This window comes from Microchirus variegatus (genome assembly GCF_963457635.1).
Source record: "Microchirus variegatus genome assembly, chromosome: 5".
Classification (NCBI taxonomy): domain Eukaryota; kingdom Metazoa; phylum Chordata; class Actinopteri; order Pleuronectiformes; family Soleidae; genus Microchirus; species Microchirus variegatus.
The window spans coordinates 16,938,203-17,040,104 of record NC_139806.1 but is presented as its reverse complement, the minus strand read 5'-3'; the positions used below and the strand labels follow the sequence as shown (position 1 = coordinate 17,040,104).

Below are 101,902 nucleotides of genomic sequence, written 5' to 3'. Positions count from 1 at the left end.
GTGCTCAGACTCTGTGACCACAGAGGAACACAAGACAACGTTGGATCCACCACTGGCTCCTGCTGGTCCAAAGAGAAAGCACAAAAATGACACCTGCTTAAAAACAAATAATGTGGGTGGACATCAAACCAAACAGAAAAAAGGACGACACACTATGTGTAAAACAAATAAAAAGTGGTTCTTGAAAAATAATATTGGGAAGAAAAACACTAAACACAGGACAGCCATCTTCGTCTTGTGTAACATGCGGGGAAAAATGTGTCACTGGGAAACTATGCACTGCTATCTTCTTCTTGTCCTGAGGAAGGAAGTCTTGGGGACGCACAACGTACGGTAACACCATCATATCATCAACAATGGGCCACAGGTTTATGAGAAACCAGCACATTTCATTTCATTATCAGTTTTCACCAGGGGAAACTGATAATGACTCTAAATCTAACACAAACCGTTTCGAGAGAAGCCAATCGACATGTTTTCAGTCACTGTGTGCAATCTAAAAGAAATGTTTCTGTTTCTGCTGTGACGTTGTCGAGTGTGAGTGTCTGAGACTGATCAAGCTTCTATTTGGCAGGACCAAATATTTGTTACATCCGTGAAAATGCTGTTTAAACAGCGGTGTCTTTATTGGCGTGTAAATTAGAAATTACTGTTATTTTAACGTTGACACGTTAAAATCACGCTTAAGTGCACAGTATCAGCTACTCACACTCAGCTGAAGTTGTGTGAGAATAAACAGGTAGTTGTTGATGTTGTTCTCCAGTCTCTGCAGTAGCGAAGCGCCACATTCTGGCTGACTCAGCGTCTCCATAACCTTCACACCTTCAAGAAGAAGCCTCAAGGATGCAACTATATCTCCTCTCCTCTCCTGGTACTACAGTAACACATGCACAGGGAAAGACAAGAAAAAGACAACAAAATCTGATTTAAGGGGAATTTATTCAGCACAAGAGTTTAAAATAATGAGTAATAACTCGACTGTAGCAGAAGATGTTGGATTCATACATGCGCTAACGTACTGATTTGTTTTCCCAAGATGCGACGTGAAGTTCTGTGCAGGGCAGCTGAACCTGTGTGGTCATGATGTCAGCGCAGTCACTCTGCCAAGGAGGAGACATGGACAAGAGGTGACAGGAGTTGGACAAACAGGTGGACAACAGAGAGACAGAGTGATGGGAGACTACAGGTGAGAACAGATAAACAGAAAGAATATATACATCAGCCCATGTGGAGGAAACGCAGGCGAGAGACAGACGGAGAGGTGGTGGGAAGCTTTTTCACTTACCAGTGCTCTTTCCATTTCTGCCACAATATTCAAAACCCTCCTGGCTGTTTTGTTACACACAAAGTCTATTGGTTTGGTCTCAGCATCCCACACCTTAGAGGCTACCATACAGAGCAGCAGGAGACCTGAGCAAACACATAAACACATCATGAAGATTCTTCGGGTCATCTGCATTCCACTAATATCTTTGTGAGTAAAACTTAGATTAACTGAGGCTCACTACTTACTGCTTAAAGCCATGCCCTGCTTGGCCTCTCCCGGTGAGTCCACATTTGGTCCATGAAGAGATTTGTTGGGTGGTAAAAGCTCCGTGTCCACTGTGGTATCTTATAAAAGAGGAGCTGTGTGTCCTTTTTGTCTTCTCACTACTTGATTTCCCACCTTCTCATTCAGAAGTGGGACGTGCGAGTGTTATCTGGCCCGAGAGCAGGATGCGCTCCAACTTCCCTGCTGCGCAGCATAAACAAAATGGTGTTGCCTGAAAATGGTATTTCATTGATATTAGCAGGATTATTTAGCTGCTTGTTTGACCAGCGGTGGCTTTCGGAGCATGGCAAGGACAGAAAGCGTGGTTGGCTGACTGAAAGGTTAATGATTTATTATTGTGAAAGACTCGATTTGCACAGCTGACATGAAGTCACGACTGCTGGAGGGTGTTTACCTTTTTGTCAAAGTTTGCCCTTACCAATGTTTTTTGTTCATATAATTCACTAAATGAGAGGTAGCTACACAGTTCACCGCAGAGTGTGGGTGTGTGTACGGTCTGTAGCATGTGTGGTGACTAATCTGAATGACTTGTACTGTACGTGTGACACATGGGGGCCTTATATATCGAACTGAATCTGACTGTTTTTTGCCTCTTTTCTGCTTCTAGATTTTCCTGACTTTTTTGACACATGGTTCAAACTTTGCCACAGAAGAAAAAGAATCCTGAGACATTATTCATTCATCTTCTACCACTTTATAAAGCAGGTTGCACCTGACACAGGGCCATCACAGGGCCCCTAAGAAATGATAAAGCAAGATAAAGGGGTCTAGTTTCCTGCCATTGGTTCATTGCCGTCTTCAGTACACTCTTAGAAATGAAAGTGCTAAGTAGAACCATATAAGGTTCTTCAGCTTGTCCTCTTAGGAGAACCCTTTTTTTATACATTTATTATAAAGGTTAAAGGGGTAAACCCTTTATTCGGGAAAGGGGTTTTAAAGGGTTCTCTTGATCAAAATGGTTCTTACTGGAACCATTAGTGTTACCAAGAACCCTTGAAAACTCCATTCTTCGGGGAAACGGTTTTTCAGAAGCAAATGGTTTTAGGTAGAACCTCAGCCCTTGTAGAAGGACCCCTTTGGAACCCTTATTTCTAATAGTGTACATAGTTGATTACAGAACTGGAATCTGATAAAACCACCATTGTTGTGAACAATTTCAATGCCCACTATGGGCTACATGACCTACAGACCCCAATGCAGACAACTGCTTGCAACCCAAAATGTATGACCAGACCACGCAGGTCATATATTACACTCATTGGCCACTTTATTAGCAATAAATGTGCAACTTAGACATGATCAACAAGACCTGCAAGCACCAGAAAGGGGAAGAGAGATGATTTAAGTGACCTTCCGTGTGACATGGTTGTTGGTGCCAAATGGGCTGGGCTGAGTAATTCAGAAACTAAACTGATCTACTGGGATATTCCCACACAATCATCCTTAGGGTTTACAGAGAATGGTCACACAAAAAAAAAGGTCAGAGAAGAACGACCAGACTGGTTCAAAATAGAAGAGGGAACAGTAACTCCAGTCAATAATTTTAAGTTTTATAACAAAGTTCCCAAATACTGTTAAATGTATCATTCATTGGGAGTGTGGTGTGCAGGCAGGGGTTAGAGGATGGTCAGAAAAGAGATAAAATGTCCAGTGAGCTGCAGTTCTCTGGACTAAAGGTGATAAAAAAGGCAACTGTAACACATGCATGGGACCTTGAACAAATGAGCCAACAGCAGTCGTGTGTACGTAATAAAGTGGATGCCCTAAAAGCTCGGGGCCCCTGGTAATTGCCTGTTTTGCCTATACCCTGTTACAAGCTGTACGTGCTGCTCTATGTGACCAGGACAGGACAACTGCCAACGTGATGCACCATCATAAGTTCGTTTAATAGCCTAATTGTTGTATTTATCACCCAGAAGGAGAATCGAGTGATGTCCACCCGTGTTCACGAAATCACCCATGCACACAGGGGTGTCGTGTCACAGGGGCGCAGCTGGAGGACGCGGTGACGTTCCAATTCAGTTGTTGTGTGTGAGGAGGGCTTGATCTAAGCTGTAATGGCTGTCAAAAACATGGATAAAAGGAATGCACCATCCATCCTCATTTCGGACACACTTGTGCTCATCCACATCACTCCAGCCCCGACACTGACTGAGCCTCTGTCCTCTCCTGTTTGTTTGTGTGTGCCAGCATTAAGACACATGGTGCCTAATATTAGACCGCTAAGTATGTGTTGTCACAATTTAGAAGGAGAGAGAGGGAGAGAGCTGCAGACAGAGCATGAATACTAAACACACGTTGTGTTTTTCACCCTCCACTCCTCCACCTTCCCCTCTGCACACAGTCCCGACCACCGCTTATTAAGACGAATGTGCGCCGCGGCTCCACAGATAATGACAGGAGCGCAACGATTCTGCACTCAAGGAAAAAACTGCGGCCCATGGAACTGACGGTATACCCGCATTGCATCACGGACACGACACCCGGTTCCCCGCTGTTTCCCTCCCACTTCAACTGGCGCCGACGAGGAGGCAGAGGCATCTTATCTTTAGAGTTTCTTTGACGCACAGACCCATATGCAGCTGCGCTCGGGCTGCTGTCGCTCCCGGGCTCCAAAACCAGCCGGCAGCTGCCTGCTTCGCTGTGCTGCGCCGATCTGGGGGCAAAACCAGTAATTACGCGCCGCGCGGACAACTTTGGCGAGGTGCTACATGGATTGCGCAGCAGCAACAGGCCAGTCACTGGCACATACAGAGATCTCACTCCGGTAGAGTGAAGTGTGACTCCCGGGAGTCATCCTCCTCAGCCTGGTCACATCATCATCAAGTTTACGAGGGAACCTGTAGCTGTGTGCCCTTTCACTGCAGGCATTATTTCTTCGCCAAGGCGCAATGACGGGACACACAGGACACAGCTGACGGTTTTGAATCTGTAGCCCCGGGAGCAGAGAAGAGAAAGAGTGCAGGGAAGCAGCCACAGTGCAAACCGTGAGTAAATGTCCTGACAAGATGCAAAACTGTTTATTTCCTCTCGCCAAAGTGTGAACCCCACGCGCATCTCTGCGACACGGTCCATAGCATGCTCAAGGGCAAATTGGACATTGAAGGTTGATTGGGTTGTGGTGTATTTGCTGGTTTTGTGGTGTCTTTTTTCTTTTCTTTTTTTTTTCTCAAGCTGCAGCCAGGTTTGGCAATTTAGAAGCTGGAAGCTGGCATTGCAAATGTAAAGGGGCACAGGTGGTTATGTCTTGATACTGTATAGAAATGACTCAATATACTGTAGTACTAATGTCATAAAATATAGGCCTTTTGTTGGTGTTGTTGCACGTTTACTTTGACTAATAAAAAAATAACTTTCCCCACAATTTGATGCAATAAACTGAGATGAATCTACAACAAATACAAATTCTTATCACAACACAATGCTGGCCTCCATGCAGAGGTGACCGGTGTGTGTGAATCCTGCAGAGATGGAGAGATGTGGGTCAGTGTGCTGGTGCTTGGGGCTGCAGAGCACCCAGTTCCTTTGCTGGCGGGGCCAAGGCACCTCCGTCTGTTAGAGGCAGATATAACGAAGGTGGTGACACTACAAGTGTGCATATACAATAGTGTTTAACATCAGGATGCAATAGGGATGACGTGAGGACAAGTTTTAGGCCCAAGGTTCACATGAACCTGAGGTCAATGACTTATGACGTGTGAGGGTCTTGCTCTGGGATTTTGTCAATCACAACACTCTGCTCTGATATCTCTTCTCTCTGGTCCTCACTTGACTTCTTTGATGGATCTGCAAAACACTGATTGGGTTTTTCAGAACACAAAGCACACATAAATGAAGAGGCCCAACATTGAGTTTCACATGACACAAGAATTAATCAACTACTAATTAACTGAATTAATAACAAGTCTGTGCAGTGGTGATGTTTCACAATCAGGCTCGCTTGAGGCTCCAGTAACTGATCCAGAGAACAAAGCTGCCTGAAAAAAGCACTACCTTTGTAATTTAAAGTGTGAGTTTATGAGAGTGGCTTTTTGGGGGTGAAATACCACTGTGGTCCCAGAGGCCCCCGCTCGTGCTCGTGACTGTGGTCCAGCACTTTGATTTAGAACAGTCAGGTAGTATTTCAGAGATCTGTTTTATCTGTCACTTTGACTCCCAGAGGAGTTCTTTTAACCTGTGAAAGCGTTGCTTTGATATTTAAATGCAAATCACTCAATGTGATACCTCCAGTTTAAAGCTTGAATTAATCAGCTGAGCGGCTGTTTTGGTACAATGCATTTGAAAATATAAATCTTGGCTCTGGGATAGGCTGGTGACCTGTCCAGGTTGTCCTCTACCCCTGACCCCAGTGTCTGCTGGGATTTGGCTGCAGCTTCCACCGCCACCCTCAAAGGATAAGCAGAAAATAAGCGAAAATGAATGAACGGAGGCAAATTGGCAAACTTGATGGACGTTTTGGCTCCTGGCAAAGCAGCAGTGCATGCTTGGAACAGTTGTTATGTATCAGGCATGAGTCCAGCTGGCTCCACATCTTTCGTGCAGGAGATTTGACCAACGGAGTTTAGCATCTGGAAAGAGCCTTCAGTGAATTCCACAGAGATGAGCATCTGCGGAAGGGAAGTGATGTGAGAGTGTAAACAAACCTTCATGTGTGAGCATTTTGCATCGTATACAACACACAATGCAAACAAGACAGTCAACTCGGGCTGCTCAGTTATTTTCTCGATTAATTGATCTGTTGTTTGGTCCAAATGATGATGTTCTCAAATGTCTTGTTTTGTCCACAAACCAAAATGAAACAGTTTTAATGATTAATTTGTTATATGGAGCAAATAAACTATATTCTGTACACAATTCTATATACAAAGAAAAATATTCACATTTAAGAAACTGAAAAATTATTAAATTATCAAAATCATTGACAATTAATTTAGTACTTCAATTATAATCAGTTGATCACACAATGAAGGTAAAAACAATAAACATTGTCTTGATAAGATTTTGGAGCTCTATGAACCACCAGGAAAACTCAAGTGCTACATTGCATTGATTATATACTATTTTCATAGATTGTCTGATGTATACACGTCTGATACTACAGACTGAATGTAGTGTTTTTCTCACAGATCTGCACAAATATCACACAGTAATAATTTTCAAATATGTTTTTCAAATAAAAAAGTGATTAATGACACACAAATGACAATTTCCTCTGATATCGCGAATCATATCGCATTCATAACTCCTGTCAAAATAATCGCAATTAGATATTTATTTTAAATCGTCCGGCTCTAATCAACATTCAGCCTAACAATCAATATTCAATTATCATTCATACTTTATACTCAAGGCCCGGGATGTGTATTAAGCCTCCATGCTTCAAATAGTTACTGGTATTCAATATTTTACATCTGGAGGTTTCATGAAGTCGGTGTCAGTGGCTGTAGTGAGGTTATCTTTAAGTGTTACTGAGTCAAAGGGTCACATTTACATTGCCGCCTCATCTTCTGCTGCTTCTGCTTCCCTATTCTTCACATGCTCAGTTTGCTGATAGTCTATCCATCCATTTTATCTGTCCTTTGAGCGCAGTAAGGGGAGCTGTCACCAATCCCAGCTGCCACTGGCTCAGAGGCAACGTAAACCCTGGACAGTTTCCAGTTCATCACAGTGTTTCTCAATTTCAGCCAAGGATCACCAACAGGTCGACACGATAAAAAATATTCCAGGGACCCCCCTCATGTAATTCCCTTGTACAGAGCTTAGAGAGGACACAGGTTTGAAATGAGGTTTCACAATTCCTTTCAATATTTGCCCTTTTTTGGCCACATTCTTACATATGGCCTTTAACTCTTACTCTAATATTAATTGTCATATTCATATAATTGTTGCTTATCTGGACAGTGGAAGGCGGTTGGAGCACCCAGGAGTGTCCCATAAGAACACCTGACTAAAAAGGGGAAAATGAATGTCAAGTAAAAGAGTCAATGTCAACATACATCATGCTCTGTGTGAAGGACGAACTAATAGCAGCAAAAGAACACTGCTGTAAAATTGTGTTCTGTTGCTGTTTTTGTGAGGATTTTCTTCATGACACTGATGGAGCCATAAATCAACACCCAACAAAAGCCTGGTGCTTGAGGATTACTCATCGCTCCTAATCAATCCAACAATGACTCATATCTGAAAGCCAAGGACAGTGGCGTCGTCCTGCAAGAATAATTGAAAAAAAGAAAAATCTGGCTGTGTCAAAATGAACAATCATTGCATTTTGGTAACTCCTTGCGGCGGTTGACCTTTCTTCTTCTATAATAATAATTTCCTGCAGGCTGTACAATACAATATGCAATGCTGCCCTCCACAGTTCAAAGTTTGTTATCACAATTCAAAGTTCTCCATCTGACCACGAATGTTATCACACCATCTGAAGAATAATAAGAAGCCACTATGCGCCTCCACACCGACACAGGCTGAATTTGATCACCATTTGTTCCAACAGTCCTTCATTACACCTGCACAGAAACATTACCACGTGAGTCCAGAGAGAGACAGTGGCACAGTGAGGTAAAGAGGGAGAGGGAGGGAGGGAGGGAGGGAGATGTTCTGCAGTGAAACCAAACCAGCGCTGCTGCAACGAGTCAGCCAGCGATACACACTTTCATCTGGTACACACACACACACTCACTCACAGGGGACTCTACATCAAGCAAGAGGGGCCTTATGGCAGGAAATGTGTCACTGCCACACACTGCCCATGTGATGGCAGGCAGGCAGCAGCAGCAGTCATCATCCTTGGAATAATTAGGGTTGACGTGCATAGTCCTGGATTGGGTGTCCTGATGAGAATATTGCGGCGATGGCAAAGGATAAGGGCGAAAACAGGACGCTTGAGTATCAGCAAACTTTGGTGAGTTTCATGTTAGGTCAATATAAACATGTTCATTCATGTTGGGCTGTCATATGGTCGCACGTGTGGCCAGAGGTGCTGCTGCTGCAGCTGTGTCCTGTTTGAGGAGGACAGCTGGAGATTGTGTGCAGGTTTAATTTTAGTGACAATAATGTGCACATTTTTCTAATGTGTTTGGTGTTACCTGTGGGCTGCTCTCCCTCTACTTTCTGTCACGTGTCCCTCACTCCATTCACCTTGATCCACAGGTGTTATAAAAAAATGTTTACATTTATTTTAGACTGCTGGATTAATTCATTTAGCTTTAAAATGCACACTGGACTCTTTCTGATCAAATGGCCATTACTAAGAGGCAATAATATTCTCCCTCCACTCTATGTATTTCGCTCACGTCCTGTCTTCCTTATCTTGTTCCTCTTTTGTATCCCTGTGTCTTTTCCTCCTCTGCTCAGCCTGTTTACGACAGTGGCCAGACTAAAAGTGGAGAGTTTCTGAACATTAATTGCCTCATGCACTAGTTTCTCCCTCTCGTGTCATCGTAGGACTGACAGTGATACTCTGGGGCACTTCACACATGGATATCTATATTCAGATAAAGGGACAGAGAGGGAGATAGGCAGTCATGCATTCAGTCAGTGGGTTAAAGTGTCCTTGCAGCCTGATTTCTGTGTCTGTAACTGTGCTCCTCTTCTCTTTCCATTTTGTGCTTGTGCGTGCGTGCAGGTATCATGTCTTTTGCCCATGTTTTCTGCTGGTGTGTGTGAAGATCAATGCCGTGCTGTGTGTCTCAGTGCAACGATCAATAGCAATGTAAAATGGCAGTGTGAGCCTCTGACGATTGGAATTTGCTATCTACCTCCCTCTTTCTCCTCTGACCTCAGCACTCAGGATCAATGGCTCCTACATTCACTCTCTGCATACCAGTCCATTAACCAAGAATAGATAGTGAATGGGCACCTGTGTTTTGTTTAAATCATGCACAAGCAGTTAATAGTGACAGCACAGTTAATAGCTCCCCACAGGTGAAATGCTGTGTTATCTTGTCCTTGTGGAAAAGTGAATGACGTGTGGAGATCCAGCAGATATCAGCCAGGACTTCTTTCTCTTTGTTTAATGATGTAAATGAAGGCGCACAGGTGTTACAGCTCTAAAATTAGACTCCGCTGTTGACTAAAGGATCCTGTGTGTGTTTCAATGTCTTTGCCATCAGCAAGATTTAGAGGATTGTCAGTCATTGATTTGCTGGGATTTTGGCAGTGGGGGACACACACTGCAGGACTGAGCAGATGACACAGAGTTGATATAGAGGGGAAGCAGAGATCTGTCTGATAACGTCCCCAGGAATAGGCAACGCAGAAATGTCATCTCTTTGTTCACAGAGAGAGAGAGAAAAAAGCAATTTTCTCTGAAGTATTCAAACATATCTGGGAAAAAATCCTTTTACAGAATCAACCTCTCATAGACTGTAAAGTGTCTGATGGGAGGAAAAGGAATAAAAAAAGAATTCATTAATTTATGGCTGCTGTTGGTGCTTGAGTTTTATCATCAGTGAGCGTGTCATAAACCTATTAAATATATTGTCATAAATGAGCTAACAACCAAATAATTGATATAATTACATTGCAAATGGCCATAATTATATTATGGCCATTTGCAATGGCCAATTATTATTATTATATATTATCCTTCTGTCTGGAAAATCCACCCTAGAGAATAGAGTTATTCAATGATATTGTATATCATTGTAATAATGATAGGCTGTATTTTCTTTTTTTTCTGTATCAAACAGACGTCTTGACATTTTTGAAGAAAGGGTTTCGCAAAAACATCTTTGAACTCATTATCCAAATGGAACTGTCAAACATTGAATAGTGGCATTTTTTCTAAAACAAGTCTCCACATCATACTTTATCTCAAGTAAAATTTTTAATGGTGGCGATTTCTCATTGGCCCTCATTTGTTTGTACAAGTATGGAAACCAGCAGATTTCCTCATTTAACCTCAAGCAGCTTTCTGTGGTTTCCATCTTTGTGCTGTCTCTTTTTCACCAAAATAAAAGCACGCCACCCACTGGACTGGAGAGTGCTGTGCTACGTGTAGCATGCACAGTTGAGGCAGATATGGAGTATAACCCCAGCCTTAGACCAAACTGAAACTGTCACCTGTAGGTTGTTTGAGAGAGGGCCTTTCTGTGTGGGTGTTTGCATGTACTTGGGGTTCCTCTTGCAGTCCGAAGACTTGAAGATGTCTAAGGTCTCACGTGTAAAAGAGATTCTACTTAGGGATCCATGATATTATTGGCACGAAATTGCCTTTGAAATGTATTATTGGATATCGGCAAAATGCCCCTGCTACCTCCTTGACTTCTATCTATGCTGGTGCCCTCTCCAATATATGCAACAGGACGTCGTTCAAGTGTGTCAAGTGTGGATGTTTTTTAAAGTGTCTGAAGCAGATAAATATTATGGGAATTTCACTAAAAAGACAAAATTACCATACCCACCTTACCCATGCACTCTTACTGTCAATTGTGTCCATAGAATTAACCTCTGTATGTTTTTGGACCGTGAGAGGAGAAAACCCACGCGCGCATGGGGTGAAAATGCAAACTCCACACAGAAAGACCTGGCCAAGAAAAGTGGCCTGGCTTCCTAATTAAGTCAAATAAACTATGTTTATATAAGCATTAAGATTCCTAACAAGCAAAGCAGTGTGTATGGATTTGGTGCAGAGGCTGCTGTTGCATGGGGAGCGATGCTGAGAGCAGTGATTGTCAGCTGGAAAGGAACCGTGGTCTACTTGGGTCACTGGCTTCAGCTCTGCTTTCAGTTGCAGTGCATGCTGGGATGGCAGGCAGAGGCGATTAGCCTTCATGGCATTTTGTGGGCCGGATGGATGGAGCAGTTATATCGGAGAGAAGGTGGGTCAGAGACTGAAAAGAAAGGAGACGGAGACAGACGGTGTTGTGGTGACTTGGTGTCAGTGCTTGCCGCCCTCAATCTGTAGCCTTTTGAAAAGCTTTTTCTCTGAGGTGTGGGAGGTCTGGATGTGTCATAGGGTTTTGCGTATGAGTTTTCTTTTTTTTTTCAGGAGTGTGGGTTTGCTCCATGGGTCTTCTCTCATTGCGTTTACATTGCTATTGTGTGTGGACTTTCACCTCTTTCTATCAAGCCACTGGGGAAAGCAGTGTGAGAATTTTACAATCTTTCACACTCACCCACTCTTTATGTGTATTCTTGTGTAGGAGAAAATGAACTGTACCTACACATACACACAAGAAAATGTGTGTCTCCATCTGAGCAGATGTTAGCGATATATATATATATGTGTGTTCCATAAGCAGCGGGAGGTTTGAGTTTTCAGCTGCTGCTGCAGGGAATTAAGTCACCTGAGGAGGAAAAGCCACCGCCCAACATCTTCCCCTCACCCCACCTTCACTGCTGGCCACTGCAGCACTGCAGAAATGATGCACAGCACACATGCTGCTGCTCTTTCTGTATGTACACACATATTTATTTATATATATATCACTATATAGAGAGAGCGATATATATATACATGCATCAGTGTGTTTGTGTCAGAGCGACGTGCTGCACTGACCACTGACAAGATCCAATTCTCATCCTTTCTCATCTGGTGTCATATGAGCGCATTTGAAACTGCACTACTGCAATATATGTACGTAAAATCAATACACGAATCAATAGGAATACTTGTGCAACATTTGCAACATTTATAAATCGAACACTTAAGTGTGCTATGCAGAATTGAGACAGATCGTGTCCTGAGCAACAGTGACGCAATAAAGAAAATCTTCTTTATTTATGTATTGTTTGGTGTCGAGCATCGCAGACCCGTTGGGCTAGGAAAGACAAACACATTGTTTGCGGTTTTGCTTCCACCAGGTTTAAGAATGTCGAAGCAGAATTACCGCACTGCTCATTGGGATTCAGTGCAGGTTTCATGACAACTTTCCTCGTGCTCTGGGACACAAACATAGATGTTTGAAGAGAATTTCAATAGCTTATATTGTATCTCAGCAGTTTTTGCTCACCCCGTCACTGTTGCACTCTCTCTCTCTCACGCACGCACGCACGCACGCACACACACACACACACTTTACAGGGGGTGATCCAGTTCCTCACACTCAGCATTCTGTCCGTTCTCGCACACTGAGACTGGCTTGAGTCAATTCCAGGTCCTGTCACATTCACAGTAACCTGCACCCTATTAAACAGACCACTGCAGAAACAACAACCGGGGAAAATAAAAATAATCTATCTCAATTCATTTGTCCCTCAAAATAGACTGTGCTCACTGTACTGTGGAGGGTGTTTTCACAAACTGAAGTCATCCATCTAAACAGCACAATAGCCATTTGAAGAAAAAAAAAAAAAAAAAAAAAAAAGTGATATGCTTGCACAGTCTGTCAGAACCCTCAGAGGATGTAGTGCCTCACAATTTACAGTGATAAGCAATTGTTGACAACCTAAACTGCTCCCATTGTGTTATTCACAAACACAAAGGGAGCGTAAGTGTATTTCTTCTGTTATCTCAGTCCAAATCAGCACTCTAATTGAATGCTTTATAGACTTAACATCCTGAACGGCACAACACTGTGAAATAATCATTAATGGGCGAGGACTATAACACATCTGGGCTCCCTGTCCCATGAACATATGGCATATAACTGTAGAAATCACAGTGCTATAATTGATACTAATCTTTCTCTCATAACCAAAATGTCAATTGTCCAGTCTTGTTTCTTCCATCTCAGGGAACTCTCTAAAATTAAACACAGACCATTTACTACTGTTGAAAAACACACAAAAAATGCCAAACAGCCCGAATTATACTGTTTTATTTACTGATACCAACTTTAGAAGATCAGATATTTACACACATACTGTAGTTGCTGCGTATTAAAATGTGTCATTATTTATTAATTTCCCCATTAATATACAAGTTAGCAAATTTACTTGACTCTGTATTATCATTTGATATCATAAATAAATTTCCTCCAGGCAGTGCTGACAGTGCATTGTGATGTATAATTGATGAAATTATACGACTGATTGAAATGTAATAGTTGTGCGCGATGTTAATTTTGCGCTGAAACTATTTTGTAGAAGTGTTGATTCGTATTTGCATCGCAGTTTGAAGGATGTGCTTTATTGAATTGAGAGGTGCTCACGTCTATATTTATTCCACTACATTTGTGGGGGCCGGGCCAAAGACAAGAAAAGCAATATGATTTAACAGCACCAGTGAACTGGAGTATAAATGCAATATAACATGGACACACTGAGTTGAATACAAGAATATGATTTTGAGTTCTTTAAACCAACACATTTAGCATGCAGCTGCTTTTCACTGCAGCATAACATCTTGATATTTCTTCACATTTCGTGGGTTTTCTACAAAACAGTGAGACGTTTTATTGTCTTGCCCTGACTCCAAGTAAATCTCATTATATACCTGCAGCACAAACCTCACCCTCGTGGTTCAGAGTCGTGACGCATCCTCATTTGAAGAGATGTCACTTTCTCGATCCTTCAGTGTCCCTGACACAAGTGTGTGTCGTATTTTCATTTGTCTCTTTCTCTCATTTGCTGCGTGTTTTTTGCGTGTGTGTGTGTGTGAGTGACTGAGTGTGTGAGTGTGTTTCTGACTCATAGACATACAAAAGCAGCAGTGGGATGAGTCAAACCTGTCACTTCTCTCCTCTCATTCAATGCTCACACTCGGGTTAGCCCTAACGTTAGTCTCCTCGATGCACATTCCACATGTTATCACACCACTATAACAGTTAACTGCATGAATCCATCATTCTCACTGCAGTCATTGATCCCATTCATTCACGTGACAAAAGTGAGGATTAAAATCATGTTAATAATAAAACAGCACAGATGAAGGTTTTAGCTGTTTTTCCACTACAGTGTCAAATATGGGTCTTTTCTGTCTCTTCACAATTCATTATTTATCCTGACGTACAGAGCCTTGGGAATAACTGAATAATATATATGTTTTAATCTCATCTGTTGTACTCCATTTGCACATGGTCTGACTTTAAAGTGGCAAAGTGAGTGATGCACAGATAGTAAGACTTAAGAGGAAATTCTGACAGACTTACAACTACTTACTGTTTCTAAAGTACATAATTTGGCATTTATTTCTAAGATTTCTTGTAATATACAGTAAATAGGGTAATTCTTATCACAGTATTGATATAAAATATAACATTTAATAAAACTAATTTGACAGTTTTATTGGAAATAACTAGAAGAAGGCTGATCTGCTTAGTAAAGTTGATTACTTTGTGGTTTATGGTACAGATTACTGTCTTTATGGCTAAAGAACTATTATGGGCTGAACTGGAATTTGGAGCAATGTTCTCTGTGAGCATAATTTAAAAAAACAGCCAGTGGGAGACAGCGGGCTTGAACTGGTTTTAAGGATTGTGATGTGGGAGGCAAACTGACAAATGTAGATACAGGAGTTGGTCATGTGGGCAGTAAACTGGTTACAGATAAAAGCTCATTTAACCCACAGTGTCCCACCTGCTGCTCTCACGGGGGACCATGCTCCAGATGGCGCGTGATTGCCTTCACACAGGCCCAATAAAGAAACACTAACAGGCCCATTTTATAATTCTAGTGGGAGTTTGTCTCGTGCTTATTGTAGAAGACCGTACGTATGCATATCATTGGTTTGCCAACACAAAAAGATACAGGAAACTTGTGTATGATTTTACTCGCCCAGTGTTGCAGTGATGAAATGTAAACCTGTCAGAAAACAGGAAAGCCATCAGTATTTTTATGACAGATATGGATCATTCAATTCAGAAAACAACTGCCATAATATAATGATATAATGACATAATGATCTTTTAATGTAGATGACTTGTGTCATTTTGGATTACTCTTTTCTTAAAGGGGACATATTATGCAAAATCAACTTTTTAAATCCTTATATTTGGGACGCTGTAGGCCCTACCAGTCGCCAAAGTGTGAAAAAAGATGACTCACTCGTGTTTTTGTGGTCCTCCTCAGTCTAAGTACAGGAGATAAAACATGCGGCGTTGACTTCCACGCTCACTGGGACGTCACAATGCGATAAATTCCTGGAATTGTTGTCTCGCGGAGCTCCCCTTTGTCCATAAAACACACGAGTGCTGGCGAGGGCAACGGTATCTGAAAACCGGAAATCCGCAAAGTCTGTGAAAAGTTCTATTCTTGGCTCCACAGTGCAGCACAGAGTTCTACACAAACGTCCATCCTCAGAGGATTTATCTGTCCAGTGGATACATGTTATATATGACGGCAATGTGCCTGCTAGAGCCTGAAAATGATCACTTTTCCAAATGCTTAGTTTTACTTTTCTTTTTTTTAAGGTGGACCTAAAGAGATACTACTAGAGCGTTCTGAACAGGGTGATTGAACTGCTATGGTGCTTCATTCTTATGGTATTTTGACCAAAGCATGTCACAGGCTTGTCATTAGGACACCAGGGAACTTGTTCAACTTGGAGAAAGAATATATCCCCTTTAAATTTGTTTAAAATTATATTTACAGTTTCGTTTTGGAAACTAACAAGACTTCCTGTTGTGTCACATTTACTAAATACCAATAATAATTGGTGACATTTAGTGGTGAGACTTCTCTGTAGAAACAAGCCTAAAGCTCTGTAAAAGGCTTATTCTGAAAACCTAGAATTTTATTTCAATGTGATAATACACCGTCTACAAACGTATGTAGGCATTACATTTATATTCTGCCAATAAACCATCCTAAATGTTGCACTGGACCTTTAAACCAAACCTTTAAACTGAATGATGGGAGAAACAGAATATATTATATAGTACACATACAAGTTATTATTTTTTTTTTTTAAAAAAGCAGGCAGAATATATTGACATGTCAGAATTATTGATGTTAATAAGTACATGAATCACAGGTGTGTGATTCAAAGGCGATGACACTGAAAGCTTAGAGAATAAGTGAACAAATTATATAAACAAAACAACTGTGTATGACTCAGTAATTTACTGCATGTTGTTTTTCTGTCCATGTCTATTTAGTTATTCCATGAGAGTATACTTGCACATTTAAATGCCTTAGCAAGTTTGAGAAATGAGACTGTCCACATGGTGTGAAGGTTGTGTTGTCTTTGTGTCACAAAGTCAAACACAACACTAAGTTTGCAGAGTTAATGGACTGATTATTTCAATGGTCGTTATCCAAGAAAGGCGTTTTTGATAAATTATCAGGATTTGGCTTAATCCAATTATATACACGGGTCAAATCTCTCTATTGAAGAAAACATGGCAAAATAATTGCTATAGCTATTGGAGGGCTTAACCCAAATATTGGTTTCCATTCTAATTATTTACTTCCTGGATATTTTAGCATCCCACAGTGTCTGCTCTACATAATCAGTTTGTTGTGATAGGTGTTTAACCAGTGGCAAATCCTGTGTGCATTTCACTCCTGACATGTTTATGTACATCGACACAGCCACTCCTGATAATGTCACCTTATATCTACTAGATAATCCCTCTGAGATTTTGCTGTGTGGCTCAAATGTGGCAGTGCTGCCACCTGAATGATTAGAGCGGTGTCTGCTTCCCACCAGGCTAAAGTGGAGAGAGATGAGAAACCAGACAGCAGTGATGTACTTGATTTTTTTTACTCTCAAGTCAGAACCAAACCCATTCAGCTGCTCAGCTTTCCCTCTGCACCGCCTGTTCATGTGAGCAGAAAGAGAGAGTCTGGAGGAGTCGTGATGCCCATCTCAATGAAGACAAGGGGGTGGGAGGGTGCACAATAAAAGGAAAGTGATGCATAAAGCAAGGGAGGAGAGATTTCAAGTTGTAGCACACACAGTGAAATCTAGAGGGAGTGTTATCAAAAAAAAGGGAAACAGGAAGGAGACAAGCAGCAGGTCTCAAGGAATCATGTTTTCAATGTGCGTAAAAGAAAGCTGTTTCAGTGCCAGAGGTTGGAATCATGTTTAATGCATTTAGGGATGGGATTATTCTAGATGTGTCCATGGATATCAATAAAAAGTATTGTTATGAAGTCAATGGGGACATTTGTCTCTCATGTGATTAAATTCAAGCAGGATAATCATGAACAGTCACTGTATTTTCAGTCATTGCAGGACCTAATGTATACCTTAAAGATAAAAATCAACTTCTTAATCATTTAAATCCTTATATTTGGGACTCTGGAGGTCCTATCAGTTGGCAAAGTGTAAAAAAAGATGACTCACTCATGTTTTTATGGTCCTCCTCAGTCTAATAATATGTCCCCTTTAACAGTTACCTGCGAGATAGTGGACTAAAGGCTCCAAGCATAGACTTGATAAGAATATAGACCTCAAGTTGCTAAACGTCCACTGGTACCATGTCAGTTTTTTTTAAGCTAGACGGGCACCCAGTGCTTCTTCCAAATGATAATCATGCTGTTTAAATACCTGAAACTAGGTGCCACATCAACTAAGAATATTTGGAGAACTTTTGGCAGTCAAGTGCCACTTCCCATGCTTCATAAACATTTTCTGAGATATTGGGTTTGATATAGCAGCCTTTGGAGGTTTGCTCAACTGCTTCAGTCAAGTGTTCACATTTTAAAATGTATGTACCCGTCTATGACAACAGTTCTACCACAATGCATTTGAGACACCTGGCATCTAATTAAATCAGGATCATTTGACTAAATTTTTTTACAAAGTCCCATACCTGCACATCTGTTGTGAACCAATTTCTCTTGGAAAGCATTTTCCTGAGAACTGCGTCACAGCTGACAATCTAGTTACATGTAGTGTTCATCGTGCCAAGACAAGTCTCATTCAGCTGCAACCATGAACACATTTAGTGACATCACCCCCCCCTGAATAAAGTCCATAGCAAAAACGTATTGACCATTAGAATTTGTCAGGAGCTTTTAACAAGCTTTATTTAAAAGCCATCATGCAAATGGATGATCACATTTGGTGTTGGGTGCAGATTTAGTGTTCGTTCACTCCGTCATGATCACCATGCCACTCGAGACTACAGCCTTGTGGTTTGGGTTCGGGCTCCTCACTTCAGCCACTGCCCTTTTTCCTGCAAGAAGAGAGTCGCACATTTTAAAATTAGAATTTGTTTCAGCGAGAATCCTCAGCAAAAAGGTTGTTCCAGCTCTGCCAAGATGATTCGCCTATTCATCAGTATCAACCATCTCTCCTAATGGAATACACCATTGTCTTCCACCCACAAAAACTAAGCATTACCAAAGTAGCTCTAGCTGATAATAGTTGATTCGACTACATTCAGTTGATGCAAGACTCTACTCACGTTGCTGCTGGCATCGTTGTTCACAGGAGTCTGTGCTACTGGGATAACACACTGCTGTAGAACAATGGATGAACACCTGAACAAAAAATTAAAAAAAAAAGACTAAGTTACAAGAACTTATTACTCGGTTATCGAGTGTAACTTAAGTCAAACCGCACAGTGTCCCTCCGAGGAGTAAAGGCGTTTTGATCCACAAACGTGAACATCTTGAAGTTGAAACGTTTGTAGTGCGACGGGTAAAGAAGCCCAGAAGAGCCATCCACAGGGAGTACTGTGGTTATGTAACGGTCACCATTGTAGGGACACCTGCGGACGAGAAGTGAGGTCAAATGGCTAAAAGTTACTTTCCAGTCACTAAAATTCAAAATGTTGGGTTTTACATACCCATCAACGAGAAGGTCCCATTGGGGCAGGCTGTCAGGATTCTGGGTGGCAGTGGCCCAGCAGTGCTCCATGTTCAAGACTATATTTGGATCAGACCGATCCAGGATGCGCACCTCAACATACACACGCTCCCTCAGCGGTTTAGTAACTGGATAGTCTGATGGAGCGTAGAAGGACCTATATACCTCCTCCTCTGTAATCAGGAGGGTCCAGAGTTCAGTAGACACAAGAAAAATTGTCGTTTCGCATCATTGAAGCTTGTGTGCCACTCACCCTCAACACATCCCTTTGAGTAACACTGTCCGTTACCCAGTCCGAGCTCCACTCGGAGGAGTCCTGCAGCAGCGACAGGTACAGGAGGAGGAACGTCGTTTACCTCCATGACAAGAGCCTCCACAGCTGTGTCAGAGTATTTACACTGGAACAACAACCTGTTGAGAGAGGGAGAGCAGAGGACCTGATGGTGGAACAAATCTCATCGACTGAACCAGAAATGCTTGATTTTTTAAAATTATAGACTCACTCAAAATGACTGTCCCTAGTGATTGATCCTCGAGGTCCGACTCCTACCTCATACGAGGAAGACATGTGGTTCTCGTACACCACATAACCCTCTTCTTCCTGCAGTTAGGGGTTCAAATTTAAAAGCACTGTCGTGTTAATTCAGGCAGTATTCATTAAGCCAGTCAGCTCCACATGATGTCTCAGTATAGCAGGCTTTAGATCACATCTTACTCCATTACATTCCTGTACTGCACACAGAAAGAGTTCAACATTCTGACAGGGGAAACATCATTGTGCTAGTAAAGTGAGACAGCTGCACACAGGCAGGTTGTGTATGACTGAAATGTAAAAACACACGCAGAAAATGGTCAGTAGCTCCAGAGATTAGGGTTTGGATGAGATTGAATTCAGTCACAATTTGAGTGCAATTTAATATTACAAACCACGATTTTCTTTTCCTCCATTAACCAAAAATTGGTGGATGATTTAATTTAAAAAGGCACCATATGCAAGAATGTGGCTAAAAACTGTTTCTACACTCAATTGAGTAGAAACAGAAATGATTGGTAGACGGTGGTAGGTGGCGCCACAAGCCAAAACATGATTTCAAAACATAATTTGCAGTCTGCAAAAGTTTTTTGTTTTTTTAATGTGAATATTTTGGCTGTACTGTTGTTGGTGAGTTCGGTATGTTATATGAATATTATTCCTGAGCCTCTGTGACATATTTAGATATTTAGACACTTTAGATTTATTACATAATGCACCTTTAATGACAAACCCACTGGTCATATTTCAAAAGAAGGAAATATGAACATTAGTGAGTCTTGAGATCTAAACTGAATGGGACAGTTCATGTGTAAGTGTACTTGAATTAACTGCACCTACTAATAAAAAAAAAAAATACAGGCCAAAAAGAAAATTTAAAAATACTGGGCCCCAAGTGTGAGCCTTAACATTCAAAAAACATTCCTCAACTCTTCAATGCCCTGGATTGCAAGTCAAAGAACACTGAAACACAACTTTCAATACAGATTACTTTTAACCATTTCTGTTCATCAAGCTAGGAGAAGTATCATAAGTAGATATTTAAAATGCCCACCTCAAGCACAAATGTGGACTTTAAAGATATTTGTAGACTCAACCATTTGCAAGAAAACGGTCTCTTGCAACTGTGAAATCTCATGTCAGAGTGTCATATTGGACACCACTCACCTTGAGGGTAGTACCACATGCAGTCATTGGGAACTGGAAGATGGCAAACTCAGAGGTGACACCCCTCGGGTCACAGGAAGGATCATTACTTTCCAGCAGACTGACTGAATCCACGTCTATGCGCGGCATAGTGGCGTCTCGAGCCACAACCACCACAAACTGTCCGTCCCTAGTGCACTGCACGGTCACTGGATGAGGGGGGAAAAAGCAAATGCACACATTCAATCATTTTTTAAACTCACCATGTAGAGTTTGTGTGTTTGAGAACCGCAGCACTCGAAAAAAACCACAGTAGAGAGCACAAATACCTGCTTTCCCATAGTAGCACAGGTCCCCATTAAAACAGCAGTTTACGTTTTCACACTGCTCAGCCGTGATATCAGGAGTCCCGCACTGAATCTTGTCATTCTCATTCACCTGGCACTTATCGAAGGGAGCAAGAGGTTGAAAAACTTTCTGCTGTTGCTGAGGCAGCAAAGGAGGAAGCGTAGGAGGAGGCTGTTTTTGCAGAAGTGGAGCCCAATAATTCTGGGCCTTAACCTCACAAACCAAAACAACTACCGCCACAAACAGACCGCTGATTAGCTCCATCATGGCGTTGACCAGAACTGAAACAATAAACACTGTGGTGCAGACACAGCATTTATACCTGACTCATTCTGCGCAGTTTGCTGCTTCTCATCGTTAGGAGTCAATTGCACAGCAGCCCTGCAGAGTTAATCATCTGGGAGCTGACAGGTGGGACTGAGAGTCTGCCCTCCTGTCTGTGAGGCTGAGTGCATTATCTGACTTGACTTCTGCTACAGGGCTACACAAGTTGGTGTAGTGGTTAGTGCGCTTGACTTTACATCAAAGTGATGTGGGTTCACGACCCGGTCGAAACAAGTGCATGGAATTTTAATGTTCTCTGGTTTGCTCCTACAGTCCAAAAACATGCAATATTGGGATTAGATAAATTGGACGCTCTTAGTTGACCATAGTAAATGTTTTTTTGTGTCTTTATGTGGCCCTGTGAGGGTTAACCCCACCTATGTCAGCTGAGATTGGCACCGCTCCCCCTGTGACCCCCTCATGTGGAGGATAAAGCAATGGAAGATGGAAAGACGGACTTTGATGTAGCTTTGTTCAAAGGACTGCCAGAAACATGTGCTTTTTATGCATATGCAGATTTTATCCGGATTAGAAGTCACAAAAAAAAAGACAAAAATGTGATTCAAATCAGTTGCATCTCAGTTTGAACACTCTTCAAATTACATTTCAAATGTTTTGCCTCATTCTTAATGTCTTCAAACAGTCTTAAAACAGACAACAAGAAAAGGTTGACTGATAGCTCAGCTCCACCAATTCTTGCAGTTTTTTGAATAATCATATCTGACAATTATTATTTAAAGGTGCCATATGTAAGAATGTGGCCAAAAACAGTTACTACATTCAAATTCAAAATACAGAGGTCATTTAGGTTTCGTATTCTGACGTAACTGGCAACCGGTGGTTGCTCGGCAGATGAGACTCTACTGACTGCAATGATTGGTAGATGGCAGTAGGTGGCGCCACATGCCAAAACATGATTTCAAAACATAAACATGATTTGCAGTCTGCAAAGTATTTTTTTTATTGCAAATATTTTGTCTGTTCTGTTGTTGTTGGTGAGTTCAGTTTGTTATATCAACATTATTCCTGAGTCTCTGTGACATATTAGGAGGATTTTACGGCCAGTTGCTTTAGATTTATTACATAATGCACCTTTAAAGATTTAATGTGCAAGATTTAGGTCAACAGAACTGTTTGACTGATGGCATAATAAATTAATTCGTAAAATCACCTGAATGTATGAATTGCTGTTTTCATGACTATAAAATGAGCCCTTAATGTCTACATCAAGAACTGGTCTCCTCTGTGTTGGACCACCATGTTTTTACTGGACAAACTAAACACCTTTTTGAGCTTTAACTGAATGCCTCCAATCCTTCACACTGCATCATTATTGTACATCGGCTGCACTGATTTCAAAAGATCAGCATCATCCGTTACTGAAAGCCCAAATTGGTTGACCTCTAACAACAACAGACAAAACACAGAACATCCCATGCCACAAATGTGTGGACACCAACGTCGTGACAAAGTACTAGTATACAATTTTGCAAATATGTCTGGACATTCGAATCTGAAAACATCTGATTTGAACATTGCCTTTGAGTGTGAACCTCAGTGTATTTACAGGAGCGTTTTTACCTTGACTCAACACTGCGTTAAGTGAAAAACATGTCGTGCTGCCTCCTACTCACCCTCCCCCTTTTTTTCATTTACACAGATGTATGGGCGCTACACCCAGGAGTTGGGTGTGTATGCCAAGGAGGAAGCAGCCCGACTGCGGGATGGAGGAGTACGGGACGGCGGAGGACTGCGGAGGAACACCAGCGTCCGCAGTCGTGCTGCAGATCTGCTGGAGTATGAGAAAGACCCCTGTGTAAAGTGCCGGTGTAAGTCACCATCATTCATAAAGTCTCAGAGCTGTGCTTTAGTGTAGCACAGTGCACAGACATGTCCTGAAGGTCAGGCCAAACTCGATTAAATGTACATCGACAAATATGCTTGTGTGTGCTTGTGTGTTTGCAGTGCAGTCTTAAAAGTTGTGCAGATTTTTTTTTTTTAACGTACAACAGAGCAGCACTCGACGCACAGGAGCAGGAGACAAATACGATAAAAAATGTGACTGATCTGAGAAACGACCTCCAGCCAAGAGGCTCGTCTCAATGTCAGACAAAGACAGTCCCCCTCTGCTGCCTGTGCGTGCGTGTGTGCGTGCGTGGAGAGAGACATTTGCCTTGATCTCAGTATACTGTCTGTGTGAGCAGAACAATAATCTGACCTGTCAGATTATTTTATGTCTAGTCTTCTTGCAATGACAACTACAGATGAGGCATTGGCACTGGAGCCGTGTGTGTGTGTGCGTGCGTGTGTGTGTGTGAATGGTTCTCAAGGGAACCAAAAGTGTGTGTGTAATTCATGCAGGTTACAGCATTTAGACTCAGTAGTCATGTTTCTGTGTTGCGAGCACCACAAATTAAATTCCACTCACCTGTGCTGTACTGCTTTACTGCACACAACCTGGAAATTGATATAATAAAACCAGAGGACCAGAGGAGAACAAGGAAATGTTGTCTTCGTGAATGTGAGTTTGATTTTGTTTTTTTGGCGGTTTAATCTGCTGCAAAATATGTTCATGTAACACCAGAACATACACTAGTACTGTAGTACTGTTTCCTTAAATATATATAGAAATTCAGTTGTAGTTGTCAGTACAATGGTGTTAAAAGAAATATCTCTTTTGCAATATTTCTTTAAAGCACTGTATCACTAACGTATGGAAATATTCTTTGTTTTCTGATTGTTTTTTATTATTGTATTCAAACCTCCGGCCACTAGATGGCAGCATTCTTTTGACTCTCTTCTTCTCCCACTCCATATTCTTGACAAAAAAACCTATATATTGTTTATGCAAACAAAATTGTTATTTGAATTGTGAGAGTTTTGCTCCAAAATAGACTATTGTAAGGATGGAGATCTCAATATGAATCACCTTACAATACATCGCAATAATCGTATCATCACCCCTGTACTGGGATATGTATCATATTGTCAGATTACATATTGTAATATTGTCTTTACACATTAGTCAAAACCATCCATTGCAAGCAATAATGATAAATGATTTGGCAATAATTGAAAACAATAAGTCAAATTTTTTTTTTATCTCAAGGTCACAGTGCAACTCAACAAATCCATCTACAAAAACATGGTCAGAGTCAGATTTGACCTTTTAATTGTATGTAGAAAAAAAATCAATACTTAAAAAAGGACATATTAGATCATTTCAAAGAAAAAAAAAATCAGTCTTTGTGTCTGTCTCTGCGTCTCTGCTCTTGCAACGACTGATTTGATTAAAGCTCGATTGCACCGTCGGGGAAAGCTTCACTACATCAAGTCAGGCCCACTCGCCGCCCGTAATGGCAGCCATTTAAAACAATCACACTCAGATCAGCAGCCTGCCCCTGTAATGTGTGCAACCACTGTCTGCATGCTGCGTGTGCTCGTAGATCAAGAGGTGTTTGTATTTATAGAGCCGCCTTTAAATAGACGCTCAGGCTGAACGAGCTCTGATTCTTTTTTTTTTCGCCCTCTTGTTAGGTAATGGTGTAAGAAGAGAATCTGTAGTTTTAGTGGAAACATAAAAGGGGGTAGTGGGAGATTTCTGTGTTTTTGCTCTCAGTGCATCGGTGTGTGGGAAGAGCACGTCTGTGGGTGATGGACTCTGAGTGTGAGCCACGGCTCACATCAGCAATTGAAGCGGCAGCTTTTCAAACCAGACAGCCTACACATGCAGCTGAAGGCTCTGCTGCTGCTCCTGACACAGATCTTAAAACTCTGCTCGTTTTTGACTTACGCTATACTCCGATCAATAATTCATATTCATTCATTCCATATCTTTGAGTTAATATCCTTGTAGTACCGTATAAGTTGATATTCTCGCGGTATCTCGTCTCCAATCTGTTTTTAAATATATAACACTGTAAATAATAATGAACTGAGGGCTGACTTAAAAGTAATATTGCAAATCAAACTGCAACATCTAAAATATAAGATAAGATAATCCTTTATTAGACCCACAGTGGGGAAATTGACATCGTCACAGCAGCAAAGAGGGTAAAGATAATACATAATAAACGTGCATTTTAGAGAAAGTACAATATGACTATAAAAAAGACAATTTTAAGGGGAAAAAGCTAGAAAGTAGTGAGAGCTGCTGCAACAGGCTGCCACACGGGAGGTGTCTTTCATCAGGATTAGATATTTTCCTAGTCCTAGTGTGTGTAAGAGAGAAATAAAAAGTAACACAGATTATTCATTCTAAAATAATCCACTGTGTGTAAAATTACTGTTTGTCTGCGCTTGTTTCCTTGTTTTTCTTGTTTGCCCACGTGTCTCCTCCTGCCTCCCTCAGGAGAAAACCCCTTCTCCTGTGACCTGAATCCTGCAGAAAAGGCTGCCGTGAATTATATTTAATTACCACATTGTTCACAATGTCTACACGGGAGCAAAAGCCATTTAAACAAGAGCAGATATTTGGGTGCAGGGTCGTGTAGGAGAGGCTTTTCAGTTTTTTTCCTGTAATTATAAACATACTTGACAAGAAATGTGCAAACACACTTTGAGACTTTCCTATTAAATGATTTGTGAAGTGTTTGTGTTTGCCCAACAGCTTCAAGTGTTTTTTTTTTTACTTCTACAATATTTAATAATCTAAAACTGTATTGCAATATCAACTGATTTGAAACCTCTTTGTGATAGTGTTTTTGGTCATATCGCCCAGCCCTACCCCAATGATTAATCAATAATCATTGGAATAATCAATCAATAAAATGTTCAGGCACACTGCGAGTTGATAGTTTCACCTTCATCAAACCTTCAATGACTTGTCTTTCAAGACAAAAGTGATTAGATGCTCAATGCTTGAGCTCTTGAACTCTGTGTTTTTATCTTTTTGACCTCAGTGTTAGAACAGTAGATTCATCTCTCTCTCGTCTCATGACAGGTATCACTGTTTTCAAAGCAGGATGACTGGGCTGTGTCTTGATCTTGACTTTAGAGTTCTTTCTGAAATATGGATCTGAGTGTAGCAAACGTGTTGGTGGCACATTTTTCGCGTCTCTGGGGAACAGACACATCCATGACTGCTCTGGTTATTGAAATGAAATCCAGGCTTTGGCAGTGTCCACAGTCAAAAGAGAAGAAAATGAGTCCAGTGATGCCTCTTTTAGCTGACCTAGCTCAGAGTTATGGATTATAGTGTAATGGTACAATTTATAGCAGTGACCCAGCTTTGTTTTGTCTGCATATCGTCATACGGGGTGGATGAACTCATAAACTGAAGTGAGTCACTTTTAAATGCTTCTTGGACTCGGATTAGAGAGAGATGCTTTTTGGATGGGGAACACAAAGTCAAAGTATAACTCTTTAAACTTTTAAAACACCTTTAAGTTGTTTTTGTACATTTGGTACATCCTGGACAGGTCGCCAGTCTATTACAGGGCATATATATACAGAGTTAGACAACCATTTACTCTCACATTTACACCGACAGTCAATTTAGAACGTCAAGTTAAACTTATAACCTTGAGAACATGTAAACTCAGCCCTTGGTTGAACTGGGATCCAAACCAGTGACCTTCTTGCTGTGAGCTAACAATGGCAGCCACTGCAAGCCACTCGCCAAGTATGTCAAAGGGGACATATTATACAAAATCAACTTTTTCATAATTTTAATGCTTATATTTGGGATTCTGGAGGCCTTATCAGTCGGCAAAATGTGTAAAAAGATGACTCACTCATGTTTTTGTGGTACGCCTCAGTCTAAGAACAGGAGATAAAACGCGATGTTGACTCTCGCACTCATTGTGACGTCACAATGAGACATTCTTGGAATTGTTGTATCGCTGTTGTAGTGTTCTATTCTTGGCTCCACAGTGCAGCACTGAGTTCTACACAAATTTCCAGCCTCAGAGGATTTACGTGTCCAGTGGATACATGTTATATATGACGGCAATGTGCCTGCTAGCGTTGGCAAATGATGGCTTTTCCAAATGCTAACTGCTGTTAGCTGCTGGAGCCTCAGTGACGCTGACATAGTTTCCTGTGTCTCATTTGCATTTAAAGAGACAGGCAATCAAAACCGAGTGTTCTGAACAGGGCTGTTTTGGCAGGGTGACAGAGATGTTCATTAGGACACCAGGGAACTAGGTTAACTTGGAGAAATAGGGTATACTATGAGTCCTTTAAACCATTAACTATGGAAATGACTGTTTGAAAACCAGCTTTGTTTTTGTCTTCCCACCCTCAGCATGTGCATCTCGCTGCCAGAAGTTCCTGATCTCGCGCGTCGGGGAGGACTGGATCTTCCTCATTCTGCTGGGGCTGCTCATGGCTCTGGTCAGCTGGGTCATGGACTACGCCATCGCTTTTTGCCAAGAAGGTAAGAAAAGGACCAGAGAGACAGAGACAGAGGGTCAGACAGTAACTCTCACAGAGGCGGCAAATATGTAAAGAATTAAGTATTGATCCATGAGAGGCCATGGACGTCTGTAAGTGTGTAAAACAGAGTACATGGTGAAATATTAATATAAATTGAATGGCACTCTGCCATATTGATTTTGAACAGTAACTAAAATTGCTTTATTAATATTTACTACATCAATAAATACTGCTTTGACAGTTTCTACTGTTTTGACTTTACGTACACCAATTATGATTCTGGCACTCAATTAAAATGTTGACCAGAATAACACACAGACTCATTTTTCATCTTCTTCTTTCTCGTGTCAGACAAAAAGGGAGGCTAAACATCTGTCCATGAATATATTTATGGGGTTTTTTTGTTGGTTATTTTTAAATCTGTGCACTTTCTTCAGATGTGTAAGAGAAATGTGAGAGGAGGAAAAATAATCCCCTTCTTCCTTATTTTTTAATGAGGATTTTCTTATTTTAGAGTTTATTCAGCCATGATTGAAATGCTCCTTTTATATCCTCATACATCTTAAATCAGGAGACACAGACTGGCTGGATATTGTAAAAGTCTTTTTTAGGAAAAACTCATTATTATATTATATTATATTGTAATTTCTGCCACCAGGGGTCTCTCCATCAAAACAGCAATTCAGAAAATCAGCGTGGGATCATCGGAATTCATTCATCAGTGACAAATACACAATGTAATAATGAAATAGATAACACACTGGCTAATTAGCTAACTAAATATTTCCTTTCTCTATCTGACGCTTTACAGAGGGTTTTTCCTGGAAATTAGAGCACAGATGATAATGCAGATGATGTGATTAAAAGATGCCCAAAATAAAAATGGTCTATGACCTTGAATAGAAATTTCTATGGATGTAAAAAGTGTTGGTAACGTTTTGGCTAATATAAGTACACTACTCAACAACAAGACTAGTCTCATAATTGTTTTGATATTTTGATTCTGAAAAGTCAATTTAAATTGTACCCAATCTGATGCTTACAGAATATCTAACTCTCAATTGTGAAAATGGCAAATGACGTCAGCAGTTTCAAGGACTGAGGCCTGAAATAAAAATGAATAAATGCATTTTGATATGCAGCTGTTGAGCTGTAGATATTTCTCACACCTTTTTTTTGCTCTCTTTTCTCTAAATTCTCTAAAATGACTGTAGAGAGTCAAGTGAAAAAGGATGAGGATGAGGTCACCGCGCTGCTAAACCCGCAGGAAAATGCCCGAATAAGGCACGAATCTGTTCACAGCTCGTAAATCATGTGGCTGTTAGTCGTTAAATGGTTTAGTTCTCCGCTGGATTACACTGTGATTAAGTAAGTTACCTGTGTGTGTATGCAGCACAGAAGTGGATGCACGGTGGACTGGACAGTAACATGCTCCTGCAGTACATCGCCTGGGTCAGCTACCCTGTAGTGCTCATCACTTTCTCAGCAGGATTCACTCAGATCCTGGCACCTCAGGCTGTGGGTAAGACGCACACATACAGCACAGACACACACACTCACATAAACAATAACGTTAATATGTTTTAACGTATGATAATTTAATCGCCCCTATAATGCACCATAAGGCTTCCAAGGACATATGCTGAACATTTTCCTCGGGGTCACGTCTGCAGCAAATCCATAAAATAGGCCTCTGATGAGATGTGCATACAGAAAACTGCATGAATATCAATCAGCCTCCTCCTCCCCCTCCACACCGCATCCTCTGTGCTCCGCACTTCTTCCTCTCATCCCTCCTCTCTGTAATTGCTCTCTTTCTACTCATCTTTCCTCTCCACTCCATCATCCCACCTGGCGTGTCTTTGTTTCACTTTGCAGGTTCAGGTATTCCTGAGATGAAGACGATACTGAGGGGGGTGGTCCTGAAGGAGTACCTGACTTTTAAGACGTTTGTGGCCAAAGTCATTGGCCTGACCTGTGCCCTTGGCAGTGGTATGCCTCTGGGGAAGGAGGTAGATGGTTTATTCCTTGCCGTCTTACAAATTACACAAGACAGATAGCTTGGCAGCTTCTAAAGTTTTCTATCGGGAGGAAATAAAATAAATCTACAGGCATCATTAAAGCTGTGGCTGCAAAAATAAAGAGGTGATTTACTGCTTGTATTTCCCATTTGGGAGCGTAATAAAGTTGTATGAACTGAGACTGAACAGGGTTTAATCTTGTTCAGGCTTTGAAGGATGAGTCCTGCACGTTTTACTCGGCGTTTAATGTGCTTTCAGCCACACCGTGTATACGCTAACGTCCCTCTTCCCTCTCAGGGACCCTTCGTTCACGTCGCCAGCCTGTGCGCAGCTCTGCTGAGCAAATTCATGGCTGCTGTTTTTGGTGGGATTTACATGGTGAGAATGGTAACTATGTTAATTTTTTTACGCAGAATTCCCTTGTGCACAAATATACTGTACATACAAGTTCAAAGTGAGTCAGTGACGTCACTCTGAGGACGTTCACTGAAGCATTCACCATCTTAACTGTGTCCACGATGAATACAAACGACATAAAATGAAGGCTGGATTGTCTTTTTCAAGGCTTATTCCAATCTGAGGCAACAAGAAAGAACAACGCTATTTATTTAAACTTACTTACTTAGGGGTATAGTATATTCATTTTTCTTCCAATAAAAACGTCTAAATGTAATACACAGGGTAAAGTTAAGTAAAGTCTCATCAATATTGTTTGGATCAACCAGAAGAAAAAAAAATAAAACCTGTCATTTTTGAGAAAATAGTCCTAGTTATAGATAAAAATTCAGTAAACAAAACAATATGGTGATTTAAAATAGCATAAGAAAAGTTTTTTTTTTGGTTGCTCTTCTCCTTTAAGCCTTAACAAAAAGTTTTAATGCACATAATTATATATGAAACTTATCTTTGGAGTTTCATTGCGTTATGATTGCGACAGAAGCTGCATCAGAAATATCTGTTGTATAAATGCTTTTTAGTTCAAGTCTTATGCTGTAAATGCTGCAGCAGAATCTCAGAGGAAATGAGGATTTTCTTCATAAGTTTGACTAAAAGCAAGAAAATACAAACACATCTACACCAGGAGAAGCCTTTGACAAATCTTTGATTTTTTTGCCACTTTCCAGGACACACTCTTGCCTCCACTCACGCTGAGCCTCGTCCTGTCCGTGTCTGCACTGGACATTGTCCTGTACGTCCCTCAGCAACAGCAGCTCCACCAGTAACAGCGGACGATAGACTTCAATGATATGGAGGGGAGAGGGGGAACAAAATGAAACTCACAGCACATGTTAGAAAGATTCCGAAAATGCAGGGGTTGAACGCAGCCTTTGAATGTAATTGTTCTGGGCACGTGTTAATTCAGCCCACTGTGGAATTAAGACTGTGTTTGCTCAAGCTCATTTTCGGCTTGTTTGATTGTGTGCAGTTTGTATAATGAGCTGGATGACTTCCAGGAGGAGGATTTAAAAAAAAACAAAAAAAAGACAAAAGGTAACCTCTCACTTGCACAGATGGCACTCACACATGTTTCTCTTTTTTGTGTGTGCGTTTCAAATTTACCGCTAAAGGAAGAGCCTTTTGTGGGAAACAAGGTATGAATGCATGAATCAGACACTTTTTTATTCCCAGTTCCATCAACATTAATAATCCATGTCGTCCATTTCAGATAAGCCGAGATAGACTGACGCCTCTCTTTCCATTTGTCCGCGCTGTGTTTGGTTGTGTTCAGTGAAGCGGCGCTGCGAGGCATCGATCTGTGTTGCCGTCGCTTATATACAAACATCTCATCTCATGATTTCCACACTCCATCCGTGTTTCCAATTATGGCTGCTCACACCTCCACCATTCATACGTTTAATCTCACAGAAGGTGAAACGTGACAGTGGTAGGGTCACAGTGCAACTGTTGCTTCTGCAAACTATTTATCACAAGAAATTAATCCGGCGTGTATCATGTGCGTGGGTGTGTGTTTGGACAGAACGAGCTGAGGAACACAGAGATGCTGTCGGCTGCCTGTGCAGTAGGTGTGGGCTGCTGCTTCGCTGCACCTATTGGAGGTAGGACAACAGACAACTACAGGCCAGACTGTCCTTAAACTGCATGAATACTAAGGTCTAAGGATGTTTCCCATCATTTTAGATGACTTTCTTTTAGTGCCACCGTTAGAAAAGTCAGAAAATTCAGAAAATTCACTAAATTAATTATATTGTATAAATGTTGTGTATATATATATATACTGAAGTTTTATTTATTTTATTTATTTATTTACGTTTATTTGACAGGGACAATGCACAATATATGATTGGGCCAGATTATAGCCACAAGGCTAATTTACATCTGCTGTCGCTGGACAGGAGTTGATGTTATAAACAATTTAAAAGACCACATGTAATGATTTGGGACAATGACCCAAACACACATCACAGTTATACAGAGTAATAAAATTGAGTGATGAGAAAAGTGCACCATAGAGGGGTTTTTTTTCAACTTGTGGTTTGTGCTCTCCAACTTTTCCCAGTTTTATGATAAATTTGGATCAAATCAATGTAACAACGTGTGAGGAGTTGTCTTTAAAGTTTAAACAAAATTGTTTTTTGACCTTAAACTTCTCTTCTCTTTAAAAAAATCTTTAAAAGATATACAACAGACGATGAACCTTTCCCATGTTTTGTGCTCAGTGAGGATATTTATTCAGCCTAAAGTCAGTCTGTTTGTTCCATTTAACACTTTTGCACCTCAGGGTGACAGCAAGTTTTTCAAGTATGTGTCTTATTTTGAGTGTCAGTAAAGTTAGGGGTAAAGTTGAAAAAAAAAAGATAATGATGAATTTGAGAGAACAGATGTTTGCACGACAACAAGCAAGTGAAACTTGTTTTTGGCTCATGATTGAGAATCATACTGTGTTTTTGGGGAGGGTTTGTTCATCCATCTCATTCTTGTGAACTTGAATCTTTCGGAAATTTGGATGAAGATGACGGTCAGATTTTGGTGGTCAAAGATGAAGGTCACTGTATTTTTAAAACTTTGAGTACAAAAACCCTACAAATCTGTCACAAATGTCATTTAAAAATTAGACGAATTAGATGTTGCTGGACAAAGGTCAGGTGACGTCACCACTGTGAATGGAATATAGCAGCTATAAGGTTTAACTAAAGGTTAACTAAGCAATAAGTGAGACAATATAGTAAAGGTCACAGTGGAGTCACAAATCATGACCTTTGACCCCTGAACATTAAATTCCTTTTGACTAAACAAGCACATGGTAGATAATTGTAATAGAAATGTGTAAACTGACACCACATTGGTCAGCAAAGGCACACAACCTACAATTGTAGTAGGTATGAGAAATTGCGGTAATAAATACTTAATATGAGAGCTGAAATGGTTTGTTATGATTTGGTTCTTTATTACCTTTGAGCTGTGGGGTTTTATTTGTGCTATACAAAAAAACACTATAAAGGAAATTATGGAAATAGTCAATGAAGTGAGTAGCAGGGCTAATATCATTTTGTGTGTATGTGTGTGTTTAATGCAGGAGTGCTGTTCAGTATTGAGGTAACATCAACATTTTTTGCGGTGAGGAACTACTGGAGGGGCTTCTTCGCTGCCACCTTCAGTGCCTTCATATTCAGAGTGCTGGCAGTCTGGAATCAGGATGAAGGTAAAAACACCTTTTCTTTTCCTTTGTGTTCTTAGTGTGGGGCGATACGGCCTCATTCCTTCACACGATAAAATGATCCAGTGTCTATTATTATCACAGTAAATGTCAGAGCATCTAAGACGTTTGTGAGTTTCCTCACTGACAGTTGAAGAAACCCGTGTGTTTATGCAACGCAAAAAGTTTGTATTGATATGTTAAACTTTTGTTATACTCCTACTGAAGAAAATAATATACCACGATCCATAGTATTAATATTGTTTTGCTGTCTCTTGTTTTTTATTTTTCTCGGTGACTGAAATAATGATAGTAATAAAGTTATATCTTGCTTTAGGAGTAATCATTTTAAGAGGGGTCAATACTCATATTCACCATTAACTAGGTGTTTAATAACATGCATATAATAGCATACTAGCCCTTTTATTAGTGAATATTAAGCATGTATAAACACCTTATGTAGGAAAAATATTAATTCATGTCATAATAGAGGTATCTAATAAAGGTTATAAGGTGTTAATACATGCTTTAATAATTACTAATAAAGGGCTAGTATGCGACTTATATGTGTTAGTAAGCATCTAGTTAATGGTGAATATGTGCTCCGTACTCCCTCAAGTGTTACCCTAATATTTATTAGCATAGTTCATAGAACGTATGTAGCCTACATTTCTGCCGCAGTGAGAAGGACGTTCTCTCTCCTCAGAGACCATCACTGCTCTTTTTAAGACCCGTTTCCGTTTGGATTTCCCGTTTGACCTTCAAGAGCTGCCGGCGTTCGCCGTCCTGGGGTGAGTGTGTGTGTGTGTCTGTCTGGGTCTGGACTGACACAACTGTTCAGCTGATCCCAAAGCAGTTTGATGCCTCACTTATGTGGTAATAGTTCATTCAGCCTCCTGCCTCCACACTGACATTCATGAAGGGAGATTTTTAATTGATTGGAAATTATAGACAGAGTTAACTCGCTGTACTCTGCGGGGGGAAAGTGGAGCCTGGATCTAGAACATCGCCTTTATAGAAGAAATACTTTGGGGTTTTTTTCTATATATTTTTTTTTTACTTTAGAGATTATTGTCGAGAGTTATGTGCTCTCATATACAGGCATATGTCCATAGTCAGTAACTAAAAAAAGTAAATATATTATAATATTATTATTATCATCCCCAAGGGATTTACTGTGCAGCAGCAGCAGCAGCAGTAAAAGCTCACATTTCACAGCAAACCATGCTATGACTAAATAAACCTTCATAGTGAGTCAGAGACTCAACCAGGTGAAGCAAAGCTGAAGCTTTATCTTCGCAGTGGAGAGATCCAGGAGGATGTTGCTCATCTGTTTCACCTCGACACCGCGTCTCTGTCTGTTTTCGTAGGATCGCCTGTGGTTTCGGCGGCGCTCTGTTCGTCTACCTGAACCGTTTGATTGTGGAGTGCATGAGGAAACAGAAGACGATCAACAAGTTCTTGCTGAGGAAGTGAGTACCTGAAATCTGGGCAGATGCTTTTTCGTGTTTTCCCCGACAGTTTAAAATAGATAAATAACAGGGTTAATACAGTAAATGAATCTTTTTATAGCCCTTTTTTCCGCCTTCACCACCCAGAAATCAAGTATGAACATAGAGAATGACAAGTGCACTCATTAATGACCCTGCAGTCCCTCTCTTCCTGTCAGGCGTCTCATGTATCCTGCACTCGTCACCCTGCTCGTCTCCACGCTCACTTTCCCCCCGGGCCTCGGCCAGTTCATGGCTGGACAGGTGAGAATTCACACTCTTCTGATGGCATGAAAGCATTTCTGTGTCATTTCTGAATTACTGGTGATTATATTTAATGATGGAAGAGTTTGGCGTCAGGTCATTCTTTTTGTTCCATATTTAATAGAATAAGTTATTTAAAGCTGGTCTCTATTTGTGCAGATCTTGACGCTTAAAATGTATGATAGGTTTTTCTGTCCGTGATACTCAAATTGATGAACGTTGGAGAGCTACGGAATGTGAAAAACTAAAGTTGCACCTGCAACACTGCAGAGTAATCCTGCTTCACACAAACACCACAGTTTTATTTCAGCCTTTCAGATCCTCAGAACAAGAAAACAGCAGCACTAACTACAAAACTGGACCATAATTGAGTTCCCCTCTCTGCTCAAAGTGATGCTTATTTACATAAAGTTCCTAGAATTAGACAGAAGAAAGTAGCACTTGAAGCAGGGGAAATGACGAGGGAATGACTCACCATTCACGTCAACAGTTATATCAGAGTAATAATGTGGCTGGAAATATGTAGAAGTGCAGCTGAACAGGTAAAAGTGGTCCTTCCACTGACCATAACGCCAAACCGACACTGCGTGGATGATTAGTGATCATTAAGATGAATTATTGCCTTGATCTATACACGTCTTATTCTACAGACTGAAGAGAACGTCTTTGTTTCTCACAGATCTGCATGTACTGTATCTACTGAATCTGCAATACCACACAGTAATCATTTTAAAGGTGTATTATATCATAAATCTAAAGCAACTGGCCATAAAATCCTCCTAATACGTCACAGAGACTCAGGAGTAATGTTCATATAACAAACTGAACTCACCAACAACAACAGTACAGGCAAAATATTTGCATTAAAATGGACCGAAAATCATGTTTATGTTTTGAAATCATGTTTTTGCATGTGGCGCCACCTACCGCTGTCTACCAATCATTGCAGTCAATAGAGTCTCAGCTGCCGAGCAACCACGGGCTGCCAGTTAAGTCTGAGCTACAATGGCGGAGAAAACGATACCTAAAAGACCTCGGTATTTTGAATTTGAGTGTAGTAACCGTTTTTGGCCACATTCTTACATATGGCGCCTTTAAATATGTTTTTCGAATGAAAATGAGAATAATGGTGATACAGCGAATCCTATCGCAAACACAATTCCTGTCAAAAAAAAAAAATCGCAATTATATATTTAGCCCTAAAAATAGTTGCTTCCTCATAAAGCACAGATGGCACCAGAGACGGATCCCTCCGAAGTCTCCTTATGTGACCTCGTTGACGAGGATGTAACAGACAAACCTTTGTTGAGCCGTTTTCTTTGTGTGTGGATCGGTCAGCTGACGCAGCAGGAGTCTCTGGTCGCGCTGTTCGACAACCGCACGTGGTGCCGTCAGGGTGTGGCCGAGGAGTTCGACTACATCAGTCACCACCACGGCTGGAAACACCCCCAGGTCAATGTCTTCATCACGCTCATCCTCTTCATCATCATGAAGGTAGGTCTTCACCGCATGTCGTACCTGAAGAGGATGATTTGATTAGGTGTCAGTTAGAAAACGTTCACTGTGGTATCGATATTTCAGATCCTGAATAATACTTTTTCCAATACCAATCGTATTCAATGTGTTTCGACTTGGTCTTCTTGCAACGCAAAAAGCTCTCATATTTATTCTGTGCTCTTTAGATCTTCTCAACATAAAGTCATTCATTAAACAATGAAAACACTCGGGTTGAGCCTCATCTTCCTCTTCTGTTTTTATGGACATAACCAGAGGTGGAAAGTCATGAATTACATTTACTTGTGTTACTGTAATTGTGTAGGTTTTTAAATACACACTAAGAAATCAAAGTACGAGACTGTACGAGACATATGTCGCTCCAGTTGTACCCTATCAGGTACAAAGACAGACAAAAATGTACTGATTGGTACACACAGCACAAGCACAGGTACAGTGCTTGTACCCTGATAGGGTACAACTGGAGCGACAAAGCATTTGTACCCTTTTAGGTACAGTCTCGTACTTTGATTTCTAAGTGTGTAACTTTTAAATATATTTTTTTCGGAAGTACTGTACTTCGCTATCATTTAAATCACATCCGTTACTGGGTTAAGTAAGAAAGTAACTAAGTCACTTTACTCTAAAGGTTAAAGTAAATGTTAAACAAAGAACTTTTTTTTTTACTTTAACTTGAGTACATTTTCAGACCAGTGCTTTTACTTGTACTTAAGTAAACTGTTGTCAAAATAGTGGTACTTTTTAACAGTAGTAGAATATTTAAGTACTCTTTCCATTTCTGGGCATGACATCCTGCACACCTCAATCAGCCAATCACAAGCACTGTTAGATCTAGGTCAAACAGCATACTCTACTGCATGCTTATTGGCTCACTGACTCGGATGCAATAAACTCCTCAGGCACTAGAATTTGATAATGAATGAAAACACAGTGTTGATGTTTTTACCATATCTCAAACACATGTTTCAGTTCTGGATGTCTGCCGTGGCCACCACCATGCCTGTTCCATGTGGGGCCTTCATGCCCGTGTTCCTTATTGGTGAATAAAATCTACTTATGCTTCTATTGTTTTTTTTCCCTTGCGACTATAAGCAGACCTTCATACGACCTCTAACAGTATCTGTGTGTGATGGACAGGCGCAGCGTTTGGCAGACTCGTGGGTGAGGTCATGGCAGCCATGTTTCCTGACGGCATACATGCTGATGGCAGAGTGTATCCCATAGTTCCTGGCGGCTATGCAGTCGTTGGTGAGTCAACCATACTACACTTAAATCCACCATTTTGTTTCTCATTTGCCTTGATTACAATGTCCTGATCATGTTTAATTCTTCTTTTTTTTTAACATAATTGAAATTGTTGCTGCAGCAATTTATCATTTCATGGAAGCTCGGAAAATGGCAATGACACTGACTAATGAAAACTCATTCAACTTGAAAGGGGATTATGACATTTTCAACCTCAATTTGATGAACATTCAAGTGCTACTGAGTGAAATAATGTGAAAGACTAAATACAGGAAGTGAGTCACATGGTACTGCAACTGGAAACATGATAAACAGTGAAATAGGTAGTTAGATTTTAGTCTTCTGAGTCAAATTATGACACATGCAATACTCAATTTAGGGCAGATATAATATTCATCTTTGACTGGATTATATCACCAACAACGAATATATAATGAAACACTGATTAATAGCACCAAATTGTGTTTTACTTTTAAAATTATTAAATTTATTTGTTAATTCCTAGTAAATACTTGAGCACACAATGATCCTAAATCTCAAAAGACAGTTAACAAACAAACAAATGCATATACTGTTACCCTTAACATGTGTCTTATGTCACATTTGTCCTATATTTCACCTTAATTTTGCTTATAGACTTATAGAGGAGTGACTCACTTCTCTCCTCCACAGGTGCAGCAGCGCTGGCTGGAGCGGTCACCCACACCGTGTCCACAGCAGTCATCGTGTTTGAGCTGACCGGTCAGATCTCCCACATCCTGCCTGTGATGATCGCCGTCATTCTGGCCAACGCTGTGGCTCAGTCTCTGCAGCCGTCTCTGTACGACTCCATCATCCGCATCCAGAAACTTCCTTATCTGCCTGAGCTGGGAATGGGACATCACGAGTAAGTCAGTGCGTCCAGTTGGGACAGATTTGTCCCTTGGCAGTCTGTGCCCCGTTTTGTTGTCTTTCCACGTCTCTGGACGTATTTATTTTCTTCCGACTCTTCCTTTTTTGCGAGTTAACCTCCCGTCTTCTCACCCGCTGCATGTCTCAGGAGGTACAATACCCGTGTGGAGGACATCATGGTCAGAGACGTGCGCTACATCACCCTACACTCCTCCTACCGGGACCTGCAGGAGATTCTGCTGACATGTCACCTCAAAACACTGGCGCTGGTTGAATCCAGAGGTAAACGTGTGCTGAGAAATCTGAACACACCAACAGTGCTCTACGAGACACCATGTCATGGTCAAACCGAAATCATTTCATAGGTTTTGTGTGAAAGGAGGGCCCACGGTTGGTGTAGTGGTTAGCACTCTTGCCTTTGCAGCAAGAAGACCCGGGTTCCTGGGTTCGAGAACAACTTCGAAACAAGGGCCTTTCTGCAAGGTGTTTGCATGTTCTCCCTGTGTGTGGGTTTGACCATAGGTGTGAGAGTGTGAGTGAATGGTTGTTTGTCTCTATGTGTGGCCCTGTGATGGACTGGCGAACTGTCCAGGGTGTACCCTGCCAATCGCCCAATGTCAGCCGAGATAGGCACAGCACCCCCCGTGACCCTCTGGTGGAGGATAAAGTGGTAGATAATGGATGGATGTGTGAAAGGACTTGATTTAACCCTCTTTAACAACCTTTGACATGAGCTGCAGTGAGGCCTAATCAGTTGATATTCTGCCTGCAGTCAGGTCTAATCACTCCTGTGGTCATGAAAAGGAGCGTTTTTGACTATTTCTACCTTTAGCCAAGTGAAGTTATGTTGAATAAATCAGTAATTGGAGCAGTCTGGTATTATTTGAGGATCGAATCTATACAATATTCTCTTTAAGGACACAACACAAGACCCGACAATATCACTACATCAATTTATCTTGCATATCTTCCATTTTTGCTCCATCCTACAAAAATAACTATAATTTTACCACAGACACCCTTTACCACATTAGAGCTGCTTCTCATCCAATCATATACATTATATTTGTTGCAAGACATCAGTTTGTGTTTTGTTTTGTTGCTTTAATGAATGAAATTTTTGTTTGTTACATTTTGAAGCCATTTTTCAAGAGGTTTGTCTTCTGTTGTTGAATGGAATAACAGATTTTAGATTTAGCTACTGCTTTGGTAACAATAAGAAAACATGACCTACCTATCAGGCTGTGCAAACACTGGACGTGGACTGAAAAGCGTCACAGTCTGAAGTCCTTTTACTGTGTGTCTCGAACAAAAACAGGTTTCCAAAAAGCACAAGGCTACTAGTAACTAAAATAAAGGCAAGGATGCTTACAGGTCAGCAGACAATATGAACTGGAAACATGCAGGCTAAATACACAGGTGCAGGGATAACAATAAACAGGTGGAAACACATCAGGGTGGGGCAGGTAATCACAGAGGAGGGAAACTGTACAGGAAGCAGACTCTGAAACAAGAGGCGATTTCAAAATAAAACAGGAAACCAAACACAAGACTACTCTCTTAGAAATAAAAGTGCCAAGTAGAACCATATAAGGTTCTTTAGCTTGTCCTCATAGGAGAACCCTTAGTGTTACCAAGAACCCTTTTAAAACCTCTTATTCAGGAAGGGGGTTCCAAAGGGTTCTCTGGATCAAAATGGTTCTTACTGGAACTACCAGTGTAACCAAGAACCCTTGAAAAGCAAATGGTTCCAGGTAGAACCTCAGCCCTTGTAGAAGAGCACCTTTGGAACCCTTATTTCTCCCTTCAGTTTTAATTTCTAAGCCGTGACCCTTTCTCCTGCTTCACTCTCCTTCAGACTCCATGATCCTGCTGGGCTCCATAGAGCGACTGCAGCTCCAGTCTCTGCTCTCCCTTCAGCTCGGACGCCAGCGGAGGCTGGAGTGCCTCCACCGCCTGGCCCAGGACAACGGCGCACACGATCACCAGGCCAGCCTGACAAGCGACAGCGCGCCCAGCTCGTCCTGCGCCCACGGCCAGGCCAACGCCTCGGCCAGCGCTCGCCAAGGGGTTCGCTTCCTGGTGAGCACCCAACAGGTGTGAGGCGTCGGGGGGGTTCCAGGGCTGGGCTGGGTTGGGTGAAAAAGAGATAGACTAAAAGTGGAATAGGCACAGCATGTGTGAAGCATGTAGCAGTAGGTAAAGGCACAGATGGGAGTTTATGGGCAGCTGGTGTGGTAAGTGTTTATAAACTGAACAAATGTTCTTTCTTGACACTTTTACATCAACACATGTCTTCAGTGTTTGTGTCATCTGTGCCCTTACCTGTGCTGTGCTGTTTGTGTGCATGTGCCTGCACATGACGCCTATATGTACGTGTGTATGTGGCTTCTTATTTTAATACATTTTTCATGCAGATCTCTACAGAGGAGTCTTCTTCCTTCAGCGCGGTGGCGTCCAATGTCCAGCTGCCTCTGAAATCTGCCTTGAAAACTGTGTCTGCCATCAGTGATGCAGAGACACCAAATAGTACGTCTCACACACGCACCACACTTTTAAGATACACAGAATGAACATATACGGAAGAAAAAAAAACGATTGTTATTTTCTCTCCAAGGCTCTCAGACCCTTTCCTGTGCTGACCAAGACAAGGAGCTGCTGGAGGTGAGCACTAGAGCCAGAAAAATATGTGAAGAAAAAGAAACGCATGAGTGCAAGTGTGCTGTAAGAGTGTGACATCTATTGTATTCAAGGGTGTGTGTGATGTGTCTGAGTCCATGTACATGTAGATGCCACCTCCTCCTCCTGCTGCTGCTGCTGCTGGTGGGCAGGATACACCCACAGGTAGCAGGGTTTTTCTCCTGCTGGGGTCAAGGATTCGCCCCTTCAGTGCAAAATGCATTCCCTGCCAGGAAAACGTTTTTCAACATCCTCCATTTTAGCGTTTCTGGTTAGACCTGAGGCACATGTGGGACACATTTTGCAAGCAAACACTTTCTAAAAACTAGAGATAGCACTTAGAGAGTGCAAACCTCCACCGCTGCTGCTCTGTTTCCCACAGTGTTGGATCAGGATTCGATTTCAATCAAATAACACAGCAACATAGATTTGAGTATGACGTACTTTAAGATGTTTTTCTTCAAAGCAATACTGACATGTTAGCAGAGTTTATGACGAATGTTGAAAATTCCCCTACCAAGCATCACAAGGGATTTCTTTGGGTCAGATTTTTTCATATTTAAGGGAAAATTTTCATAACAACAAGAAGGCTAAAAAAAATTCTGGCAGTGCATCTGTCATCCAATGTTATATTAAAGGTGCCATATGTAAGAATGTGGCCAAAAACAGTTACTACATTCAAATTCAAAATACTGAGGTCTGCAAAATATTTTTTTTAATGCAAATATTTTGTCTGTACTGTTGTTGATGAGTTCAGTTTGTTATATGAACATTATTCCTGAATCTCTGTGACATATTAGGAGGATTTTATGGCCAGTTGCTTTAGATTTATTACATAATGCACCTTTAACATTGGGGTTTCTTGTGCTCTCACTGTCATCTGTGGTGTAATTAGTGTGCTCACTCCTCTCTGTAAAGTCAGAGTGGGATCCATTGTTGCAGTGGCATCAGAATAAAACTGTCCAGTTTCACTGATGTTGTGTTAATGTTGTGCTTGTGTTGATGCCTTCTTTTCCCGGGTGGAAGAGCCCGGCTGGGCCGGCTCCTCCTGAAAAAAGAAAGCCCAAGCCCAAAAGAGTGAGGATCTCCATGGCGGTAAGACTGTCTGCCGCCTAGAAACTGTTGCTTAGTAACCGTTGCCTTGCAACACACACGTAGTGAGTGCGAGACCAAAAAAAATGTTTGTGGCGCACCAACCAGAGTGGCTTTGCAGAGAGAGTGAGAGAAAGTGTGTTTGTGAGGGAGGGGAGGGAGGTGGAAGTTTTTTTGAAAAGGATAAATGTTATATCATTAGTGTCAGAGCAAATGTTTCACTCGGCGATGCTGTGTGTGATCGTGTGTCAAGTTGTTTTGTGTGTTTTATTTTAAAGTGGGTGAGTCGCAAAGTTGCTGGTGCCGTCACAAATGCCCGCTCTTTAGAAAGTTTACATAAGATAATGTAAAAAAAGAAAACAGGAGACGTGCTGTTCAGTGTGCCATTTGTTCTGCACAAACGCAAAGTGATCATCCCTTCATCTCGCCCTTTGTCCTGTCTTTACACATCGTATCTATAACTACGTCTCTCTGTGTGTGTCTGAAAGGACAGCACATGTCTTACTCGTTTTGTTTTGTTTTTAGGACTCTACTGTGGAAGTGGAAGATTGCATGACTCCATCAGAGGTGAGAGAAATACTGCTTATTAATGCAAATATCAAATCAGTCAATCGCATGGGAGCAACTACATGTAGATATGTTCAAGATGAGATGCTAAAGGTTAAACCAAGCACCAGAACCAGGAAGAAAAGAGATTTGATTTGATTTGATTTAGAATTTGAGGCATGGTTTGAAATGGTCTGAAAATGGCCTGAAAATGAGAAAAACATCCAGTAAGCAGCAGTTCTCTGGGTGAACATACCTTATTGATGCCAGAGAAGAATAACCAGACTCGGTCAAAATAATAGAAAGACAACAGTAACTCAAATAACCACTTTTTACAGGTATGCAGCAGATCTATACATGCTCACACTGAACCTTTAAGAAGATGCCTCTTAATGGTGTCCTGTGTAATGAAGTGGCTACAAAACAGTTTTCGGTGTCTTCTCATGTCAGATAGCGGAGTGGGTGGAGCAGCAGCTCAATGAGCCGGTGGATTTTAAAAACTGCAAGATCGATCCAGCGCCTTTCCAGTTGGTGGAGCAAACATCTCTGCACAAGGTAAAACAAGCAGTGAACTCACTGTGAAAGGAAATCTGAGTGTTTCACACAGTGTGGTCTTGCTGGCCATCATGAGGGTCATGAGGTCTTGACCCATCTCTTCTCAGGGTTCCGGCTGATCCTTATTAAAAAAAAACATATAAGGCATCAAATTAATTAATCTTTTCTTTTTATATAATTGAAAATCTTAAAAATAATTAGTAATTTTTTTTTTAATTTCTATTTTACCGGATGTCTCTCGCAGTAACAATACAGATCAGGGGAGTAGAACCAACAAAACATCTGACATCGATATTAAAAACATTGAACTTGGTCTTAAATTGATTTAAAATGACATTGAGACAGTCTTAAAATGTCTTGAATTCCACTTGCCTGAAGCTGTGGGAACTATCTCTCCTCCTCCGCAGACTCACACCATCTTCTCTCTGCTGGGTCTGGATCACGCCTATGTGACCAGCATGGGACGTCTGGTTGGAGTGGTCTCTCTCAAAGAGGTTTGTCTCCTTCAGGTGTTGAAATCTTATGGAGAATTTTTTTTTTCTGTGAATGAACATTAAACCTCCTTCTCTCTCTCCTCTTATTCCTCTCTCTTTGCCTCCACTTTCTGTGTTTTCTCTGTTTCCCTGCTGGCTATTGGTTCTCCAGTTGCGTAAGGCCATTGAAGGCTCTGTGATAGTGACTGGGGTGAAAGTGCGCCCTCCGCTGGCCAGTTTCCGAGACAGTGGGAACAGCACAAGTGTATCTGAGGTGACGGAATTACACAAGCTGTGCATCCGCCACAGGGGGCTCTCATTGCCCCGGGAACCAAACCCTCCTAACGTGGAGGACCAGGCCGATCTCGCATACAAAGAGATCCCCGTCAACTTCACAGATCAGACTAGTTTGCAGTTTGAAACCAGCGCCGATGACATCACAAATCAGTCATCGGAGCTGGTGCTGCAGGAGAGTCCATCGTTCACTGAGGACCAATCAGAGTTTACGTTTGACTGCAGCCCCTCCCACACCGAGGAATCAGAGCTGACCTGTGACTTTGACCCCTCCAACCAAACTCCTGAGCCGGACGACACAGAGCAACAGCAGGCCATTCCATCTCTGAACAAGGACCAATCGGAAGCCGAGGAAGAGAGTTGCCCCCCTCACAATCAGGATCAGTCAGAATGATCAGAACCATCTCGTCGTCTCATGAATGTTAACGTTTCTTACATTTGTAGAGGACACTCACCTTCAAGTCCAGCCTAGATGAACGAATGAGTGAGTGAGTGAGTGAGTGAGTGAGTGTGCCGATGCCTGTTTTATGAATAAATCTGATTAAATTCTATATTTCTTTTATTTTAGTCAACAAATCTTGTGAAAAGACCAAAAGCATCAGTGTTTTTGTCTTCAAACATTTTCTGAATGTCCTCCTGTCTAACTCCAAAAAGGAACTGTTGTGATAAAGGAACCAATTTCCAAGAACTTTTGGAATTCAATTAAAAGGGGTGGGGTACACATTATTCCGTTTTTTTTCTCTTTCATTACAGGTGCAGTATGCAACATACTGCATCATAACATATCAGGAAACAGTTTCTTAGTGTGTTTTTATCAGGGCCTCTGCTGTTGTGGCAGCAAAGTCCAGCAGTTGGAACATCTAAAACATGCAGGTCAGTGGTCCTCGAGGACCAGGATTGAGAAACACTGTCCTAAGTGATTTTGATGCATTAGAATGTATTTTATTTGCACACACACTTACCACTCATAATGAATTGTGCTTGTGCATTTAACTATTAAACCCCATGCAGTACACACAAGAACACACAAGTTGGGTTGCTCAAGGGTACTTCAGTCTGTGCTGTGATTTGATCGGGCAGCCCTCTGGTTACAAGCCCAGTTCCCGTCCACTACGCCACAGGCTGCCCAAAAAATATATGATGTCAGATGTTTTCAGAAAAGTTTTGACATGTCAACCGCAATGAGTGCTAAATAGTGGGCGTTGATAGTTTGATGTTTTCATGGGATTTGATGACAATACAAATATAGAATATTCCCAGGTTTGTGTGTGTGTGTGTGTGTGTGTGTGTATGTGTGTGCATGTGTGTGTGAGTGATTGACATCCATACTCGATCATTTGCCAACAAAATAACCAACAATCCAGAAATGAGTCTGAAAGGTGGTGAATGAAAAGTATTAGAAAGCACATTAGACCAAACACATGGAAAGCGAGCACACGATGCTTTGAATTTAAACAACTAACTACAGTATTAGCACTAATCCACCTGAGGCTCATTGACACAGAAGCAGAGGCTAATAATAAACCGGTGTTGATTCTACGAGATTATACTCAGTTTAAATGCAGTAAAATGTATGATTTAAGATTAAGATTTAATGGCAAATGCATCATCATCATGACTTTGTCCAGACTCCATTATTTACAGCACTCTGAAGACTCTGCAGAGTCACGTGTCACAGCATCTACAGCAGTATATTTTTTTATTTTACTGTCAAACAGATTTCTATATCGGCCCTCCCAAAAAAAGTCCACGATCAGCTGGGATTACACACGACGACAAAAAGGCAGCTTCCAAAGGTTCACCAGGCTTAGTTCAGGGCTACAATCAACAGAGAAGCACATTGTAATTACCATGAGTATTATTTAACGCACAATGGCTTTATGGGGGTCAATTCAATAAGGGTAATATTGTAGACGGTCACTGCCTCTGCATCCTCTGCTGTGTGTGATTCTACTGTGTTTTTGATGTTTCTAGAATTATAAAAGAACAATTCTTGAGCTCCAGAAGAAAGATACTGGCTGTTATATAGAGCACACACACACACACACATACACTCACCAGCCACTTTATTAGGTACACTGAACACCTAATACTGTGGCACAAGTGACACCATAGACGATGTATTAAAAAAAAAAGGTTCTTCCTGAAGCCAATCAGGAAATATACTTAAGACACACTAGAGGGCGACTGATGGTTGCAAAAATGAGAAAATGAGCCTAATTCCCAGTTGATTTATTATTGAGGAGTTAATGTTCTCAATCACTAGTTTCACATCTTCTTCAATAGAACACAATGTCAGTTTTAATTTATGTTTTAAATGATTAAATTCAATTTTAAATTATTAGATATTTGCATGAACAAGTAGTTGAAGATGTGTACCTAAGATATTGGCCGATGAGTGTATATACACACACACGCACACCATAAGCACACGTGTACTGTACGCAGCCTGTAGATATATATCTGTATGACAGAGGACATTGAATTCAGATTGGCCCCCGAATGCAACGTTTAAGGAAAAGTAACTGCTGTGAAGCACAGCGATAGCCCACAGTCCTGTGTGTGTGTGAGAGAGAGAGAGACCTTGTTACGACTTTCAAATTGTATTTTTAGCTTCATGCGATGATTTTGAGCCACACGTGAATCCGACGTGGTTTCACTCGAGCTCATTTATTTCCGTGTGACACATTCGTGCAACAATTTATTCCCGTCTTCACTCTTTTGTTCGCAAATAGAATGTGAATTAGTGCTCGTCATATAACGTGTTGAGTTAAATGTAGAGTGTATAAACTAATTTGCTGCGTATTTAGTTGAGCAATAAGTCTGTAGTATCTCCCTTTATATGGCACTGGCCTGTATATGCTTTGTACATATGAAAATACCTGGATGAGATTTACGCACATGCTCTGTACAGAGGACAATTATTATGCATTTGAAATCCAACAGCCATTGTTATTTTTGAGAGGACATGAAATTGATTTTGTACATGAGCGAATGAATATATTAAAAAGACCTTTTAAGAAACGAGCGGAGAGATTGCTTCACGACTGGTTTGTGTGAAACAAAAACAAGACATTTCAAAAAAATCATATTTATATGTTCAGGACATTCAGGACATTTAGTATCAAACATAACCCGACCCACGTGACACGGCATGACCCAGAGTAGAACAACACTACAAAATATCTATAGAAAACCAATGCATTAGCAACACGTCACACAAATGTTTACAAAACTCATTTTCAACAACAGATTTACATTCTGTTCCACCTCCCTAATATATTTAATGTGCACAGCAGCAATAGACAGTGGAGCAAGATTAGTGCATGAAAGGCAGTGAGTGGAAGGAGGCATGATTAGATGAAGGAAAGGTGGAGAGGGTTTACACTGAAAGCAGGATAGATGATGTCATATCCAGAATCAACACCTTCAAAGAGACATAAAACACAGTCACATCACATCACATCAAATACTCTTTGTCGTCCTTCTTCTCCTCTGCTTCATCCCTCTCCTCCCCCTCCTCGTCGAACGAGGCCACGCCGGAAGAAGTGTGGTCAGAGAAGAAGGTCCTGCAGTGCCACACCCGGACCTCCTGAAACACGCTGCCTTCCTCATCTTCATCCTCCTCCTCATCGTCCTCTCCGGGAGACTCAGAATGGGAGGTGGAGTAGCAGGAGTCAAACCTGCCACTCCTGCTGCACGGAGGCCTCCACTCAGGCTTGTGGTGGATGCTGACCTCGTCAGGTTGACCCTGTAAAGGAGCCAGCTGCTCCCCGTCACCGCCCAGCCTCAACTCTTCCTCCAGGAATGGACTCATCATGTATTCACTGGGTAAAGTGGGTGAACTGGTCTGGGAGGAATTTGGGTCACTTAGAGATGCAGGGACACAACTGCTGCTGCTGCTGCTGCTGCTGCTGCTGCTGCTGCTGCTGCTGCTGCTGCTGCTGCTGCTGCTGCTGCTGCTGCTGGGGCCCAGGAGGCTGTCAGAGCGTGGTGCCTCACTGCCATCAGCCTCAGACTGACACGGCTGTGCTGCGATACGATTGGATGTGGCGGTGTCTGAGGGAGGAGCAAAAAGTCAGAACGCCTGGGGATGAACAGATTTTGGGGGAGGGACGGGGAGACGAGGCGTCAGTGATTGACAGTGATGACACACATTGAATGAGTGAAATGAGGTGAAATGAACCAAATATGTGTGGATACCTGAGTTCTGATAGGAGAAGGCGTGAGCCTGTGCGTTGTTGTGAGAGTCTTCATCATTGGAGTCTTCTTCCTCGTCATCGTCAATAGACGCCCAAGCCCGCAGTTTGGCCTCAGCGATGGCAAACTGCTCGGCCACTCCTAACAGGAACACAATTAATGCAGTCGTTTCTGCCTAAAAAGTCTTTGTAGAAACAGAGGAGTTTTCTGTCTCACCATCAAACCCTTAATAATTCCTTGTGTTAACACCACAAAAACATTTTTAAAGGCTTCAACTGAAATAAATGTAAACGGCTTTATTACTGTAGTGGGTAGCACGCTTGCCTTTGCAGCAAGAAGATCCATTGTCCAAAAACATGCAATTTGCAGGATTAGACAAATTGGACACTCATGGTTGTCTCGATGTGTCCCTGTGATGGACTGGTGACCTGTCCAGAGTGAACCAATCCTTTCGACCTATGTCAGCTGGGATTAGCACCAGTGCCCTCACGCAACCCTCATGTGGAGGATAAAGTGGTAGAAGGTGAGTGAGTTTTTTTCGTTACATGCACCGCCTGTTATTATGTTGACCAAAGTTAGGGATGATATGTAATGACTTCCTCCTTTCCCTTTGAAGGTCTAAATTATTTAATAATTTAAAACAAAAAAGCATAGAAAAGCAACAGGGTATATATATCTTTTTTTTTACATTTGCTGATGGACAGGGCCGATTCCCTGTCGAGGACTAAGATTTGTCATATGACTCATCGGAGAAGATGACAGTCATTGAACGGATGAGTCAAACAGAGTGAGACTGTCCCAGTGGATTTGTTCACATGATTTATCAATAGCTAGTATAAACAAGGCTGGAGTAATATGGCCATGTTGATTTATACGTCTATCAATACAGACATTATTTTCCCACAGAACTCTTCGATTCTCGTCCATTATCATTTCAATCATCATTAGGAACAAATTATTGCGTTAAAATAAAGGCTGGTGCAGCAATCCTTGGACATGCATTGACTTTCATTCATTTGGAAAGCCTAACCAAAGTGTTATCCCTAACCTTAAAGGGGTCATATTATATCATAATCACCCTGCCAAAACAGCCCTGTTCAGAACGCTCTGTTTAGTAACATCTCTTTAGGTCCACCTTAAGGGTCCACCTTAAAAAAAGTAAAACAAAACTTAAGGGACAGGAAATTACATCATGCACAGATGCTACTGGGAGCTAACAGCAGTTAGCATTTGGAAAAGTAATCATTTGCAGGCTCTAGCAGGCACATTGCCGTCATATATAACATGTATCCACTGGACAGATAAATCCTCTGAGGCTGGAAGTTTGTGTAGAACTCTGTGTTGCACTGTGGAGCCAAAAATAGAACTTTTCGCGGACTTCGAGGACTTCCGGTTTTCAGATACCGTTGCCCTCGCCATTACTCCTGCATGTTTTACGGACAAAGCATTTAGCGCATTGTGATGTAACGAGGAGCGCGTAAGTCAACATCACGTGTTTTTATCTCCTGTACTTAGACTGAGGAGGACCACAAAAACATGAGCGAGTCATATTTTTTCACACTTTGCCGACAGATAGGACCTCCAGAGTCCCAAATATAAGGATTTAAATGATCAAAAAGTTGATTTTGCATAATATGGGACCTTTAACCAAAACCAATTAATGCCTAGCGTTAACCAAACCACAACTCAAATCAGCCAGTTCCTCAGAAAGTGAGAGATTCTCCCTCGTTACGACCAGGTTCTGGTCAGTGTTTATGTCGTGAACGAAAGGTAACACACGTCAACGCTGCTGCACACTCCTGCTCCATCTGCTTACATTTTTTTTACTGAAAGAGAGGATGTTTTGGTCTTCAGGCCTTTTTCAAGATCACACTCACTGTGACATTGGGGCTCACTTCTAATGTAGGTCACTCCTACTTGACACATGTGCTGCTAATCACAGTAATTAACCTCCACCTGTTGGCAGGGAGCAATCAGTCAAGGGGTCATTTGACAGTTTAATGTACATTAAAAAAAAAAAAAAAAGATTTCTAATACAGATAGATTGTCTGTACATCTGAGAGACAACCACGGACAAGTTAAATAATTTCTCTTACAATTCTTTATTCCAGAATGTTATTAACGTGGAATATGATTTACATTTTCTCCATGGTTCTCTGCTTTCCCCCCACAGTCGAAAAAACGTGCAGATTTGGGGATTAGGTGTGAGAGTGTGAGTGAATGGTTGTTTGTCTCTATATGTGGCACTGCGATGGACTGGCGAACTGTCCAGGGCGTACCCCGCCTATCGCCTTATGTCAGCTGAGATAGGCACAGCACCGCCCGCGACCCTCTGGTGGAGGATATAACGGTAGATAATGGATGGATGATTTACATTTTCTCCGTGGTTCTCTGGTTTCCTCCCACAGTCCGGAAACACGCAGATTTGGGGATTAGGCACATTGGACACTAGGTAGGTGTGAGAGTGAGAGTAGATGGTTGTTCGTCTCTAAACGTTTGTCCCTATGATCTGTCCAAGGTGTGAGCCCGCCTGTCAGCTAAGATTGGCACATCACCCCCACAAAAAAAACTATACTATATATCTTCTTTTTGTATTTTTGTATTATTTTATATATTCATGACATTTGTGTTTAGTATACTCTTCTCCAGGAAGAAGCTTCTTCTTCTTTAGTTTTGCGACGGAGCCACATGGCGACGCATTTGGACAACATCCGAACGATGAGTGCACACTTGGAAGATGCAGCTTTTATGAAATGAGTGACAATTTCACAATGTTTGTGATCTTGAAGACAGTCTGTGTCAATGTTTTTTGCCAGAAAAAGTCGGTAAAAAGAGGTAACAAATACAAGCGCACACACACACACATAGTTTCTCTTGATCAAACCACACCAATGTCACTGGCATCAGAGAGGATGAGTCACAGCAAAACAACAGGAGCTGCTGTACCATTGGTGGGCAGTGAAGTGTTTTGGAAGATTGTCTAATAAACCACCATCTGCTGCCAAGGCAAGCCGTCACCCTGGAGACAGCAGAGTGGGCGGGGCCAACCCCTGACATACAGGAGTTTTAGGGGATTAAGTGCACGACAGAAGGTGGAAAACTGGAGATGAGGCTGGAGCTAAACAGAGCTAAGTAAGAGAACGCAACGTGTTCACCGAGACTAACGAGCGACATACTGTATGTGTGCAAACACCAGCTGCTCACAATGGAACGTTATCTCACCACGTAGTGTTTGAAAAGTGTAAAAAGTGAATGGGTAACACATGCTGCACTGAGGGACAGTTGCTGGTTTGGTGCTAGTTTAATATTATAGTGTTTAGTGTGTGTGTATACACATACATGTATATATATATATATATATATATATATATGTGTGTGTGTGTGTATATACACATATATATACACGTGTATATACATATATATATTATTTATGTACATAAATATATATAGATAGATGTACACATATATACATAAATATATATACGTACATACACATTCTTCACACTAATTGAGAACCAAAGTGACACACACACATACATACATGTATACATATATATATATACGTAATACGTACATAATTATTCATTTTTATGTGATATAATATGAATATATGTAATGAGATCACTTGTCTCGATCACCTGACGTCTTGTTTGTTTATGTTTCAAAAACAATTGTCTTATTCATGCCAACATAAAAGAAGATGACTCAAGTACCTGCAGCGAAGCGGGCCTCCTTCTCTCCTTCAGTCAGGTGGCAGTAGGAGCTGAAGTGGGAGTGCGCGGCAGGTTGAGGGTCTGCCGGTTTTGGCCAACCTTTCCATTCAATGAGGTGAGCGACCCGGCCCTGAGCCAGGGAGGTGGGCTTTGTCACATGGTCCCTGACTGCCTGTGAGATGCCTGTGAGGACACGGAGACACAACAAGTCAGACGCTGTGACTCAAACACTTTCTTTTTCCAATTACACAGTCAGTAAAAGTTGAAAAAAAAAAAAGTTTTACCATTTAACGATGATCTGGCAAGTGCTGCAAACTCATGGATGCCGACGCTTTTCCGTGAGTCTGCTGGAGATTTTCCTGACTTTGGGATCATTTCACTCTCCACAAATTTCACCTGCAACAAATATCACATTACAGCTTTCGCAGGAAGGCATGAAAGTAGAAAATAAGGCGTCAAGTTGTGAATCTGTTCACAAAAACTGTTTACCACTTGAACTTTGCTTTTATACTTTTAAAGTTTTTTGTATACAAAGGAGACATCAAAAACAAATAGTGTATGCACACATATGTCTGTGCACCTGAGCACACGTATACACGTTAATAGTCATGAAGATATTCAAACGTTCACAATTGCACACATACACATGAACACATTCAAAGAAACAAAACAAAACATGGGGTTGCGAGTAGATCGCATCACACAGATCACGGGTTATCACCCCTTCTTGTGATATAGGTGCTCCATTTTTCCTAGAGGGCATCACTGTTGTCCCTTTGTAATCTGAGGCTAAAGGTCAGTAGTACCATTGTTTGAATGTCTTTAATTATGGCCTCCCACTGATTATTCATAGGAGGTTCTGTGTTGAGCCATCTTCTTGTTATGGCTTTTTTTTGCTGGCAGCCATGAAGATTTTTAGGAGGTGCCACGTGACCTTTGAATATAAAACATTCTAAAACCATTGAAATAAAAATCTCTATAAACATACTGATAGACATCTGTTATCTAAAGTCTTTTTTCCTACCTCATCCTCCCCTCGCCTCTCCCTTCTTTCTCTACTCCCAGACCTCAGCTTCATCATGGCCATGCAAAGTCACCAACACGAATGAAGGTCTCAGCTCTTGTTGACTGCTTTAAACCACACCCGCAAAACAGCCACGGCATACATTTACTGCACAGATGCTAAAGCCACTGTAAGCCGGCGAAACCAGTTACAAAGGTTGGGGCTGAGGAAGATGAGGGCAGTGGTGATGATCTCCATGAAGTGGGCAAACACGTGGCATGTGACCGGCTGTGCTAAGCAGCTCCGGTCAGGCCTTCTCACCCACAAAGCTGCTGATCCTTATTAAAAGTGATAGCACGACATAACGAACCACAAGATCAACACAAATACACATATGGCCAAACATACTGTGGCACATCTCCTTGGCCAAGTGATTCTGTGTCAGCAGTTTATGATCGAGGGTTGAAATGTGTCTTGTTTTTTGGGGGAGTAGGTGAGTCTTTGAACAAGGGGGGAAATGCATGTAGACAACTCTGAGCATGTGCAAGACGACAGATATTCATAAGCAGATTTGCTCCCAAAGAAAGCAGCGAAGAAAGTCGAGGCTCTCGGTGACGGTTGAAGGCTTACAATTAAGTCAAAAATGACTTAGTAAATGTGTTTCGGAGGCTCACAGGATCTGGGAGGCAGAGATATGAAGGTGTGAGCAGCTCCGACAGCCTTTGTGACACTCGGCACTCATCAGAGGAGAGAGAGTCTCAAAGAAAGCTGCAAAACACGCCTACAGTTTGTAGTTTGCAGTATGCAGCGGTCACTCAGGCGCTCAATGCATGATAAATACAACATGTGTTGAGCATGTGGCGCGCTGCACATCCCAAGACTTACACAGAGACATTTTTAGCACCAACGTGAAGGACGGTTGATTTCTTAAATCGAACGAATTCTAAACCATTGTCAAATGAGTTCACAAAATGTGGATTAAGCCAATCAGCTCCACAACACTTTGTGTCTGTGTGGTGTGTTTCCATGCACAGTGATCATCTCACCAGGCATCTTTTTAGGCAACTGCTGGTTGACATTCGCCCCTTCAATAAGAACAACACAAGTGGCACACGTTTGGAGTTAGATTTCCTGTTTCCCGTCACATCGTCATGTTGACATGTCAAGCAGAAGTGATGTCGCCTCTGATATCCTCACAGACAAGGGTGTGACCAACAAGTGGGACTGAGGTGACACCATGTCTGCAGCCAGACAGACAGACAACTAAAAGAAAAATATCATGAAATACCCATCACAGGGACACATAATGGACAAACAACCATCCACTCACAGTCAATTTAGAGCGTCCAATTTATCTAACCCCCATCCGCATGTTTTTGGACTGTGGGAGGAGAAACACACACACACACACGGGGGGAGAACATGCAAACTCCATGCAGAAAGGCCTGTGTTCCGACCGGGTCACAAACCCAGGTCTTCTTGGCGCAAAAGCAAGAGCGCTAACCACAACACCACTAACCAAATCATGTGATATTTAAAAACAATCAAAGATCTGTTGAATGATTATAAACTGCAGGTTAAAAAGCTGTATATGATGTCTCATCCACTGCATTTCCAATATGTTAATATAAATTGACAAATGAAACTCCTAATCTCTCCAGTTTTTACTGACTTTATTGGTATATTGTTGTTTGTATTTGTAAGTTATGTTGTCTTTTTGTGTGTGGAGCAACTGACAATTTTCCACAATGTAGACAATTAAGTTAAACTAACCAGACATAATTATTATTATAAATGTGTTTGATACCACCTTTCACAGAAATACAGTCCACATAGTGTTTCACAGGAATACATGATGGGATTTTAATTTATTCTGTTTGTAAAGTGTCCTTGAGTGACTTGAAAGGCGCTTTTAAATTAAATGTGTTATTATTATTTCTACATCTTCTAATAGACAGAGCAAAACAATAAAAGCAGATTAAAACTTTAAAAAAAAATGAACAGGCAAACAGACACAGTCAACACACACACAGAGGGATCATAAATATTTCTCTTCACATGCACCACACGTGCTGATCATGATCATTTCTTTAATTCCGTATTTATTCAAGGATTTCTATTTTGGCACGTGCAGAGGTTCAGCAAAATATGCAGCGAAGTGAGGAGACTGATCTGTATCGACGTGGTCACGATGTGACACACGCACACGCACACGCACACACACACACACACACACACACGGATAAAGGCCTATACCCTGCAATTACTGGGAAAATAGCGCACCACGACAGGCGCTGATGCTGCAGCGGGTCGCCCATGGCAACCGCTGAAGTCTCCGTCTGCATACCAACGGCTGTGTACATGCACCAGACCCGCATCATCACCGAGGGAGTGGGGAGTGGGGGTCGGGTTACACATGCACCTTCACAGCGCTGAATGACTCTCTGCGGTCTCACCTGTGAGTGGGAGCGCGGCGGCTCATGATAACAACGCGCGTCGAATTCTCCAGATTCTCCGTCCGATCAACAGATGACTCCGCGCGGCCGTGCGTCCTCTCCTGTTGCAGCCTCTTCAAGTGCAACACCGACCAAGCAGTGACTGGAGCGTCTCCACCACAACTCCAGCGGAATCACGTGTCACGCGCTATTTGTTGCTGGCTAAATGGGTTTTCATGACACACGCGCGCGCACACACACACACACACACGGGCTGTCCAAACGTCTCCCTATGCCACGCGTCACCACCACCAGCGTGAGGAAGGCGGTGTCACATCCCTCCTCCTCCTCCTCCTCTTCCTCTGAGCAGCCACATTCAAGGTAACAACAACCTGCAGCTCTGCTCTGAGAAACCACTGCAGCTTCTACAACCTCCTCTCTTCCTTTGAAAGGTGACACATGGAAGAAAGGTGTTTAATCATGACAAAAAAAATGACCAAATACTGTACTAACTGTGTCACTGGCAAGCACGACTACATTAAACCCAATAGAATCTATGTTTAAAACAGAGGTGTCAAACATAAGGCCCGCAGGCCAGAAGCAGCACTGGAATTAGATTTAGGTCAATATTTTTCAAACAAGCAAATAAAATATGGATTTAATCATTCAAAAATGTGCGTGTTTTAGGCGTTTCCAGTGCGGTCGCCGTTGCTGATCGTTTCCATTCTAATCAATGTGAGCATTTCCACCGACAGTGTCCAGAAGTGGAAAAGGTAATAAAATATTGTACTTGAGTAAAAGTGACAATACTTTGATGAAATATTACTCAAGTAGAAGTAAAAAGTGGTTCATTTGAAATGTACTTTAAGTAAAAGTTACTTAGTTACTTTGCATGGGGTGTGAGGGAAGTAGAAATATGACAAAGGGTCAGAAATCCAAAACTATTATACTACTATAGGATATTAAGTCACTTTTGGCGCGTGAACATAGAGGGCGCGCGCCAAAAGTGACTTAATATCCTATAGTAGTATAGTGCTGGTGCTAATCACATCATCATTCGTCTGGTTCTGGTGTATATTTTCCCCCTGTAGGTCTTCATTGTGCTGAATTTTTATTTTTTACTCAGTAACGGATAGGATTTATAAAGTAAATAAATACAATACTTGAGTCAATACGTACTCAAGTAAAATACAAAATCCTGATTTTAAATTGTACTTAAAAAATACAAAATCCCCCCCAAAAAAGTATTTAATACAGTAACTTGAGTAAACGTATTTCGTTACTTTCCACCTCTGGCAGCGTCCAAGGAGCGGCTCGCTGTGCCACAGCGCTATGGTAGCACTTCAGTTTTTGCAGTTGCCGTTGCTAAAACGCGTCAAGCTCAACAGAGCAGATAGTGCCAGACAGCAAGTCTGACTAAGAATCAAAGTAAAACACTTCTGCTCCCCTTTCAAAATAAAACACAATATGCAGGTCACATAGCCTATCACAAGTTATTATACTAAGTATATGAAGATCTTATTCATCAATAATATCAATGTTGTGGGTCCTCCTAAATCAGTGTATTTGTCCATTTAACCCTGTAAGACCCACGGTTGTAAAATTACAATGTTAACTTTAGCCATCCCTAAAAACTATCTGTTATATTTTATCTGTTTTTTTACCACATGTACATAGTCATTGGGTCTTACTGTTCAGTCTAACAATGTTAGTGGATGTTACATTTGTTTATAAGTTCCACTTTATGGCCATAAACGCACACAACTTTTCAAGATTTCCTCCGAACAAAATCTCTTTGTTTCATTGGACTGGATTCATAAGATTAAAGTAAGTAAAATGTCTCTTATATTTTTTTTGGATGTTATTATAATGTGTAGAGCATGTACATATTTAGTTATTGTGGAATAGATGCATCAAATTTCATTTAGAGCTTGTTTCATATTTGTTGTAATTTTACAACACTGGGTCTTGGTGGTAGCAAAAATAGCAGTCTTGTTTCAGTGGACACAGACAGGTGATATTCACTCCACTACACCACTGCCTGAAACAGAGTATTTTCTTTATACATGAACAGTATACATTACATACATTATACCCTTGTGTTGTGTTCTGGTCAAATTTGACTGATTTAAAAGTTTTATGTCTAAAAAAAATATTTAGTTAATTTGATCAGACTGAGCTAAAATCCCATGTCTTTGTCCACAAAGAGGATATCAACAGACAATTCAGTTCTGGGAAAGGTGTAAATGTTCCTGAATGTGGGGTGTGGATGTAAGTGGGGGTTTGCATGTTTTTCTTTTAGTATGATAAGTAGTGACCATAGGCTCAGACAATTACATTTACATTTAGGGCATTTAGCAGATGCTTTAGTCCAAAGTGTCTTACAATCAGCAGACAGTATTGTCTGCCTTGAAAACATTTCTACCCAGAGGACTTGATCCACCACCCTATCTATTACTTCAGATTATGTACTACTATATAAAAAGCATATTTATACATGTTAATTCATTGGTTTTTTTTCCCAGAATGCCACCAGTAAGGAGAGAGCTGTGATACAGTGTGCAGGATGTGATAGATATCATCCAAACTGGAGAGAGTGAAGTTGAGATGGAACTCAATGACACTGATGAGAGTGATGAAGACTCAGATGAAGATGTCTGTCAACAAGTGGACAAAGAAAACCAACCACCCATGGACTGTCCAGCTGATAATTATGTCGACATCAAGCCAAAAACACATAAAAACACCATGCACCGTGACAGGTGTCGCTGGCCGAAAAAATATTTCATCAGTCCCAACACTGATTTTTCTGGTCTGGATTTCATCTTCAGGCAAAGAGAGTCCAGCAACACAGACAGTGACATCATGAAGCCTCTGAATGCTCAGAAGAGACCATCCAAGAGATGTGCACACCTGCCATTGGATGAACACAAGGACATGAAGACAGGGAGAGGATGCTGCAGTAAAGGATTCACCAACACACAATGCAGCAAGTGTGATGTTCACCTTTGCTTTTCAGAGGACAAGAACTGTTTTTAGGACTTTCACTAACAATGAAAGTTTGTCATGAAAAGAAAAAAGGAATGAAGAAGTTGCTAGAAAAAGATAGAATTTGATCCTGTTTATTTATTTATGTATTTATTTTTAATAAATGGTTTCATAAAAATATGACTAATGTGTGATTATTTTTAAATGTTATATACATTTATGGAGCTAAGTAAGCAATCAAACTTGCAAATGAACTTAGTTGTTGTGAATTGTTGTTCAGACAAAGTGAGTACAAAGACAGAAATTCTGCTACCACCAAAGCCCAACGTTGTAAAATTACAACGTTTCTGTAAAAACTTACATAAACATTTTTTTTCCAAAAACTCTTTGATTTCTGCATCTAAGGCCTCCTACAACAACATCTGAAAGGTCAAATAATTTTTTTTTTAGGTTTTTCTTAATTTGGGTCTTACAGGGTTAAGTTACACTACAATTAAATATATATTTAGGTCATAACTGCTTTGTTATGATAGAAACAAACACAGGAGTGAGTCATTTAATCAATTTACTTGTCAACCACGTCTTCTCCATCTCTTCTCCATGTCTGTGTTTGATGTGTGAATGGTAGGTGCCAGTTAGTGACCTTGTGCTACATGAGGACTGCCCCCCTCCCCTGAAGACCTCCCTTGGGCCACATGCAAGTGAACAAACATCATTTGTCTGGAAAGTTCAATAAAAACGATTTTCTTTTTAAAAATCAGCATCGTTTTCTAGTATTTGAATTTATCACTTAATGATCTGTTGGAACTGACCGCCCACCGCCTAATTTTCCCTGCTCCAACACACCTGATTCAAATAAAAGGGCCGTTATCAGGCTTCAGCAGAGCTCACTGACGAGCTGAACGTTTGAATCAGGTGTGTTTGAGCAGGGAAACACGGAAAACATGGAGGACAGTGGCTCCTCAGGACCAGGAGTGAGAAACCCTGATTTAAACTAATGACAAAGGAACTTCACCATTGAAGCAGACCAACCTATGGAATTAGATTTGTTTCAATATTTTTCAAACAAGCAAATATAATATGGATCATTCAAAAAATATTGTATTTTATCATTTGAAAAGACACTTGATCTTTGCACTCCCTGATTTGTTCTTTGCGCTGTGCGATTCTTAGCTGCCTTAGGGAGCTGCCTGCTCATTGGCTACTGAGTTGGAAGTAGTCACATGCTTGGAGTCGCTGTCCGTCTGGAACTTGTTCCCCAAGTTTTTCCCCTGCCGACATCCGACAAAACAATTGCAATTATCTAAAGTTTATGACTTGAAACGTTAGATACTTAAAATTATAAGTGATTGAGGAACGCTGCTAAACAGACTGTGTTTATGTTTTGGTGTGTGGCACCATCACCACCCACCCAATAACACAACTCCGAACACATGAGATGCCAGCAGAGAAAGCACAGAGCCGATAGACGCCGCTACAGCACCAAGAGACTATTTTGTTCATTTGTAAAATAAACTCTTTTTTGATTTGACTGTATTTTCAGTTGGTCTTTTTTTCTTATTTTGTTTATATTGAAGTAATAAAAAAAAAAAAATTAAATCTCAAATTTTCCCTGTTGTGAAGTGTGAGTAAATAGTAAAATTAGTCAGCTAAGCACCAAATGTTATGTCATATGTTAATGTCATATGTTAAGAGAACGTTCTACAAAGGTTGAATGAGGGTTGTGAGAAGTAACGTTTAGGGGAACGTTAGGAAAACTGACAACTACTGGACAACCTGGGAGCGTTCCCGCAACTAAAAGGTAACGTTTAGGGATTCAGACATTGCTTACAGCTGGGTACGCGTGATCAAATCCTCAATGATACTGAACCTAAAACGCCCCACGGGTGAAAGCAAATGACATTGACAATGACCATGACAGACTGTGACCAACATGCTGAGGTGGATACTTTCCTCCTCTCTCCCTCTCACTTTGTTGGTGGAAAAAAGTGTACAGAGTGTAACGCCAGGTGTAAGTTCAGCATCATGTTTCAGTATTTTGGTCAAATCTGGCAGTAAAGCCTCTCTGCAATGTTTTCACTACCTGGTTTAAATGCTAATGGTCATGTTTTACATTATATTCCCTTTAATACTTCATCCCACTCAGTTAGTGTGTGAAAAGAGTCAATGCAGGGATGACACATTTGCTGCAGTCTAGTTAAAAACCATCAGCAACACTGACATTTTCACTTGGTTTGTTCTTGAACAGCAGTGTAACGGCTGTGAAACACAAACAACACAGAGCTGCAGCAACACACCTCCAGGGAGTTCTGGAACATAAATGTGTGTGTGTGTGTGTCTAAGATGTCCCTCAGAGGGAGGCCTTACTAACAAATTAGAACCTACAACGAGCCAGTATCTTCCTTGACGTGGTTTCATTTACACACGCAGCATATTCCTGACAAAGATTCTTCAGACTTACTTGAAATGCAGCTGTTCACTAGCCTGACGAGTCAGACCCCACACTGTTCAAATCCAATTTAATGCACAACAGTTCTGACATTTCACATTTTATACTTTTTAACTTTTAGATTTTATATTAGAATGGTTTAACTCAGGAGACCCAGGAAGTATGAAAGAAGGCAACTGCTCAGTGGACACATGGCATTAACCAAAGTTTCTCACAAAAATACCTTATTTGACATCATTTAAACCAGGGTTACTCCTGCCACTGTCCTCCATGTTTTAGATGTTTCCCTGCTCCAAATGTTCAGCTCAGTAAGCTCTGCTGAAGCCTGATAACGAGCCATTTATATGAATCAGGTGTGTTGGAGCAGGGAAACACCTAAAACATGGAGGACAGTGGCTCCCCAGGACCAGGAGTGAGAAACCCTGATTTAAACAGATGACAAAGACCCTTACGTTCAAGACCTTCACCATTGACTCTGGGGTTGATCGACTCTTTTGGTAAAATGTTCTCCAGATTGTGATTTCGGGGTGACAGCAGAACAGTGGTAGAGCGAGTCGTCTTATAACTTGAAGGTTGTGGGTTTGGTTCCCGGCTCTGCTCTCTACATGCCAATGTGTCCTTGGGCGAGACGCTTAACGCCATGACGGCTGTGTGAACAGGTATGAAAAATGAATGATAGAAAAACATGCAGCACATGGTATGAATGTGTGAGTGAATGGTTGAAAACTGGTGTAAAGATGCTTGGAGTGGTCATCAAGACTAGAAAAAGCACTATATAAACACAGACCATTTACCATTCATGTGTGATATGTACTACCCCTTGTAGTACCCAAAAAAATGCACTGCAGGTTCTCCATAAACAGGAGTCGGAACTTAAAAAGCTTCACAATGAAAGCAGATGCATAGATTTGCCCAAACAGAACCTAGCAGATTTGTCAGCTGAGCAGTAAAATAATCTTCAAATTCATTGATGAAATCACATATTTGATGAGATCCGTTGATACGATGAGTACATTATAACTGGACGCCTTCAGAGCTCAAGATGTAAATAAAGAATGAATCATTTAAGTGTCTTTAATTTGACTTTCACGTGAACATTGTTTTTCTGAAACACACTCTTCCTTTTGTTCGTCTTTGCCGTTCTGCCGGTGCTCCACACTCGGCACACGCAAGCTTTTTTTTTTTTTACACACAAACTACTTGAACTGGATCATCTTGGCCGACACTCAACCTTATTACTTCGGTCCAGTATCACAATGACGTGTCCCTGCTACAACAAAAACCACATAATGTACCACAAAACCAACAGGTTTCACACAAACTTGTACAAAACTCTGCTCAGCAACTTAGTAAGTCCTTTATTTGCAATGTTCCGTTACCTTACCTTTCCAGTTTCAGATGCAAAGGAAGCAATAATTTCTTAAATAAAGAAAGCAAAAAAAAAAAATGTATTTACAAAATTCCAATAAAACTAATAATCAATGGATTATCTAAAGCACCTCTCTGCATCTGGACAACTGCTGTTGGAAAAGGATACACTGCAATTATAACAGCAATTCATTGTTTCTGAAAAATAAAACTGGAAAAAGGTTGTTTTTTTGTATTATGCATTTACAGAACGCTCCTGAAATGAGTTTCCACTTAAAGTAGAAAAGGCTTTCGGATCATTTCTGTTTTTTTTTTTCCTAACTTTTATATATTTCATCAAGTCAATTTTCTGTAGATTTCAAGTTTTCACGGTAACTCTGTCATTTAAGTGCCCTCTATACAGCTCAGGTGTGAGTACAGAAGAGGTAAAGATGAGGAGTCAGTCAGTGTGGTTTCACTACTGGGGATGGGTGAGGATGGCTTTGAGGAAGCATTAAGACCAACCCCGAGTAGTCGAGGTCAACATCAGTCCTCTGTCTCGGTCCACCACAAGTTCATGATAGGAAAGGGGAAGAGGAAAATAGACAACCTTTGCTTTAAAAACCTCCATCTGTCAAATTTAGTTCATATTCATTTTTTCTAGCAACATTTCATCCACCTGTATAATTAATAGAAACACACTTCAGTCATGCTGCACACTCCAGTTATGGACAAAGACGAAGAAGAGCAGTGTTTGCGTTGAACACGCCTTATGGCAAGATGGCACCCATGTACTGGGGAATCACTACACCACATGCCCCGCTGCTGTTTATTCTCGCAGATCATGTCAGACATGATGTGTAATGATCTAGAACCATAGAAAAGCAGCCTGGTTTGTTATATTGTGCCAACAAGTTTCGTAGTGATTGTGGAATACTTACACACCTTGCTTTTTCAGTTCAAGTTGTTTTTCGGTACTTTATTTCTATCATTTTTCCCCCCTCAACATTGTCGTTTGACGCACTCACACTTAAATTTTGGAGGCCCACGTTTTTTGACATTAACTAGTATTTTTTTATCATCCGTTTCAGGCATTGCAATCTTTCAGGTCTGGTTCTGACTCACTGTGACAAGCAGGTGAGGGAATAATGAGGGTAGAGAGACATGACAGTTTTTTCAGAGTCCACCGCTCCATGAAAAGACCAACTAATAAAGATTTATCCTCACTGAGGATTTATTTGAGTCTGCCTCTCTGGCAATATTGTCCCCGCCTTGCCAAAAGAGGGGGGCGGCAGCAGTCAGCTCGCTCCTTTTTATTCCTTGTCAGACTCCTCCTCCTCTGCCTCACGGAGCCAGGTGAAGAAGGCGGTGACGGATTTCAAGGCCACACCTTTGCCCGTTTGCTCCGCAGGATCTTTGCTGGATTCCCATTTGTAGAAGGCCTCTTCTTTAATAACGTCCTCGTCGTACAAGGCATCGAAGAACATCCGCAGCAGGTCTGCACAGAAAGAACGCAGGGCAGCACAGATCAGACCAGGGTGAGGGGAAAAGGGAACACAGCTGGCAGAGAGTTAAACAATCAGGCAACACTTGATCTGTCTTTTGATAATACTGCATTTCATTGAAAAAAAAAAAATCTATGCAGTTGTGAAGTTCCTGGTGGGCTGTTTTATACTATATGTGTATATTCGTAAAATGGGATTGTACATTCAGCTATTTCGAATCGGCATCGTTATTCTTAATTTAACCTAAAATAAAAGAAGCTGTACAACTGTATTTCTATCTGTATTTGGTTTTCAAAGGGTTTAACCCGAGCAAGACACAATAAAACAACGACAACAAAACGCACTGTTCAGACTGTAGATATAAAACTTGATCATCAGGTATGAAAATATTGTTGCGGATCATCTTAACTACTGCATTCTAGGTGCTTATCGACTTGTATAACCTCTGCGTGCTCCGCAGTAACACTTAACCACCAGCAGAGGCAGAGTAATGGCAGGAGACTCACTGGCAGGCTGCTCCATGTGTACCATCAGAGCCTGGAGGGCGTAAAGGGCCTGCAGCTCTTTCTGCTCATCAGACAGGTATTTCTGCAGCAAACTGGCTCTCTGATTGATCTGAAGTGGATCCACTCTGTACGGGTTGTCGCCTAAGAAATGCAATGCAAATGCCAAACATTTGTACAGGGAAAAACCAAAACATCATGGAGAATCAGAACATCAATGTATGCAGTCATCAGGATCGAATAATCAAGCCTGAAATAGTAATGATGGAAGAAGCAATTTGCCTCCTGGTGGCAAATTGTTTGATTGGAAGTCGACTACTCACTGATTTAAACATTTTTCTGGGGGGTTTTATGGTCTATATCGCTATAGTTTCCAGTCTTCTACAGAACATGGCATCAGTTTTGTAAATTATGCTTCCATATGGAGGAAAATAGACCACAAAACACAGCATTGACAGCTGGTATAGCCCAGATGCCTGGATATAGTTAACGTCTGTAAATTTCAGTTTACAAAAACTGTCATTGTGCCGGTCAAAATCGCACGTCTTAAGGCAGCAAAAATGGCGAATTATTTTGCAACCAAAAGACAACATTCATTCTGATATATGGTCTATGGGAGAGACTAACAGGGCAAAGTTATAGCGCAAGACAAACAGCTATGTTAATCATACTTACATATGATGGCAGACTGGCACAGTGATGTCATCAGTGCTCTTATGAACTGGTTGGAGGCGGCCTGCTGCTCGTCCAGATTAGCCTGAAGAAGAAAAACTTACTCAATTCAAGTACTTTATTCACACGTCAATACCATTGTCTGTTTCATCTGTATCCAGTCAAGCTGTCACATTAGTTTTTTCCAAAGTCAAGCATCTGACATGTACACATCCAATCATGATGCGTTAGTGATGGCATGACATTAAACAAATATTTACCTTTTTATTTTTTTTTTCACTTGGAAGTCGGATTGAAATTAAAATGTCTTAGTTTAAGATCCTAAAACAATACGACTCTTCTTCAATGTTTGCTGTAGCCTGTTATTTCCACCATTTTCATCCAGTGAAGCCACTTATTTATTAAAAAGGAATTTCGCTTGATGTGCAAATGACTTTAATTGAAATTTAATATGTATTTAATAAAAACCTGCATGGAATATTTACCTCAACCCAGTCTCTGATGCGCTGGTTGCTGGCCTTGTCCTGAAGGAGTCTGTCCAGCTGTTTGCCGAGGTCTTCGCCACTGAGGACTTTCTTTCCCACTTCCACCAACTCTGCCTCTTCTCCTACTGTGAAATCCACTTTCTGCAATGCATAAAAAAAGAAAGTCTGAAAATACTCTTGGTAATCCAACCATAAATTTGGAACCTGTACATGATGAATTTCAAAATAATCTGCATATTTAAATTAAAGCTAGCAGCCTTTATTTAAGTTTTAAAGTCATTGATATTTTTAACTTTGAAGACTGTATATCGACTTTACACAGTTTATAGGCATGCTCAATGAAGAAGAAATTATTTCTTAGCTATAAATATTGGCAGATTAAAACACATGTTAATCTTTCTGTATGAAAGCTTACAGGCATTGATTTATATCCCCATGTCTTCAAAGACATCCACATAAACAGAATTAAGAATGACTCCTATCCCTAAGATATGATCGACCATAAAACTTTGAAGTGGTTGTTTTTGGTTATACGTGTTAATCTTCCACAGACCTGCTCAGTGACAAACTTGTTGACGTCTTCATTCTTGGGCAAGAAGTCATTCCAGTTCAGCCCAGCGTCTGTCCACATGTATCCAACCTTCTTAGGGGTCTAACAGGGGACAAACCAGACCACACATCAACTCTTTGCACATTATGAGATCAGAGAAAACACACCGTTAAAGTGTGAATGTTGAGGAATCCATGATAAGAGTTTTAAGATTTATGCAGGACATACCATATCTTTGCAGAGCAACTTAAGGATCTGTACCAGCAGAACACCAGCCTTCCCCTGAGACAAGAGAGGCTTCGCGATTTCCCTGAAGACACAATTACACTGAGTGAAACTTCTCATTTCATCTAAACTAATGTTCTCTTTTATTTACCAATATTAGAGTTAAATTCAGTTTTTGTATGGGATATTGCGACCTGCACTTGACAGCAAATTCGAGATTGCTAAAGACACATTAACAAATCACATTCTTGCCTCTTTCAAATAACATAGGAGTATTAAATAAGTCCATATGTCTGACACAATGTGACAGATGACAGTAGGGCATCATCACACAGCTCACCTTAAGAGCTGTCCCATAGGGATACCTCCTTCATGGAGCATGGGGGTAATGATCTCGGCCAGATAGAGCCAGATGTGAGGTATATCGATGGCAATGTCTTCTGCTGACTCCAGGATCTCTTCTAACCTACAACATCAAAAAGCACAGAGCAATCAACCTCACTTTCATGACAGATTTGCTAACAGTTACAAATGTATAAATAAATCATCCATTAAAAGAAAATCCACCATGTGCTCACCCTTTGTAGTATTGCTGTGCTGGCAATGTTCCTGCCTTGATAAGTTGGTGTAGCAACAGGCCTGTGTGCTCTCTAGCGATTGTGCTACGCTCTAGTGTAGACTCAACGCCATTCCGCACAAACACATACAGCAGCGAGGTACTGTTGAGCTCTACCACACACTGCAGTGCCTCCTACAGGACAAAGAGGAGAGATGATGGTCATTTCTTTGGACAGCCCGATTACATGCGAGTATTTAAATACATTTCAGCGTCAGATGTTTCTACCTTCAAGTCATTGATGTGAAGGTATTCTTCAATGATGGCGCTCGTTTTTTTCTCCACCTCCTCCTCAGTCAGAGAAGGTTTAGGAAGAGAAGGAGGAGGAGTGGGAGCACTCTCACGCTTGGCTGCAGAAAGGAAAAAAATACATGTTAAAGCTCAGTCCCTCCGAATTCATCTGGATCGGCAATTCTACTTCAGGTTTCATTTAGCTATTGGGGCATCATACCTGGAAGAGCTTTGCTTGGAACCCGGTCTCTGCTTCCTCGGTCCTTGCTACCTCTGTCCCTGCTGCCTCTGTCCCTGCTTCCTCGGTCCCTGCTTCCTCGGTCCCGGTCGTCAGTCATACTGGCGACACGACGCACAGCCTCAGTTGAGGCCCGGCTGTCTCCGCCCCTGCCACCACGCTCCTGCGACTCTCTGCTGAAGCTTCTCTTTGTAATTTGGTTACGATTGCTCCTGTCGTCACGACCGTCCTGTCCCTCATTGCGATCAAATCGGTCAAAGCGATCCCTCTCGCGGTCACCCCGGTCCCTGTCGCCACCACGCTCACGACTGGAGCTTGACCTAGAAGTTGCGAGTAAGACAGCAATCCATGTCATTGCACAGTATATAATTACCTGAAGCTATGAGTTTGTGCAAAAGGACTAAAACACATTATCCACCCATGCTGCACCTTCATGTTTACACAGAAACCAGTGTCTTTCCTGTTTTTACAGGACATTAATGCCCTCATTTCAGTCCGATTTATTTTGCAACTTCACCACTAGGTATCACAAAATTATGAGGATTTGAAAATATTAAGGCCATTGTGGATTAACTCATTCAGGACCAAAAATGCCATTCAAGGAATAATGACCATCTTGTCCTTTGTTTTTTAATAAATACTAATATCAGTAACTTGAAATACATTTCATCAGTCAAGCAGCATTAAAAATAAGCACAGTTGAGAAAAATAAATACCTCTGAGGAACTCTGCGATCAGGTTCTGTTGAAGACAACAGTGAACCAGACTGCTGTAGAGCAGAGAAACGGTTGAGGGTGCTGGTCGCTGGACGACCAGAATCTGACAAGGAGCAAAACAAAAAAGACAATTAACCCCCAATACACTTCATGAACTATTCATTTTACTTGAAGAAAAGTAGTTTACCCTGCTCTCCACTAGCTGGTTTAGCTCCAGTCCCTCCACTGCTGCCTTTTCCCCAGCTACCCCACATGCCTTTGCCTCCTGGAGCCAACAGTTGATTATTAAAGTCCAGGACACCAGGCTGCAAGGACAAAAAAAAAAGATGAAAAAGGAGAAAGCTTGCACAACCATTTAGGTACAAAGGGTTGCAATTAGAATACATAATCTGTGAAAAGCTGAAGAGTTTAGACAAGAACTTGGAGAAAGTCAGTTACCTTTGTGATTTTGCTAAGGCGGGTAGTGTCAATGGGTCTGTTCTTGGAGATGGGCACTGTGTTCCATCCCTCGTCCTGAGGCTGGCTAAGACGGCTACCTCCCGGTGTGTGAGATCGGCCCCCCATGCCTCCACCCATTCTGCCTTCGCCTCCGCCTCTACCTCCTCCTCCTCCTCCTCCTCCACCACCTCCATCTTTCTTAGACATGATCTGCTGCTGGACTTTGATCTGTTCCCTGTGCTCCTCCAACTCTGCCTCCTTGTGGATTTGGTCGATTGTTTTAGGACCCTGTTCTCCTCTCCGGGGCACCCAGTTATTCTGTGGGGATGGGACAGATGGGAGATTATTAATGTTTCCATGTTTACACACCAGAATACAGTAACAGTTCTGCCAAATGAGGGATTACTTCTGAGCATTAGCATCTTCCTTTAAAGTCATCTTGACTTGGCTCTCATGTCAGAGTTATGAGGGAGTCTCTTGCCATCATATTGATTGGTATTAAAAAGCAGCCCATAATGCTGAATGGGCATTACAGCTATGACACAGCATGAAAGCCTAGATAACTTTGTGGTGCTGTTGGCCATAGCGGAAACGGAGAGTAATGTTTCTGAGGTACAGAATGAAGACACTTCTATCATATATTTAATATATTTAAACTGTTACACAGTGCCAAAGGTGCTGCTGAAGAGGAAGAGAATGGAGGAAGAGAATGGAGAACTGTAAGTTCATCCCCATGATGGAGTTATGAATAGAGATGGTACACTGGGTTGAGTGAGGAACCAAAAGAATCATACAGCACTGAATTAGATACAATGAGGGTATAGGAGTCTCTGAACTCCCATCGGAATATTGGAAAAATGGATCTTTTGATATTATGTAACATAGTTTAGTTGACATTTCAAGCAACATATGTGATTAAGTGACTAAAATGTTGATTTTGATGTCATGGGGACTACTATATACGTGGATGAAATTGATATTTACCCTCCTGAGGTCCAAGACATCTTGCAGCATGAAGCGAATTCTGGATGAGGTCTTTTTCTCTTTGATGATCTTGTCCATCTGGGTAAAATACTGATCCATACGAGGCTGAAATTGACAGGAAAAAAACCTTTTGAGTCATGGCTATCATGACATGTATATGAATAAGCAGGAAGGTTTTAGGCAATCATGCAATAACGTTGCTGAATATTCCGATGACGATATCGCTTGCGATAAATTAAGAGATGCAAATAAGTGTTTTTGTTATGTATTAATACTAATATTTTTAAAAAGTAGAGATTTTATAGTAAGCTCATTTTGAAGGCCAGGGTAAAAGGAAGTGATAAAGTCGGCTCGGCTGATGTTCATGTATGCGTCTTTCCATTTTCTTTTTCACAGTATAGACCCTCATAACCACGCTGTTGCATTATTAATACTTCAATGTCATTTATAATAAAGGACGTTACTACAGCCGCAGTGCGTGCAGCCACTGCTGCAGCACAGCTGTGTTACCCATTTGAGTACAAGCAATGGTGCGGGTCACATGCGCTGATATTTCAGCATGTTTTTTTATGTTTTGAGAAACATTTCGTTTGAGTTAACTTTTACTCCACTCCTTGCGTGTGCTCACACGAGAGGAAGGAAAAAAGGAGAGGAAAGAAATCAAGAAACGCTCTAAAAACACACATTGACCTGCTGCTCCAAAAGAAATAATGGAGGAAACACTGAGCCCATCACATTAAGGATAGTTGAGATGCAAGGTGCGTAGCACACTGTTAACGGCAGGTGCACACGGCCTGGTACTGACTCAACTGTTGACTGAATATGGGGGAAACATTTAACCCAGATCAGGTTTGTGATATGTTCATCATGCCTAATAATTAATATTGCAATGGTGATGTATACAGTACAGCCCTATAAGCAGGACAGATTTTTATGATTTGTTTCGTGAGTTCCTCAATCCCATCACTAATATTCAGCTGCCCAGAGAAGTGGCACAAACGTAAAGTCATCATGAGAAACAGATTCAAATTGATACACTTAGGTTCATGCTTTGCGTACCTTGGCCTTTTCAAAGTCAAGATCTTTCCCAATTGTAGAGAGCAGCCTACAGAGACACTCCAGAGACTCCTCATCATGATTCTTCAGCAGTTTTACCACACAGTCATGCATGATGGCCTCCGTCAGCATCTTCAGCTTGAAGAGCTCGCCGATGAACTTGATGTTACCTAAAGAGCGGCGGCGGGCCTGGTCTCTGGCCTCTTCTAGCTCTGCCTTTAAGCGCTCACGGTCTTCCTGCAGGAAGACATCAAGTAGGTGTTTGATGATCAGTTCAGAGAAAAAAAGACAGGCTGTTGTAGTTCGCATTGTGATCTAAGAAACAAATTGCAATATACTTCTTTGGAAGCCTCCAACTCCTTCTGCTTCTTCTCAAAGATCTCATCATCATCCTGGTCCTTTTCAAACTCCTTCTGACAGCGGTTAAGCAGCATTTTACGAAAGTTGGCATAAGCCCCTGGCTTGTCTGAAGTGGGGACTTTCAACTGAAGGAGGAAAAGAGTAAGTACAATTGGTACCTTAAAATGTCTGACAGAAAATTAGAAAAAAGTGCATGATTCAGGTACAGTCGCATGACTTACTCCCATAAGGCAGCGGCACATGTTGGCGTAGGCCACGGAGAAGTTGGGCTCTGAGATGGCCTTCTCAAAAATGAGGTCAATGGCTCCCTTCAGTCTCTCCTCCGTATCGATCGGCAGATCTGTCACCTGTTTCATCAGATCCTGAAACTTCTGAGGAGTCAACTTGTTGAGAATACTACGCAGACGCTTGAGCAGCTCCTGGGTCTTGGACAGCTCACTGCCCTCTTCTACAACTTCTTCTACAGCTTGGCTGCGAGTGGGCTTCTTCCCTGTGGGCTTCCATGCATTGTCAGCCTTGTTGAGTTGCACGTCATCACTGAAGGACATACTGCTTATGATTTTCCTAGGCTCCTTTCGCTGACCCTGCTGGGAGCGACGTGGTCCAGGAGGCTGAAAGGAAAGAAGGGGATACAAATACACAAACCTTAGCCAAAGGTAAATCTCAAATACACAAAAAGGGGTAAAAAAAACTTTTTTTAAAAGGCAACCACCCCGGAAAGAAACAATAGAAATGTACTCACCGGGCCTCGTGGTCCTCCCACTGATCTGCTTCCAAGATTACCCAAGTACGAGGGAGTAAAATCTGGACCAACATTTATAAGTCGAGCTGGGTCAACAGGTCGCAGGGGAGTCTTGTTCACCTAAAGTTATAGTTAGAAATAGAATGACGTCTGTGCTCATACAAAAGAAAAACATGTCAAATATCATCTAAACTCAATAAAAAACGCACTTCCATGCAGCTATAAATCTGATTCACCCATTTGTCCGTGTTTTACGTACATACATACATACATACATACATACATACATATTAGCTTTTAAGATCCAGTCCATAACATCTGTTGGTGAGGAATTCTTACTGCCAGGGTCTATACATGAAATTTATAGTTGATCCTTCACCACCCCCACACTTCCACTGAACAGATGCGATAAACATTCATCCACCTAAAACTTCCAGGTTTGAGTATCTGGCGATATGAGTACGATAGTCATTTTTAGACCTTTTAAACTATGCAGCTGTTGACACATTTGTGCAGAGTCATCTCAAGCCATTACACAAATAATTAATTAGACTAAACCATATTACTCTCACAAAAAGAAGAAATTAACAGCTCACAATGTGACTGTTACTTTTTTATAGTCTGTGCATATTGAAAAATGCCATAAGATTTTTGGATAGTAACAGATTGTACATTCTTATCCATTGATTTTGACCAGTATTGGACAGATACTGACTATCGTATTAGCTCATCCCCAATATTGTTTATACACTTATAGCAAAACAATCTGGAGAGCTCTTGCATGTGAAGAACCAGATTTCTTACTTGTCCAAGTCCCACATATTAACACAATCCTGTACAATCCAATAAATCCCTCGATGTGCCCTGGTCCCCCAAAACCAGTCTGAACTGCACCAACCTTACACCATCTGCAAACCTATTGCCCTCAGATATGGGCCTACTTCTCTAGCCCGTGCTGGTCAAGAGGAATTCAGTTTGTTCTCCTTCAGCTTGTGTTAGTCAAGAACGTTATATACAACTGCATCTGCATATGATAATTCATAATGCAGTATACAAATGCAACTGAAGCTCATTCACTCCACAGCAAATTCAGGCAAATGATCACCTACCTTGTCTAGGACAACATCACTGATGGTAGGCAGACCATCAGGTTTGTTCATACTGGCACTAATAAATTGGAAGCCTAGGAGGAAATCCCTGTCGTACTGCTTCTTCTCTTCTGGGTTTATCGGCTTCCATTGTTCTAATGGATGTCAGAGAAATGTGTAAAAAAAAAAGATTAAACGTAATGTGAGAGCAATCTAGAGGACACAAGCTCGAGAATACACAAACAGATTTACGTACACCTTTGTAAAAACAGAAAGACAGATGGGAAAAGTTGCCTACAAGACTAGTCTGATTGGTATAATCAGCAGGCATTATGAAATTATTAATAAAGCACAACAAAAAAATTCTGCTTACTGTAACTTTAATTGTATATATACACACATATATAAAATTGTGTGTTTGCTTTGCTGCTAAGCACTTAAGTAAAGGCTGCATGAACGTCATAGTCGCCGTTCCTTCTGAATCTTTGTGATAATGTACCTTCTTTGTACTGGTATTTCTGCTCAGTTGACTCAGACGTGGCTTTGGGTCCGTCAGGCTCTGCATTCTGCTTGTCTTCTTGCTCTTCCCAAGTCTCATCTGGAGTCTCAGTGGGAGGCTCAGCTGGAGCAACAGGGACAGGGACAGGGTTTGCCTGAGTGGACGAGGGTTCAGAAACGGGCTCCTACGGCAAACAAAACAGGAGAGACGAGTAAACAGCATGTCATGTTTGAAAAAGAAATATCCTTAAATGTTACTGGAACTACTGAGATCATCTGGGTTGATACGCACATCTGTGAATGCATCCAGGAGGTCTCCAATGGGCTTTTTGTTGAGCTCCTTCATGTTTCTCCTCTTCTTTGGCAGAGACTGAGCAGCTTCAAAGAAAGGACAACGCTATCATTAAAATGGTGCATATAGAAATGTTGTACTAAATGGAATGTAACATCAAGCTCAGATCAAAGACAAACACAGACACATTTATCTTTTTTTTAATATATATATATATATATATATATATATATATATATATATATATATCTATATATTATATATAGATATATATTTATTTTTTCTTTTACGAAGATGTTCACATATGATGGGTTTTTAAATGCATGCAGTGCTTCCTGAATTGTGCAAGCACCAATTCAATGTTTTTTTAATTTTATTTGCTTTGTCTATCGAGTGTCTGCATCAAACATGATATTTCATTTGTCACTAATATCTGATAAGGATAAAGGTTGTATTGTTGTTGGGTACCAAACTCCGTTACTGAACGAATTATGACCACACCACAAAATAAATTCATGTGATATCAATCTGCTCCAAAGCTCAGAACCTGAAAGGTGCATCGAATGAAGACTGTAATGGGAAATCCAAAATGATAATACTCGTGTAAAATGTACATTACACATTGATTAGTTCTACTCTACCTTGCATAGTAGCTTCCTCTGTAGGGCAGCTCACAGAGGTGGGGGGGGCATCTTCAATTTTCTCCTTCCCATCTTCTCCCTCCTTCTCCTTCTCCTCGTCCTTCTCCTCCTCCACCTCTTCCTGTGTTGGTGCTGCCATTTTACCCACAGGTGTGGGTTCCTGAGTTTGAGTAGGGTCAGGTTTGTCGAGGGGTGTAGTGTCAGTAAGTGCCACATCCTCAGATAGTGCCTCTATGTCCTGGGGAAGGCCATTCGAGAGAGGAGGTTCTTCTGTTTCATCTAGAGTGGGTGTGAGTTCAGGTTCCGGTTCAGGTGCAGCATTTTGTGTCTGTGGAGCAGCAGGTTCCTGTGCCGAGGGTGGAGGTGGGGACATTTCAGTTGCTGTCTTTGCAACTGCTTCTTCCTTTTCCACTTCAACAGGGGCAACTGTTGCTGCAACTTCAACTGCAGGCTCCAACTTCGGGCTGGCCACCTGCTCCTCTTTCACTACTTCTGTTGTCCTTTCTTCCTTTTCTGGTGCCTTCTCAGGTGGAACTGGAACAGCAGGTGATTCCTCCACTTTGACAGGTGCCTCTTGTTCTGCTAATGATGCCGAGGGCCTGACAGGAGCATCTACTGTGTCCCCAGTTTTAGTAATGTCTTTATGTTCTTCTTCAGTAGGCGGAGTAGATGCTACAGCGGTAGGTGGGGGAGAGGGAGACTGGTGGTCCTCTATTAATGTGGATGGAACGGCAGTAGCAGCTGTGGCCACAGATTGAGCGACTAATTCAGCGCACACCGTCACCTGGCTGCTCGTTTCCTGTTTGAGCTCCACCACGGGCTCCACCACGGGCTCCACCACGGGCTCCACCACGGGCTCCACCACGGGCTCCACCACGGGCTCCACCACTGGCTCCACCACTGGCTCCACCACGGGCTCCACCACGGGCTCCACCACGGGCTCCACCACGGGCTCCACCACGGGCTCCACCACGGGCTCCACCACGGGCTCCACCACGGGCTCCACCACGGGCTCCACCACGGGCTCCATCTCTGCTGTTGGAGGAGGTGGAGGAGTATCAGCGCTAGCAGGAGGCTCCATGTCTTCATCTTGACCATAACACAAAAGAAATCATCACATATAAGTTGTCCATAAATAAATGTGAATACGGGACACTAGAATTTTTTCTACGCAAACAAAAATAAAAAGTACTCACCTTGGCTCGTCACGGTGCTGGCGGGCTGTACAACTTCACCGTTGGTCTGAGCAGGACTTAAATCTGTTGTAGAGGCCTATAATCAACAACAACAACAACAAAAACACTTATTAAGCAACAATTACAATGGAAAAGCGCAACGTTGCCAGTTTGATAAGGATATCTACACTCAATGAAGATTATTACAAAATGCCTGCAATTAAAGGGGAATTGTGGTATTATTCGACCTGGGCCCTGTGTGTGTTATAAATCAGGGTGTGCATGTGCATAGTACTTACAAAAAGTTTCATAATTAGTTCAGTGGATCAGATTACACTGCCACTGCAGTGTAATCTTACAGGGAAAAACAATTTTTAAGTACTATTCACACCCACATTTAGAAACATAGGGTCCAGGTTGACAAACAGCGGAATTCCCCTTTAACCAGAATCTCTCTCGTTTATGCTCACAGCAGATGATTTGAAATGGTGTCATTCAAGATGGGAAAACATGTCCAACAACCTTGGTAAAGAATGAATAAACTGGATGGAACAAAAGCCTTTTTTGCTTTACCATTTCTGTAGATGTGGACTTTTATAAAAAACACAAATCTTGTTTCTTACATAATGTTAATAGTGATTTTGTTATAAATGTACCAACTTATCATCTTAATATTGGTATTTATACCATAAACTATACAATACTTACACACAAGCTACAGGTTTAGTGGCCTTTGCACTTGCCACACGTCCTACACTAAGTCAGTAGCATGGCTGACAACGGTGTATTTCAAAAATAGGAAACTTTACTTAAATAAGCAACAATCCATAAAACATAATCTCTTTAACTGTACACAACACTGCTTAGCTCAGAGTAAAGATGAGACAATACCTGTGGAGGAGTTGGGGTGGTGGTGGACCTTCCACCCGACATTATCTCCTCTGTGATGTCACGTCCGCCCTGGTTGGGGTCTCGTATTCTTATCTATCAGGTGAAATGACAAACACTGGTTAAGTATGTAACATAATCTTACAGACCAAATGTAATGATCCTGTCACCACTGATCTAGAGCTGCCACTAAACATAATTACTACTGCCATTTTGAAGAACAAGAGAAAGTTCCACATGAAACAGACAATACACTCTCCCCCTCTATTCAAAAAATTCTTTGACCTCAGACAAGAGATGTGTTGCTCTTTTGTTGTGACACACTACCGGTTTACGTTCTCGCTTTAGTTGGCCTTGTGACTGTGCCGGTGGTTGCTGAGGAGGCGGGGCTTGTTGCTGTTGCGGAGGGGTGTTGATCATGACTGGTGCAGGCTGAACAGATGGAGGGTACTGTGGCTGAGCTGGGTAGTATGCTCCAGCTGTAAGGATAGAATGAAAAAGAACAGCATGACTGAGAAGGCAATAAAATGTCACCGTAGTTTCACATTAAAATTACCATCAATCCAAGACCCATTTCCTCTGTGGTTATGACCAAAAATTAATGTGGCACATTTTCGTAATCCCTGCCAGGCAGTTTGTAGGGATTATGGGTGTAATTGTTGTAAGCAGACTCCAAGGTGTTGCCATGTACATTAGCCTTTTGATAACTACGGTCTGTAAAATCTGGAGCTGAGCGAGTTAGAAAAAGAATGTAATTGGACCTTTTTGTAACCAATTCATTTTTACATTCCTTATCTGTATTATACAACAGTCGAAACTTCCTTGGTGCCTCTTGACACTCTGTCATCTATGAGAACATTTTCTCTTCATAACAGAAAAAGAAATAATTGTGAAATTGATACAATGAGTTGCGTGATACAAGGCTTTCAACATTTCACACTAACATTCTCTCACCTCACTCAAACACACACTCTTATTCACTCCAACTCACAGACCCTCACTCTATCTCTCCCTCAACCACGCAGTCTGACACATGATAGTCAGTATGTTTGTTAGCAACCATAACAAACCAAGTGTTTTTTGTTTTTTTTAAGTTTAAATAGTTTCATACAACTGACAGAATAGGTCCTTCTGTTGACACTGAGGCCATTGTAAAACAGGTAGCTTCAGCTTACTGCCCTCCTCTCACCTCTAAGTCACATGACATGCACCCCTCTCTCAAGTCATGCAACGTGTGCTGCCTCTTGCTTTCAAGTCATGCGCGTGTAATCACAGCCTCACAGTTAGAAAATCTCATTATATCATATCACATTACCACAAAAGCAATTCATCATTCAGCCCTAGTAAATCCATGTCAGTTTCACAGCTATTTTGACAACACACACAGACAAAATAGTGGACAGTGGACAAAATATATTAAGACTTAAATATATGTCTGCATTACCGACTATAAATATTCTGATATTGTAAATGTTGCATTGTAATAATACAAAATACATGATTTTAAAAATCCAGATAAATTAATTTGCATTAGTAAAATCTTAACTCCTTAAGAGTCTGTAAATTGTATTTTACATTTTCAAAAGTACTATTAGGGCAGATGGTGAACAGCACAATTCAGTGTCATTGTGATTACTTGGGAGTGAAAATATGTGTTTATTTGTAAGAAATATAATTATGTTGAATTGTTTTAATAGGTTCTTCTGGTTATCGTGGTTTAAAAGGTTAAATTACATACATATGGGACAAATTTAAACGTGCAATGCCACGCTTATGATGGGTGCTTGATGACTGGTAAAAGCAAGAACACGAGTAAAGGTGTCCTGCCTCATTTTGTGGATATCGCACAATAGTGTGCTTCACTTTTTCAGTGATTTCTAATCATTTTAGATCACAGATTAGAATGAATTACGATTCATAATTTTGTGTGTCTGTCACACACACACACACACGCACACACACACACACGACACATTAACAATGGCTAGTGAAAACAGCAAGTGCTACTGAAGCCAAACAAGCACACACTACTCACCGGGGTAGCGCTGGGAGGTGAGAGGAGCACCGTGGAGAGAGAGACGGCTGTTCTCTCGCCCACCCCCTCTCCCCCCACCACCCCGCCTCTCCCTCGCAGCAAGAGAGGGCTCTGAACCAACGCAGCAAAGGAGAGGAAGAGAGGAAAATAAGGAGAGAGGGCAGGAGGAGACAGATGCAGAATGAGTTAATGAGAGGATCCAGAGGAAGCAGGGTGTTAACGGGGTTCCATGAAATGAACAAAGCCTTGGCTTGACTCTTTCCTCATGTTCTCATCTTATTCTTTCATGCAGAAAATGTTCAAATATCAGTTAACTCTGAAGTTAATTTCATAGAGTGTGTATTGTATATAGTACAAGTCAATAAAATGTGGGATTGTAATATGTGTCTCCAAAAATGTAAAAACAAGAATCTGTAGGACAAACCCCAGTTAGGAGGAACACTTGTGCTTCTTCATTGTAGAATGAAATGAGACCTACATCAGACCTAGCTTGTTGGGGTTGTGTTTTCCAATAATGATAAGTAAAAAAAGAAATTATAATTTCAGTGGTTATGCTTTACACTTCTGCGTCTATCTCCACATTTTAAACATTCATTAAAGCTGGAGAAAGCAGGATTACAAGAGAAATAGTTAAATCTCTTCCCAAAATGGTAAAATAATGGTTTTGGGACTGCAGCTCTCTCTCATTCGTCTATGACACCAGATAAGTGTGGACAGATGTGCATGCTTCAGACGACCCATCTCTTACGATTTTAAAAGTCATTTCATGGAACCTGCGAGGCAGTGTCAGGAGAGACTACAGACAGAAAGAACAAGGACCAAAGCAAAACTAAGCCAGACCACATGCAACTGGCATTTCACCGTATACTGCAGGGTTTTGACCCAGAAAGACAAAAAAAAACCAGCCAGGCAAAACACCATGACACACACCGAGCAAAGAACATGTGGGCAAAAGTGCACCAATGAATACCAACTGAAAGCAAATGCCTCAACATTAGATGTCAATACAAGTCAGGTTTCTGATAGTTAAGCAAGATTCAAGAAAGAAACTGAAACACACATCATGTTAATTATGTTTATGGCTGTGCTTGGTTGTCGTTTGGTCTTAAGCAAAAACCCCTTACCATAAGTGGGGTATTCGGCAGGACTGGTTCCAGGATAAAAGCCTGCCGTACCACTGGTCACAGGATACTGCTGAGTAGGAGGCATGTATTGGGGCCGGTACTGCAGAAATAAAATGAAAAAAAGCCTGAAAAAAAACACAAATCTGACCATACTTTGGTACTTTTACTCATTCATACCGTTTTCGGTGTCTGCTGGAACATGTTTACAAAACATACAATGTGTCTCATGCATACATTACTGCTGTGTCATCCCGTCTAAAACTCTCCCTTTTAGCAAATGGCCCACCTCTCAAAAAGCCCTGCTTCTCTGAATGATCAGGTGGTCTATTGTTTGTGATTGGCCCACAACTAGATCCTGTGTTGGAAATCACACCCCTTAACTAGAGGCTTCCATACCACAATAGCAATGGTGTTCTATAATGTCAGTTGAGCTAAAATGGTTGGTAGACATACTGGCATTAGTAACAACCCAACCTGCCTCTAAGTCACGCTCAGTCTCCTCTCAGGCTCATGGAGTCAATCAGAAAAGAATGTACTTTGGTCCATAACATTTTTCAATTTGACAATTTTGTGACACCAGTAGTTCTGAACACAGGAAAACAGACTTAGTCCCTGACAATATCACAAGTAAATAAGTTCTCTAGGACAGGAAAACTCCAGAAGTTTAAGCAGGCATTCCCAAAGTGAATCTCCTGACAAATTATGTGCCACCGTAATAAATTCAAGTTGTTTTCACATAAACCAACCTGTCCATGTGGGGGGATGAAGTACCCCTGAGGTGAACCAGCAAAAGACAGCTGCGGCTGGGAGATCATCATCATCTGGGAGCTGGGCTGATAGACATGAGCAGGTCCAACGGGCCGAGGGCCACTACTTGTTTGTACTCTTGGAGCATTGGTGGCCATGGCTGGTCTGTTTGGATAGTAGGTCTGGAGACAAGGAAGAGGGAAGGGAAGAATGAAGATTTTAACCAAACACAAGGAAACTTTTGCAGTGCGTGTATGTATAAACATTTAGTCTCTTTACTATGGCAGTCATAACCAAGATACTAGAATGTAGCAGCCACCAGTTGGAAGCAATGCACACAGCAAATTGGAAAGTGTACAGAAAGTTTAGTTGCTGGGCTGTATTAAGTCTCAATTGTTGTGGATGTCGGGTCTCCCTGCCAGACTGAGATTAGCCTAAATTAAAAAAGGAGTGGGGGGACGAAAAGAAAAGCCGTTACCTGTAGAGCTCTGTATCCGCCCTTCAGCCGCGCAACACATGAGCAGAGAGCAAGAGAGGGAGTGAGATTAAGGTGAAAATGAGGACAGGACAACAGACAATGTGGAAGGTTTGGATTATATGGTGTAAGAAAGAGGGGGATGAAAGGCAGCAGTGTGTCGCTCAGTTACGAACAATAAGCTTGAACAACCACAGCTGCACATACATACAACTCTATGCACTTCTTTGCACACATACATACATTTCTATATACATATTTACATACAAGTAGGATCTTGGGTTTGCATATTAGAGGTTAAAGATACATTTTAAGGGCTACAGATGCATGTCAAAACTGATGTTGCAAAAAAAAACTCAAACTATGTAAGTGCCAAATCAAGCATCTGTATCTATTTTATTCAATAAATTTTGTTTTGAGTATGACGAATGAAATCAAGTATACATTACTAAATAAAAGTGAGTTTTGTGTTACTATTCGAGGACTGCATTGGGTCCCAGAAAAATACACCACCAAGGGTATTTATTTATTTTTTAAAGGCCAGTCTGACATATGGAGACTTCTCTACTGCAGAGATTCTTAAACTTGGGATTTCTACCCGTGCAAAAAATAAATTAGCCTCATGAGAAATGCACCAAACTCACAAAATATCACAATATCAGCCCAATTTTCTTTAAAACTGATTCACATGACTTGAGGGCTGATGTTCTTTTCTTACAGCTCAAAACTGATTAGTCAACATAGGCTGCATAGTGTTTCCCTATTGCATGGTTTCCGTTTGCCTTCCCCGACTACAGGCACGTGGAGTGTAAATGACATGAATATACTCACATAAACAGTTAGGTCCACATATATTTGGACAAAGACACATATTTTCTCTGTACACCACCACAGTGAATTGGAAATGAAACAATCAAGATGTGATTAAAGTGTGGACTCTCATCTTTATTTTGAGGTATTGGAAGAAAAAAAAATCTCTATACTTCATACATACATCTATACATTATTGTCCATTTTCAGAGGCTCAGAAAGAATTGTTTTGCTGGTGAAGTAAAATCCCTTCACAACATCCAGCCAAGTCAAGAACACACTGTTCAATACCGCAAGTCCACACCTTAATACTGCGAGTCCACACCTTAATCACATATTCATCGTTTCATTTCCAATTCATTGTGGTGGTGTACATAGGCAAAATGACAAAATGTGTGTTTGTCCAAATATATCGACTTAATTGTATAAAATAAAATTCCCAGACAATGTGTCACAACCACACCAAAAACTGATTATCATTTCAAAAGAGCCATCTGTACAAAAAGCTCTTCTGATTAACCACCAGCAGTGGAAAAACAAAGAAAAAGTCAGACTTAATGCGAAAAAAAAACCATAATAAAACAGTCAAAGATAACAATGAAATAATTGGTGGAAGAAATATGAAGCCTACGGTGCAGAAAAATACTACATCTCAGCAATCTGATTGCAGCTGAAGGCATTTTAGAGGTACAGTTGCCACTAGTGAACTAACCTGTCACTGAGCCAATAATAAAGCCAACAATAGTGACTGACATAATTAAAAAACTGTTTTCATATATATAAAAAAAATATTATCAAAGTAAGGAAAGGGTGAGAATGAACAGCTTTTCTCCCTCTGTGACAACTCCTGGAAGATCCTCTCATTCATTTGTCATGGATATCCTCGATGAATACATTTATATTATTGTCATTGTTTACATTGAGGATACGTGCGGGCTCTAGTCACCATCACGATATATGTGGTGGTACACCGACATGAAAATTGCAGAGAAGCATAGACATTATCCAACAATCAAAAAAAAAAGTAGTGCTAGGCGCATTAACGGCAAATTCTTAACATGAGTCTCTGAAGTAACACTTAATTTTAAAAACAGAGGCACACAAACGCAGTAGACAGGTACGCTGGTTGTTTGTAGCGCTGCTCTTTTCATTTAATAAACAGACCGCTCTAGTTTGACTGTAGGCGCGATAACGGTGGTAAACAAGCTAATGCAGCCAACAGTGCTAACTGGTAAACAGTGCCTGGCAAGTAAACACGTACGAACACGGAACGTGTCATGCGTTAACCTAGTGTCCAACACTTAAAAAAATATATACTGAGGTGCTAATGCATGTTGAAAAATATATATGCATGACATTGCTTTTAAAACTAAGCAAAATTAAGTCATCTTTTAGTCATTACAGCATTCTTATCTAAATCTCCAAAATGTAGTAATGAAAGCATGCATTCAACCAAGTAGATGGGGGGGGGGTAAGAAAAAGAGGGGTGTTAGTACCTGTTGGTGTAAAGTACGAGGCCCTGCAGCAAACTGGGAGGACAGCAGAAGAGAGGAATAGAATCAAGATTGACACTCAAGGAGAAAGATAGCAAAGAGGCAAATACAAGCACACATACAAAGATTTAGCCAAAGCCTTATAGCAAGAGAAGCCATGTGAAAGTGCAGAAGAGGGATGGTTCTCAAACCTACTCTGAACACAAAACCCTAGCAAAAAGAACAGTGAAAATTACCTGTCTTGGCTGTGGTGCAGAGTTCATTTGTGGAGGTGGGGGGGTTGCAAAAACAAGAGAAGGGGGCTGTCCAGGGCCGTAGGCAGCCTAGAGAGGAAAGAATAGAGGATGAATAGATGTTGCCATACAAACCTCCCAAAATCACTTGAAAGTATAAGTCAGTGGCTCTCACCTGTGTCAGTCCAGGGGATGGGGAGGGGTTTGGGACAGAAGTGGGTCCCGTTATAGGCTGTGGTGGTTTGTTCATTTCACGCTCTTGTGTGGTTCTGCATCAGGGTGGCGTTGTGTTGCCAGCCTTCTTAATTAAGACAGGAGAAAGAAATGGAAAAATAACTGTGAATTAGCAATGCAACAATCAAAGGTAATTGGATGAAATTGCTTTCAATTCAAGTAATGTTTTCTAACAGATGATAGTAGTACATCGCAATTACTTATAACTGCAGCCATACAAAAGAAAAAAAGAAAGTCAGACAGAGTCTGAAGACATGCACCATTAGTGTGATAACATGTGACCACCTATAAGGGTGTGGTCTATGGTTTCGCCTGTGATAAGAGCACTTCCAGTAGAACATGTTGTGTTAATTTGCTTGGCAGATGTAATCATGGAATCATGTGGTTATAAAATCAATTGGAATGAGGGGACTCCTCCACAGCTTATCAAAACTACACAGCTAAACGTGCTTTGAAAATCACAAACCTGAATGATCACACCTTGGCCAAAGTGCAAATAGCTAAAATAATGGGGATGACCTACAGTGTTTTGAAGATCTTCCAGCTTGTGTGACTACTACCAACCCAGTTAGATTGCTCTGGGTTTGACTGAATTTAGGATATAAAAGGATATAAAAACTGTCTATCCAAAACAAATACTCATAAATTGCAAATTATATATTAAAAGAAATCCCCAAACACACCAAAGCACTTGAGATTATCAAAGCCAATTAAATAGTTTGACTTTGATATGGTCAATTATCTGTATTTATATATCTCTTTTCTAGTCTTGATGACTACTCAAGGTTGCCTTGCACTTCAGTTTCAGTCACACTTTCATGCAGCGCAGCTATGTGAATCACTTTTTATATCACACATCTTTTATACCCATTCACACTCCACCGGCACAGCCTCAAGGAGCATTGTGTGGTTAAATGTTTTGACCAGGGACACAACGGCATGTAGACTAGTGGAACCAGGAATCAAACCCTTGGCCTTCCAATTGAAAGACGACTCGCTCATCGTCGCACACAGGACTGTGTTTTGGGATTGAACAGGAACCACATATCACTTACTCGTCCAGTGTTCATACTGTGAGGCTCTGCAGCAGGACATTCATGAACAGTTGTACCCCAACATTTCTCAACTTGAACTTTTCTCTCAATTAGATGGTCTTTATGGAACAGTGGGGTGAATCATTATGATGATAATTTTCTGGTTTATGACATTTTAATCTAAACCTATATTCAATGTGCCCTACATTTAGAATTTGAATATGGTTTAATGCAAAAAAAGAGTGAAATTAATAAAATGGTTACCTCAGGTCGAAGTTCATTTACCCAGTGAACAGAGGTCAGGTCACTTGAGGAAAATAGATTTTTACCTGTTTAAATAAAAGGATATGCAACAGAAGACAGTGCCCCCTGGTGTTGCCAACTACATGTGCCAATCAATTCAATGGCCCAGTAGTCAATTTTATGAACATAATGTCCCTAGTTTTATTTTAAAACCTGACTGTAGTTATTTCATCGAAATTAATTATTGTTATAATGGTGCTCGAATAGTGAAGACATTGTAATGCTTTTAAAAACTAACGAACACTACTAGCAGACGTGTCATACACATCCACCTGCTGGTAGAGAGAGCCATCATTAGCTGCTAGCTAGTACCATGCCTCTTTTCGACGGGGCATCAGTGCACAAAACTACAATATGTTTCTGTCAGTGGTGGCGGTTAACAGCATTATAAGCAAACGTTCGATATTACGTATTCTACGAAACGAGTGTGCCTGCATCTTGTTAAAATTGTATAGCGTAAGCAATTACACTGGCCTGTAAAGAAGACTGTCCGCAGTAGAGCAGGTTAAATCGCTAGCCATCAGCCGGCTAACGTTACGTGTCCCACTATCAGACATCTCGCTACGTGGCTCAATGCCGAGTTTGAGTTCAATCCTTAAAGTACACACGGCGCTTTTGATTTCAGAGCACATCGTGCCTGTGTCTTGACTAGCAGAAACACAATAACATAAAACATGGTTATCGCAGAAATGTGGTTAGACTTGACCCCGATATAAGTTACAGTTGCATTATTGTTGGCTAGCGATAGCGGTTTAGCCCAACCCTGTCCACCGGGGTGTATTTAATTACAGGCCCAAAAAGTTTTAAGGCCACAAATCATTAACCTGATATACATATTGAGGTGCTGTGGCGCAATTAGGTTTTTTAAACAATTAATGATTGCTTCACATTACCACCTGGTGTCAAAACGTCGCGATTAAACCACGACTCAGTTAGCAATAGGGCTAATTCCCGGCTACACGACGAAACCCAGGGTGACCACGATAACCATTAGCCAAGAGAGCAAAGTAACCCTGGCTGTCACCTTAGGTACCATTATCGTGGTGTCAGCAAAGCGCCTCTCTGGGAATTTAAATCGTAAGCGAACTGAAAGCAATACGTCCAGGAAATATTGGCTTTATCCGTGCCCATACTTTTCGACATTACCGGAGCAGCCCTCCAGCGTGACAGTCGCCGGGGCCTGCTAACATTAGCTAGCGTTACCTAGCCTACCTACCTAGCCTGCGTGCCTTTGACAAAAATGAAGTCAGGCTCCAGTGCACTAGAGGCTAGTTAAATCCTTACCGGTAATCAGTAGTGAATATGGAGGATGGTTAACTCGGGGGTCTGCCTCTGATCAGATCGGTCTTCTGTTAGTGAAAAAAGCTGTGTGGTTGTTTCCTTGTCCTTTACTCCAAGAGGAAAGTGGTGCCCTTTCTTGGCTAACTGTTTTAGCGTGCTAGTTAGCTAACCGGCAGCCGGGGTGAGTTCCTCTGCTGCTGTCACTTCGCTTTAAATCCCCGGGCGTGCGAAATTGACAGTGCTCAAAATCAAACAATATAGTACTTATGGAGTATTACTGACAACTCCGACGGACCCCTAAAAAGCCTCTGGACCGTAGGTCCATGATCAAGGCGTCGATGGTGACGGATTGCCGGTTCGGTACGTGCACCACTGTCGTGTACTGAGGCTCAGAACGAGGCCATAGCGCAGTGTTTCGTCTGTGGAGCCGGTGCGCCTCCAAGTCGCATGGGCAACTTCCGGGGAAATTAAAATTTAATGCAGTTTCCTTGGTCATGTGACAGGAGCTTCTGTCACTGTCACGCCACAATTCAAAATGATATTGTGTTCATGGCGTTGAACAATTTTAGCCGTTTTAAATAATAATACCTAATATATTACCTACATAATACGTCCTCGTATATCTTCCTGACTACCAGTAGTTCAAATTTGTCCTCTATGGAGGACATTTCTAAACCTCCCACCTCATACTACTGAATTAACTAATTTTACTATCTACAGAGGATATTCAATGATACCAGATTTGAAGGGGTGGGGCAGTTAATTAATGATGGGGCTAATTATAATTTAAATAAAATTAAATTAAAAGTATTCTAATTACCTCACAAAGATTGGGAAATTTAAAAATTGTGATTGGACAATATTTTTTTCCTGGTAGACAGAAGGATATATATATACATGTATATATATGTAGCATCACTTTTCACATTCATGTGTTTGAGATTTGTCATTAAAGATATTGTTGATTCAGTTTTACATTTGCACAATGTGAATTGTGGATAACCAAAATTAAAATATGTAATTTCAATTTGATATAGATTCATTCTGACCAGCCTTAATTCAAGTTCAAGATATCTTCACTCCCCTCTACAATTGTAATAAATCAAATTCATGTCCATATTGTAAAGTCCTTTCAACTTATTTTGAATGTATGCATACCCCCCTGAAAAAACTGCAATGTAGCTGAAAATAATGATAATTGCCATTCCCAGTTACTCCTTAATTCATTTTAAAGTTTTACTGTATTCTTCAAATGAATGCATTTCATCTCTCCATTCATGGTTGAAAATGTCATCATCATATCAAAATATAGCCTGCATGTTATACAATGTGCTGACAACTTATTTAATCTATATACAAATATAGATTAATGTGAATGAGCGTCCATGCCAGGAAAGTTTGGATATCATTTATAATGTTCTTTATATGATTATATTCCTCTTTGCCTTTAGAATGATTATGCTCTCAGCAGGGTCAAGACTGTTCTTTCTGCCAAATGAGAAATATATATTTGAAGAATACTAAGACTACTTTATCATGTCATAGTGCATGACTGAGCAAATTACATTTATTTCACATTGACTGTTGAAATTATACATCCACATGTGAAAAATTCTTCCCTTATCAGGAAGTAGTTTGTAAAAATGAATTCACAAATGATTGTTTTGTGATCATGTCATTTATCATGTTTATTTACTCATTACAAAATCAGTTTTCATAGAACACAGTTTGCCTTGTACAATGCGTTTATTAAAGGTCCACTGTGTAACATTTAGGCAGAAATGTAATAAACTACCCAAATACAATGTGTTTGGTTTTATAGCCTCAGAATACTTCCTTTGTTTAATGCCTTGTTTTATGAAGACCACTATTTTATCTTGCGCAGCCATGTTCTACAATTCTTCCAAATTTTGCCTTTAAGTGGTTGTTTTAGTAGTTAGTCCCGGGCGATTCAACGTGGCCTAAAATGAAAAAGTCGTTGAAATTTCAGCATGGAGCTGCATCCCTCTGTGCACACCCGTTTGTAATTCTTTGCCAAATGCTCTTTGTAACTTCTGCAGACACCGACTGTAGAACATCTCTGCACCGTTGGCAAACAGCTTGCTAAAAATAGTCGGGCTGGTTGATTCGACACCACGAAGAGACCATGCATATAGTCAGTTAACCTCTACATGTTTATGGACTATGGGGGAAGCTGGAGTACACTACCGTTCAAAAGTTTGGGGTCACTTAGAAATGTCCTTATTTTTGGAGGAAAAGCACTTTTTTTTCAATGAATATAACTTTAAATGAATCAGAAATACACTCAATACAATATACATTGTTAATGCGATAAACGAATATTCTAGCTGCAAACATCTGGTTTTTAATGGATTATGTACATAAATGTATAGATGCCCATTTCCAGTGTTCTAATGGCTCATTGTGTTTGCTAATCACGTTAGAAGGCTATTGGATGATTAGAAAACCCTTGAAAACCCTTTTGCAATTATGTTAGCACAGCCGAAAACAGTTTTGCTGGTTCTTTGACAAAAGGGCAAAATTATTACTTATAAAAATAATTATTTCTAATTTTGTCAATGTCTTGACTATGTTTTCTATTCATTTTGCAACTCCTTTGATGAATAAAAGTGTGACTTTTAATGGTAAACAAAAAAATTGTAAAACTTTTGACCGGTAGTGTACACAGGGAGAACATGCAAACACCACACAAAAAGGCCATGACCATCTTGCTGTGAGGCAATAGCCACTACTCCACCGTGTGTCCCTTCATTTCCTGTTGTCAGTCAAAAATACTTCTGTATACTGCAGCTGCAGACACAATTTTAAAAGAAAGTGTGCTGACACCAACGTTTATTTGAGAAGGCATGAATCAACAAGAGACAGTCAATCTTATAACAAAGATACCTTTTGTTTCAACATCATGAGAGCTGTGAGTTTGTGATTTTTGGAATATGTATTGCATCTGATTGCTCCTAAAAACAGGTGCACAACAGGTAAAAACAGAGAGGATGTCAGGAATGAAATACTGAGTTTGAAGTGTGGGAAGGTGCTTGAGTCACCCGAGGCACAACAAAGAGTCCATGATCACTAATGCCCTGGACAGATGTTGAAAGAGCAAGACTTCTCCAGTGCTGTTGGGAAGAGAAATTTAGAAAAATGTCAATTTATAATACAAAGCAAAAACTTAATATTTGTGGTGTGTGTGATCTGTCTTGTTCATTGCTTGAAATAACAAGCGTACAAACCTGAGGTGAAGGCCTCGCACTCTCTAAGTTTAGTCATGGCTTTCATGTAATTTGGTTCCAAAAACTTTACATAGCTTGTTCCTTTTGGAATCTCCTGGAGACATTTTGTGGAGTCCTTGAAGATGAGGTTCTTTCCACCCTGTGACTCGAACATCTTGAATGAGCTATCATCGCCACCGAGTCCCATCTGGGCCTATAAATATGGAAAAACATTGGATTTTTAGACACAATAAATGTGTGGAATAATGAGGTTTCTGGGAAAAAATTAATGACCTAAAAAGTAATCACTGACCTGCTGTTCTTTGAGAAATTTGACCACCTCGTCACGCATCTCTGGACGAGTCACTACAGCATGTGCAGACACTTTAGCCAAGTTGCATGACTCATACTCATGGACTGAAATTGGACCATGCCCAGGGCAGATGAGCCGGTAGTCATCAGCAATGTGACGATTGTCACCTACGAGAGGTAGAGCAGAGGAGTGCTATAGTTTTATCGGAGGAGTAGTTTTATTAACACTGATGAGAGATGATGTGAATGACGGTCAGTGTCAGTTACTTACCAGCAAAGTAGTCCAAAACGGCTGAGTGTTGAGTGAAGGCGACCTCACCGGCACCCTCCACGAGACATCTATAATAGCATGCAAAACATGCAGTCACTTCAGCAATATGGAGGTGCTATCACCACCTTAGCAGAGGCTATTGATTCATTCTAGGTAATAAGTCTATTTGCATTGTTGTGGAAAGAAACGGTGTGCAGCAGGAACTCAGCTTTAAAGCTCACATACAGTGGTCCTATCGCACAATATATGCGAGTTATGGAGGTCTACTTACATACATTAACTTGTTTTTATGGTCAAAAACCTCCTAGTTGCTGTAAATGAGCCGATAGAAATCTCTCCTCACTGAAGCTCTCATCAGCCGAGCTGTTTCAGACGGAAATCTCACCCCCAGAAGACAGACTGTGTTGTGATTGGCCAGCCAAGGAGAGCTTTCCCAACTGTCGTGATTGGCCAATACCTGGAAGCGACGTAATTAGCACACCAGCTCTCAGAAGCGCAGCTCCCCCCTCTGGAAGGGTGGATGCACTGCTACTCATTATCAAAACATTGTTTTTAAACAATGTTTAAAAATGGCTTCGTCACGACTCCCCGCAGCAGTCCCTTTTACGCCTTTGACCCGGAGTCAGACACAGAGTCAGAAGACACTGTCGCAAGTGAAACACCTCCACAACGGATGGAACCGGATGTGCCCGGACTAGTGCCCGGGGCAGGATGAGAAATGTTGTTTACGTAACCAGAACAGGTTTTTTCAGAGATCTCGCTGAGTCCAAGATTACAATACAACACAGCGTTCTCAGCAGTGGTTGAACTGTTTGTTTCGAACCTTCAGGGCTTCATAAATGAGGTAATGGTGCAGATACACACCAAAAAAACAGCGTTTATTGGTACTTCTGTTCTATGGGAGCTTTAAAACATGGTATGCCCTCCACTATACTATATGTTATTGCTGCTGTCCACTGGAGTGTTATTTCTCTTTAAGCAGAAAGATGAATGGGTCTCAAATGTTCTTTGTTTACTAATCCATGCTAACAACATCCTGGTTGAAGTGGGGAGATATTAGAGGTGATTGGTATCGGTGGCAAAAAACAACAACATCAAAACAATTTCTCTGACATGCAGTGGATGTACATTAATGCCACATACCTAAATGCCCCGTTGTAACCGTTGTATTGCTCCTCATCTCTGGGTTTGCACTTGAACAGAGATTCTTTATTGCCGATACACAGAGCACAGAGTGAGGAGGTGATATTTGCTCCGGGGGCACAGCTCTTACTGAAGTAGTTACCTGAGAAGAGGAGATTTGGTCACAATGGTACTTTCGAAAGGGGGTTATATCCATTGATAGTGTTGGTTTGCTGAGTGGTGGCCAGTATGGATTCTGGGCCTCTAAAGCTCTATTTAGTTGAAGCTACAAAAAAGGCTTTTGTTGAAATTGGGACAAAATTGTTCACATTGGCACATGTGGACAAGTTAACAGTGTAATATATAATATATAATAATAATAATAATAATTATAATAACATGTTTTGAAATATGGTAATATACTGTAAGACAATGTGTGCGATAAACACATGTATACTCACCAAGTTCACAGCTGTTCGAATTTTCATGGATTCTACTCATGGGGATGTTCCAGCCAGCGCTTCTGCCAAGGCCTGTGTGGCAAGATTTCCTGCCCTGCAGCGTTTCCCAGGTCACGCCTGAATCTTTCTTTATCACAGCCACAGCATAGTAGTAGGAGCCGACGGCTACAAGAGTCAAAGTATGGACAGAGATGCATCAGAAAACTACAGGCACTGTCACTGTCCCACACAGTTCCAGTCAGGTGCTTGAGTTACAGTAAACCTTTCAATCAATATACAGCACATCAGCTGAACATGCAAAATGGTGATATTTGCAGTCTGGCAAGTATCAAATTAAACATTTGTGGATAATCCTTATTTTAGTCTTTCTTACATTTGTTTAAAACATGTTTTTACAAATAATGAAATGGATTGAACACACCCAAGTGTTATGAGTTAAATTTACTTATTACAAAAATGTTCCTTTTATATATGCTTAATTTAATGTATATGGGTAGAAAAAAAACAGGTTAATTACCGTTAGGGTTGAGACACTCCGCTGTGGAGAGACAGATAAGAAAATGTTACACAAAAAAGAAAATAAAGACAAAACAAAACACATGACGACTGCACGTGTTGATCTGTGCTCCATCATTGCACACCTTGATCATACTGCTCCACCATGACAGGAACAAGGCCACATTTTCCAGCTGTGAACAACTGTCCTCCATCGACCGACACTGCATCGATCTCGCCACTCTGCGGCGGCAATGCAGAAACAGAAAATCAGAAACCAATGCCACAAAGCAAAGCAAACCATTCTTACAGTGGTTAAAGTTTTGCAGACTGTTTCACCATAATCTTATGCAGGCACTCTTCAGCTGATTCGGCTTTGATGCATCTCAATGAGGTGTTGGGGGTAAAACTCCACGAGTCACACTTTTCGGTCTCAGGCTCGCCGACAACACACCATTTCAGGGCCTTGGATGCGGTAGTTGGAACAGTCACTGGAAAATGAAGTGAAAACATAACCATAAGTGTAAGAGTAAGTGGCCTCTGTCAATGAATGTGTTTGTTTGATTGTTTTTAAAATTTAAAGTTGTGTGTTTTATGTATATTACACCTTTCTTAAGGGACTGTATGACGCTTAAGTACTTGGCACCCAGATACATGTAGGAATCAGTGTGAGGAGGCATCCGTAACAGGCCAATTGCTGTGTCCTTGAACATCAGGTTCTTTGTACCATAGCTGGCCGATGAGAACAGGTCAAAATTCTGAAAATACATAATGATAGAGCTGTGAGGCAATGGGACAAATGTAACAAAACCTACATTTTTAGATGAACCGTTAACCTCTCCCTCTTTTATGTTAATCGCGATTACCTTCACTGCGTTGAGATGGCTCCAGATTAAGTCTTCCAATCTTTCGTTCTTGCGTGTGACAACAGCATGAGCTGGTACCCGGGCCAGGTTGCAAGTCTCATAGCTGCTAATTGCTGCTCTACTATTATCCAAGCACAGCAGCTCATAGTTGTCTGCCTGGTCAACTGAAAAACAATCATTCATCATATTTACTGGTTTCAAATAAGCCTCTTTGTTTCGGCTTAGCCAAGGATTCCTTTGATCCATTACAGAGTAAGAATCTTATCTATGGATTTTAACGGTCCGGTGTGTAGCATTTAGGAGGATTTAGTGATAGTGTTTGTATACATGTACAATTGCTTTAAATGTATTTTAGGCAAAGGCCTTGCTTTATGGAGGTTGCCATCTTTCATTGTCGTGTTTCTACAGCATCACAAATGGGCAAACCAGCCAGTGTGTACATTTTGCATTTTGAAGCACACCATAGCAATGCAAACAACAAAGAAGAATGACAACCGGTCTGGTCATTTTAGGTCAATTTCGTTTCCTGACACACTTTGGAAAGGGCCAAGCAGGAGTCCTCCATTTGTTACAGTCTGCACTTTCACCATTAGATGCCACTACTGGACCATTAAGTCTGAATGTAATTTAAAAGTAAAACCAAGACTGATGCAGAACAGGTTTTTTTTTATGCCGTTGAAATACAAATGATTATGTCACACTAACCAGGGACAGTTAGATGATTCACAAAAGCCACGTCTCCCCTGCCCTCAGCCAGGCACCTGTTGGTCAAAAGCAAAGGGTTTTACAAATATGTCAAATCAAATAGAAAGGCATGAGTATGAGTGTTGGTTGAAGTCGGTAAGGCGGGAAACATCATGATTACTACTGAGAAGACTCAAAGAAGAGCCATACTGACCTGAAAGCACCATTATAATTGTAGTAAGGCTCAGCGCTAGTCTTGGAGCAGTCTCCTATGCACAGGTCACATAAACGGGTGCTCTTTGGTGCTCCTGGGACACAGCTAGAGTGGAAATATCCACTCACGGCTAAAGAAAACAAAACCAAACAAAACAGAATTCAATTAGAAGAAGTCAGCATATTGCCCCAGTCCCTACAACTCTTCAGCCTTGTCTATGGTTTTTTGTTGCATTTTTTTTTTCAAATCAAGTATAAAAGTATAAAAGTTTGTTCCATCCATCCATCCATTATCTACTGCTTTATTGTCCACCAGAGGGTTGCAGGGGGGTGCTGTGCCTCAGCTGACATAGGGCCATAGGCAGATATGTTTCACTCAAATATCACCTGAGCCAATCACATGTCAGCAACTCAGTGCATTTGGGCATGTGGACAGTGTCAGGGTGACTTGATGAAATTCAAACTGAGCATCAGAATAAGAAAGACAGGCGATTGAAGCGACTTGGTATGGTTGTTGGTGCCAGACTGGCCTGAGTGCTTCAAAAACCAGAAGAACCAGAAGAGAAGAGACAAACTGGTACAAGGTAGCTTTGAAAGACAAAAAAATACTTCTATTATTCTATTTCTTATTTAGTAATGAAGCAGAGGAAAAGAAGTTATTTAATATATGGGCTACTAAAAATGTGCGTCACATCCTAAGTCTATGTCAATTTAATAAATATATGACGGAATAATAATGTGGGTTTTCCACTGGAATGAAACAAATAGGTCTACATAATTCTGTGTTTTATTTTGAAGTAGGCCAACACTGTTTCCCTTCACAGGTAAAAACAGCTATGAAATGTCAATAGTTTTCTCTTTGTAGTTCTTAAGTTTCATAAATGCAACAAACAGTTTCCAACATTCAACTCACCATCCTCCAATCGGCTGACGTCAGAGCCTTCCCAACTGATTAACTTCTTGGCCAGCAGAGATCCTATGGGAATGTTCCAGCCTGCAGATTTCCCCAAACCGGTATGGCAGGTTTTCTTTCCTTTGAGTTCGTCAAAGCCAAATACTGTGGTCTTCTTTACCACAGCAACAGCATAGTAGCAGGGTCTTGTATCTATGGACAAAGAACAAGTGTAAGTGCAAGCTTAAAACACATCAGTGGAACATCCATCAGCTTGTGGTTACTTTTTGTCACTTTGGAGAAGAGGCAGCGGTTGAGAAAACATACCGGCGTACTTTTCAGCAATAATAGGATGTAGTTTGTAGTCGTTCAGTCCAGCAGTGTAGATTTCCCCTCCATCCAAACTGATGGCATCTGCCTCTGAAGACTGTTAAAAAACACACCATTTTATTCAAAATCGAGGTTATAATAGCTTTGGATTTTTCATTAGTTTTTATGTAGTTTATTGACTTTTTTTTTTATAAGTCAGTTTTAAGTCAGCTATTTTTTATTTTTTTGTAAATGCTTATTTAATTAGTTTTAGTTTTAGTTTATTTGTAGTATGGAGTATTTGCCAGGTGCAAGTATAGTGCCCAGCAAAAGAAGATTTAAAAATGTATTAGGACAAATGAACAACCATACCTGAATCAAATATAACAGTCTACAAGAAATGAGTATCTGTACTTTACATTATTTGTATTTCTACACTGTTAAAAAAAAGTTGAGAAAACTCTCAAGGCAAAGATTGCGATGGAAAAAGTTCCATCACCTAATATTATTTTGTCAGACAAACTTTAGAGTTAGAGTTGTGCCAACTCAAAATTCTCTTTTCAAACAGTTTGGCTAACCAATCTCGTTCAGATAATGTAAAAAATGTATTAAAAAATAAAATTTAGAATTTTGAGTTGGCACAACTCTAACTTACAAGTTTGTCTAACAAAATAATATTAGTTAATGGAACATTTTTAAAAACTTGCATTCGTTGTTGGGCTGTAAACTCAAAAAATGATTGCAACAAGTTGCCTTGAAATTCTGAAATACACTACATTTTTTCTAAATAAATTGTGTTCTTTTACTCTCCACTACATTTCTTCGAACTATCTTTGTTACTTGTTACTTGTTACTAACTAATAAAATCAGAAGAAGAAGAGTTGGTAATGGTCTGTATTTATATAGAGTTTTTCTAGTCCTGATGAACTGCTTTACACTATAGTTTTAATATTCACACATCTTTCATACACTGTAAATAAGAAAAAGTTGAGAAAACTCAACATTTCAAGGTAAGTTACTACTCAAAATTCTAAATGTATATATATATATTTTTATTTTTTTTAATTATCTGAACAAGATTAGTTACCCAAACTGTTTGAAAACAGAATTTTGAGTTGGAACAACTGTAACTTACAAGTTTGTCTAACAAAATAATATAAGTTGATGGAACTTTTTTAAAAACTCGAGATCTTTTGTTGGGCTGTAAACTTGATTGCAGTAAGTTGCATTGAAATGTTGAGTTTCCTCAACTTTTTCTTTTTTACAGTCTACCCATTCACACGTTCAACATGGGGTTAAATGTCTTGCTCAAGGACACATATAAACTAGCAGAGCTAGCCGGGAATTGAACCCACAACCTTCCAGTTGAAAGACAACTCGCCCTGCCACTGGCTCAATCCTAACTCCTCACTTTTTTTAATACTTTTACTTCTAAAACTTAAGTCCATTTTATATCAGAACATTACTGTACATTACAGTAAATGTCATAAACTGCAAGACTTTGACTTAAGCAATATTATAAAAAGTGAGCAGAGTCATGTCCTCACATGTATGGCAGTTAGACAGTCGGTGACTGAGGCTCTTCTTTCGCAGGTGAAGTTGGAAGATGCTTTGATGAGGTCCTCACATTTCTCCTGCTCCTTATCCGATGTCACGCACCATCTCACCTTCTCCGCATACGTGCAGGCTGTCATTGCACAAACACACACCGATTATAGCAGACATAATAATATGAATACTACTACTAATGATAGTAATAATGAAAAATAGAGCAGGGGTAAGGTAGAGCTGGATCAGGCCTGTACAAAGGTCATGTCTTTACCGAGGCATCCGAGCAGCGCCACAAGGAGGAGAGTCTTCATGTTGGACGGAGGGGGGATGTCCACTGTCCGGTGTCCAGAAGAGTACATCGACAGAGAGGCAGCTCTGGCTTTTAAAGCAATTCTCTGCAAAAAAAAAAAAAAAGTTTACTCAGCGTCCTCATGTGTACTTGGAACGACAAGGAAAAGTCAAACTATCAAATGTCCTCATCATGGAAAGTCCACAAACCGTGTTTGCACGCTCTGCCATTTTATTTCACATCATTTTTGCTTTTCTCAATGTTTAAGATGTTTAAAATGCATTGTATTATGATGCATTGCTCTACATTGTATTCGTTTTCAGTCATTTTATGTATTTTTAATATTTATTTTTAATGTGTGCTTCACTGCAGTGCCTTTGCATTCAACACTGACTGACACATTTCTGATGGATTGCTGTTTCACATTGGATAAATAATGTTTATGACCACGTAGGAAAGTAAAACAAAGCTTCAAATATTACACATTTCCACAAAAATTAAAGTCGCGCTATGTGCTGCTCAAGTGATGAGTAGATAAGTAGACCATTTCATAAAATTGAGGTCTTTAAAATGGGCTTACACAGTACAGCACAGTACAAGTACAATATACTGTAATGTACTGGAAGTATCACGAGTCAAAGTGGAACAGACAATCTCCATATCATTGGCATTATTATAGGCCTGTTACTTCATTATTGGTTGTTTGAGATGGAGTTGTACTTGGGCTAATACACTTGATCATTTTCATAATGTATTTTCAGTAAAATGGTACCTCCACTGTCACAGTACCCATAAGGTTCTCTTTACACTGTGTAAAAAGGTCATTGACCTTTGACATGCAGTGCATGCACAAGATATCAAAGCTCCTTATCCTGAAATGACATAATTTCATATGAGGCCTAAGACAGACAAAATGCATTTTTTCCACTATTGGTCTGTATTGCAAAAGCTTCAGTTTTATTTATTTATTGTAATTATATAAACATAACAAACAGAATATTTATTCCTGGCGGGAACAAGACATTTTCTTTATCACCTCTCACCCTAGAAATGGTGCAGTATGGGACCCACATGTGAGTCATGTTTGCAGAGTCAATATTACCCAACAGAGGAGCTCAGATTTTAGATCAAACCAAAGAAAACCTCCTACTTTAGCAATCACCTGCTAAATGTGACCCATTTGCTTTCATGATAAATATCACGTTCTTTTAGTTGACTTTGATGGCGCAAGTTTGGAGGTGCCCAAGATGTAGTACTGGATGAGTGGGTGGACAATGGTAGGCCATGGTATTTTTATTTTTATCTTTATGCTCCAGGACGAAACTATAATCTCATATTGTCTGAATTATGACAATATAACTGTTCAAATATATTTGCAGTAGCAACAGCCCAGGAGAGAAGTTTTTAGACTTAATAACAGTGCATTTCTTTTTTCTTTTCTTTTTTTTTTTTTACAGCAGATATGTATGTAAATCATAACAGATAATGAAAGAGTTCCATTTCGCTGCCACACTTCCTTGGTCCTTGGTATTTTGCACGACTTGATTCCTGAGTCCCGTGCGGTTATTATTCTGACGTTGAGGTAACACACTGCAAATACTTCTGTGGCAACATTGACAGTCAATTATTACAATTGAGCTGTCATCACACACACAATCCATTCGATACACATGTGCAATAATTCTGTGCCACTGCTCTTTCACCTCCAGTGTACATTATATAAATGTAAAAAAAAGTATTGCTATTCTACAAAATGCTGTATTTGTATTGTAAACGTGCTTATTTTTAAAAATATATTATTCTAGTACTTTTTTGTATTAGAATACAGTGTTGACTGTAGTGAATGTTCCCAATGTGGGATCAATGATGTCAAGTCGAATCTCATCTAAAATGTTAGGAGGAAATGACATGACAAGTGCAGGAGACTGTAACAGTCTAACAACACCATAATGGCTGGGATATTAAAATAATGTGTTACACAGACAGTTAAATAGTCAAATAATCCCATCAAACCTGTGTTAAACTTTTATTGAAATGTTTAAATGTAAAAATAAACGTTGAAAACTTTTCAATTCAAGGGATCAGTCGATTAGAGAGCACATAGTGAACGGACACACTTTCCATTGACTTTGACTGAGTCTGGACCATTTACAGCTGATCAGTTTTCTACTTTCACATCTGTTTACACTTTCTGTCATTCAACTCCTCCACTTTATGTGTTCATGATTTTGTGTGTTTGACCACTTGGTCGTGTGTGTGTTTAAAGGATTATTTGTTGAAACCATATTTGAGACTTTATCCCCGTACCGTATTCCTGAACTTTCACAGATCACTGTGTCGTTGTCAATCTATGCAGACACGTCCCGATAACACAATCAGCAGAGTGGTCACATCACCCTGGCCGTATTGTGCAAGTTGAAAACAACTACATGCAAAAGCCACAATGAAATGTCTTTCATCGTTATCATTATTGCTTCTTTCACAAGACAGAGCTTTCTGTTGGAGCAACCAGACAAAACACTTCTAAGAATATGTTGAGCTTGAGTAAATTGAACGATTTTGGGACAATAAATGTGCATTTGGATTCCAAATTCTATTGGTAAAAACGGATGATTTAATAACGTCACACATCAGAACTCGTTATAATTTCTCCAGGTAGTGTGGAATCCTGACTGTGCTAAATCAGAGCAGATCATTTATCTTCAATGATGGTTCTCATGAACCAAGCAGAGCACCAAGGCGTTATAGATCAGACACACAGTTGCTTTGGTCATGCAACATCCTGCAGGATTTACATACGCGATCACACCCATGAGCAGAGCCTACAAAAACACAGTTTGAAAAAAAGGTGCGAGGGGAATTGATCTTCATACAAATGTCTGTCATTGGTATTTGGTACAAAAATGTCTGAAGTTGTGAGTACTTTTACGAGACATGTTAAGCTGCTGAAGTTCCAATGCTTCCAATCACTGTCCTGCAGGCTCCCGTCGCCTGTGTGTGTGTGTGCATTACACAAGAGCTTACATTTCCCTTAGCGTAAGAAGATGATTATGGTCCACAGCATTTTACACAATCATATTCACAGGCTGTTTAAGGATCAGTCATTAACTTCAATTGATTTTATTTTGAAAACGAGCTGACGGGACCACGGGCGATGGGGTCAACATCCTTGTTGCGCAACACAAGACTCATCAAACAAACCAGGTCTGAGGCTGCTGTACTGGTTACTCAGACTGTACTGCTGTACAAAGCCATTTTGAATATTTCTTTCTGATTGTGTGTATAATGGGGATTTAAGAATCAATACTGTATATTGAGATTTTTTTTTCTTTTTAAAACCAGAATCATAATATTTCTACTAGACCGACGAACTTCTATCCATCTTCTACCACTTTATCCCCCACATGAGGGTTGCGTAAGAAATGGAAGTTCTGTTTATCAGTGTTACCTGCAGTCCAGGGTTCTGGAAAGGTTCATTGACACGTATTTCACACAGCAAATACACCTTCTTTTCTACTTGCTCTGTGTTTATTTGATCGTGCCAATTCAGATCAATGACTGACTGACTGACGTGGTGTGCAAAATGTGAAAAATATAACTTGTGGGTAATTGTCTGCAGAAAGGAAGCAGATCAATCAATTTATTTTGGTCTAAGGAGGAAAAGGGAACGAACGAATCACAATCACGTCAGATATACAAATCAAAAAGGGGACAAAAGCATATCAGTCCAGCCCTAATTTGGGGGATTAAACGAAGGAAATGCGTTTAGTTCTCCTCCATTGCTCTGCATGACCCCTGCCCTCTCCCTGCCTGCTGTTTAATTCACTGCGCACACACACACAATCGGTCATGCGCAACAGGTGGTGAAAAAATCTGCAGTATCAGCACAGTGAGGGGAGGAGAAAAAAAACCCCTCAGTGTCCTCATCTGTTTGTACAGCTGCACGTCCTTTTTCCTTCGACTTTGCTCTGAACAAACACCGCTTTCATCGTCGATTGGGGCTCTCACCAAATCCTCCATTCCAGCTTTTACCCTGTAGTTATTTATGTGGCAGTACACGACAATAAAAGAAGAGACAGCGTCTTCTCAGCAGAGTTAATTGCAATAGCCACAAGTTATTAATGCCTTAATGCACTGTGGGGGAACTTCTGCATCTGGAGAGCAGTGTGCCATGAAGGTGCTGCAGCTGGATTGTGAGGGGGGCATTAAAATAAAAAAAACATATTCATAATTACTTTTTTCTTTTCTTTTTTTCACAAATTTGCATAGGAGATTGTTACATTCATATGGATTTATTATTGTGGATACTCTACAGGGCTGTGTAGATTTGCAAAGTCCTGAAAAATGACAATATATTGTACTTGTATTCCAGTAAGAAGTGTGGATGGATGGAGGATGTTTGCTTGTACTGTCATTTTTTTTCTTTTTTTCAATTATTAAAATGGGCTGTAACATGCATCGTTTGGTAATGGCTGCTGTAGAGTCTATAGAAACACCGTGAGAGCATTTTCTACCATCTTTAACATTTGCAAAATATAGCTGGAGATTTTGAAGACTGCATTTAGGAGATCCTATGAACCAATTTCCCTTGGTCTGTGAATTGTTGCCTTCTAAGAAGAAACACTGCCACCACCTGTCCATGTGAACAACTGCTGCTGCTTCCTCTGACAAAAAAAGATGGGGGGGAAAAAACTAACACCATGAACATGGCTAGAACCCGTCTCTGTAGTATTGTCTGTTTAAATGTGGAGATCTC

At 40.8% G+C, this 101,902-nt stretch overlaps 5 protein-coding genes across 5 annotated transcripts; 1 reads left to right on the top strand and 4 right to left on the bottom strand.

The window, feature by feature from the left end:
- Positions 1–8,405: 8,405 nt before the first annotated feature.
- On the top strand, positions 8,406–45,041 carry clcn2a (chloride channel, voltage-sensitive 2a; the record flags this gene model as incomplete). Its single annotated transcript, XM_083889581.1, has 25 exons — positions 8,406–8,456; positions 23,210–23,378; positions 27,797–27,928; positions 29,321–29,449; positions 29,806–29,939; positions 30,246–30,326; positions 31,517–31,540; positions 31,927–32,005; positions 33,484–33,609; positions 34,310–34,394; positions 34,974–35,075; positions 35,255–35,357; positions 36,696–36,851; positions 37,842–37,911; positions 38,010–38,120; positions 38,790–39,003; positions 39,157–39,290; positions 40,867–41,105; positions 41,426–41,537; positions 41,626–41,672; positions 42,714–42,782; positions 43,305–43,346; positions 43,776–43,880; positions 44,288–44,374; positions 44,526–45,041. The coding sequence occupies 25 exons, from the start codon at positions 8,406–8,408 to the stop codon at positions 45,039–45,041; spliced, it is 3,117 nt and encodes a 1,038-aa protein (XP_083745707.1).
- On the bottom strand, positions 18,479–21,489 carry LOC310926665 (zona pellucida sperm-binding protein 4-like; the record flags this gene model as incomplete). The annotated part of the gene is made up of 8 exons (XM_083888848.1): positions 18,479–18,564; positions 18,796–18,871; positions 18,954–19,101; positions 19,180–19,372; positions 19,453–19,610; positions 19,703–19,800; positions 20,899–21,086; positions 21,207–21,489. 8 exons carry the CDS (start codon positions 21,487–21,489, stop codon positions 18,479–18,481), a joined length of 1,230 nt encoding a protein of 409 aa, XP_083744974.1.
- A 3,066-nt stretch (positions 45,042–48,107) lies between the features above and the next one.
- Positions 48,108–53,638, bottom strand: fam131aa (family with sequence similarity 131 member Aa; the record flags this gene model as incomplete). Its single annotated transcript, XM_083889579.1, has 6 exons — positions 48,108–48,566; positions 48,645–48,706; positions 48,851–48,988; positions 52,561–52,743; positions 52,845–52,956; positions 53,585–53,638. 6 exons carry the CDS (start codon positions 53,636–53,638, stop codon positions 48,108–48,110), a joined length of 1,008 nt encoding a protein of 335 aa, XP_083745705.1.
- A 9,023-nt stretch (positions 53,639–62,661) lies between these two features.
- eif4g1a (eukaryotic translation initiation factor 4 gamma, 1a) lies at positions 62,662–86,858 on the bottom strand. The gene is made up of 30 exons (XM_083889416.1): positions 86,458–86,858; positions 83,778–83,903; positions 83,606–83,692; positions 80,591–80,773; positions 79,845–79,944; positions 77,013–77,164; positions 76,689–76,781; positions 75,819–75,894; positions 74,623–75,711; positions 73,982–74,067; positions 73,691–73,874; positions 73,213–73,346; positions 72,104–72,223; positions 71,583–71,972; positions 71,340–71,486; positions 71,005–71,238; positions 69,946–70,050; positions 68,962–69,279; positions 68,711–68,828; positions 68,524–68,626; positions 67,790–68,127; positions 67,567–67,688; positions 67,301–67,473; positions 67,063–67,188; positions 66,726–66,807; positions 66,501–66,599; positions 65,948–66,088; positions 65,466–65,547; positions 64,794–64,934; positions 62,662–64,280 (listed from the first exon to the last, which is right to left on the bottom strand). The coding sequence occupies exons 2-30, from the start codon at positions 83,850–83,852 to the stop codon at positions 64,096–64,098; spliced, it is 5,283 nt and encodes a 1,760-aa protein (XP_083745542.1). The 5' UTR covers positions 83,853–83,903; positions 86,458–86,858; the 3' UTR covers positions 62,662–64,095.
- A 2,686-nt stretch (positions 86,859–89,544) lies between these two features.
- On the bottom strand, positions 89,545–98,228 carry tfa (transferrin-a; the record flags this gene model as incomplete). Its single annotated transcript, XM_083889578.1, has 17 exons — positions 89,545–89,588; positions 89,703–89,895; positions 89,995–90,161; positions 90,265–90,332; positions 91,408–91,549; positions 91,848–92,012; positions 92,489–92,585; positions 92,682–92,833; positions 92,950–93,100; positions 93,209–93,372; positions 93,914–93,969; positions 94,107–94,236; positions 95,019–95,210; positions 95,325–95,424; positions 96,854–96,993; positions 97,129–97,252; positions 98,190–98,228. 17 exons carry the CDS (start codon positions 98,226–98,228, stop codon positions 89,545–89,547), a joined length of 2,124 nt encoding a protein of 707 aa, XP_083745704.1.
- Between the last annotated feature and the right edge of the window lie 3,674 nt (positions 98,229–101,902).

Excerpts from the sequence above, each read along its gene's own strand:
- eif4g1a (XM_083889416.1), bottom strand. The coding sequence starts at position 83,852 with ATGAACAAACCACCACAGCCTATAACGGGACCCACTTCTGTCCCAAAC. Across the intron at positions 72,224-73,212 it reads GTGATGTTGTCCTAGACAAG|GTGAACAAGACTCCCCTGCG; the intron begins GTAGGTGATCAT and ends CTATAACTTTAG. Across the intron at positions 68,829-68,961 it reads GCCTTAGCAAAATCACAAAG|CCTGGTGTCCTGGACTTTAA; the intron begins GTAACTGACTTT and ends TTGTCCTTGCAG.